We start from the raw sequence: 142,039 nt of genomic DNA, 5'->3' as shown, positions 1-142,039 counted from the left end.
GAAACCCCATCTCTACTAAAAAATACAAAAAACTAGCCGGGCGACGTGGCGGGCGCCTGTAGTCCCAGCTACATGGGAGGCTGAGGCAGGAGAATGGCGTAAACCCAGGAGGCAGAGCTTGCAGTGAGCTGAGATCCGGCCACTGCACTCCAGCCTGGGCGGCAGAGCGAGACTCCATCTCAAAAAAAAAAAAAAAAAAAGAAAGAAAAGCTAGTCTTTGTTTCTGGAAATGATGTCATGAGGCCCTCAAGATAAACATGCACCTGTCTTTCAGGTCTCAACACCTGTTGCTCTTGGGACAGAGACCCCAGGCCCAAAATAGGCACAGCTGCTATGGATGATCTTCTCACCCTTCTGGAGCTGAGGCTGGGTCATGTTTGGAAATACATCTCCCTCCATCCCCTCCTCCCATCCTCATTTGGAGCCTTAGAGCTGTAAGAGCTCTTTCCTCGTTCCCTCTCCCCAGTCTTCCTTGGGTATCTCTGCTTCTCCCATCCCCTGTTCCTGGGCATGTCATAGGCAGTTGGTAAATGACAGATGAATGAATACATGTATAAGGAAACACAGATTTGAAATTTCTAGCAGTCAAGTTTGGAGCAGGAAGCTCTGGCTGGCCCTGGGCTTTTTGCTAATGGTGTCCTGGCTTTGCCCGGCAGCATCCCTCCCCGCCAGGCCTTTGCCAGGATGCTCGATCCTCTCTTCAGGCTTCTGAGCAGTGTACATTGCAAACAGCCACCCCCACTCCCCAGGCCAAGAAAACCAAGTTCATGGCCAAGATTTCTCACAGATTTGTCAAGAATCACTTCTGCCTTATTATTCTCTCTTTATTACCAAAATGTGGAGGCAGAAAGTCAACAGAGAAAGAGTTTGTTTTCCCCAAGGCCGCACAGATTGCCCCAACACTTGGCTTTTCCTGCTAGGAACTCAATCCAAAAGATGGGCTTTCTTTGGTTCTCTGACTATAAAAGCGTGCCACTCTGTCACCGTCCTCTATCACGCAGGACCCCTATGGGCTTGGTTTGGTTTTGTTCTTGCATCACTATTATTTGGGAAGTTTTATTTCCTTTACCTTCCTTGAGGTGTGAGGCTTTACCTTACCTTGTCTCCATTATCCCTGAGTCACTGAGGAGTCCTATGTCAATGAGTCCTCTCCCTATGCTTTACCTAAGCTGGCCCTTCTCTCAGCAAGCTGTCTCCAGGCTTCCCCATGAAGACCATCTAAGGGTGTCTATCATCCCCCTCCTAAATCTCCCCAGGACGTTGAACAAGGACCATGTCCCGTTTAACGTCACCCGAAGAAGACTGATCAAAGCCCAGGAGTTGGGAGTTCTTGCTCCTCACTACCTTGGCAAGCATGAAACATCTTAGATAAAAACAATCTGTGCCATCCCCTGGCTCCGGATGGCCTGCAGTTGGGGTATGAGCACCTCCAGAATGTCTTGGCATGGCTGAGGGTAACCGGATCGCCGCTCAGATCCAGCAAGCAGCCTCAGAACCTCCCAGCCGCTGTTGTTTTTAGCACTGGGATTATTGATAGGGGTGTAAATAGACATCTGTGTTCTGAGTGGCTCGCTCACCCCACATTCCTAGGCACACTTGTTTTATTAAAGCCCTCAGCTGTCGGGTGATCCAGGCGTGGAGAAATGAAAGGCCGCCCTCCCCAGCTGGTGGTGGGCTGCAAACTGCTACTAGTTTTCCCCCATAAGGACATGTTACTGCTATTAGAAACTGTGTCCCTCACATGTCCTTAAGAAGGGGACCATCTGCCAACCATAAATCAAGACCTCAGCTGTTCCAAATAAAGAAAGAGTCTACCCTCCTTGCTGGCGGTCCTTTTATAGTTGACAGATTTTTTTTTTTTAATCTTGTGCTTGGCCGTGTATTTCTTGTGTAATTAAAAAATTATAAAAGTAATAAAAAATACAAATCCACTGCTAAGAGATTTAAGACTCAATAAAAAATTCAGAAAGCCAGAGGTTTGCAGATAGTATGAGGATTACAGGGAGAAGGTTAATACATTCCATACCCCAACACCAGAAAGAAAGAATAAAAGACAAAAAGCAAGCTGTTTATGAAAGGGAAAAGTAATTAGAAATGGCCCTTAATGGCTGCATGCGGTGGCTCATACCTGTAATCCCAGCACCTGGGGAGGCCGAGGCGGGTGGATCACCTGAGGTCAGAAGTTCGAGACCATTCTGGCCAACATGGCAAAACCCCGTCTCTACTAAAAATACAAAAAAATTAGCCGGACCTGGTGACGTGTGCCTGTGGTCCCTGCTACCCTGGAGGCTGAGGCATGAGAATTGCTTGAAACCGGGCAGCGGAAGTTGCAGCAAGCCGAGATCGGGCCACAGAACTCAAGCCTGGGTGACAGAGCGAGACTCCTTCTCAATGAAAATAAAAAATATCATAAGAAATGGCCCTTAATTTGGAGAGGCTCATCCAAAAAAGTGAGACTCAAGGCGCCCTTCATTCCTTTGCCACCCTGCCCTGGAGCCCATGTACAAAAGAGCCGGTGGATATTGCAAATGAGCTAAAGTCACCTAAGTTCCTACTGAATGGCCGAAGGTCTTGTCTTAAGAGAGGCTCCCTGAGGATAGGGTGGACTGAGGTGGTGAACAAGAGGAGGGTTATAGAGAAACACCTGGCGGACGCTAACAGAAACAGTCCATCATCAAAAAGAAAACACGAAGTAGGCTTTGGGTTCTATCAGCCCAGTTTCAACACAGCTGTGCCCCGTGCTCCAGCTCTTTGAGGGATTTCACCTGTCTATGTGGCCAGCTGCTCTGATAGAAGGTTTTAGTACCTTGTAGGGTAAAGGAGTCTTAGGATCCAGAGAGAATCCCAGCTCTGCCATTTTGACCTCAAATCACTCGGTGGTTCGTGTCTTCATCTGTAACGCAGAGTTGATAAGGTCCATCTCCTCATGGCTGAGTCTGTGTGCTGAGGGCATGGGGGAGTGCATGCCAAGTGCACACGGATAGAGCTCAGTCAGTAAACAGTGGTTGATCTCATCCTCCTCCTCTCCGTGGTGGGAGGAGACCCCGCCCCGGCTCGTGCGGCACAGCGGTACCTGATTTGGAATGGAATTGGCGCTTTTGTTTTTCTCTTCTTAGTAACACAGCTTACATTTTCTATAGTCGTGGGCATCCTTTTTTGATGGAATAAATGACCACTGGTGACTTTGGTCATAATATTCACTCTTAGAAAAGGAATCTTTTCATTTATATCCTTCACAAAATCAAAGCCTAGTAGAGAGCATCATACGTGGCTTCCAGCACCAAACTCCACACCTTCTCCTTTGTGGGAAATGTCACACTTTGCCAATAAGTGGACACAAGGGGTCCCACGGTCCCAGATATTTTCAAGTTCAGAGGCACCCCGGTTCTGCATAAAATGCATCAGGAGCCTCTTTTATTAATTCTTTGAGTCTTAAATTCTGTAAAATAAGTTTACTTCAAAGATCTGTTGCTTATTCTTCCTTTCTGGCGTGTACGTATTTTACCACTTTTTTTTTTTTTTTTTTTTTGACAGAGTCTCACTCTGTCACCAGGCTGGAGTGCAGTGGCATGATCTCAGTTCACTGCAACCTCCACCTCCCAGGTTCAAGCGATTCTCCTGCCTCAGCCTCCCAAGTAGCGGGGACTACAGGTGAGCACCACCACGCCTAATTTTTGTATTATTGGTAGAAACGGGGTTTCACCATGTTGGCCAGGTTGGTCTCGATCTCTTGACCTTGTGATCCGCCCACCTCAGCCTCCCAAAGTGCTGGGATTATAGGCGTGAGCCATCATGTCTGACCTTTACCATGTATTTTTAAAATATAAGGACTATCTTAGAAAGCATAATCACAATATCACATTATAGCTTAAAATGAACAATAATCTCATATCACCAACAATATCCAGTCGATATTCAAATTTACCAGTTGGACTGTGTGTGTATATGTGTCTGTGTGTGTGTGTGTGTATTTTTTTTTTTTTTTTTTGAGACGGAGTCTCGCTCTGTCACCCAAGCTGGAGTGCACTGGCCAATCTCAGCTCACTGCAAGCTCCGCCTCCCGGGTTCACGCCATTCTCCTGCCTCAGCCTCCCGAGTAGCTGGGACTATAGGCACCCGCCACCTCGCCCGGCTAGTTTTTTTGTATTTTTTAGTAGAGACGGGGTTTCACTGTGTTAGCCAGGATGGTCTCGATCTCCTGACCTTGTGATCCGCCCGCCTCGGCCTCCCAAAGTGCTGGGATTACAGGTTTGAGCCACCGCGCCCGGCCGTGTGTGTATTTTTTAACAGCGTGTTTGTACAAAGCAGTATCCTAACAAGGTCCACACAGTGCAATTGGTGGATAGGTCCACTAAGTGTCTTTTAATCTACAGGTCCCCCTTCTATTTGTTTTATATTTTTTTCTTTGCAATTTATTTATTGAAAAAGCTAAATGATTTGTTGAGTTCCCCCACATCTGGAGAGAACACCTCTTGGCCTTTCCTTCTCACTTGAGTCAAATTAGGTCCCCTAATCTTCTGGAATCGAAGAAGGGAACTTGGCAACTATTGCTAATAAATTTAATGATGACAATAAACAAAGGATCCCAGGCTAGAAGATGCTCTTTCTAGTAGCAAGTCAACCAGATGGTTATCTGACTTCCTACCTTCCTTCCCACTTAAGGTAAAGACAAGATTATCTTGGGTAAGGGGTGGGATTTTCTGTTGTGCAGCTTTGAAATAGTGCACATTGAGCTAAGATAACAGTAGTAGATTTAGACTGAGACCTTGAAGGGGCCAGCCTCTTTTTTATTCATTTGTGTATTCCTGATAGCACGGTGCTTGCATGAACAACAAATATTTACTAGATTTCAGATGTGTTTCCCCAACACATCTGAATGTGGGCCTTTGCTTTATAACCCTATTCAACTTGAGACAAGGGCTTTTCATGAGCCTACCTTTGTGTTCCCTTCATGTCATATTAAGAGATGATTCTTTTGAAAAGCTGTCCCTCCCACTCCCCCCCAAAGCAAAGGTTAGTCCAGAAGGTTTTTTTTTTTTTTCCTTTTTGATTTAAGCCAAAAGCCATCTCTCCCTCCACACATGCACACACCAGTTGAATTTACCGAACCATCTGCTTACAAGGATTTCACCTCTGACCATACAAACCATCAAACTAGGAACCATTTCTGCATGGGAAAGAGGAAAACAAATATGGTGAAACAGCCCCAGATTGAAATAAAGCAAAGTTTATTGCATGTGAAAAGGAGTCACATGGACATTAAGTATCAATGGTCAGGAACCAAGAAAATATACATTTTGCATATCTTCTGTCCTGCTCCGGAATGGCTGGCTCACTCTTCACTCTCGTGGACCACCATCTGGGAAGAAAGTAGGCACCTGGAGTTAAGTTGGGTGGCAGAGACACATTCCCACCCCACCACTTCGCCGGCTGGCGTCAGAGAATTGCTTGCCTAGTTCAATGGGACACAGGATATTTTTTGGACCTTGGGAAAATGCACGATTGCATACATGAAGTCACCCCATAGCCTGAGAAACTGGCCCTCCGAAAGAGCAAGCCCCGAACGCTGGACAGCCAGCGATCTACTTGTCTGATGCCGTGTGTTCAGCGAACTCTGGAGGAGCCTCCTGCAGCAGCCTTTTATTACCAGCAGGGGGCGCGTGAGAGAGCTCAGTGGGACCCGCTCACTCCTTTTCAGGATGGCAGTTTGTTTTGTTCGGATACATGTGCAGAACGTGCAGGTTTGTTACACAGGTATACATGTGCCATGGTGGTTTGCTGCACCTATTAACCTGTCATCTAGGTTTTAAGCCCCACATGCATTAGCTGTTTGTCCTAATGCTCTCCCTCCTCTTGCTGCCCCCACCCCCGACAGGCTCTGGTGTGTGATGTTCCCCTCCCTGTGTCCATGTGTTCTCATTGTTCAGCTGCCAGTTATAAGTGAGAACATGTGGTGTTTGTTTTTCTGTCCTTATGATCGTTTGCTGAGAATGATGGCTTCTAGCTTCATCCATTTCCCTGCAAAGGATGTTATCTCATTCTTTTTTATGGCTGCATAGTATTCCATGGTGTACATGTGCAGGATGGCGGTTTTTGCTGTGACTCACAGACCTGGATTCTAGCGAGGGTCCAGTCAGCTAAGTGACTTTAAGCACTTTCTCTTCCTGAGCTTGAGACTCCTCACCTCTAAAGTAAAGGGTTCTCTGAGGTTCCTTCCAGCTCAGAAGCTTCTACAGTCCCTGGGGGGCTCCTCCCAGGTTAGCGACTCACCCTGCTGGAGGTGAAGTCGCGAGTCTTAGCGCGGAGCTTGTTGACTTGAGATTCTGCGATATCCGCACGTTCCTCAGCCTCCTCCAGCTCATGCTGAGCCTTTCGGAATTTGGTGAGATGAGCATTGGCTTGTTCATCCTAAAACCAAAGAGCCAAGGCAGGTTAGATCATCACTCACCCCTCTCAGAACTCACCATGGGAAACAGCCCAGTCTGCGTGCCGCACTCAGCACCTATCTCACTTACAGCCTCCTCTGCCTGCCTCTTGTAGGACTTGACTTTCACTTGTAGTTTATCCACCAGATCCTGCAATCTCAGCACATTCTTCCTGTCCTCTTCACTCTAAGAATGAGAAAGTGGGAATGTCACTGGAGAGGAGGCAGCAGATTTGCACACAGCATGAGCAGCTTTCTGGGCTAAAGTGTTTCTTTCCGTAGTTTGGTGGAGAATCTGGAGTGGCATTTGCATGTCACAGAGGACACGATCATGGCGTTTGCTTTCCACTTACCTGGTACGTCAGCTCCTTGACCCTCCGCTCATACTTCCTCAGGCCCTTAACAGACTCTGTGTTCTTCTTCTGCTCCCCCTCAAGCTCAAACTCCAGCTCTCGGATCTGGGGGAGAGGGTGGGGATATTAGTCAGGGGCTGGAGCATGATCGGGAGGTTAAAAAGCTCGGTGCAGGCGGGGTTCCTCCTGCACACACCCTGGTCTCCAGTTTCTGGATCTGCTTCTTCCCGCCTTTCAGGGCCAGCTGCTCAGCCTCATCCAGACGGTGCTGCAGGTCTTTCACCGTCTGTTCCAGGTTCTTCTTCATTCGCTCAAGGTGGGCGCTGGTGTCCTGTTCCTTCTTTAGCTCCTCAGCCATCATGGCGGCCTAAAAAGCACATGGGACTCACCAGGATGCAGAGGAAGCTCCAGTGCCTGAGAACTGTCAAACCCTGGACCTCAGAGGACCAGAGACCATACTAAAGAAAAAGGACAGGCCAGGCGTGGTGGCTCATGCCTGTAATCCCAGCACTTTGGGAGGCTGAGGCAGGTGGATCACCTGAGGTCAGGAGTTCAAGACCGGCCTGCTCAACATGGTGAAACCCCATCTCTACTAAAAATACAAAAAATTAGCTGGGCGTGGTGGCGGGTGCCCGTAATCCCAGTTACTCAGGAGGCTAAGGCAGGAGAGTTGCTTGAACCCAGGAAGAGGAGGTTGCAGTGAGCTGAGATCTCGCCATTGCACTCCAGCCTGGTCAATAAGAGTGAAACTCCGTCTCGGTGGTGGGTGGCGGGTGGGGGAAGAAAGAAAGAAAAAGGATAATAGGTGAGACTGTGATGAAGCACACTCTGCCACCCTGGAAGAGGGCCAGAGCTACACCCAGTAGATAAAATAACCTAAGCAATGAGGCAATGAAAACTTCAGGGACCGGCTGGGAAACAGTTTCTTCCCTTTCTTAAGCTGGCCTCCTTTGAAACCCTCCCCTGTCCCAGGGAAAATTTTTTTTTTTCATTATCACCAATATATATTTTCAAAGGAGCTTGAGCCTTAGTCTGATTTGATACCCAGCCTCACAGTTTTGGGAATAGTGAGATTAAGGGAAGGCCTCTGGAGAATGAAAGCTATACAGGAACAGCAAAATCGTTTCAAGGTAAAGTTCTCCCGCCGGGCAGCAGGTGGCGCCATGAGCGCTGTGGGCCGCCAGGAGAAAGCCGCGGAGACCCAGGAAGGCAGAAATGTGTGGGATATTGACACCTCAGGTTCTTGTTTTCATATTTGGAATAAGTCAGATGTTGAAGGAAAGACGTGCACACCTCTCCACAGGCAGACCTACTAGGATATAATCCCTTCCTGCCTTTTTTACTTATGCCCTTCTTCTAAAGTGCAGGAGGGAACAGGAGAGTTTGAGCGGAGATGGGAGCGATTGGGGAGCAGAATGTGCACCAGGTGTGTCTGGAGGAGATCGCACCTGTCTAACTATGAGAGGGCTTTAATGCAATGCAATCCTGGCAGCCCGAGGGCAACGGGAAGGAGATGCCTTACGTCCGTGATGGCCTTCTTGGCCTTCTCCTCAGCGTTCCTTGCATCCCTGCTGGCATCTTCTACCTCACTCTGGAGCTGCATGAGGTCTGTCTCCAGCTTCTTCTTGGTGTGGATGAGGCTGGTGTTCTACGGCAAGAGGAGGGCTGTTACCCAGGTGCGTCTGAGGCTGGAACCTCGCCTCTCTTCCTCTCCCTCCCCTCACCTGGGTGTGCAGCAGTTGCACCCTCTCATTGGAGTCCAGGAGCTCCTGTTCCGCCAGTTTCCGGGCCCTCTCCGTCTGCTCCAGAGTGGCCCGCAGCTCCTCCACCTCGGCCTGCAGCAGGTTGGCTCTGCGCTCCACGATCGCCAGCTGCTCCTTCAGGTCTTCCTGGCCCCGGAGGGCATCATCCAGGTGGAGCTGCGTATCCTAGCCAGAGAAAAAGGAGCATTCTATTTGAAGTTGAGGTGTTAGGACCACGAGCCTCATCTACATCTCTAAGTTGTTGTTGTTTTCGTTTTTGTTTTGAGACAGGGTCTTGTTCTGTCACCCAAGCTGGTGTGCAGTGGTGTGATCTCAACTTACTGTAACCTCTGCCTCCTGGGCTCAAGCAATCCTTCCATCTCAGCCTCCCAAGTAGCTGAGACCATAGGCTGTGCCACCATGCCTAGCTAATTTTTAAATTTTTTGTAGAGATGAGGTTTCGCTATATTGCCCAGGTTGGTCTCGAACTCCTGAACCCAAGTGAGCCTCTTGCCTCAGTCTCCCAGAACACTGGGACTACAGGCGTGCACCACTGTGCCCAGCCTACATTTCTGAGTATGTGAGGACGGAGAGGCTTTTCCCCGAGGGATTCTCTCAAACCTTCAGCTGTCCCTGGACACTCCTGAGGTGTTTGAGGGTCTCTGCCGCCTGGCGGTTGGCGTGGCTCAGCTGGATCTCGATTTCATTCAGGTCCCCCTCCATCTTCTTCTTGAGCCGGATGGCTTCATTCCTGCTCCGCACCTCAGCGTCCAGGGCACTCTGCATGGTTTCCACTGTTCTCTGGTAGTTTCTCTTCAGCTGCTCAATCTCTTCATCCTTCTCGGCGATCTTTCTATCAATTTCTGATTTCACTTGTGTCAATTCAAGCTGGATTCGGAGGATCTTGGCTTCTTCATGCTCAAGAGCAGCCTTTAAGAAACAAAAACAAATCAAATAGTGTCCATGATGGTATGAAGCCAGCTCCACTACCCTGCAAGGTAACAAAGCTTCAGGGGAATAGCCCTAAATCTAATCCTACAATATTCACAACTCACTTTTTAAACATCCCAAATTTGGTCGGGCGTGGTGGCTCATGCCTGTAATCCCAGCACTTTGGCAGGCCGAGGCAGGCGGATCACCTGAGGTCAGGAGTTCGAGACCAGCCTGACCAACATAGTGAAACCCTGTCTCTATTAAAAATACAAAAATTAGCTGGGCGTGGTGGTGCTTGCCTGTAATCCCAGCTACTTGGGAGGCTGAGGCAGGAGAATCACTTGAACCTGGGAGGCGGAGGTTGCAGTAAGCCAAGATAGCACCATTGCACTCCAGCCTGGGCAACAAGAGCAAAACTGCATCTCAAAAAAAAAAAAAAGTCCCAAATTTATCTTCAGTGCAGAAATAAAACTATGTTTCATTGCTTCTTGGTTTTCATTATACTATCAACCAATAATAATGTTTAAATCATATTTCTTAGGAGCATAAAGCCCTTTGTAGATATTTTAATTCATCTAATATTTTGTAAAATCTTGTCTTTAGGCCTATTTTAATATGACAGTCTACTCTAATAAATTTAAGATAATTCTCATTCAGCCTCACAGTTTTGCTGTGTGACAGGAAAGGAGCAGGCATTAGGACTGTGATTTGACAAAGGCAAAAATGAAGACACAGTGTGGAGTGGCTAGACTCCCCGAATGGGGCTCACCATGACTGTGTCTGCACCTGCGCCTGCCTCCCAGTGCTCACCTCTGCTTCCTCGAGAGCCAGCTGGATATCAGCCTTTTCCAGCTCAATCTGCTTTCTTGATTTCTCCAGTTCATGGATGGTTTTACCATTTTCAGCAATTTGTTCTGTGAGATCCGCTATCTCCTCTGTAAAGAAGTAAGTTTCAATTGCATATGAGCGCCTCTGCATGTGTTTCCAGACATGCAGAACGTTGACTCGGTGCTTTTTACCTGGTTTATTATAATCCTAAGCCTTCCTGTTTCCCAGAGATAAGATATTGCGTAGAGAGAGGCTGAAAGTAACCCGTCAGATGGTGAACACTTTCTGTGTGTGCATTAACACACATGTGTGTAGGAAACTGAATGATGAAGATGCACACGCCAGCATGCGCTCAAGCAATACAGCATGAGAGGAGGAAGTTTCAGAGGATTTCCAGTGACTTACGCTCTAAGTTCTTATTTTCCCGTTTCACAGTTTCAAGTTGATCTAAGGCTTCCTCATAGGCATTTTTCAGTTTGAAGAGCTCAGTGCTCAAGGAGCGGGACTCCTTCAGGGATGCCTCCAGCTCTGCTTGGCTCTCCTCACACTTTGTCTTCCACTCTGCCAACACCTGGAACACCGGGACAGAAGGTCTCTCCGTTTCTGACCTCTCCTCTAGGTTTCTAACTAAATACTAAATAACTAAATTAAATGCAGAGTTAGAGCTACCCTTGGCATCACTTACCTGGCTCCTTGTTATTGATTATTGGGCTAATCAAGATTTTGTTCCATAAATGTACTCAAGGTAATGAGTCAGGAACAACTGCCATCTTGAAAAAGCAAATAGATCCTTCGAGAAGGAGTTAGCTGGGCATAATTGCCCTTTTCCTAACACAAAAATGGCCCCGTGCTTCTGAATATTTCATTAAAGCATTGGTTTCAGTCAACTTTATCTGCCATCTTGAAAGAAGGGCTTCCAGAAAGTCTCCCAGTGGGACCTCAGCTTAGACAGACCAGCAGTACGGAAAGGAAAAATGCTTAGGGCTGCACGGACATTGTAGAAACTGGTTTGTTTCCATGGACAACATTTGAAAGGGACCTCTACCCCCAGCCCATTCCCATTCAGTTTTGCAGATGAGGAAACTACAGCCGGGGGAAGTTCAGGGACTTGCCCAAGGCCACACTGCTGGTGAGGGCAGAGTCAGGTCTGGGATGCATTCTCCTCCTTCCACAGGTACTAGAAATCCCCTGCATCATGGCATTCACCCAGCACAGAGCGGACCCCACACCTTGTCAAAGTTCCTCTGCTTCTTGTCCAGAGCGGCGGCCAGGGAATTGGCTCTTTCAACATCAACCATCAGATCCTCCACCTCTCCTTGCAGCCTCTGCTTGGTCTTCTCCAGTGAAGCACATTTAGCATTCACTGCCTCAACCTGTTCCTCAGAATCTTGAAGGCGCTGAGCAAGTTTTTTCCTTAAAGAATATAAAGAGAAGCAACTGATATTTAAGATTCCATCCACTTGAACATCACTATTCATCACGTTGGAATCACTAATCTATGTGATTCAGACACACATGTGTTTCTATACGCCCAGGAGAATTTCCTGTCTACTCAAAATCCGGGATTAATAACTTGCCTTGTGTCTAACCAAGATCAAAGTTGTTTGTTTTAATAAAACGTGCTAACGCCAGGTCCCTCTAATGGCCCAGCACCGCATTTAAAGACACATGAGATGGGGAAACGTCTAGTAATAAAAATAAATTCATCGAATTCATTCCCAAGTAGTTCTTCTAAAAGCAAACAGAGCTGCGCACTTGGCCTCCTCCAGCTCCTCTGTGCGCTGAATGGCGTCCGTCTCGTATTTGGTCCTCCACTGAGCAACCTCACTGTTGGCCTTGGACAGCGCCCTCTGCAGTTCAGCTTTGCCTTCCTGCTCCTCCTCATACTGTTCCCGCAGCAGGTCGCAGTCGTGGCGGGAGGACTGCAGGGCGTGCGCCAGGGCGTTCTTGGCCTGCAGAAGTTAAAAAGAGTAGAGCACCTGATATATTCAGTGCCAAGTGCATGATGCAATCCAAGTGTGTCCCTTCTGTCACCACCTACTGAATGAAGTTGCCTATTATTTTTCCTCCCGCAGGTGATATTTAAAAATCTGAGCAAAGAAGCTTCCCTTCAATGATGTACCTTGTTCTCTTCCTCCAGCTGCCTCTTGAGCTCTTCTATTTGCTGGGTAAATGCTTGCTTGCTCCTGGAAAGCTGGGATACTATGCTTTCCTTTTCTTCCAGCTGACGACTCAGCTCACCTGTGTCCAGAAGGAAACACTTTCATTTCATTCATTCACTCATTCACTCATCAAGTTTCTATTACGTGTAAGGCACTGTGCTAAGATCTGGGGAGAGAGAAAAGGATAAGGTATAGTTTCTTCTTGAGGGAGAAGGTATATTGTTCATGAAAAGGAAACTGACAGCAGAACTGATTAAGATATTGTTGTAAACTACTGGAAGGCGGGACTGATGTCCGTCAAAAAAAAAAAAAATCCATTGAGAAGAACTGTAAATGTAAATATTACCAGGAGCACCTAATAACTCACATCAGACCTTCCCAGTGGCAGGTGTTTCCAGCTGTTTGTTGATTTGTTATCAACAAATACATAGAGAAATACTTAGAGCTTTATATCTATGGTTAGACTCTTGAGTGAATGGGGTAAGTTCAAGTTTATATGCTTACAAAGAGGTAAGAGAAAAACATGGAATGGGGCTTTATGATTTCAGAGGTGAATCCTCCAACATGACTGTAAAAGTGGCTACCATAGGCCGGGCGCAGTGGCTCACGCCTGTAATCCCAGCACTTTGGGAGGCCGAGGCAGGTGGATCACGAGGTCAGGAGGTCGAGACCAGCCTGGCCAACACAGTGAAACCCCGTCTCTACTAAAAATATAAAAATTAGCCGTGTGTGGTGGCATGTGTCTGTAGTCCCAGCTACTCAGGAGGCTGAGGCAGGAGAATCGCTTGAACCTGGGAGGCCAAGTTTGCAGTGAGCTGAGACATGCCACTGCACTCCAGCCTGGGTGACAGAGTGAGACTCCATCCCCCCCCCCAAAAAAAGTGGCTACCAAACTTCTTTTCTTCATTGTCTTGGCTGTGACTGCCAGCCAAGGATGGAGTCACCTGTGAGGATGCACCAGGGCTGGGTGGAGCCACATTTTCTAGGCAAAAACCCCAAATAAACTTCCCTTACTTTTTGTTTTTTGAGACAGAGTTTCACTCTTGTTGCCCAGGCAGGAGTGCAGTGGTACAGTCTCGGCTCACTGCAACCTCCGCCTCCTAGGTTCAAGCAATTCTCCTGCCTCGGCCTCCCAAGTAGCTGGGATTACAGGTGCCCATCACTATGCCTTGCTAATTTTTGTATTTTTCTTTTTCTTTTTTTTTTTTTTTGAGACGGAGTCTCGCTCTGTTGCCCAGCCTGGAGTGCAGTGGTGCGATCTCGGCTCACTGCAAGCTCTGCCTCCCGGGTTCACGCCATTCTCCTGCCTCAGCCTTCCAAGTAGCTGGGACTACAGGCGCACACCACCACGCCTGGCTAATTTTTTGTATCTTTAGTAGAGATGGGGTTTCACTGTGTTAGTCAGGATGGTCTCGATCTTCTGGTCTCTTGATCCGCCTGCCTCGGCCTCCCAAAGTGCTGGGATTACAGGTGTGAGCCACTGCATCTGGCAATTTTTGTATTTTTAGTAGAAACGGGGTTTAACCACGTCAGCCAGGCTGGTCTCGAACTCCTGACGTCAGGTGATCTGCCCGGCTTGGCCTCCCAAAGTGCTGGGTTGACAGGCATGAGCCACCACACCTGGCCTCCCTTATATTTTTATTATACACCAGGACCTTTAAACAGTGGCCATGTTTCTCTCTTTATTCTCAAAAACTTGGATGCAGACAATGAATATTGGAGTTAAGGTGCAGAAAGAAGTAGCAAGACCCTGGCTCTTAGTTTCTAGTCTCATTTCTGCCCATCAGAGTCTGTTTAATGCAAGTTTATATTAATTTTGAAAGAGTTTGAATGAGATGATATTTTGAGCCCCTTCTCTTTCTGGTCTACTCCTCTTTCTCTCTTGTTCTTACTCAACTCTTCATGTTCTCTCCCTTCAGGCTATTTCAAATGACTCTTTCTGAGTTATTTCAATTTCTTCTCTCCTGAAAAGATTCTTCCCTAGAGATTCTCTCCCCAACACACCCTGCCCTTGGTTTTGGCCAGCTGTGCCCATTGGGTGCCAGGAGGTTTTGGCCCCACCAGTTTTCTGCTCACCAGCCTCGGTCTGCAAACGAGACTTCTGTGTGGTCAGCTCACTCAGGCTCCTCTGAATTTCCTCATTCTTGCCCCTGGCCTCACTTAACTGATCCTCCAGCATTCGGCAGATTTTTTCCAGATTTGCCTGAAGGATTCAGAAAGGGGAGCAAAGTCAGTTGGCAAAGTCAGGTTTGAATGACCACGGAGTCTCTCTGATGGAAAGCCTTGAGCCGCCCCCACCCCTCGCAGCACCTTAGATTTGGACACACTCTCCATGCTGCTGGAGAGGTCATCAATCTCCAGCTTGAACTCGCTCTTCTCCTTCTCCAGCTTCTGCTTCACCCGCTGCAGGTTGTCAATCTGCTCCCCAAGCTCTGCCACACTATCCGCATGCTTCTTCCTCAGCGTGGCCACCATGGCTTCGTGCTGCAGGGTGGCCTCCTCCAGGTCCCTGCGCAGCTTCAGGAACTCTGCCTCCCGCTTCTTATTGAGCTCTATCTGCGTGGAGGTGACGCCTCCCGCCTCCTCCAGCCGCTCGCTCAGCTCCTCCAGCTCCCGTGCATAGTCGCTGCGCTGTTTCTCTGTCTTCGCGCGGGTCGCCCTCTCTGCCTCTATCTCCTCTTCCAGCTCCTCAATGCGAGCCTGTAGAGGGCAGCAGTTCACCCCGTGGGCAGTCGGTTCCCCACGGAGACTCTGATTGTCAAAAACAGGCTGGTTTCCCTTCCCATTAGACAAACTGAGTCTGATATTCCCCCCCACAATGAATATTGCAAATTTCCTTTCACATGAATTTTTTCTACCTGAACGTGGTAATTACTCCTGCAGTGACCAAACCTGAACATTTTCCACTCAACTAAATGTTAACTTTTAGTTGTTAACTTAAATACTTTAATTATGGATTTTGTCAGATGTTATGGGAAACGGTTCATCATGGCCAGGCCAGCCTAGCAGAAAGGGAGCCGTGAGGCAGGTGGCCCCACAGTCTTGCCCACTTGCTCTGAATGACTTACAGCAGACAGCACCCAGCTCACTGTAAGTGGCCTCCCATGGAAGAGAGAAATGCAGAGGGCTCCTACCTGCAGCTCTTTGATCTTCTTCTGAAACTGGAGGCCCAGTGTCTGCTCATCTTCCACTTTGCTTTGAAGTTGACAATATTCAAAATCTTTCCTGTGAAGAGAAATGGAGAATGCATGAAGATAAAATACACAGTAACTTGCAAAATGGAAGCCAGTGGTTGAGGGGCATACTTCTTGAGCCTTTCGTCCAGCTGTTGCTTGTCATTCTCCAGATCTAATATGGACTCTTGGGCAAGCTTCAAGTCTCCTTCCAATTTCCTTTTGTTCCTTTCCAGGTCTACGCGGAGCTTCTTTTCTTGTTCTAGGGAACTTTCCAGCTGAAAAAGGCACCATTTCCTTTTGGAACAAATGCTTTGCAAGAGGACCCTTGAGGGCTCTTCCAACCCTGGAGTTCTAGGTGTCCTGATGAGCATTATTTACTTACGTCTTCCACTTGCTGTTCCAGTTTGCTCTTGGTTTTGTTCAAAGAATTGACTTTGTCTTCTTCAGCTTGGAGGTCATCCAAAGCCTGCTGGTGGGCCTCTTGGAGGGCCTTCTTCTCCCTGGTTAACTTTGCAATTGTTTCATCTAATCCGGAGAGTTCCTCAGTAAGGTTTTTAACCTAAGAAGAATCCACAGGCAATTATAAGCTTAGAGTTTAGTTTGCAATGACTATATCAAGCTAGACACACCTACAAAAAGAATACCTTGTTCTCTGTGGCATGTTTCTCCTTCTCAACCTTGGCCAGGGTCAACTCAAGGTCATCAATGTCTTTCTTGAGTTCTGAACATTCATCCTCCAGTTTCCTCTTCTTGGCTGTCAGCTCAGCATTGATCTCTTCCTCATCCTCAGCTCTCTCTGTCACCTCTTTGATCTTGGCCTCGAGCTGGAATTTGGCTTTGATCAGCTGATCGCATCTTTCCTCGGCATCCAACAAATTTTCACTTTCCTTAAAAAAGAAAGAATAATAATTTCCTTTAATGATATAAGGTTTGCAACATTCCAGTATTTTGCTATATATGAAGTTCTTTATGAAACATTTCAACTAAAAAGCAAAAATCCCCACCAATAACCCGATTTTTCTAAATAAATAATCAAATCTAGAAGAGTTAAAAAAAAAAAAAAAGGTTGCTAAACACATACAGCTTGGACTTGGAGCTGCAGGTCATTCTTCTCTTGGACCAGAGTTACCAGTTTTTCCTCTAGCTCCTTCCTTTTTGCCTCCGACTTGGCGAGTTCATCCTTGGTTTTCTGGAATTCTTCCTTCATGGTGGCCATCTCTTTCTCAGTCTCTGCACTCTTGAGGAGGGGCTTAATCTTGAAGAATAGTTTCATCCAGGGCCAGTGCTTGACGTTCATGAATGAGCGAATGTTGTACTGGATGCAGAAGATGGACTCCCTAAAAACAAGACATTGCTTATTTCTGAGAGAGACTCCCTTTCCCCAAAGAGCTCATATTTGAACAAAGACCCTGCTGGACCTCCTCTGCACCATCTTCTGGAATTCCACACGCATAAGGAACCCTCTGCACACAGCCTGTGTCCGGGTGATCAGTTTGGCCAGGCGGTCATCCCTCATCTCTTCCAGGGTTCCCAGCAAGCCAGCCTTAAAGAACACCTTATGGGGCAGAAGGTGACACAAGTCAGTTTCCTGGAGAAGCTGTGTCAAGAGGACAAAAAGGCCAGCATCTATCAGGACTGATGCATTACCTTGGTATGTCCAAATTTGTACTGAGTGTGGTCAATATCAATGGATGCCAGAAGCTTTTCACAGGCTTTCTTGCTGTCAATGAATTGTCCCTCAGGGATTGCGCTGGCATTGAGCACTCGGTATCTGCATTGTAGACATGGAAATCATCACAGACTGTTGGCAAAGACACAAACCTTAGAGAACATGCAGTTCAGGCCTCTCTTCCTATAGGCAGAAGGCCAAGATCCCGGGAGATGAAGGAACTAGCTCGGAGTCGCATTGCTCAACAGCAGTCTAGAATCTAGATCTCTTGACTCTTCGGCCGGAGCTTTTCCTGCCATTTTGTATATCAGATAAATTCCAGAGAAAACCACGGAAGAAACAAATATATATGACTCGGTCAAATGGTAGGTTGTTCAGTTTGCATGGAGGTCCATAACTGCTCTTTTCATACCAATCTTTCTCCCTCTCAAATTCCAGTATTCATACATCTCATCCCCAAGCATGTAGAACATGTTTATTATAGACCTTTGTTTAAAATCCCCGTAGAGAATCCTGTTGGGAATCCTTTTCTGCAGATGCGGATACCCTCCAGGACACCATTACACCGCAGCTGGTGCAGGACAAGGCTGTGTTCCATAGCCCCTGGGAACAGAAGCGAGATATCAGCCTGACATAGAATTTCTTAAAAACTGAGCACCACCTAGCAAGCCAGCAGGTGTCTCACCTGGAGTTTTAGTTTCATTGGGAATTATACAACGCACAAAGTGAGGGTGAGTAGTTCTTAAATTTGACATCAGCTTGTTCAGGTTTTCCTAAAAGAAGAAGAAAATAAAAAGACATTTGCCAGCCTACTGTAGGTTTTTATGAAGACAGAGATCCATTGTAATGAAAATAATATCTATGTTTAAAATTTATCATAAGTTCTAAAGGATAGTGAAATGATTTAACTCTGTCTTTTTTTTTTTTTTTTTTGAGATGGAGTCTTGCCCTGTTGCCCAGGCTAGAGTGCAGGGGCTTGATCTTGGCACACTGCAACCTCTACCTCTCAGGTTCAAGCAATTTTCCTGCCTCAGCCTCCTCAGTAACTGGGACTACAGGCACATGCCACCACGCCCAGCTGATTTTTTGTATTTTTAATGAAGACGGGGGTTTCACCGTGTTAGCCAGGATGGTCTCGATCTCCTGACCTCGTGATCTGCCCGCCTCAGCCTCCGAAAGTGCTGGGATTACAGGCGTGAGCCACTACGCCCGGCCTAACTCAGTCTTTTAACGGTCCTATGGCTGGAGGTGGAGGCTAGTAACTGATACAATTGTCTTTTGTCTCCCAGTGAGCCAGAGGCTCGCCAAGTACAAAATGCTTTCTGAAATCAACTCAGGGGATGGATCCACTGGAAGCGTGAGATCTATTGCTGGTTTCCTTTAGGAAAATTGGAGAGTTTGTGCTGGAAACTCAGACCAGCCAACTCAGCTATCTTTGGTATAAGATAATAGTGATATTGTCATCCCACATTGGTTAGACCATATTTATTATATTTCATCATCTGTCACTTCACCACAGTAAGTGACAGTAATCAGATTAAGACAACACTACTACTCTCGAACAAACCAAGTTTAGAATCTTAACATTGCTCGTTTTGATATGACTTAAACCAATCATAAGCAAATAAACTTGTATTTTTCTTACCCTGAAAAGGGCAGAGACAGTTTGGAACGAAGAACCCTTCTTCTTGGCCACTTTCTTCTTTCCACTGTCAGCTGAAAGCAATAAAGGAGGGCACGTGTTACAGGTGCATCTAAAAGGTTTTTTGTTACTGCGGAACAAATGGAGGGAGATCACATGAACACATAGCACTCCTGTTACCATCCGCTGTGGCAAACGTGGCATAGAGGTGTGCCAGGAGCCTGTTGGAGGACTTCTGGTACAGCCCGACCACGGTCTCATTCAGAGGGTCCTTGTTCTTCTCCAGCCAGCCTGAGACACTGTAGTCCACAGTGCCCGCATAGTGGATCAATGAGAAGTGGGCCTCGGCCCTGCCTTTGACCACCTTGGGCTTCTGGAAGTTGTTGGACTTTCCAAGATGCTGGTCATACAGCTTGTTCTTGAAGGAGGTGTCTGTTGCCTTGGGGAACATGCACTCCTCTTCCAGGATGGAGAAGATGCCCATAGGCTGGATTGAAGGCAAAGTGCAGAGGGGTAAATGTGAGCTGCCGTAACAAGCAGAAGAGTCTGTGAGAAGAGCTGATGGTGGGGATGGTACTGGATACCTTCTCAATGAGCTCGATGCAGGCAGCCAGGTCCATCCCGAAGTCGATGAACGTCCACTCGATGCCTTCCTTCTTGTACTCCTCCTGCTCCAGCACGAACATGTGGTGGTTGAAAAACTGTTGCAGTTTCTCATTGGTGAAGTTGATGCACAGCTGCTCCAGGCTGTTATACTAACAACAAAATATAACGTTCATGTGAAAAGTTAGACTTCTTTCAAAATCAAAGACCGTCAACATTCCTCCTCATTGCCCCAGGTTCTTGTCAAACGCATTAATATTTTCAGATACAGTCACAGTCTTCAAGGCCTGCCTCATCTCCTCCTTGGAGTCTTCTGTAAACTTCCAGTTAGAAGGTATTTCTCCCTCTCCTGAGTTCCCAAGATCTGGGCATCTCTTATGTACTTTATTTTGTAGTTACTCTTCAATGCCATATAGACTTCTATTTCTTCTCTACTAGATTACAAGCTCATCTATTTTTTTCACCTGCATGTCCTGTACCTGGGAAACACTAAATATACACTTTGATGAGTGACTATGCACTTTTTTTTTTTTTGAGACAGAGTCTTGCTCTGTCACCAGGCTGGAGTGCAGTAGCACCATCTCGGCTCACTGCAACCTCTGCCTCCTGGGCTCAAACAATCCTCCCACCTCAGCCTCCAGAGTAGCTGGGACTACAGGCACAGGCCACCAAGCCCATCTAATTTTTGTATTTTTAGTAGAGACGGGGTTTCACCATGTTGGCCGGGATGGTCTTGATCTCTTGACCTCGTGACACACCCGCCTTGGCCTCCCAAAGTGCTGGGATTACAGGCATGAGCCACCACGCCTGGCCGTGGCTATGCACGTCTACCACAGAACCAGTGGTATATTTATAGAAAATAGTGCATGATTAACTTATCAAACTCTCTGTATCTCTTTTATGGCAGTCCCTAATCAGTGATTGCATTTAATTTTTTTTTCTTTTATCCATTTGAAAATGTCCTTTAAAATTCCACTTGATAGACATCTTCCCCTCTTTTAAAATAATACAAACCCAGCCGGGTGCTGTGGCTCACGCCTGTAATCCCAACACTTTGAGAGGCCGAGGCAGATAGATCACTTGAGGTCACGAGTTCGAGACCAGCCTAGCCAACATGGTGAAACCCCATCTCTACTAAAAATACAAAAATTAGCCAGGCATGGTGGCACACGCCTGTAATCCCAGCTACTCAGGAGGCTGAGGCAGGAGGATCCCTTGAACTCAGGAGGCGAAGGTTGCAGTGAGCCGAGATTGCACCACTGCACTCCAGCCTGAGTGACAGGGTAAAACTCAGTCTCAAAAAACAAACAAACAAACAAACAAACCTAATACAAACCTTTCCAGTAAGTACCACTCCTCTATTCCATCCACTCCCCATCTAGTTTTTTACAGGAAACCACAAGACAGCCACCTTGCTCTCTTCCCTTTAGGATCATGAAACCAATTTCCCTCACATGAAGCTATATTAAAATATGAATGTAACTAACACAAACCTCAAAGATTTCAAAGCCTGCAATGTCCAAAACGCCAATGAAGTGTTGTCTTGGAAGCTTCGTATCCAGTTGCTGGTTAATGCGAGTGACCATCCACAAGAACAACTTTTCATAAACTGATTTCGAAAGAGCATTGACAGCATGGTGAACCTGTCAGGGGAAAGACCAGCTAATGGGTATGAAGACAGTGGCCAGCAGTGTCCTGCCCCCTTTCCCAGCCTCGAAACAGTTACCTGATCCACAGTTTGACCTTTGGTAACGTACTCATTCCCAACTTTCACTCTAGGAAAGCACAAAGCTTTCAGGAGGTCCGAAGAGTTCAGGCCCATCAGATAGGCTGTTTTGTCAGCCACTGGCAAGAAAACAAGGACAATACTTAGAAAAACAGAAGAGCTGCTTTGAAAATCATCCAGAAGTTTCAAAAGTTGGCTGAGTTCATCTTGGTACATCTGTGCATTCCCTGTGGCTAAACTGCATATACGTGGCCAATGGAAGCTAAGTCACTCAGAGAACGTGATGGACTTTATGAAAAGGCAGGGCTGGGTTTCAGAAAGCCCTGGTCATCCCTCACTGCATCCGAAACAAGACTGTTCGAGTGATTCAGCAAAAGCGAATGGTAACAACAGCTATGGGCATCTGAGGCCCAGAAAGGGTCATTCACTTCTCCGGGTGGAAGGATTAATCGCTTTCAGTTGTTTTTGTTTCTGTTTTTGAGACAGTCTCACTGTGTCGCCCAGGCTGGAGCGCAGTGGAGTGATCTCAGCACACTGCAACCTCTGCCTCCTGGGTTCAAGAAACTCTCGTGCCGGCTGGGCACGGTGGCTCACGCCTGTAATCCCAGCACTTTAGGAGGCCAAGGAGGGCGAATCATTTGAGGTGAGGAGTTTGAGACTAGCATGGCTGGCCGGGCGCGGTGGCTCAAGCCTGTAATCCCAGCACTTTGGGAGGCCGAGACGGGCGGATCACGAGGTCAGGAGATCGAGACCATCCTGGCGAACACAGTGAAACCCCGTCTCTACTAAAAATACAAAAAAAAACTAGCGGGCGAGATGGCGGGCGCCTGTAGTCCCAGCTACTCGGAGGCTGAGGCAGGAGAATGGCGTAAACCGGGAGGCGGAGCTTGCAGTGAGCTGAGATCCGGCCACTGCACTCCAGCCTGGGCGACAGAGCAAGACTCCGTCTCAACAAAAAAAAAAAAAAAAAAAAAGAGACTAGCATGGCCAACATGGTGAAACCCTGTATCTACTGAAAATACAAAGAAGTTAGCCAGGCACGTTGATGTGTGCCTATAATCCCAGCTACTCGGAAGGCTGAGGCAGGAGAATCACTTGAACTCGGGTGGAGAGGCTGCAGTGAGCCGAGATCGTGCCACTGCACTTTAGCCTGGGCGACAGAGCAAAACTCAGTTTGACTCTTGTGCCTCAGCCTCCTGAGTAGCTGGTACAGGTGTGCTCCACCATGCTCAGCTAATTTCTTTTCTTTTCTTTTCTTTTTCTTTTTTTTTTTTTTTTGAGATCGAGTCTCACTCTGTTGCCCAGGCTGGAGTGCAGTGGTGCGATCTCGGCTCACTACAAGTTCCACCTCCCAGGTTCACGCCATTCTCCTTCCTCAGCCTCCCAAGTAGCTGGGACTACAGGTGCCCGCCACCAGGCCCGGCTAATTTTTTGTGTTTTTAGTGAGACGGGGTTTCACCGTGTTAGCCAGGATGGTCTCGATCTACCGACCTCATGATCCACCGGCCTCGGCCTCTCAAAGTGCTGGGATTACAGGCACGAGCCACCATGCCCGGCCTAATTTTCTTTTAGCAGAGATGGGGTTTCACCATGTTGGCCATGCTGGTCTCCAACTCCCGACCTTCCAACCCAGGTGATCTGGCCCCCTCAGCCTCCCAAAGTGCTGGGATTGCAGGTGTGGGCCACCGTGCCTGACTGGATTAATTGCTTTCAAAAGCAGCACCAAATGACCTCAGCGGATCAGCCACTGCTCTGGTTTGCGGCCTGTCACACTGATTTTGTACCTTCTGTGCCGTCCGGTTCGGCCTGCTCCTCTCGCTGCTTCTGCTTGAACTTCATGTTCCCGTAGTGCATCACGGCTCCCGTCAGCTTGTAGAGCCCAGATTTCTCTTCCGGGGTGAAGCCCAGGATGTCAATGGCGCTCTGGCATGGAAAGGGCAGCACGTCAGCCCGTTGTCCCCGGTGATGGAGGGGGAACACCCACGCCTTCTGTTGGTTCCACTTACATCTGTAGCCAGCAGCTCCTCCGCATCGTCTATGCTGGCCACGAGGATCTCCCCCTGGCTGATGAACGGGTAGTCGTAAGGGTTGGTCGTAATAAGCAGCAGCTCTGAAATGACGAATCGTTCCAGGAGGTCACGCAGATGCAAAGAAAAAACCCCCCCAGTGGGTATTTCGAGCTACTGCACGCTGGGCTGGAACTTTTACCGCTGGATCCCAAATTGAACTTAACATTAAAAATCTTTTTTTTTTAATTTGAAACAGAGTCTCGCTCTGTTGCCCAGGCTGGAGTGCAGTGGCGCGATCTCGGCTCACTGCAAGCTCGGCCTCCCAGGTTCACGCCATTCTCCTGCCTCAGCCTCCCGAGTAGCTGGGACTACAGGCGCCTGCCACCACGCTCGGCTAATTTTTTTTTTGCATTTTTTTAGTAGAGACGGGGTTTCACCGTGTTAGCCAGGATGGTCTCGATCTCCTGACCTCGTGATCCGCCCGCCTCGGCCTCCGAAAGTGCTGAGATTATAGGCGTGAGCCACCGCGCCCGGTCAACATTAAAAATCTCTTAGGCAGCCCCACAATACGCAGGCTGTCATGGAAAATATAGTCCAGGGAAGACTTTTCAGTCTCCCACACAATGGAGAGGAAGGACCCTAGGGAGAACCTTTAAATTCCCTTGCCTTGCGCGCTAATGGTGCATATCAGTGTCGGCTGGGAGAAGTTAATAGGGAAAACTGGCTGAGTGGGGGTGAGGACAAGAGCCCACTCGGGTCATTTGGTATAATCATAGCCGTTTCTAAAATCTGTTGAAATGCTGCAGCCTGTTTCCAAGCTGGAGACCAGAAGGCTGAGCAAACACAGCCAAAGAGCAAAGAAAGCAGTGTGCATGGAGACCACTGTGAAGCGGGGACAAGGGAAGTGTGTAGTACCCCCATGGGCTTCCTTATTCTGTTTGCTTTGATGGCGCGTTTGGCCATAGATTGTTTCTGTGCCAGAACGCAAGGGGGCGCCAAAGGACAGTTAGCTGTTCAGCTGCTCAGAAGGTTTTTATAAACCAGAGCTGGTCAGAAGTGGTCTGTTCTTGTTACCCTCTGTTTCATTAGGTTTTTCAAATTGGCATGTGACTGCCCAGATAGTCACATCCCATTTCTAAAATAAACTTTTCCTGGCCAGGTGCAGTGCCTCACGCCTGTAATCCCAGCACGTTGGGAGACCAAGTCGGGCAGATTGCTTGAGCCCAGGAGTTCAAGAACAGCCTGGGCAACACGGTGAAACCTCATCTCTACAAAAATTACAAAAAGTAACCGGGTGTGGGGGCATGTGCCTGTAGTCCCAGTCACTCGGGAGGCTGGGGCTGGAGGACTGCTTGAACCTGGCAAGGTCAAGGTTGCAAGTGAGCTGTGATCGTGCCACTGCATTCCAGCCTGGGCAACAGAGTGAGACCCCATCTCAAAATAAATAAATAAAATAAAATAAACTTTCCCTGTTGACTGTAGAGTGACCATACGTAGATACAACTGTCCTCAGTCTAGCGATCACAGTCAAACTGTCTAAAAGACCATCCCCACTGGTGACTTCCTCACCTATGAGTTCAGGCTTCTTATTAGAAAGTATCTGATAGAAGATGTGGTAGCTTCTTTCAGCCTTCAGCTGGAAAGTGACTCTTGATTTTTCCAGCAGATCTGGAACACAAGCATAGGACTGTCTTTAAAACTCTGTTCCCAGTTACTCTGAGACGCCAGTGAATCCCCATGGATCTACTTACAAGTTTCAATATCTGCAGAGGCCAGCTTCCCGGTGGTTCCAAAATGGATTCGGATGAACTTGCCCTGTATGGGGTGAGATTCAGGAGGAGACCAGATTCCACCGTGGCCCAATCGTTCCTATTCATCTCATGAGTAATGTGAATAAGAGCCTATTTCCCCTAACATTTCTGTTTTGTTTTGTTTTGTTATGTCTTTGAGACGGAGTCTCGCTGTGTCGCCAGACTGGAGTGCAGTGGCACGATCTCGGCTAACTGCAACCTCTGCCTCTCGGGTTCAAGTGATTCTCCTGCCTCAGCCTCCTGAGTAGCTGGGACTACAGGCATGTGCCACCACACCTGACTCCTGACTAATTTTTGTATTTACAGTAGAGACAGGGTTTCACCGTGTTGGCCAGGATGGTCTCGATCTCTTGACCTCGTGATCCACCCACCTCGGCCTCCCAAAGTGCTAGGATTACAGGCCTGAGCCACCGTGCCTGGCACTACCTACAGTTTGAAATTAGATATGTCCTTCCTCTTCTCCCTTCTTCTCCGTCCAATTTGGGGTTTCTCCTTATTTCCTTTTACTTGTGCCTTTTATTCTATGCTCCTCCCCCACCTCAACATATCTAGTCAACAAAGTAACTAGAGTGATAGTTTCAAGGTATAAATCAAACCATATCACTCCCTGGCTTACATAATCCCTCAGTAGCTTCCTCTTGCACTTAGAAAGGAATCCAAGCTCCTTCTCATGGCCTATGGCTCCCAAATGACCAGTTCTCTCTCTGTCTTCCACCTCATCTCATGGAACTGGCCCCCCTGCCCTCCTTCCTACAACCCCACAGACCCTCTGTAGGTGCCCTGACTGCACCAGGCCCTTCCCCACGTCAGGGACTGCCCTTGCCCTTCCTTCGTCCCCACTCCTTCCTGTCATTTTAAGTTGGGTTCCTTCTCACACTGTAACTCTCAGCTCCTGTGCCAGCCCTACAGAGAGGCCTTCCCTGCCCACTCTGCCTAAAGCAAGCCTGGCCCCCAGTTCGTCTCTCACACACGCTGTTCATTGAACTTAGCCTGAATTTATCTTTATCTGAAACGGTCCCACTGGGTTGTTTTGTTTTTCATCATCTGTCACCTCTGGTCTCTCCACTCTTTGAGGACAGGGCTCTTGCCTATTTTGTGAGACACAAGCAAATTCCAACGTAACCAAACTCAGACTCACAAATCGGGAGGAGTTGTCATTCCTCACGGTCTTGGCGTTCCCGAAGGCCTCCAGCAGGGGGTTGGCACTGATGATTTGATCTTCCAGCGTCCCCTAATGCAAGAAATTGAGGGAAGAAGAGGAAACTTTTTTTTTTTTAAGACGGAGTTTTGCTCTTGTTGCCCAGGCTACAGTGCCATGGCACGATGTTGGCTCACCGCAACCTCCGCCTCCCGGGTTCAAGGAATTTTCCTGCCTCAGCCTTCCAAGTAGCTGGGACTCCAGGCATGCGCCACCATGCCCAGCTAATTTTGTACTTTTAGTAGAGACGGGGTTTCTCCATGTTGGTCAGGCTGGTCTCAAACTCCTGACCTCAGGTGATCCGCCTGCCTCGGCCTCCCAAAGTGCTGGGATTACAGGTGTAAGCCACCATGCCCGGCCTAAGGAAACAGTTTTTTATTTTTTTATGTATGTATTTATTTATTTATTTTCTGAGACAGCGTTTCGCTCTTGTTGCCCAGGCTGGAGTGCAATGGCACAATCTTGGCTCACTGCAACCTCCGCCTCCCAGGTTCAAGTGATTCTCCTGCCTCAGTCTCCCGAGTAGCTGGGATTACAGGCATGCGCCACCACACCCAGCTAATTTTGTACTTTTAGTAGAAACGGGGTTTCTCCATGTTGGTCAGGCTGGTCTCGAACTCTTGACCTCAGGTGATCCGCCTGCCTCGGCCCCTCAGAGTGCTGGGATGACAGGCGTGAGCCACCGAGCCCGACCTGAGGTAGCATGTTTTTAAGCCACAAAATGACAGTAAAAAATGCTCACCCGCTCTGCCACTCTGGCTTGCCCTGATAAATCCCCACCCTCCCTGACTTTTCCAATCCAAGGACCAACCAAATCAGCGGTACGTCTTACTCAAAACGCTTTTGCTATTTTGTTATATTTTGCGCTACAGCTGGGGGTCTCTTGACTGCACATTCCTTTAACACTTCAATCCCTTGATTCTCCAGTCAGTTGTCCGTGTTCACTTCATGCTGCTGTTATACATTTGTTTCAAAAGGCCACGATATGCTGTGGGCCACTCACATTGGTATGTGTGTTTCTGCCATAAAAGAACAAGCTCTCTGAGCTGTCTGTAGATTGACCTTTAAAGTTTAGCCCTAGAGCCTTGTCTTCCGAGAAATCCCGGGATCTAGTCCTACAAGATCAACTCCGCACTGTGTTGTCTAAGCTAACTGGCTGTCCTTCAAGATAGTAAATCCTAGCCTGCTCTCCATTCCCCCAAAGAGTGGGCAATGTGAGGGCATGTGGCCCCCCTCATTTAGAGATTAGGATCACGGTTAAAAGTGGAAGCAATGGCCGGGCGCGGTGGCTCAAGCCTGTAATCCCAGCACTTTGGGAGGCCGAGACAGGCGGATCACGAGGTCAGGAGATCGAGACCATCCTGGCTAACACGGTGAAACCCCATCTCTACTAAAAAATACAAAAAATTAGTCGGGCGAGGTGGCGGGCACCTGTAGTCCCAGCTACTGGGGAGGCTGAGGCAGGAGAATGGCGTAAACCCGGGAGGCAGAGCTTGCAGTGAGCTGAGATCCGGCCACTGCACTCCAGCCTGGGTGACAGAGTGAGACTCCGTCTCAAAAAAAAAAAAAAAAAAGTGGAAGCAAAGCAAGCCCTTCTCTCCCATCCATACCTTCATTTTGGAGTCCTTCTTCTTGGCCAGGTCCCCAGTAGCTGCAATTGTTGCAAAGTACTGGATGACCCGTTTGGTGTTCACAGTCTTTCCTGCCCCGGATTCTCCGCTGTGCAGAGTGATCAAAAGAGAGAGAAAGAAACAAGTTTGTTAGTATAAACAGGCTTTCCAGGATGTCATACTGAGGCCTGGGCATGGTCTGAGCCACCTCTGACACACACCCATCACACTCATGTGATAGACCATTTGAGAAGGCAGAGGTCCAGGCCACTTGCTCAGATGACCCAGGTATGGGTCATTCCATTTTTCTGAGGCCTTATGCAGACCTTCCTGCCCATCCCCAAATCGATCTTTACATTCATTCATTCATTCATTCATTTATTTATTATTTTTTATTATTATTTTGAGATGGAGTCTCGCTCTGTCACCCAGGCTGGAGTGCAGTGGCGCGATCTCAGCTCACTGCAAGCTTCGGCTCCCGGGTTCACGTCATTCTCCTGCCTCAGCCTCCCGAGCAGCTGGGACTACAGGCGCCCACCACCACGCCTGGCTCATTTGTTTTGTATTTTTTTAGTAGAGACAGGGTTTCACCGTGTTAGCCAGGATGGTCTCCATCTCCTGACCTTGAGATCCACCCGTCTCGGCCTCCCAAAGTGCTGAGATTACAGGCGTGAGCCACCACACCCAGCCTGATCTTTTAATTACAGACTCTGCTCCAAACACTTTCTAATGAACAGAATAGAGCCAGTGGCACGTTTGGTCACAGCTATGAAACCATGGATACTTACGTGATCAGAATGGACTGGTTTTCACGATCTGCCAGAGGAGAAAATAAAATAGAGTTGATGGCGATATAAAAAGAGCTTCCTGATTCGACCCAACTCTGAAGCAGCCAGAGTTAAATTGCACAATTCCTCTTCCTTTACATTTTTTGTTTAGCCTCAGGTGGGAATCTGAAGAGCCTCCATCTGCTTTTTATTTTATTTTATTTTATTTTTAATTGACAAATAATAATTGTATATATTTGTAGGGTTCAATGTGATGATTTAATATATGTTTATATGGCAGAATGATTAAATCAAACTAACTAACAAATCTATCACCTCACATACTTATTTTTTTGGTGCAGAAAACATTTAAAATACACGATTTTAGCCATTTTGAAATATACAATGCATTATTACCTATCAGAGTCACCATTCTGTGGGACAGATCACCAGCACCGATTTCTCCTGTCCAGCTGTATCCTTTGGTCAATATCAAAAGCCTCCTTCTTGAGACTGAGACTCAGAGAGGTCAAGTCTCTACTCAGAATCAGCCAGTGGCAGCCGGGTGCGGTGGCTCACGCCTGTAATCCCAGCACTTTGGGAGGCCAAGGCAGGTGGATCATGAGGTCAGGAGTTTGAGACCAGCCTGGTCAACATAGTGACCACCGTCTCTATTAAAAATATAAAAAAATAGCCGGATATGGTGATGCAGCTACTCGGGAGGCTGAGGCAGGAGAATCACTTGAACCTAGGAGGCGGAGGTTGTGGTGAGCCGAGATCGTACCACTGCACTCCAGCCTGGGCAACATAGCAAGACTCCATCTCAAAAAAAAAAAAAAAAAAAAAAAACAGCCAGTGGCTTCTCGTTGTTCTTGTCGTATTAGGGTAAACTATATAAAATGGTCAGTTTTTAGTTTTGACCCATGAAAATACCCATTTCCGTTTTGCATGTTCTACCTTGCATTAAATCCAAACTTGTCACCTTGGCATGCGGGGCCCTACATGATGTGGCGCCTTTCTGCCTCTTTTGGCTCCTTCTTCCTCCTTTCCCGATGCTAAACACCAGATGGGGTCCGGCCTGGGACCAAGGGGCAGCTGCCACACGTCTCATGCAATGCCTGCTCCAGGACCCCATGCTTCCTCCTGGGAGACTCACCAGTCAGCATGAACTGATAGGCGTTGTCAGAGATGGAGAAGATGTGGGGCGGGGCCTCCTGGCGCTTTTTGCCTCGGTAGCCTTCCACCACCTCAGGGTTGTACACTGGCAGCCACTTGTAGGGGTTGACAGTGACACAGAAGAGGCCCGAGTAGGTCTGTGGGAGGAAAACATATGTGTGTATATGTGTGTACGTGCATATGGAAAATCCCTTGCTAGTATTATTATTATTATATTATTATTATTATTATTTTGAGATGGAGTGTCGCTCTGTTGCCAGGCTGGAGTGCAGTGGCACAATCTCAGCTCACTGCAACCTCCACCTCCTGGGTTCAAGTGATTCTCCTGCCTCAGCCTCCAGAGTAGCTGGGACTACAAGTACGTGCCATCACGCCCGACTAATTTTTGTATTTTAGTAGAGATGGAGCTTTACCATGTTGGTCAGGATGGTCTCGATCTCTTGACCTCATGATCCGCCCGCCTCACCCTCCCAAACTGCTGGGATTACAGGCGTGAGCCACCACGCCCGGTCGCCTTAATTATTATCTTATGTTTCTTTGGGATAAACTTATAAAGGGGGGAGGCTACCATTCCTATTTATAGTGAGGAACTGAGACTCAAAAAGGGGAGTAGGGGACCCTCCCACAGTTGGTAAGTCACAGCGCCCCGTGACCAAGCCTGGCCCCCACTTCCCCGCTCTCCGGCTCCTGGTCCTCCTCCCCACCTTCCTTCTTCCTGCCCCATCCACCTCTTGCTTTCTTGCCTTCTTTCTCCTCCCTCTTTGTCTTTTGTTCATCAGCTAGGCAAGCAGTCATCTTCCAGAATCCCGCAGCCCACACACATACCTCTGCCTCCCTCCCCCGCCCACATATCTAATGCCCCAGGGAAACCACTGCGAAAGCCCTGGCTGACATAGATCATCCAGGATGTGTAACGGTCCTTCAGGTTGTACAGCACGGCTGGCTCGTTCAGGTGCGTCAGCATGGCCATGTCCTCAATCCTGTCGAACTTGGGGGGGTTCATGGCGTACACATCCTCTGGTTTGACCACCAGGGTCTAAAAGGGAAGAGGCACAGTGCTTCACTAAGATTGTCTGCACGTCTTGTCTGCCGCCCCCACCAAGAGACCAACAGACTCTGGAGCGGAGATGGAAGGGCCGAGCCCTCGAGCAAGTCCAGCTCACAGCGAGAGGAGGAAAGGCCATGGGGCGGCTTGTGGTGGTGCTGATGGAATGGGATTTGTTTCTGTTACTCGGGTCTGTCTTTTTCCTCCCCAGTGGGCCTGAGGTGAGAAACGGATGTCAGAAATGAGAAAAGAGGATCTCTGTGGGTGATGTGGGCTAGGGTGGCTAGGAATGGGGCCAGCGGGAACCTTTCAGCTCAGTCAGTAACACGGCCTGGACCAAAATCCAGCTCCAGCAGCTGACTCCAGCAGCTGGTTCTTTCCTGTCTACTGAGAGAAAATGACCTGTATGTCCCCTGCAGTCGTGAGGCAGGAACCAAAGAGAATGAGGGAGGGCCACTGGATTGCCAGGCTGGTGCCCAGAGATCACCAACATTCTGAGCTCTCTGAAAGCAGCTGTCCGGCCCCTGGCTCTGGTCCACATCTTCCCCCTTCACCACCCAGCCCCAGCATGCTTAGGAAATGGCCCCTCAGCTGCCCTCCCCACCCCTTTCCTGCCCTTTCTGGGGTCAGAGTGTTAGAAGTCAGGCAAACGGCACCATGAGGCAGAGCAGTGGTTCCAAGCACCTGCCCTTCTCTCAAAAGGAGAACCCCCCACACCCTGGGGCTTCCCAGGGCTGGAGGACCTCAGGCACAGCGGCGGGGGGGACTTGTCTTCCTCTCCCCTGCTCTGTCCTCACTCCTTTTTCTCTGTGACCCTCCTCTGAAATGGTCAGTTTTCCTGGTTTTATCTCTGGACAGTGTGGATGGGAAACCTGCCTTTTTCTCTGCCCTCAAGCAGGGATTCATTCCAACCATCCCAGCCAATGAGCCCTCATTGTCTATGATGGTCTCTTAGGTTTGTCTTAGATTATCATTCACTGTATCTAGCTTCCCTGATGTGTTAGGAGCCCATTCTTAGCTCCCTGTCTGAAATACACAGAGAACCACCTTCTGGGAGCTCCAATGCTGGTAGACCTGCAGGGCGGGTTTTAGTGCCTTTTTCCTGCATGCCCAACCCAATGATACTATTTCCTTTACTTGTCTCTTTTATTTTCTTTTTCCTCTTTTATGTTTTTTTCTTTCTTTCTTTCTCTCTCTCTCTCTTTCCCTCCCTCCCTCCCTCCTCCCTCCCTCCCTTCCTTCCTTCCTTCCTTCCTTCCTCCCTCCCTCCCTTCCTTCCTTCCTTCCTTCCTTGTTTCCTTCCTTCCTTCCGACATTTCCAGATTCTCCTGATCTGGATTTTAGAAACGAGTGAGGTCCAGAATTCCTCGCAGCACCCCCACAATGGCTTGGACCAGAATGTAGTGGACTGCAGTGCTCATCACCTTCATGATACAAAAGGAAGCTGCTATTTCATTGAGCTTGTGGTCCCCTAGGACCCCTAACACATTTTCCTTATTTCCTTAGTTAGACGGCCATTGCTAGAAGAATTTGGGACAAATCTAGGCTACCAAAGGAGGGTGTCCTAACACAGCTGTCATTCATGTTGAACTCCCAACTCCACACCCTTGGGGCGCGTGGAGCTGGGCCCCTCCGGCCTACAGTGAACATGGACAAAAATACCTGAAAACTAATTGTCTTCATCAGCCACAGCCAGACTCTATTCCCACCCTGGAACCTGAGGCCAGTATTCACTCTGCTTTCTCCGAGGACACCTGGGAAGCCCCGGGCTACGTGGTATGCGGCATGCCAGTGCTGGAGCCACATCTGGAGGCGGCTGGGGTTGGGCAGATGCATACCCCAGGCAAGCAGGTATGACCAGGTGGAGGGCCAGCAGCCTGTGGAGGTGCAGAGTCTTACCCTGTTGTCCTCAGTTTCCACGGTGACCTTCCCATCCTGAGAACTCTTGATTTTCCCCTTGGCGTATTCTTCCTTTGAGTCCACCACAAAGCAATACGTCTTGGCATCAAAGGGCTGGTTCTGAGCCTCGATCCGCTCCTTTTCTGACTTCCGGAGGAAAGGAGCGGCTATGCCGAACACTTCCATTTCAGTGTCACTACTCATGGTGTCAGCTGGAAGGCAAATCCACCTGGTGAGCTCAGCTGCCCCCTTGCTGGGCACCCGGCAGCTCCAGGCCTGTCTCAGCCTCCACCCTGTTCTCCTTCAGCCACAGGAGCCCTCAGAGTCAGGGCCCCAGGAACCCAGGCTGTCCTCATGCCTCGAGGAGCTCCACCCAAAGGGCTTCAGGGCTGGGAAATCACACGGGCGCATGTTTATTGAGGGGCTACTCTGTGCGACAGGCTTACAGCCTATTTAACACAAGCTCCTCAAGCATCTGAAGCTTGAATTGGCGATAAGGGGCCTTGGAAGTGAGCGCCACTCTTGGGACCACCTTTTCTGCTTCTGTGACACCCAGGTGTTGCTGAGGGAATGTTTCAGAATAAACATCATTAAAAAATAAACGCCTTCTTCAAAGAGAGTGTGCTAATGGCAAAGAGCAAAGATATTTTTGAACCATTTCAATCAAGGTGGCTATATGCTCGCATGAGGGGACCTGCCTTTTGCTTCCTTGGGTTGCTAAGGACAAAAGCAAGCATCTGACATCAGCATCTGTTTGACAGTCCCCCAAATGCCACCTCCTCTCCTGCCTGACCTGTCCTTGTCTTTTTTTTTTTTTTGAGACGGAGTCTTGCTCTGTCACGGGCTGGAGTGCAGTGGCATGATCTCGGCTCACTGCAACTTCCGCCTCCCGGGTGCAAACGATTCTCCTGCCTCAGCCTCCTGAGTAGCTGGGATTACAGGCACCTGCCACCACGTCCTGCTAATTTTTGTGTTTTTAGTAAAGATGGGGTTTCACCATGTTGGTCAGGCTGGTCTCGACCTCCTGACTTCGTGATCCGCCCGCCTCAGCCTCCCAAAGTGCTGGGATTACAGGCGTGAGCCACTGCACCCAGCCACGACATGTCCTTGTCTAAACATGCTAGTTCCTCGGTCCCTCTGTGTCCCTTATAGCCGGTGGGAGGAGGGAGGAACTGGCAAGCTTGGATTGCCTGGAGACCTCCAACAGCCGAGGGACAGGGCCCAACTTCTCACCTGAGAGTCCCACCTGCAGGATGAGAGCAGAAGACAGCAGCAGCCAGGAGATCCCGGACCTGGAATAATACGCACATACACAACTTAGCGGTACTTGGGGTGGCTGCGTCCACGTAGAATCGGCTTCTGATGATTTAACTAAAAAGGATAAAGGGGCCGGGCGCCATGGCTCACGCCTGTAGTCCCAGCACTTTGGGACGCCGAGGCGGGCAGATGGCCTGAGGTCAGGAGTTTGAGACCAGCCTGGCCAACATGGTGAAACCCCATCTCTACTAAAAATGAAAAATAAAATAAAATTTTAAAAAAGCTGGGCGTGGTGGCAGGTGCCTGTAATCCCAGCTACTCTGGAGGTTTAGGCAGGAGAATCGCTTGAACCTGGGAGGTGGAGGTTGCAGTGGGCTGAGATTGTGCCATTGCACTCCAGCCTGGGCGACAAGAGCAAAACTCCGTCTCAAAAAAAAAAAAAAAAAGACAAAGGACTAATACTTTAAAGAGGCAGGTTGGAAGAGCAGGTGGCACGTGACCCACAGGAAGCCAGGCAGGGAGGAAAAGCCCTCAGCTGCGTAGAAATCTGGTTTCTCCCAGCCTGCACCTGCGCCTTCTTCAGTCTTCCTGACTCCTGTTTAGAATCGGATGGCAGGGACTGCATCCCTGCTAAAAGCCTATGGTTCCAGGGTAGGGGGTGGTCTCCTTGTCTGTGAACTGGTGATATCTCTGAGATTAATTTACACACAATGGTCACAGCCAGTGTGGTCTTGAGAGGACAAGACACCTGGCAAATGTACAGCCCAGGTGGGGAAGGTGAGGGCAGGGTGAGGCCCCTGTCCCATTGACCCTTCATGGGTCACTGAGGCAATGGGAGAAGGTCAGGCCATGGCAGCTGGGCCCATGGGACATGCAAAAGGATCCTGCCCAAGAGGACACTTGGAGAGGAGGACGGGGGAGAGGGGGTAGAGGAAAGAGAAACTGCAGGGCCCCTGCTTGGGGGAGGTGCTGGAGCCAGAGGGTGCTGGGTGTTTGGGCCCAGGGAAACCTCGCTCTCTATACCTAGCTTATCCTAAGAAAACTCAGGCATGAGGTGCCACCTCACCAAAGCCAGGCGGGGACAGGGCGTCACGCACGGGGCTCCTCACCAAAGCCCGCAGGGCCAGGGCGCCACGCACAAGGTGTGGATGTGCCCACCGGGTGGGTGTGCTCCAAGCAGCTGAGACCTAGAAGAGGAGCCTGCGACTTACCTCCGCCCACAAGCAAGCCACAGAGGGTTGGCCGCTCCCCGGGGCTTTTATAGGCCATTGGTAACCCCCACGGCTCATTCCTTCTCTATATTTGGAAAGAGGATGAGCGGCCCCCCAAGCCGAGAACCAGCTTCTTCCACACGTATTTTGGTCGTTGCCAAGGGAAAGGTATAATTAGAAATGAGCAGGATCCATCACCATTTTCCGACAGCAGAATGTCAGGAGCTTGGAATGCCTTCTCTGAACTTGGGGCCATTGCTCCCTCACCTGATGGGATGGGATGGCTTCACTTCGAGGGGGGTGGGGGGCAGCCGCCTCCGTTCTCAGGCGCTCATCACACCCTGAACACAGCGCCAGCCCCTAGCTCATGGGGACTGAAGACTGAAGTCGGGGGCTTGCTTAGAAATGTCATCACATGGAAAAATGAATAAGACTGAGGATGAAAAGTTGAAATCCTTTTGGAATTTTGAGAAAGATTGTGTCACACCCTTGGGTTGTGATTGCAAAATCTGTGCCAGGAATAATTAATAATAATAATAATAGTAATAATTCCCCTCCCCGCCTTGCCCTCTTCTCCCTTCTCCTCCTTCTACTCCTCTCCTTCTTTCTATTCTCCTAAGTACATTCTGTCTCATTAGTGTCATTATTAACTTAATTCTTTCTGAAGCTCTAATAGGACCAGCAAGTGAATTAGTGACGTGGGGCCCTGCCGCCAGCTCATATTCCCAGCGACAGCTGCCTGGGGACCTGTGGCTATTAAGATAGATTACCAATTAGGAAAGACCAGCTGCTGGCCGGGATGGGGTAGGGGGAACGGCGGTGGCCTGCAGAGAAAGGGCAGACAAGGGGGGACTGTCTAACAAATGTGGTCATTTCTAAATCAGGAGTGGAAAAATAAAGCCTCAAGAGAAGAGTAAAGTATGTCGGACGCTTTTGCCCATTCTCGTCCTCCTTTTTTTTTTTTCTCGACAAATCTTTGGGAAGATGGCTGGGTGGGCATCCTGTGGTTGCTTATTCTAATAGAACTGTTTGTCCATATTTCCCGTAGAAACCGCTCCTTCCGTACACAGCGGTACCAAGCCCCGATGCGGAGGCCACTCCATGAGGTGTGCGTGGGACCGGGGAGGCAGGGCTGAGGTCTCAGGGCGAAGGCATGTGTTCAAAACACCCACTGCGCTCTGGCCCCTACACACAGTGCTTCAAGAAGATGCAGAGGAAACAGAAGATGCAGCCTTTATCCTTAATGGTTTGTATTCTAGATGATGAATCCTGTGGACACTACAGACTCATTTACAAAATTGAGGCGATTTCACATCGAAGCAGCACATGTTTGTGAAGCGCCTGTTCAGTGAGTGCCAGACAAGGCCAGTGGCCGCCAAGGGAGCCAGTTGGGCAGGGCTCACTCCCCTCTTGCCTGCCCACCAGCCACTGAGCGTTGCCCCCGCCCGCTGCCCCTCTCTCTCCAGGTGAGACTGACATGTCCATCCTTGGAGCCCCTCCTTATCCAAGGAGAGGGTAACTGTCACTCCTAAAGTGTCCATCCATGTCGTGAAGGGAGTGGTCCCCTGGGGCTCTGCCCTGTTGGCCCAGTGATGCACTGGCTGAGGCTGCTGGATGATTGGTGGGCTGTCTCCTTGGGAAACCTGGTCAGGACAGCCACGGACAGGTAAATATCACTGAGGGGAGCGGCGGTGTTAACAAGCTCCGGGGGCTCAGGGGACAGGGCGAGCGGTCCTGGCTACATCTCCAGCAGTGGTGTATGCAGGGCAGACTGTGGGTGGGGTGGGGATGGGCGTGGGTGCTTACAGTGTCTACGTCAACACCCAGACGTGTTGTCAGGAGGAACTGTGTGGAAATGAAACGGGGCAATTTTGCTTTTTCCCTTTTGCGGTGACCAGTGTACCCATCTATCTATATAACTACATTCATACTCACCTCCAGGAGACAGAAAAGAAATATTCCATTCAACATTTCTTTCAGTTCCCTTAAGAGAGAATCCATATTACGTCGGGACCTAACACAAGCTCTAAAATGCTGACGGCTTCTTGCCTGGCTTTCCACACCGTCCTTCCTTCCTTCTCTTCGTCAGAATTCTTCATCTTCAGCAAACAAATATAAGTGAATCTAGGAGAAAATGTCGTACACTCCCAGAGTGTTCAGCTGTGAGATCTTGGCAGTTTCTTTTAGTCTGGATCATTCCTCCTATCTTACGTATTTATGTTTCACTAATATAAACATCACTGGACACTTTTTATGTGTGTCAGGCACAGAACCCAGAACTTCCAGGGAGATCCACATGGAGACGGCCTGGTCGTTGCCTTCAAAGAGGTGTTCGTCTCTAGGGGTAAGAAGAGGAGGATGCATTCTCCCAGATGAACTGTGTGGTACAAGATCAAAGGTGTTGAGTGGGCCAAAAAGGCACCCATGCTGATGGCGTTCGAATGAGGGGGAAAGAACATCCCACTGAACCATCTCCTTGGCTGAACTGTCTCCTTTTCAGATGAGGAAACCGAAGGCAGGAGCCGCAGGAAGCTCACTGGAGGCCGTGAGAAGAGGGCTAGCATCAGGGATGGAGGTCAGCTCTCCAGGAGAAATCTCACGGTGACTGGAAGGGACGGCACCCACCGTAGTCTGGACAGCAATTGAAAAGCTGGATATCAGGAATCACAAAGTCTAGTCATTTGGAAACGTATCTTAAGGAGAGGTGAGAACTGCATGTACTTCCGCAGCAGCAGGTCGGAGCAGGAGGAGCGTGGAGCTGAGAGTCAGGCCTGGCTGTGGGTCCCGGCTTGCCTGCTCGCACGCCACGTGATGGGAGGCAGTGTGCTTCTTTGAGCCTTCGTCTTCTCCTCTGTAAAATGGGGGTAACATACCTGCCTCCCAGACTAGTTATGTGCATTCAGTGGCCTATCCCAACATTGCACACACCATGCCTCGCGCTGTTTGGTACGTTGCAGGTGTTTGCCCGGTGTAAGTTTTCTTCTCTACCTGAAGATTACAGCACAGTATGACTGGTTTTCTTAATGAGAACCCTGAGTAAATTACACTGAATGTATGTCTAATTGAGATGGGGAGGGGGAAAGAGACATACGTAATATTAAAAAAAATTTCTGGCCTAGCGCGGTGGCTCACGCCTGTAATCTCAGCACTTTGGGAGGCTGAGGTGGGCGGATCACGAGGTCAGGAGATCGAGACCATCCTGGCTAGCATGGTGAAACCATGTCTCTACTAAAAATACAAAAAAAAAAAACCATAGCCGGGCGTGGTGGCATGCACCTGTAGTCACAGCTACTCAGGAGGCTGAGGCAGGAGAATGGGGTGAACCCAGGAGGTGGAACCTGCAGTGAGCCAAGATGACGCCACTGCACTCCAGCCTGGGCAACACAGCGAGATTCTGTCTCAAAAAAAAAAAAAAAAAATTCTATCCAGCTGGGCATGGTGGCTCATGCCTGTAATCCCAGCACTTTGGGAGGCCGAGGCAGGTGGATCCCTTGAAGTCAGGAGTTTGAGACCAGCCTAGCTAACATGGTGAAACCCTATCTCTACTGAAAAAAAAAAATACAAAAATTAGCTGAATGTGATGGTGGGTGCCTGTAATCCCAGCTATTTGAGAGGCTGAGGCAGGAGAATTGCTTGAACCTGGGAGGCAGAGGTTGCAGTAAGCCGATATTGTGCTACTACACTCCAGCCTGGGCAACAGAGTGAGACTCTTTTTTTCTTTTTTTTCTTTTTTTGAGTTTCGTTCTTGTTGCCCAGGCTGGAGTGCAATGGTGCTATCTTGGCTCACCGCAGCATCCACCTCCCAGGTTCAAGCGATTCTCCTGCCTCAGCCTCCTGAGTAGCTGGGACTACAGGCATATGCCACCACACCTGGCTAATTTTTGTATTTTTAGTAAAGATGGGAGTTCACCATATTAGCCAGGCTGGTCTTGAACTCCTGACCTCAGGTGATCCACCTGCCTCAGCCTCCCAAAGTGCTGGGATTACAGGTGTGAGCCACCGCACCCAGCCTGAGACTCCATCTAAAAAAAAAAAAAAAAAAAAATCCATCTAAAGAGAAAAAACTTGAAGAAGAGAGCCTCTTGCTTCTTCAACGAGGCAGCTTCAGGGGTGACCTGGACCCTCTCTTGGAATTCCTCCTCTGATGAACAGGGGGCAGATTACTTAGTGGTATATTATTAGCTCGCTTTTGGGAACAGAAGGAGCCCTTATTCTTTCAGCCATCACACAGCCAGGGATAATACCTCGGCCTCCCAAAGTGCTGGGATTACAGGCATGAGCCAGGGCAGAGAGCTGCATTTATCCCTTGATGGGCTGGAAAATATACGTATTGGGTCTCAAGAATGCAGGCCGGCTCGGCAGGCAATGAATCGGGGGCTGCCTTCTCCTTCACGATGCTCAGTCACTTCCTGCCCAGCTATTTTCTCCATCACCGCCGTTTGATGTTCAGTCCTGAGAACGGACACTTGAGCTCCCAACCTCTCAGCGGCATTCCCAGGACTGCTCTCTGCCAGAGCATGAAGTCAGCCTTGGAGAGCACATGGCTCCCGGATCAAGTGCCTTCTCCATGCCCCACTGCGATGGGGATTAGGTGTCACTAGAAATGAGGAACTCGGTTATCCTGAGCCAAGACCATTCCCGGCACTGAGGGTGAAGGGTGGGGGTCCTAAGCCAAAATGTCCAGAGTCCTAAGAAGAAATTCAAGCAGAGAGAGGCCATAACTCTTTTAGTTCAATTCAACTGTATGCACCTTCCCCAATTTTCTTTTTTTCTTTCTTTCTTTCTTTTTTTTTTAGACAGGGTCTCACTCTGTCACCCAGGCTGGAGTGCAGTGGCGCGATCTTGGCTCACTACAACCTCAGCCTCCCAGGGTCATGTGATTCTTGTGCCTCAGCCTCCCACATAGCTGGGATTACAGGCAGATGCCTCCATGCCAGGCTAATTTTTGTATTTTTAGTAGAGACAGGGTTTTGCTGTGTTGGTCAGGCTGGTCTCAAACTCCTGTCCTCAGTGATCCACCCACCTTGGCCTCCCAAAGTGCTGGGATTACAGGCAGGAGCCACCGCGCCTGGCCCCCAACTTTCTATCATGAAAAATGTCAAGCATATAGGTAAGTACAAAGCATAATAAATGAACAACCATATCTAAATGGGACCACTGTTAACACTTTGCCGGTTTGCTTCATCCCTCTCTTACTTCTTCTTTCTCTGTAGCTAAGTCTTACTTTGCTGGGACTTTTGAAAGTAAGTAGGAGACATTATGCAAATTCATCCTTAAATATGCAGTATGTATCTCCTAGGACAATCTCCAAAATGCCATTGTTTACCTAATAAAATTAACAATAATTCTATATCATCTCTTATGCAGTTTGAATGTAAATTTTTCCAGTTCTTCCAACAATGGAATAACTGGGTTCTCCCTACCCGCCAAGTAAAGATGGAATCTTCTTTTAGGCGATATACTCAGTGGTTATGTCTCTTTAGTTTCTTTCAGTCTGGATCATTCCTCCTACGTTATTTATTTATTTATTTATTTATTTTTCAGTAATACAAACATTATTGGGCCCAGGCGCAGTGGCTCATGCCTGTAATTCCAGCACTTTGGGAGGCTGAGGCAGGTGGATCACCAGAGGTCAAGAGTTCAAGACCAGCCTGGATAACATGGTGAAATCCCATCTCTACTAAAAATACAAAAATTAGCCTGGTGTGGTGGTGGGTACTTGTAATCCCAGCTACTCAGGAGGTTGAGGCCGGAGAATTGCTTGAACCTGGGAGGCCAAGGTTCCAGTGAGCCGAGGTCATGCCACTGCACTCCAGCCTGGGTGACAGAGTAAGACTCTGTCTCAAATAAAATAAAAATAAAATAAAATAAAATAAAATATACATTACTGTACATTTTATGTGCCAAACGCAGAACCCAGCACTTCCAGGGAGGTACAGATGGAGATGGCCTGGTCTCTTGTCTTCAAGAAGGCGTTCGTCTCTAAGCGTGAGAAGAGGAGGACGCATTCCTCCAAATGAACTGTGTGGTACATGATCAAAGGTGTTGAGGGGATCAAACAGGCACATATGCTGATGGCGTTCAAATGAGGGAGAAAGAACATCTCGTGGGACAAGGTGGCCCCAGGAGGGAATGCAAGGGCACTCTGTGAAGAGGCATTCGTGTGGAGCCCTGCGGAGCAGGAGGAGTGTTTGAGAAGTCAGTGCTGCAGGAAGGCATCCTCAGCAAGGGCACAGGAGGGCCAAAGGCAGAAGTGGGAAAGCTCACAAGGGGCCCAGGAAACGAAGCCTCCTGGAAAGTCGTGGTACAGCAAAAACCAAGTCGACAGACATCAGACATTGATGGATTTCTCAGAAGGGGCCTTTCCTCTGGGAGGAGAAATGGGTGGCTGAGGGGACACAGGGCAGGAGGGGGACTTTCTTTTGGCTTTTTACTATTTACCTTTCTGTAATTTTTTTTTTTTTTTGAGACGGAGTCTCGCTCTGTCGCCCAGGCTGGAGTGCAGTGGCCGGATCTCAGCTCACTGCAAGCTCCGCCTCCTGGGTTTACGCCATTCTCCTGCCTCAGCCTCCCGAGTAGCTGGGACTACAGGCGCCCGCCACCTCACTCGGCTAGTTTTTTGTATTTTTTTTTTAGTAGAGACGGGGTTTCACCGTGTTAGCCAGGATGGTCTCCATCTCCTGACCTCGTGATCTGCCCGTCTCGGCCTCCCAAAGTGCTGGGATTACAGGCTTGAGCCACCGCGCCCGGCCTCTGTAATTTTTGAATTATGTGCTTAGTATATGTGTTACCTATTCCAAAAATGAACTAACACTTTAAAAAAGGTCTAGTATGGCCAGGCGCAGTGGCTCATGCCTGTAATCCCAGCACTTTGGGAGGCCAAGGCAGGTGGATCAACTGAGGTCAGGAGTTTGAGACCAGCCTGACCAACATGGTGAAACCTTGTCTTTACTAAAAATACAAAAATTAGCTGGGCGTAGTGGCATGCACCTTTAATCCCAGCTACTCAGGAGGCTGAGGCAGGAGAATAACTTGAACCTGGGAGGCAGAGGTTGCAGTGAGCCAAGATCGTGCCATTGCACTCCAGCCTGGGCGACAGAGTGAGACTCTGTCTAAATAAAAAAGGTCTAATATGAAAAATGCTTCCCACCTTGCAAATACAATAAAAATGAATACTATGCCTGCTTTCAGGAAAGTTATGTAACGTCTTATAAGTACTCACTGTTAATGCAGGAGTAAAATTGCTAGCACATTTTCATCCCTGCTCTGCTAAAGATATTGTGAGCATTGGGCCAGGTGCGGTGGCTCACGCCTGTAATCCCAGCACTTTGGGAGGCTGAGGTGGGCGGATCATGAGGTCAGAAGATCCAGACCATCCTGGCTAACATGGTGAAACCACGTCTCTACTAAAAATACAAAAAAAAAAAAAAAAAAAAATTAGCCGGGCGTGGTGGCGGGCGCCTGTAGTCCCAGCTACTCGGGAGGCTGAGGCAGGAGAATGGCGTGAACCCGGGAGGCGGAGCTTGCAGTGAGCCGAGATTGCACCACTGCACTCTAGCCTGGGCGACAGAGCGAGACTCCACCTCAAAAAAAAAAAAAAAAGATATTGTGAGCATTGCATTGGTTCGTCTAATGCTCATGTAATCTCTGCAAGGGAGGCACTATGATTAGCTACAAATCCCAGAAGAGGAAACCAAAGCACACGACAGGTAGAGAAACTTGCTTAGGGTATGTAGCTAGTGAGTGACCAGCCAGGATTATAATGGAGTCCAGTTTGATGTCAGAGCCCTGGAGTGAACCACCTCCCTAACTATTAATATATGAGAAGAGATTAGGGGATGGACGATTCAGGAATTATGACATAAGCTGGAAGGTTTGCAAAGTTAATCAGAGTAAATTTCCTGAAAATGTCAAACCTCAATCTGTAAGCGAAAGGGAGAGCTGGTGCTGAAAGATGAACAAATAAGGAGCTGACAGGGAAACCTAAGCCACGGGGAAACCTAAGGAGAGGACTCAAGACGAAAGTCAGGTCCAAGACACTTGGCTGGCAAAAAGGAGACGACCCCCTATCTCTGGTGGGGCAGGTGGCGGCTACCGTCGCAGGCTGCATTGAACTCAGATGATTGACGGGACCCTTGTGGTAGGGAGAACAGAGCAACATGATTTAAGTCTAGAAGAATGATTTGAGCAGAACAGGTGAAGACAGATTCCAAGGGAAAAAAATGGAGGCAGGCATGGGCCAGGACCTTGCCAGGGGATTTGGAGAAAGGAATTAAAAGTAATGGATGGGCCTGAACAACGACATAGACAAGGAAGCAGATAAATTAGTCTGCCAGCTATATATTAGGCATGGAAGGGAAAGATCAAAGGTCACTGTGAGGTTACCAAAGTGATAAAATCGGGAGCAAATGGCACCGTGATAATACAGAATCTGGAAGAAAGGTGGCCAATGTGGGGGCTAGGGTATCATTTATTTTTATTTTTATTTTTTAATTTTTAGACAGAGTCTCTCTGAGTCACCCAGGCTGGAATAGAGTGACACCATCTTGGTTCACTGGAACCTCCGCCTCCTGGGCTCAAGCGATTCTCCTGCCTCAGCCTCCCGAGTAGCTGGGATTACAGGCACCCGCCACCAGGCCCAGCTAGTTTTTGTATTTTTAGTAGAGATGAGGTTTCACCATTTTGGTCAGGCTGGTCTTGAACTCCTGACCTCCAGTAATCCGCCTGCCTCAGCCTCTCAAAGTGCTGGGATTACAGGTGTGAACCACCGCGCCCAGCCCATAACCTTTAACACTGAATTTTTGTTTAAAGCAGTGATTTCAAACCTGACTATCCCTTAGAATCACCCGAAGAGCTGTTTGTATAATCAATTGGATCTGGAAGAAAAGACTCTACAGCAACAGATAGGATAAAAGACTTAAGAATAAACTTAACAGGGGATGTGTAAAACTTTAAACTGCTGGAGGACACAAAAGTAGATGTTTCTTGCTTTGCACAGAGTAATTCACTGTCATAAAGATGTCAATTATCCCCAAGCTAATATATACATTTAATGCAGTCCCAATAAAAATACCAACACTTCCTTTTTCTGGAGCTAGAAATTTGATTTTAAATTTCGTGGATGTATGGTAAAGAAAACACTGAAAAAAGAAAAGCCACAGGAGGACATTCTGCCAGATACTAAAACGTACACTATGAAGTCTACATAATGAAGAGGGCTGTGCTGTGCATGGAGAGACAGACTGACCAGCGGAACAGCATAAAGAGTCCAGAAGGAGGCCTGGATACTTGTGGAAATGTGATCCCTGAAATAGCATCTCAAGTCAGTGGGGCAAAGATGGACTCTTTTTTTTTTCTTTTTTTTTAGACGGAGTCTCGCTCTGTCGCCCAGGCTGGAGTGCAGTGGCGCAATCTCGGCTCACTGCAACCTCCACCTCCCAGGTTCTCGCCATTCTCCCACCTCAGCCTCCTGAGTAGCTGGGACTGCAGGTGCCCACCACCGCGCCCGGCTAATTTTTTTTGTATTTTTAGTAGAGACGGGGTTTCACCGTGTTCACCAGGATGGTCTCGATCTCCTGACCTCGTGATCCGCCCGCCTCGGCCTCCCAAAGTGCTAAGATTACAGGCACGAGCCACCGCGCCCGGCCCAAGACGGACTCTTTAATAAGTGGTAGTGAGACACTCAGATGGCCATTTGGAAAAAAAATGAATCTAGATCCATACCTCACACATACACCAGATTAAATAACAAATAGATCAGATCAAAATGCAAAGCAAGGAAACAGGCACTAAAATAGATCATGGTAGATTCTTTTATAATCTGGAAACAGGGAAGGCCGACTATGACTCAAAAGCAGTAAAATAAAAAACAACAGATAAATCCAACATCGTAACAATTAAACATCTTTATAGGAAAATTAAAACAAAGCCAAAAGACAGGAGAGGCTAGGCACAGTGGCTCACGCCTGTAATCCCAACACTTTCGCCAGCTGAGGTGGGAAAATTGCTTGAGCCCAGGAGTTCTGGACTAGCGTGGGCAACAGAGTGAGACCTTGTCTCTACAAAAAAACTTTAAAAACCAGCAGGCATGGTGGTGCATGCCTGCAGTTCCAGCTACTTGGGAGTGGCTCATGCCTGTAATCCCAACACTTTGGCCAGCTGAGCTGGGAGAATTGCTTAAGCCCAGGAGTTCTGGACCAGCGTGGGCAACAGAGTGAGACCTTGTCTCTACAAAAAAAAAAAAAAAAACTTAAAAAATTAGCCAGGCCTGGTAGTGCACGCCTGTAGTCTCAGTTACTTGGGAGGCTGAGATGGGAGGATTGCTTGAGGCCATGAGGCTGAGGCTACAGTGAGCTACAATCATGCCACTGCAGTCTAGCCCTGGCAACAGAGCAAGACAAAAACAAAACAAAACAAAACAAAAAGATATGATAAAATGGAAGAAAATATTTGTAATTAACATCACAAAGGGCCAACTTCCTTAGCGCATCAATAATTCTTGGAAGTTATGAAGAAAAAGACAAACCAAACAACAAAACCCTGCAGATAGCAACAAATGGTAAATAAACAAGCAGACAGTTTATAGAAAATGATACACAGAAGGGCTTTAAACATATGAAAAATGCTTACCTTTCCTTATTTAAAAAAATGCATATTGAAAACATACTTTCTAACCAATCACATTGGAGAAAATCCAAATGCTGGCAACACATTCTGTTGGCAAAGCTGTAATAACACACACACTCACACTTTTCTGGTGAGTGGAAAATTTTACAACTGCTATGGAGGAGAATTTAGAAAAATAAACTAGCAAAATGATATGTGCAATTTCCCTTCTGCCAGGAAAACTATTTCTAGGAACCTACCGTAAGAGGTATTTTCACAAATACTAAAATACTGTGAGCATAACGTTATTTATTACTGTTTGTAATAGTAAAAGACTGGAAGCAGCCTATGTTTATTGACAGGAGGCTAATTGAATAAATTATGTTATATCCACATGATACAATGTTATGCACCCTTAAAAAAGAATTAGAGGCCAGGTGCAATGGCTCATACCTGTAATCCCAGCACTTTGGGAGTCCAAGGCGGATGGATCACTTGAGGACAGGAGTTTGAGACCAGCCTGGCCAACGTGGTAAAACCTCATCTATACTAAAATACAAAAATTAGCCAGATGTGGTGACAGGCGCCTGTAGCCCCAGCTACTCGGGAGGCTGAGGCAGGGGAATCGCTTGAACCCAGGGGGCAGAGGTTGCTGTGAGCCAAGATTGTGCCACCGCACTCTAGCCTGGGTGATGACAGAGCAAGACTCCATCTAAAAAAAAAAAAGAATTAGAAAGGTCTTTATGAGCTGAAATGGATCAATTTCCACGATATAGTGTTAAAAAAAATAAACAGCATTCTGGAGTGTAATCTTTTGTGTAAGCAAGAAGACAAGAACATCTAACACAGGAAGGATAAACCAGACACTACTGAAAATGGTTACTTATAGAGAGTGAATGGGACCCAGGAGAGGAGTGCCTTCTTACATGGTTTTGACTTTTGAACCATGTAAAATGGTTTATAGATTCGAAAATAAATGTAAATATGAAGGAAGGAAAAAGGAAATCCTGAAATTGAATATAAACAGAACATTAATAAATCTAACTTATATTAGACTAATAACATAACTACACTTAGAAAAGACTTAATTCCTATAAAATTTGAAAAGTACTCTGTACATTCTTTGTGAGATATATTCAAAGCATAAAAAGAACTGCAGTGGCTGGGTGTGGTGGCTCACACCTATAATCCCAGAACTTTGGGAGGCCAAGGCGGGTGGATCACTTGAGGTCAGGAGTTTGAGACCAACCTGGCCAACATGGTGAAACCCCGTCTCTACTAAAAATACAAAAATTAGCTAGGTGTGGTGGCGCGTGCCTATAGTCGCAGCTACTCAGGAAGCTGAGGCTTGAACATGGGAGGCGGAGGTTGCAGTGGGCCGAGATCACACTACTGTACTCCAGCCTGGGTGACGGAGGGAGACTCTTCTATCGGTCCACCTACCTATCTTTCGTCTGTTCAAACCTAGAGGCTATTTTAGGCTGAAAGACATCAAAGAGAGAACAAAATGTAATACTATATGAACCTTGGTGAGGTCCTAGATTGAAAAGAAAGAAGTAAAAAAGGAACAGAAAAAAAGAACAATCTGATGAGGCATTTGGGGGACAAATTGAGGAAATTTGAACATAAACTGGATATGAAATGATACTCATGGAATTTGTGAATTTTCTTAGGTGCGTAAATAGCAGTACAGTTACGTAGGAAACTGTGCTTACGTAGAGGAGTTTTAGACTGAAATATTTGGAGAAAGATAACTAATACAACACACTTCAAACAAAATGAAAATAAAGGAGTTTACATCAGTAATTTTCTGATGCTTTAGTTTGCTTTTCTTTTATCGCAAGTGAGGCTGAACCTCAGCTCACACGCTGGCTGGTCATTTGTAGTTCTGTGAATAGTCTTCATATCTTTTGCCCTTTTTCTCTTAAGATGTTAATATTTTTCTATTTTAAGAACTTTCACATAGCAAAGGTTTTAGTAATCACTGTGTATAGTGCAAACATTTTCCCCATTTGTTTCTTATCTCCTCTGAACCTCTCAACAATCCCAAGGGTTAGGCAGAGCAGGTGGAATTATCCCCACTTGATTAATGGGGAAACTATGACTCAGTGGGGAATGTTTGCCCAGGGAAACAGGGCTGTGGGAAGACCTCATGCCCCAGGATGTCCTACCGCCCTGCAGGGATGTGAGCCCTAATGGCATCTTTTAGGATTACAGGACAAATCATTTTCCCTATACAAATTACAATTTCTTAAATATTTGAGCCTCAATTTCCTCCTCTCTTACCAAAAAAGAAGAGTTGAGGCCGGGAGCGATGGCTCACACCTGTAGTCCCAGAACTTTGGGAGGACGAGGTGGGAGGATCACTGGAGGTCAGGAGTTCGAGACCAGCCTGGCCAACATGGTGAAACTCCATCTCTACTAAAAGTACTAAAATTAGCCGGGCATGGTGGCTGGCGTCTGTAATCCCAGGTACTCAGGAGGCTGAGGCACGAAGGCTGAGGCAGGAGAATCGCTTGAACCTGGGAGGTGGAGGTTGTAGTGAGCCAAGACCATGCCGTTTCACTCCAGTCTGGGTGACAGAGGGAGACTCTGTCTCAAAAAAAAAAAAAAAAAAGAGGAGTTGAACTAAATGACCTCTTAAGTCATCTTCAGATTGGGCATGGTGGCTCACACCTGTAATCCCAACACTTTGGGAGGCTGAGATGGGAGGATCTCTTGAGCCCAAGAATTTGAGACCAGCCCTGGCAATATAGCCAGACTCCATCTCTACAAAAAATAAAAAACAAAAAAAATCAGCTGGGTGTGGTACTGTGTGCCTGTAGTCCCAGCTACTCCAGACGCTGAGGTGAGAGGATTGGTTGAGCCTGGGAATTTGAGGCTGCAGTGAGCCGTGGTTGCACCACTGCACTCCAGCCTGGGTGACAGAGTGAGACCCTGTCTCAAAAGGAATAAAGAAAAGAAAATAAAAAGTCATCTTCAGCTCTGCTATCTTCTGATTCTGTGATTTAAGGCACAAGAGAGATTTACTTGGAGCAACGCACTGTCTTTATCTCAAACAGTATATGTATGTTGAAGGTGGGGAGGGGGAGGCAGCTGGGTTATCAGTCCCGTGTATGACATTCTCCAGGGGGAATGTCCATGACAGTACGTTACCAAGAGCATTTCCTTCATCGGCTTGAGTCCCAAAATGCCTCTTTCCAAACAAAAGCAATCAAGCACACACTGCAACAATAAACTCCAGCATTTCTGTTCATGGTCAAAGAGTAGTAGATCAAGGGAGATACTACTTTTTCCCACAACCCCTGCAGGCATCATCAGTGGATCACAGCACACAACATTTGAGCCTGGCCACGGCTTCATAATCCTACTTAGTGCTGTATTGTAGGAAGCAAATGACTTGATTGAAATTGACCCAGGAATAAACTCTCTTACAGGCACTAGACTATTTTTCTTAGTGATCTTTTTTTTCACTTTCAATTTCTCCAAGTGAAATTTATGGGTTTTTTGTTTGTTGGTTGGTTTGAGATGGGGGTCTCACTGTGTTGCCCAGGCTTGTTTTGAACTCCTGGGCTCAAGCAGTCCTCCTAGTTCAGCTTCCCGAGTAGTTGGGATTACAAGCACATATGCCACAGTGCCCAATTAATAATGACTCTTTCTTACTGCAAAGTTAGTATATGTTCATTTAGGAAGGTTTGGAGAATACAAATCATCCACAAACACACCACCATTATTAACACCTGTTAAGGTTTGGGTATTTTTTTGTGCTTATGCAAGAAACGGGATCAAACTTTTACAGCTTACTTGCTCACTCAAAGAACATATTGGATATCTTTTCAGATCATTAAATATTAATCAATAGCTCTATTTTAATGGTTCTATGGTACTCCACTTATGAATGTACCACTGTTTTTTTCTGCTGTAGATGTTTTTGTTTGCTTGTTTTTCAAGACGGAGTCTCCCTCTGTCACCCAGGCTGGAGTGCAGTGGCGCAATCTTGGCTCACTGCAACCTCCACCTCCTGGATTCAAGTGATTTTTCTGTCTCAGCCTCCCTGAGTAGCTGGGACTACAGGCACGCACCACCACCCCCAATTTTTTTTTTGTATATTTAGTAGAGACGGAGTTTCGCCATATTGGCCAAACTGGTCTCAAACTCCTGACCTCAGGTGATCCGCCCGCCTTGGCTCCCAAAGTGCTGGGATTATAGGCATGAGCCACTGCGCCAGGCCTCTGCTGTATCTTAGGATGCCCTAGACTTGGGCATCTAGGTTGTTTTCCATTATTTACTATTTCCACGATTATTACAAAAATACTGCAGTGAACAAATTCTTGTGCATATCTATGGTTCTGTTAATAAATGCATAAAGATGGAATAGCTGGCTTGCTGTCTATCAACAAATTGCCATCCAGAAAGATTGCCACACTTCATATTCCACCGCTTTCCATGTGAGAGTCCATTTCACCCCCATCCTCAATGGGTAACATCATTCTTTTAGTGTTTTGTCAAACTGAGACAAAAATTCCACTGTTTGAATTAAATTATTAACTATTTGTATTCCTCTTTTCTGAAGCTGTTCGTGTCCTTTGCCCTGCTTTTTCTCAGGGTGTTCATCTTTTATTTCCTTATATATTTGTAAACATTGCTTATATATTGGTAATAGTAACTCTTTGTTATATATTTTGGATCAAGCCTAGTAATGTTTACTTTATGCTTTCTGTCTTTGCTGTAATGCTTACAAAAACCATCCCTACTATTTTAGTCTGACTTTGGTGGTTACAAAAACAGGCTCATTCTGAACCTCCAGAGAAAGAAGGGAAGGAGGGAGTGGATATTGTAAAACTCATGTTCATTTCAGAGGAGGACACAGGCTAATCTAACCTGTTTCATTTCATTAATCATTGTTCCTATATTTTTAATAATCTTGATCAGTATACTATCTTTGTTAGGTAGTAACGTTTTACATAACATGGATCTATTCCCATACTTTTCTTTCCAACTGGATCTTTCTGTTAAATGCTAAGTAAGTACTACACTTTAATAAAAGTATTATGACTCAGCAATACAGATTACTATTGATAAGGCAGGACCTTCCTCGTTGCTCTTATTTTTCATGTTTATTTTCCAGATTTCAGAGTCTTTTTGTTGAGCTACAAGAAAAAAAAAAAAGACACTGCAATGTTTAAGTAAGGTTTATTGAGGTATATATATTACAATTCATCCTTTTAAAGTGCACAATTGAGTGAGTTTTCACAAATGCACAGTTGTGCAACCACCACTACCAAGACACAGATCATTTCCACTACTTCCCCAAATCCCCTCCTGCCCCTGGCAATCATTTGCCACTGCAGTATTATTAAGCCTGTGTTGAAGACTTAAGTCAGGAGAAAACTGACATATTTACATTGAGTCTTCTCACCAAGGAACAAACTATTTTCTTAATTAATATCTCAACATTTTTTCCAAAATTTTTATAATTTTCTTCCCCTGGATCTGAGTCATTATTACACTGATTCTATTTATTATAGATTCTATGTGGCTATTGTGACTTTAATACTGTTTAAATACAGTAGGCATTGATTTTTGCATATTTACAACTGGATGCTGAGTAGATACATATAACACTCAAAAGAGAGTTGAAGTTTAGGTGCACTCGTTGACACTTTGGTTGGGGCATTGTGTCTAAAAGCTGCCCTACTCTTTTTTTTTTTTTTTTTTTTTGAGACAGAGTCTCACTCTGTCACCAGGCTGGAGTGCAGTGGCACGATTTCAGCTCACTGCAATCTCCGCCTCCCGGGTTCAAGTGACTCTCCTGCCTCAGCCTCCTGAGTAGCTGGGACTACAGGCACGTGCCACCACGCCCAGCTAATTTTTGTATTTTTAGTAGAGACGGGGTTTCACCATGTTGGCCAGGATGATCTCGATCTCTTGACCTCGTGATCCGCCTTTTCTTTATCTTGTCTGGTTATCTGCATCCCAGAGGCACTCTCCAGGGCCTAATTTTTGTATCCCTCGTACTCAGCCTAACATAGGTACTCAGCAATGCTGACGTCATCAGTCAATCAGTGAATGACTGTTTTGTGCTGTGATCCCGCACGTTCCTGACAGGGTGTTCTGAATGTATGGGGCTGAGGCTGGTAGAGGGAAAAGTGAGCCATCCAAAGGCCTGCCCTGCTTTGGGCACTGAAGGCTTGCCTGTCTCCATTAGGAGTGGAATTTAATCCTTGCAGGGCTCTCTGGCCCCACCTTCGTCTGTAACTAAGATCACCTTAGCAGAACCTGGGCTGACAGGGAGACAGGCAGTTAGTCTCTCTCAGTCTGTTACATGGGCGGTTCTCAGCAGCCTGCTGCACTAAGGCCGACAGAGATCAAATGATCCTCAATCAGGTTTCAGTTGAGTATTTGAGAATGCCTACGTGGAAAGACTGCATTGAGCCCCGAGAAGGTCCCACTGGGTAATCAAGCAGCATCTCTGCTTTTTGATCACATTACATCAACTCAGTGGAGAAACACGTGGTGTGCTGTGCTGAACAGAAGTTCTGACAGGGAGTGACAGTCGTCTTGGATGAAAATTTAAAAAGTGGGGCAATTAAATAATTATCAGAAAATGGAATTTGTTGACTTGAGAGACTCTTCATATTGTGTTTCCATGGGAGTAAAATTAAATAAAGAGCTTCCTGGAGGGGGAAAGATTACTTAATTCATTATTCTTTCTTGATTTTTTCCCCTTCCCTATTGGGTAAAAATTAATAGACTCTGTGGTATTGGGGGTGGGGGAGAACCCATGTGCATAAGACCGAGGTGGGGATCTTGTTAAAATACAGACTGTGGGCCAGGCGTGGTGGCTCATGCCTGTAATCCCCAGCACTTTGGGAGGCCGAGACGGGTGGATCACCTGAGGTCAGGAGTTCAAGACCAGCCTGGCCAACATGGCGAGATCCTCTATCTACTAAAAATACAAAAATTAGCTGGGCGTGGTGGCAGGCGCCTATAATCCCAGCTACTTGGGAGGCTGAGGCAGGAGAATCACTTGAACCAGGGAGGCAGAGGTTGCAGTGAGCCAAGATTGCGCCACTGTACTCCAGCCTAGGCAACAAGAGCGAAACTCCATCACAAAAAAAAAAAAAAAGAAAAGAAAAGAAAAAACAGACTGTGATTGAGGAGAGCTGGAGTGGAGCCTGAGACGCTGCATTTCTGGTAAGTTCCTCGGTGGTGTGACACTGCCGGACCATGGACTACACTGAGTATAGCAAGGCTGTAGAGGGAGTCCAAGTATTAGCTTTGCTACAAACTTGTAGGTAAGTCACCACTTGGGCCCTTCTTCCTCTGTACAGTGAGGACATCCCAGATGGTGTGTGACACGTCTGACATTGTGATGGCCAAACCACCTCAAGGTCCTCACGAAACCGTGGTGGCCAAGGCTCTCGGTATGACCTCTTGAGACCAGGAGGCTCTTACAGGCATCTACAGAGCTCAGTCTTGGCCCCTTACCTTTGCGTCATCCTTGAATGGAAAAAGGATCATGGGCTGCCAACTGCAGACCCACCCAGGAATATTTCAGATGGCTCAAGCACAGTGGTAATGTCCCTGGCTTACTCCATCAAAATGCAGTGAACATCACTGGAGCGGTCCGGAGCTTGACTGACAAGGACCAGCTGCTGCTCACCACGGCAGCCAACAAGGAATGTGCCCACTCTCTCCTTCAGTTTGCTCCTCCTCAGTGTCGGGGTCCCAGGGCCCTAGAAGCCTCTAAAAGCCTCTGAGCAAACTTCTTTGCCTCTCAAAGCAGTGACAACTTTAGGTCCCGTCCTCCAGCCTGGGGGTCACTAGAGCTATTGATTTCCTGTCCCTTCAAGTGAGGATGAGAAGACACTGTCTCTGGGGCTTAAGTGTGGCTACCCTGCTCCGTCCACACCACACCCCAGGCCCACTCTCCTACTATCTGCCCCCTGGTTTTGCTGAAGCTTGCTGACACTTCCTCCACGCTGTCTTCTTCTTCTTTTTTTTTTTTTGAGGCGGAGTCTCGCTCTGTCGCCCGGGCTGGAGCGCAGTGGCCAGATCTCAGCCCACTGCAAGCTCCGCCTCCCGGGTTTACGCCATTCTCCTGCCTCAGCCTCCCGAGTAGCTGGGACTACAGGCGCCCGCCACCTCGCCCGGCTAGTTTTTGTATTTTTAGTAGAGACGAGGTTTCACCGTGTTAGCCAGGATCGTCTCGATCTCCTGACCTCGTGATCCGCCCGTCTCGGCCTCCCAAAGTGCTGGGATTACAGGCTTGAGCCACCGCGCCCGGCCCACGCTGTCTTCTTTCAGGCCTTCTCTCTCCTGGGCAACCTGATGTTGGCATTAGCTTTTATCACTGCCCAAGCTACAGCAAGTTGCTGAGAGGTGTCCAATGCATTCTCCACATCACAGACTTGCTTTCTTTCAAGCCTGCCTTTTGCAGGGATTCTTTTTCCCCTCCACTTTTCTTTTGGAGTTATAGGGTGCCAACAGTAAAAGGCATACATCTTGAGTTCAAAGTTTAATACGTTTTTATGTATGTAAGTCATCATCCAGCTCAAGCTACTGAACATTTCAATCGCTCTGGTAGCTTTCCTGGCACCGCCCTCTGAATTACTAACCATCCCAGCGCCTGCTGGGGGTAAGCACTATTCTGACTTCTATCACCATGGGTTAGTTTTCCCTGTTCTCATAGCATCATACTTCATCCTAACACAATTATACCTGTTTTACAAATTTAAAGGAAACAAACACCCAACAACGAGGACAAGTGGGTTAGTCTTTCCAATCTGGTCCAACGCGAATACCGCCACCCTGTGTTTGAGAATGGGAAGAGAGGCTTGGCGGGGAGCATTGTCTTTCCCTAGGGTTGTGTCTTCCTTGAACTGGGTGCAAACGTGGACAAAGTCACATGTATCACATGGAGACAACACATCTCCACAACGAACCGCCTCGTAGCTCCTTGAAATCAAAGAACCAAATTATAAATGAGTTTACACTGACTGGATATTTGATGATATTAAGCAAAAACCAAACAACAACATCCAAGAGCAAAAACAAAAACCTTTTTGCTGCGCTGGTGAAACTGTAGTTCTTTCCCTTCCTCTTCCTCTTTCTTTCTCTCTTTCTTCTTTCTCTTTCTTTCCTTTCTTTTCTTTTTCTTTCCTTCCTTTCTCTCTCCCTCCCTCCTTTTTTTTTTGAGATAAGAGTTTTGCTCCTTTTTCTCTTTCTTTTTTCTTTCTTTCCTTTTTCTTTTTCCTTCCTTTTTCTTTTTCTTTCCTTTCTCTTTTTTTTCCTTTTTCTTTCTTTCTCTTTCTTTTGTTTTTTCTTTCCTTTCTCTCTCTCTCTCTCCCTCCCTCTCCTTTTTTTTGAGACAAGAGTTTTGCTCTTGTTGCCCAGGCTGGAGTGCAGTTGCGTGATCTCGCCTCACTGCAACCTTTGCCTCCCAGATTCAAGTGATTCTCTTGCCTCAGCCTCCCGAGCAGCTGGGATTACAGGTGCCTGCCACCACGCCCAGCTAATTCTTGTATTTTTAGTAGAGACGGGGTTTCTCCATGTTGGTCAGGCTGGTTTCGAACTCCCAACCTCAGGTGATCTGCCCGCCTTGGCCTCCCAAAGTACTGGGATTACAGGCATGAGCCACCGTGCCCAGCCAACTGTGGTTGTTTTAAAAAGACAAAGTTGGTCTCTTTCAGAGGCACATGCTGGAAATAGGCTGGGGTGGCAGTGGGTGGGGGTGCAGACAAAATTAAATGTCGGTAATCACTGAAACTTGCTGGTGGGTACATAATTAATTAGTTAACTATTCTTCTTTTTGAATAAGTTTCAAATTTTCCACAATAAAAAGGAAAAAAAAGAAAACTCAAGTTTTCTTTCAGTTAAACACCCACACAAATGTTCTCATGAAATAATACACAGAGTGAGTGACTTTAAGACCCCTTAAGAAGCGGGACATTAGCACCTTCATGTTGAAGATTGAAAAGAAATACCTCCAAGTATTATTTCTTGGTAGTGGAACAAAAGTGATTTAAAAATTTCTTCCTTCAACTTTTCTGTATACCAAACTTTCTTTACTGAGGATATAGAATAATTATGGAAGAAGAGCTAACAAACTTTCAAATACATTGGAAAAGTGTATAGAAAAGAATTACCCCCATAAGGTCTAAAGGTTTATTAAGGAATATGGGGCTAAAGAGGCTATTACTTGCATCTTATTAATGAATAGAAATCACCATCCATTTTGTTACAGAGTAATATAACCCCTAACTGGTAAGGAAAAAGCACAAACTAGGCTGGTCGCGGTGGCTCCCGCCTGTAATCCCAGCACTTTGGGAGGCCGAGGCAGACGGATCACGAGGTCAGGTGATCAAGACCATCCTGGCTAACATGGCGAAACCCCGTCTCTACTAAAATTACAAAAATTTGCTGGGCGTGGTGGCCTGTAGTCCCAGCTACTCGGGAGACTGAGGTTGCAGAATTGCTTGAACCTAGGAGGCAGAGGTTGCAGTGAGCCGAGATTATGCCATTATTGCATTCCAGCCTGGGTGAGAAGAGCGAGACTCCATCTCAAAAAAAAGAAAAAAAAGAGGTACAAACTAAATGTGTAAAAAATGCTTGTATGGGTGACTGCTCTTTTAAAGTTAGCTCATATACACATACACAAAGATTTAAATTGTGCTAAATATAAAACCAAGAAAGGTCTGGGAGATTATGGATGATTTGAAAATATTAATGTTCATTTCTTTTAAGCATACATTTAAGAACAATAAAAGCTATTTTAAAGGATCTTATGCAGATGCATGTACAACTTAAAATCATTTTACTGGGTACACATTAGCCTCCCAACTTGCATGTTTTACTGGTACTCAGTAAATGTCACCTCTTACACTTAAGATTTATCAGCTGCTTCATGAACAGCTGGACACATGAGGTACATTCATGCCTACTGCATTGATAGGATTCTTGTAATTTTCAAATCAACAAGTGGTATTTCTTAAAACATGAATTTGATTGAAGAGTCTAGTGAAAACACTGTAATCCACCCAGGTAAAGATTTGCAAGTGATACTTCATTGAAAGACAGCCTTGCAGCCAGGTGTAGGGGCTCACACCTGTAATCCCAGCACTTTAGGAGGACGAGGTGGCGGATCACCTGAGGTCGGGAGTTCAAGACTGACCAGCCTGACCAACATAAAGAAACCCAGTCTCTATTAAAAATACAAAATTAGCTGGGCGTGGTTGTATGTGCCTGTAATTCCAGCTACTTGGGAGGCTGAGGCAGGAGAATGGCTTGAACCTGGGAGGTGGAGGTTGCAGTGAGCTGAGATTCCGCCATTGCACTCCAGCCTCGGCAACAAGAGTGAAACTCCATCTCAAAAAACAAAAGAAAAGAAAAGAAGAAAAGACAGCCTTCCTTTTGATTTCCCAAGATTCGCAGTTGAAAAAGGTTGCCCCACTGGCATGGCACCTTTGTTTTGGTTGGATTCACATAGTCACCATAAGTGCACGATAGCAGCAGAACAAACAGAAACCTATCTAGAAATTGGGACCTGAATTTTGCACCCTAATTCTCTGAGATTGTCCCCTTCTGCATAAACAGGAACATCTGGAAGACATCACCTCTAAGGTCCCCTTCCCCACTTCTAACATTCTGACTTCAAGCCTTTAAACTTGACATTCGAATGAAGAACAAAGTTTTCTCCAAAAGTTGCTGTTCCCTTTTTGGATCATTGCACAAGCCTTCACATGCAACAGCTGAGAATGAAGACTGAATTTTATCTAAGAGCAAACGGATCCACACAAATGTTTTCTGGCTTAAAACAGTTAATCTTTTTAAAGATTTGGCCTTTGAGATACTTAATATCTCTCTTGTTAAAAGAGAATCGTCTTTTAGTAAGTTCCTTTCTTGACCAAATTCCTAGGAAAGTCATTCCAATCTTGCAGTTGTTTATTAAGGAACAGGCTATTGTATTAGCTTGCTAGGGCTGCCTTACCAGGTTTGGTGGCTAAAACAAAGACATTTATTTCCTCACAGTTCTGGAGCTTGGAAGGCAAAAATCAAGGAGTCAGCAGGGTTTTTTTTCTTTTTTTCTCACAACCTCTCTCTTGGCTTGTAAGACGGCTGTTTTCTCTCTGGCTTCTCATGGTCATCTCACTGTGTCTCCTACTCTTTTTGAGATGGAGTCTTGCTCTGTCACCCAGGCTGGAGTACAATGGTGCAATCTTGGCTCACTGCAACCTCTGCCTCCTGGGTTCAAGCGATTCTCCTGCCTCAGCCTCCCGAGTAACTGGGATTACAGGTATCCACTACCATGCCCGGCTAATTTTTGTATGTTTAGGAGAGACGAGGTTTCACCATGTTGGTCAGGCTGGTCTCAAACTCCTCACCTCAGGTGATCCACCTGCCTCAGCCTCCCAAAGTGCTGGGATTACAGGCGTGAGCCACCGCACCTGGCCCTTTTTTTAATGTTTTTTTGAGATGGAGACTCACTCTTGTTGCCCAGGCTGGAGTGCAAGGACACAATCTCGGCTCACAGCAACCTCTGCCTCCTGGGTTCAAGCGATTCTCCTGCCTCAGCCTCCCAAGTAACTGAGATTACAGGCACCTGCTATCATGCCCAGCTAATTTTTGTATTTTTAGGAGATGAGGTTTCACCATGTTGGCCAGGGTGGTCTCAAACTCCTGGCCTTAGGTGATCTGCCCGCCTCGGCCTCCCAAAGTGCTGGGATTACAGGCGTGAGCCACTGTGCCCGACTAATCTATTATTTTAAGAACACCAGTCATGTAGAACTAGGGCCAACCTAGCAGCCTCATTTTAACTATCTCCTTAAAGACTCTATCTCCAATTACAGTCACATTCTGAAGTACTGAGATTAGGGCTTCAATGTATAAAATTTGGGGGACATTATTAAACCTATAACTAGCATAGTTTTTTTTTTCTTCACATACTTTTACTTTGATATAAATACTTAGATATTGAGAACTTAAAAACCAAAAGGTCTCTACCATGTGCATGTAGAAACGTATCGTGTAAAAAGAATCTGTTGTCCGTATTTGTTGCATCTTAGGATTTACTGAAAAACTTTCGGAGAACTTTGCCCCTAGGGCAGCAGCTTCTGGCGGAAAAAGACCAAACCTGGGCATCCAGGGGAGTTAAATTTAGAAGCAAAAGCCAAGATTCATTCTATCATTCAATCATCATTTTCTTCAATGGCTGACACACCAAAAGAAGGGTCAAATTTGTTTATTTGTAAATTCATTTTAATTAATGTATGTATCTCTACATAGATATAGAGAGAGAGGGCCTCACTCTGTTGCCCAGGCTGGAATGCAGTGGCGTGATTATAGCTCACTGAAGCCTTGAATTCCTGGACTCAAGTGATCCTCCATTTCAGTCTCCCGAGTAGCCGGACTACAGGCATGTGCCACCATGCCAAAAATATTTTTTTGTAGAGATGGGGGGGGTCTCACTATGTTGCACAGGCTTGTCTTGAACACCTAATCTCAAGCAATCCTCAGGCCGTGGCCTCCCACAGTGTTGGGATTATAGGCATTAGCCATTGTGCCAGGCAAGTTATTTCCCCAAAAAACACTTTCTTAAGGGATGGTCCCGGTCCACCAGCATCTGAGTCACCTGGAATATCTGTTACGGAAGCCGGTCTCTGCATCATACTGCGGATTCAGTGACTTCAGCTCTGGGTCTGGGAACCTGCACTTCAGCAAGCGTCCCACCCACCTGCCCACTGGAGCCTGTGGGTCTCTTCCCTGAGAACTGTGTGCGGCCATCTATGCACCCACTCATCACCCATGAAAAAGATCATGCTTGTCTGGACAGCAAAATTGAATATGTTTATTTTACACAAAGTACAATTCAGTATATGCAGAGAGGTACTCAGCATCACACCCATGATCAATATCCTCTTATTTTCATTTGGTATGTCACTGAAAACCTGGCACACCACTTAGCTAAAAATCACACAAAATACCCTGTAGAGAAATCAAACTGATGTTTTTTTTTCCCCCAAACGATAGATTTCCTCTTCATTAGTCAAATCTGATAGTGATATTCATTAATAAGGAAAACCAAAGTTTTCAAGTATCAACTCTGAATGGCTGAGACCCTAATCTGACTGTTATTAGCCACCAAGAACTCTCAGAAGAGCAAAGAACTCAAGAAAAGGCAAGCAAGAACACTATGGAAATTATATTCTTTTCTGTGAAATTCAGTCCCACAGCTATTTGAGCAAGGTCCAAGACAATGGAGAGGCGGCAAAGCTGCTGGGAGGGCCTGTTTGCAGGCAGAAACGCACTGGCTGTGCCTCGCCCCGCCGTGTCCTTTCCGAGGGTGGGTTCTTTACTGGCTTCACTTTAACTTGGTCCTCTGACTTTGGGTTGTAAACTTTACACTTCCAAGAATCAATTTTGGTTGAACGCAAGAGTAACATCCCCATCCAAAACAGAAATGTTCTCATGATATGAAGGCCATTCTGTAGACTGCATGTATATACGTTTATATTTATATAAGCTCCTATGCGAGACAAAGTTTCCTTCCCCTTAGCAAGACAATGCTGCATCCAGCAACACTGCTTTGGCTAGCTCTTTTTCCTGTATGGCCTCATGTGTGCGACAATTGAAGCAGCTATTTCTCCCTTCCTCTTGTTCTGGCCAAAATAATCTAGGAATTCACCATCTGGTCCAACCAAGTACATTATTATCGTGTGATCCACCTGCAGAGAGAAGGGGGGAGAGTGTGACAAAGATTACCAAAATAAGCTGCTTATTTTACTGAATGTATCCTGCAAGATAAGAGAACTTTACATCATGCTTAAATAACCTCTGTAACATCTATTATTCATGGAATAGGCTTAAGCCTATTATAGCAAATTCCTAACAAAAATTGTCTAAAATCTTCTGTGTCCTAAACATCTGCACTGGTTATTGCTTGTCACAGCTAGAACCTGAAATTCTTTTGGTTTAATCCTTAACACATTTACCCACACACCCTCTAAGAATTCACCTTCTAAGAAACAGCTGCTGCAGGCTTTCACAAAGCAGTCAATCTTTGTGGAATAGCAATGCTGTTGAAAAATACCTTCATTTTCGAGTAAGGTATCTCCTCAGACCCTAAACATGTTACAGAGACATCACATGGAATTAAGTGTTGGTGAAAAACTGCTTTCTTTCGTAAGTTCTTGGGTTTATTCCTTTGTTTTAGAAAGAACTGGTTGTCATTCATTACCGCCAAAATTCTGCTTACCATGCTTTATGAGAAGAAATCAGAAAACTAATCACTAGTTTAAATAATCTATAAAGTTGAACAATATTTAGTTTTAATATTAGTAATTCAAACAGAAACAGGAAAAGAAACATTTTTCTCCCCAAGGAAATTTTTGTCTCCTCCACTGAATAATCCTGTCTGAAATCAATCCATCACCTGGAAAGCAAATCTTCAGAAGCCATAAATGCTGCCCTTCCCCAACCCCCAAGCCCCCGCCGCCAACTCACGGAGTCATCTTAAAAATCACCTGGAAAGCAAATCCTTGGGAGTGTAAATACTGCTCCCCCCAACCACAGAGTCATCTGAAACTCAGCATCCATTTTCCCAGCAAAGTCCTAAAACGGTCCCAGCTCTAACTTTAACTTAGATTAGTCACCAGTTTTTTTAGTTAGACACTTTCATAAAATCCAATTTCAAGTGAGATTTGGCACTTAAGAGTCCTTGGAATTTATTGCAGGCTTGATTGCTATTTGGCAAGACAAAGAAAGACAGGAATGTGATTACAAATACCAAACTGGAGACACTGCCCAAATATACCCCAGCATGCATTATATGTCTGTGAGGATATTATTTTTTGTACACACATTCTTAAGACAGCAAATGGAAAGAGCACCTGCCTCCCCACATAAGGAAAGAATGTGCACCAAAAGAGCGCCAACCACTGGATCTCAAGTGCTGTGGGACAATCCATTGTCGGAGCAACACGGGGAGCTCTATTTCTCCACACAACTGATACAGAAATCAGAAGTCAGTGTCCAGTTCTCTTGCCAAGCCTTACTCTGTAGCTTACATCGCTCTTTCTCCCTATTTCTTCCTTTTCTCTATTCTCTGTTAAAAAAAACAAATTACAATATGTGGGACTTATTTTCTGAGTGTTCTTAATATAAATTACCTTGTAGTACACAACAAAAACATTGTTTTATCTGTATCTGTTGAACTTGTCAGGTCACTCCTCAATATTCCTTTGGGTTGTGACACAGCAAATTGACATTTATTCTAATGTAGAGGTCTTCCAAGTTCTAGTACTTCCTTGTATAGAAAAAGGACACTAGCATTAACTGACAAATTCTTTCACATGTCATCTTAAGCCATGAAACAGGTATTCTCCTCCTCTACAAATGGCATCACAGGCTGGAGACAGTAAATTATATAATTGCTAAGTGCCAGGCCTAACTTTAAAACCTAGAATCTGTCTAGTTTTAAAGTCCACAAACTTTTATCACCATGTTGCCTCTAGCTCCAATTCTAGTGGAGGGCAGTAACTCAGTTTTTTTAGTGTGCAAGTTACGTTTTAGTGTGAGTTACGTTTTGAAAAGGTAATATATGCACATAGAAAAGGAATATCCAGTAAATTTATTCAATGAAAATGTCCCTCCCCGTCCTCACACCCAGAGTGCCTCAGTTCCCTTTAATGTCACCAGTTCCTTCCAGAGAAATTCTCTGCATCTACTATGTGCATATATCCACTACCACTTATTTTTTTTATACACAAGCAACAATATATTATAGAGTACTGCTTTCTCATTTAACAATATATTGGACACTGTTCTATATCAGATTATACACAGTAGTTAAAAAATGGTTCCTGGATTTTCAGTCTTTTCTCTTTACAATGCCATAGACTATATTTGTAGGATAAAGTCCAAAAAGTAGAATCTCTGGCCTAAAAAGTGTATCACTTTAAATGTGAGAGACACTGTTAAATTGCCCTCTGAAGAGGGTATGAGTTTAATCCCTATCAACAATGCATGAGAGAGCCTGCTGTTCCAAATTCACTCCTCCAGTATATTGCCTGTTTTTCCAATTTTGACAATATGTTTTCAAATTTCCTGACCACTGCTGAGCTAATAGAAAAATGTTACCTCATTATACAATTCACATTTCTTTTATTAGGAAACTGAACATTTAGGTTTGAAAGCCATTTGTATTCTTTTTTCAACAGTACTTTCTAATACCTATATAATTATTATTATTATATATAAAATACATTAATGTGCAGATCCAGCTTTCTATGGAATCCCAAATATTTCGTATACCCAGTTCCATCAGTCTGAAGAGTGCACTCAAAAGCCAGAAGCTTACCTTTTGTTGCTGTTGTTTTAGATTAAGAAAATTTCATTCCATTACATCTCAACGGTAACCTTAAAGGTACCCCCTTACTTCCTGCAGGTCCTTAAATGTTAACAGAAGTTTCTCAAACCATCTTACGGATGAAAGTCTGTGACCTCAAGGGACTGAAGTCACACTAATGAAAAGCCTAAGAAGCTGGAGAGTGTCTCCCCCTATTGGATGATTTAGCACATATACAGCAATGAATTCCCCATCGAATTTCATCAAAAGTCAAATTCTTATAGCAGTAGGCCAGTATTTCTAAAAATGGGGCCAAAGATACATTCTACAAGGTCCAAGAAGTCTCCATAAGACTTACATATTTTCATTTTCATTTGTAATTAAAAAAATGAATATCTATATTCTGGATTATCTGTTTTGTGAGTATAAATTTCAGTGCCCAGGCTTGTGTTTGCTTTATGATCTCACCGGCACCTAGCTGTCCACTGCTGTTACAGGCAGACATGAATATGATACATTCTTGCCACATCAATAATAACCAGGCAAGGCAGGCTACACAATTAAAGGTTTCAAAGTATTTTAAATAGAAAATGCAGAGGGGCAGTTGAGTAGAGTTGGGTATGTGACAGCAGTCTGACCACAACCCCCTTCCTGCCATGAGCAGCACTTTGGTTTCAGCAAAATCGTTTGTCACTGTAACTCAATGTTTTCAATTTAAGTTCTGCAGGCTGTTTGGGTTTATTTGTACAACTTCTTTCTGATTTATGACTTTCTGACTCTAAATGAGTTATGAGCTCTAAGCGTAAGACTATGGAGTGTTACCTAGTTTAGGACTGTATACATTTAAACAATTTAATATAACTATTTAATACTGGAAATCAGACTGATAAGCTCATCTATTCCTGCTGTCATCATCAGATAAACTCCAAACCACAACTCTCTGTAAAAAAGAAGTCTGGAAAGTCCTTTTCCTATGGCTTCCTCTCTTGGCCACTGTGGCTCTCTGCGCTTCTCTCCTTCTGCTAGAGCAGCAAGAGGAAAACAGAGGAGGGTCCCTCTACTTTCCTTACAATTAAGGCTTAAGGAAAAATGCTCATTTTTCTCATCTTTTACTACAAGGAATCCAAATTTCCCTAATTCTACAAGGCAGCACAACTGGAAGACAAGATTACTGTGTAGGCTTAATTAAGGCAAACGGGCCAGAAGCTTGCTTTTAATTTTGGCTGTAGGCTCCAGGAGCACATGTTCCAGGTTCAAAGGGACAGAGAAACCACAGTTGGCTGTCGAGACAAAGCACTGCACTGAGACATCCCATCCCCTCTGCATCTCACTCTTCGGACGGGCCACGGGGAGCTGCTGGATCAGTGATTCACAGTCTTGGCCATCTTTCTTTCTACAAAGACAGCTTCACAGCTAGAAAGATCTTATGATTACCCTGTCCAAATAATATTACAGAAAACACAGAGTATGACAACTAGGAAAAAAACTGAAATAATGCTAAATACAATGCTGACTCTTAATGTGATAGGAGAAAAATGTCCAAATTGAGAAGAAAATTGGTGGATCGTGGTGGTGTTAATGCCCGTTTTTGGTGCTTCACTGCGAAACCACTGACAAGAAAAGAAACACAGTAACTTGGGCATGACCCTAAGGCTTCTGGGGCAGTGCTGATGAATATGAGGATAGTTCATGTAAGAGCTACACCAACCAGTACAACAGAATTTCTGTTCCTTATCATTAAAAAGCACACATTTAACACCTAACTGTCCAAGGCATACAGTCAATAGGCAAATAAACCTTTTATCTTTTGCTTTTCAGAATTCTCATTCAACCTAAAAATGCAGTTCTCCATGGCCTAAAACTGGTTCTCCGAAAGAACAATTTCTGATACCTCTATACTGGGGACACAGTGAGAACCAATACAATCTCTTCAAAATCAGTGTTGTTCCAAATGATGGCTTCTCTTTATTTACAACATGGCACCCAAGTATTTGGTTTTAAATTGCCCTAAAATCCTATATGTCACTATAAGAGAAAAACAGGCAACTGAATTATGAGAATAGTGAATACAAATCAAACAATCATCTTTTAAAAAGCATGCTTCTGGCTGGGCACAGCGGCTCAGGCCTGTCATCCCAGCACTTTGGGAAGCTGAGGTGAGCAGCGCAGATCACCTGAGGTCAGGAATTCCAGAACTCTTGGCCCTCGCCTGGTCAACATGACAAAACTCCTTCCCTACTAAAAATACAAAAATTAGCCGGGCACGGGTGGGTGCACGCCGGTAATCCCAGCTATGCGAGAGACTGAGGGAGGAGAACTGCTTGAATCCGGGAGGCGGACGTCGAAGTGAGCCGAGGTCATACCACTGTACTCCAGCCTGGGTGATGGAGTGAGACTCCATCTCAAAAATAAATAAAAAGTAAAAAACACGCTTATATTATCCTTTCAAATATTCAAAATTCCTAAGGAGGCTGGGTGCGGTGTCTCCCGCCTGTAATCCCAGCACTTTGGGAGGCTGAGGTGGGTAAGGCCAGGAGTTCGAGATCAGCCTGGCCAACATGGTGAAACCCCGTCTCTCCCAAAAAATATAAAAAAGTAGCCAGGTGTGGTGGCACGCACCTGTAATCCCAGCTACTCGGGAGGCTGAAGTAGAAGAATTGCTTGAATTTGGGAGGCGGAGTTTGCAGTGAGCCAAGATCGTGCCACTGCACTCCAGCCTGGACAACAGAGTGAGACTCCGTCTCAAAAAAAAAAAAAAAACAAAAAATTCCCAAGGACTTTGCAATAATCTTAGGTTTTCTCTCTTCTCAGAAGCCAATCAGTCATTGAAAAGTCTTATGACTATTTGGGATCTGGGAGCTGGTCCATGGGTTAAAACTGGAGCATTTACTTACTATGTAGTCTTCATCTTCGTCCTTGGGGCCAGGGCTGTAATACACTCTGTATGCTCTGGCCACTTGATCGACTTCTTCTCTCGTGCCAGTCAAGCCAACCAGTTTGGGAGAAAATTCTAAATAAAAAATGAGAGAGACAGTGAAAAATGAGAAGCTAGTAAAACAACCATCCCTACTTCAAAAAATATACCAGTTGTAAAGCAGCTCTACTGCCACTTTCTTCCTGTGAGTCCCCAAACATTTCTTCACGATTCAAAGGAAAAGGAGAAGAAATTCACAAAGAACAAATGAAAATTCTCCTTTGTAATATATAAGTCAAATCCTTTTATGACTACCTAGTAAAGACCTGGAGGGAATATTTTCTAATTACTTACATCACATTTTAAATTCATTTTAAAAAATTAGTTACATGTAGCTCTGAGATACACTAAAGCTCAAAAATATTATCATAGATTAACTACTATAACTTTTCATGGCATCATATGAGGAAAAAAATTTGCTTCACAACTAAGTTCATATCAGGTCAAAATACCTGCATCTTATTTTCTTGCAAATAATTTCAACACTAGTATCAAGTTCTACTCTTTACTTCTGATAAAACAAAAACAACAACAAAAACTGGTCAATTAATTAATACTAGTCATTCCCAAATCACAATCATAACAAAGTTCTGAAAAAGGGCAAATCATTCATAGCATGTATCTGCTATTAAGTTTTTGGAATTTATGTAAGTGAACTGGTAGTGGTCACTTAAAACAACTGGATTCATCAAACTACTGAAATGACAGCCCAACATTTAACAGCAGTTCCTTCTTCTAAAGGTACAGAAGCCAATTTTTGTTCCTTGGATGAACTCATCAATCTAAATGAGAAATTGTTCAGATTCTGAAAAGACAGGCTTTTTTCCCCCACTCTGAGTAAATAAAGAGAAAGGTAAATGAAGCCTGAGTTAGCTGCACATTCAAACTTTTTTAAAAATTAAATTGCTGAAACTGCATTTTTTTCTAAATACCAAGTTAAAGTCTTAAAAATCTCCCCAAATGCAACTAGTAATGACTACATCATCAATCAGTATGTGCTGCTGAAAATTACCATAAAGTTTGGAGTTTTGGTTAGGTACAGCAACTCAAATGTCTACTCATTTGAGGATATTATGGTTTGGTTAGTAATATGTGATTTTTGCCGATACAACACGTTTAAATTGAAGACTGTGCATAACTCAATGAGTTCATAAATATCTGGTTTTTATTGCTTCATGAAATGACTATAGTATTGCCCAAATTTCTGACAAACCTATAAACTGTAGAAATAAATTATGCTTAAGTATATGTAGTAAAAACTCCAAACTTCAAGAAGAAAACATAAATCTTTGTAACCTTGGGTTAGACAAATATTTCTTACATACCAAACCAAAAGCACGATATTAACCGGACACACTGATAAATTTAGACTTCATTAGAACAAGGCACTGTTAAGAGACTGAAATGGCAAGCCACAGACTGGTAGAAAATATTTGCAAATCACATACCTAACTTGTATCTAGAATATAAATAATACATATACACATACATGCGAAAACGAAGAACTCCATAAAAAGTGGTCAAAAGATAGGAACAGACACTTCACTAAAGGTAACACAGATGGCAAATAAGAGCATAAAAAGAAGCTTAACATTAACAGTCATTAAGAAAATGTATGCTAAAATCACAATGAGATATCACTAAGCACCTACTAGAGTGGCTAAAGTTAAAAAGACTGGCCACACCAAGAGCGGTGATGCTGTGGCAGAGCTGGGACTCTCATATACTGCTGGCAGGAATGCAGAAATATACCATTTTAGAAAACAGGCTCTCAGCGTCTTAGAAAGTTAAAATACACCTACCATATGATCTAACCATTCCTATCGTATTTACTCGAAATAAATGAAAGTATGTGTCCACACAAAAACATGTACATAAATGTTCTTAGCAGCTTTATTTGTAACGGCCAATAAATGCAAAAAACACAAATGTCCATCGGTGAACTATTAGTCAGCAACAAAAAGGAATGAACTATGATACACAGAGAGTGCAGACTAATCTTTATCAACAGAAAGCAGTTCTGCAGACAGGAGATTGGGGAGGGAAAAAAAGGGGTTAAAAAGGGCAAAGGAAAACTTTTGAGGGTAACAGCTATGTTCATTTTCTTGACCGTGGGATGGTTTCAGTTACAAAAGGCAACAAATTATATACTTCAAATACCTATACTTTATTGCATGTCAATTATACTTTAATAAATGTGTTAGAATTAATTATACATACAGCAGATCCTTCATAAAACATATTTTTAAATAACCTCAAAGTTTTAGAAGATATGTATTTGAATGTGTCATATAATAAATATAAAACTATTCTTTAGTGCTTTTAACCAGTTATTAAATCAATGTTAACATAATTAAAATTCAGATTCCTGATTTTTAAGCACATATGCTGAACTTGAGTCTAGAGAAATTAAACTTGCTCACTCTCACAGCTGAATTAGAACCTAATAAGCATCCACTCTCAATTCTACTATAAGTTGTAGTCTTTAAAAGTGCCTAACAGCTTTTAAACAGCATACAGAGATGTTTGATTGAAATTCCTCCACTGAAAGTAATGCCTTCCTTAGAAGCAGAAAAAACAATCCTAAAATTCTTATAAAACCACAACAGACCCCTAAGAGCCAAGGCAATCTTAATTAAAAAGAACAAAGCTGGCAGGATCACACTACCTGACTTCAAAACACAGTACAAAGTCACAGTAAACAAAACAGCATGGTACTGGCATAAAAACAGACACACAGACCAATGGGAAGAGAATAGAGAACCGAGAAATTAAGCCAACTGATATCTGACACAGACACCAAAAACATACGCTGGGAAAGGACAGTCTCTTCAAGAAACAGTGATGAAACTAGATCCCTATTTTTATCATATACAAAAATCAAATATAAATGTAGGAAAGATAAATGTAAGACCTGAAACTATAAAATTAGTAGAAGAAAACATAGGGGAAACACTTCAGGACATTAATCTGGGAAAAATTTTTATAGAAAAGGCCTCAAGAGCACAGGAAACAAAAGCAAAAACAGGCAAATGGGATATCAAAACAAAAAGCTTCTGCACAGCAAAGGAAACAATAAACAGAAGGAAGAGACAATCTAAGAATGGGAGAAAATATGTGCACACTATTCATCTGACTAGGGAGTAATATCCAGAATGTACAAGGAACTCAATCAACTCAACAGCAAAAACAAAAATAACATTTTTTAAAAGGGCAAATGATCTAAATAGGCATTTCTCAAAAGAAGGCATACAAATGGCCAACAAAATACGAAAAAATGCTTAACATCACCAATCACCAGGGAAACGCAAATCAAAACCACAATTAGGTATCTCATCCCAATTTGAATGACTATCATCAAAAATGCAAAAAAATAACCAATGCTGACAATGATTCAGAACAAAGATACCTCATACACACTGTTGACGGAAATGTAAATTAGTATAACCATTGTGGATAGCAGTATGGAGGTTCCTCAAAAAACTAAAAACAGAACTGCAATACAATCCAGGAATCTCACTACCGGGTATATATCCAAAGGAGATGAAAACAGTGTATTGAAGAGAAGTCTGCATTCCCATGTTCACTACAGCACTAATCACAATAGCCAAGATATGAAATCCAACAGTACTCATCAACAGGTGAATGGATAAAGAAAATGCGGTATACATACATCATGGAATACTACCCAGCCATATGAAAGAATGAAATTGTGTCATTTGTGGCAATGGAGATGAGCCTGGAGGATACTATTAATATGTTAAATGAAAAAAGTCAGGCACAGAAAGATAAATACTGCATGTTCATATTAATATGCAGAAGCTAAAAAAGTTGATCTCATAGAAGTAGAGAGAAGAACTGTGGATACTAGAGGCTGGAAAGGGTAAGGGAGGATAGGGACTCTGTACCTCATAAATATGTACAACTGTTATGTGTCAATTAAACAACAGTTATGTGTTTGTCATAATAAATGTTTTATTTATTTTTAAGAGGGAGTCTAGTTCTGTTGCCCAGGCTGGAGTTCAGTGGCGTTATGTCAGCTCACTGTGACCTCCGCCTCCCGGGTTCACGCGATTCTCCTGCCTCAGCCTCCCGAGTAGCTGGGATTACCGGCGCGCAGCACCACACCTGGCTAATTTTTGTATTTTCTAGAGACGGGGTTTCACCATGTTGGCCAGGCTGGTCTCAAACTCCTGACTTAAGGTGATTTGCCCACCCTGGTCTCCCAAAGTGCTGGGATTACAGCAGGCACAAGCCACCATGCCTGGCCTGTCACAGCAAATGTTTTAAATTTATAAAACATGTGCTGAGTTCAAAATATGTTTATATTTAATTATTCATCTTTAATCTCCCAATGAACATACTTCCAGAATATATGTTTGTCCTAATTTTACCAAGGAGAGAATGAGTTACAGCCTGGAATTAGAAGCAATGTGTCCTTACTCTCAACTCAAGGCTCGATTAACTTAGTTGATACATGAAGGCCAAGTTCAAATCCTTTCTCTGTGACAAAACATAAAGAGCACTGCATCAGGAATTGAGAAACCCGTTTCTTACTTATACCCTGACTATCCACAGTAATAATTCCTAGCTTCATCTTTTTATTCGCCTATAAAATTGGTGGTAATACCATTTGTCCTATTCCACAAGGCACTGAAAGGTTCAAATGAACCGATATTCCAAAAACTTTAAAGCTAAATAAATGTAAATTATTATTTAAAAAACATACCTTTCACATACTTTGCGATGGCTTCTTTTGTGTCCCTCTCTGGGTCAATGCTGATGAAAAGTGGAGTTAGATCTGGCAGAGTTGTAATGCTATCTGAAAGAGAGTTCCAATTAGTCCGTATTCACACCCTAAGGGGAAAGACAAAGAAAACCAGCTATAACAGTAGAGTAGAGGACATGCTGGACAGCTAGGTGTTTTGAAAAGAGATGGACATCTTAACATTCAGGTGAAGAGGAAGACGACGGGGAAGGGTATGGGGATGGGATGGCCTTTAGGAGGAGCAGACTCATACACAGTAGTATTGTCTGTGGTGGATAATACAAGGTTACATATCCTGTCAACTGCCTGCACTGGCGCATAAGTGTTCTTCCCCTGGATAATGTCATGTGGCTATCTTATCTCTTAATCCGCTCCAGTATCTGTAGTTTTTTTCACTCCCACCATATCTCAAGGGCAAGAAGGTAAACTGTTAATAAGAATGGAATATCCTGAAATAATACACTTTATGGAGGCACCCTTCCTTCTTACTGGTATTAGTAAAATGCCACTGACTGCAAACCATTGCAAAGATTTCCTAATTTAATTGTCACAATCAGTGGGGAAGAGGCAATGGTGGCCTCAGTGATGCAATAAAAGAAGGGACACAAAAGCCGAGTTAAGGGAGACACACTGACATTTTTAAGTGATCTAATATTTCACATCAAAACAAGCTTCCTTCAGTGGAGAATAAGGTCACAAGACTCAAAGCAACAAACAAGCCAAATGCTGAGATTTTATGTTCTTACAAATCACATAATTGCAAAACCCACCTAACAATAATAGAAGAATGTGAGAAACCTAGTAACATTAAGTAAACATATACTTTGTATAATTAGTGACGGCTTTCTTACCTATTTCATCCACGACTTGAATCATCTTCTCTAGTTCTTCTGGACAGACATCAGGGCAATGAGTGAAGCCAAAATAAATCAACAACCACTGACCCAAGTAGTCCTTGTCAGTTTTATGCTCCCCAGTATGAGTTGTGAGGGAAAATGGTCCCCCAAGTAAAGGCTTGCCGATCTGTCGCTGCCGTTCCTTCTCTAACTCTTAAGGAGACACAAACATACACACCAAAAAAAAGTCAGTTTAACCAGAGGTACTCAAATACCTGACATATGGCCAGTACTATGTTACTCACGGTGGGGGCACAAAATGTGGAAAAAATAGTTTGCTTTCCAGAAGCTAAAGAAATCTTTTGAGAAAAATAAGCACAAAACATTAAAACAAAATCAAATGAAATACTATGGTATGTTGTAAAAAAGGAAACAATATTTCTTCTTTTTCAGGAACGATTCAGTCCTAAGCCATTAGGTGTGTCCATGCTGGGGGCAGGGAGGGGCCACAGTGGCCTACAGCTGCATGTCTGAACCCAAGTGGGGTGCGGGGGGTAGCCTGGCATATGGAGTCTGATCCTGCGCGGGGAGGTGACAGTGGAGATGGGACCTTAGTTACACACAGGAAATTGATGAAATAAATGAATATATTAAAGACAAGAGAGTTACAATAGGAAACGGAGTCAACTATGGAGAGGAAGAAAGCTAGGCTGAACCCTGTAGTACTGGAAATACACTGGAGGTACTAGTGTGAGCTTCTATCTATATAGATATAAAATAAATATAGACGTACATAAATACATCTATTTTCTCACCATGTCCACTGAGAGGACCACGGAGCAGACACACTCCAAGAACGATGAGCTCAGAACCTGACTTCTAAATATCATTCTTCACTAAAAGGAAACAGCTTTTTGGAGAAATGGCTGATACCAGGGTTGCGGCAAAGAAAGTGGAAAACGAGGCTGGAACCTCTTGTTGTGGCAGAAGGAAAGCAGAACTCAGAGAACACGTCAAAGCCACAGAAGCCTGCTGCAAGGGGGCTCCCGCTGATCAATCTGGGACAACTTGGGCATCAAAATAAAGAGATTATGGATTGAAACTGAATGAACATACAGCAAACAAGTCCACAGATACAAATAAATGAATGCATTGATAGTGTGATGGGGAACAGAAAATTTAAGTATACATATGCCAATACAAATCACGAAAGACCATTAATTACATGAGTAACTTTTCAGTAGAAAACTTGTTAGACACACATTACTCAAGTGATCAAACTGGACATTATCAGTAATGGGACAACTGGTACTACGTGGTATCTGACCAGATGCAAGGAGAATACAGCATCACTTTTGTGATATTCCTGCCAAAGGTGAACAACCCGAATGACCTGAATGAGGAAACATCAGACAAATCCAAGCTAAGAGGCATTCTGCAAAATAACTCTCCTGTAACTGTCAAAGCTGTCAAGATCGTGGGAGTCAGTTAAAGCCTGGGAAACTGTTACAGATGAAGGAGGCTAAGGTGAACAACTAAGTACAAGGTGGTGTGGTTCTGAAACGGATGAAACGGATGTCTTTTGCTATGAAAGACGTCAAGCAGCAAAACCTGGAAGACTGAACTGTAATCCAGCCTGGGCAACAGGAGCGAAACTCTGTCTCAAAAACCAACCAAACAAACAAAACCCTATCTGAAGACTGAACAGGAGCAAAATATCAGTGTTAATTTTCTAATTTTGATGGTTGTATTGTGGTTACGTTCGAGAAGGTCCTTGTTTGTAGGAAATACACCAAAAAGTGTTTGGAGCTGATGAGGCAACATGTCAGCATATAAATACTCTCAAATTATTTAGGAAGAGTTTTAAGATTATTTCATAACACATTTAAAAAATAAAACAAATGCTAGAACTGCACTTGAAATTCCAAACTAAAGTCAAAAAAAGCTTCCATATTCTAGAATTTTCCTGCCATAACTTTCCTAGCTTTTCTTTGTGAAACTAAAGGAACTTACTGCTTATTAGACTATGAAAATCTTACCAAGACTACTTATTATGCCAAAGAGTCTGATATCTATATATGCACGTATATCAGTACAAAACTTACACTGCTAAGTTCCCAAAGCCTATGAATTCCCAGATTTAATCACTGGCCTTTGTCTATAATGTTATCAAAAGAGACTCCAAAGAATGGAAAGGTTTAAGCAATACTTTAAAGATTTACCTAAAACCTCTAAACCAAATCTTAGAGAAGTCCTAGGATATTCACTAAAATACAAAGTTCTTATATATAATTTCTAAATATTTCAAGATGCTAATCCAGAGTAGTTCCTAGCATTTCCTGACCAGGCTCTCTTCACCACCCCCTCATCCACAGAGGGCATGCAATATCTACTCGCACCATGCTTCTTCCCTGATCCCTAGGAAGCCTGCTCAAATCCCAAGGCTGGGCCTTGCTTTTGCTCTCAGAACACGCTAAGCTTCCTTCTGGCCTGGCAGAACCGCATCTAGTAAAATCCTTTACTTCTGTGTCAGTTTCCCTGCCGTGTGCACCTCAAAAGCTGGAGTGCATCTTAGTCATCTTTGTACCCTCCAGATTTCATCTTGCCCAGTCAAATCTATCCACAGTATATCTTTTAACACTCTTATGCAGTGGTATCCTAGCTTGGGTCCTGGAACAGATAAAAGACACTGATAGAAAAACAAGTGAAATCCAAATAGAAGCTGTAATTTAATAGTTGTGTGCCATTTTAAATTTCTTAGTTATGAAAAATGTGCCATGGTTATACAAGATGTTAATATTAGGGGAAGCTGGGTGAAAGGTATAGAGAACCTATGCTATCTTTGCAATTTTTTTTGGTAAATCTAAAGTTGTTTCAAAACAAAAAGCTTAAAAACAACGAAAAAGGTGTTAGTCCATAGCCAGGAAGAACTTTATTTAGGGCTGAGCAGATGACAGCTACTTACTCTCTGCCTTTTGTTTCTTCATGTACTTCATTCCAGCCAGTAAAGCTCCTCCAATAGCAAATGTGATTGCTAAAGACTTCCAGGAAACAGGCTACTAGGGCAGGGATTTCAAACATAAAAATTCTAGTAAGATGCAAACATTTAACCATATAAACTTATGACAGTAGTTTTTAATACATATACACACAGGCCATGATGTTGTTAAATGCGCAAAATGTTTCAGGGATGAGAAAATGCTCCAAGTTTCTGTGGATGCAGTTAGGTCTGGGATCTGAATTACAAACACAGTCATCTCCAAGGGAAAGTTCCCTAAGTCAGTTTCTCTTCATGTTTAAAAAACAAACAAACAAAAAACACAACCTCAAGTACCATGATTGTTACCATGTGTGACCCTGGCTCCAATCCTGACTTAAAAACCAATTATGGCCCGGCGTGGTGGGTCACACCTGTAATCCCAGTACTTTGGGAGGCCGAGGCGGGTGGATCACCTGAGGTCTGGAGTTTGAGACCAGCATGGCCAACATGGTGAAATCCCATCTCCGCTAAAAATACAAAAATTAGCCGGGCGTGGTAGCGGGTCCCTCTAAACCCAGCTACATGGGAGGCTGAGGCAGGAGAATCGCTTGAACCGGGGAGGCGGAGGTTACAGTGGGCCGAGATCGGGCCACTGCACTCCAGCCTGGGCAAAAGAGCAAAACTCCGTCCCAAAACAAAATAAAAACCAAAAATCCAAACACACACACACACACACAAACCATTATCTGTTTATGCTGATACTGAGAATATAAACAAACCAAACGAAATTTGGGAGGTTAACCTAACTCTGGCTTCCAGAAGTAACAAAGCCAAAGTACAAGAGGCATCTAAAAGTGGAGCTTCCTGCAAATTACCGCCATTATTTCTTTGTACCCTTGAAATTCAACTCCCCAAATGAGGAAGAAGTTGGCCAACTAGGCCTAACTCATTAACCTTCTAGCAGCTCCGAAAACCCACTTCTCTTACCACAGGATAGTGGCTCTCAAGTTCTTTCTGGGTCAGAACTGGAACTCGAGAGAACCCCAAGGAAAAGGCACATCCACACATAACTAAGTTCCATTTTTTGTTTCAATTTCAACGTATACATGGAACTCTGGATGAGGCTCAAGTGACAAATGATCAAAGTCCTCTGACTCCTCAATCACAGTCAACTTTAGGTTCACACCCTTAAGAAAACCTGAAACTTAATTTTTTTTTTGGTGGAAACGCTAACATAAAACCCAAGTCCGGGCATCCAGCCACGTGAAGAGGGTGTTAAGTAAGGTCTCAAGTTCTCTCTGGAGAACTGGGACTACTGGCAAAGCACGGGAAATGCAGGATGAAATTCCACGAGGCAGGTAACGCGCCCAAGCTGAGGACAACTTTAGGGGAGGCGGAGTAGTGTCTGAGGTTAGTTACCACCAAGTGGGATGTGGCGGCTGGGCTGGCCGACAGCAGCGACGAGCACCAGAAGGGTTCCAGGTGTGCACTCACCCCGGGCTTCGAGGGGCGCGCGGAGTCTCTGGGGCCCTTCTCCGACCACGGGGGTGGGGGTGGCGGCCTCGCCGTGCTGAGGGGCCGGGTTCCTAAGCAGTAGCCAGGGAGCCCCGAGGCACGCCACACCTCTGCTTGCCGCACGCAGAACTGCCTCAGCAAGACTCTCGCAGTCCCCTCGACTGGGCCCCAAAGCTCGAGTCCGCGAGGCAAGAAGCGCCAAAGTTGGCCACCCAGAGGCCGCATAACTCGTCCGGGTACTAGGACCAGCATCGCCATGGGGTATCCTTTGACCCTCCCCGCGATTTCCGGTAACCTTTCGCTTCCTCCGGAAGGCGGAAGGAGCCGCTCTGTCCGTCCCGCTCGTTGGTGGCGCGGTTGCTTAGCCCGCAGTCAGGATCCTTTCACCTGAGGGGCCGGCGCACGGTAGGTAGTTCCTTGCGGCTGGAGGCGGTTCCGGCGCGGGCTGGGCGGTGCCACGGGACCGCGGAGCCACGGGAAGGGGGATGCCTTAGGGGTACAGGTGCGCGGCTGGGCCGAGGCAAGGCGGCCCCAAGCGCTGGGGGCGCGCCGCCTTGGTCGGGGGCTTCGGTGACCACAGCTAGCTCCTCGCCCCGGGGACACCCCAACCTCGGAAGAGAGAACACACTGCCTAGAAACCCACAGGACTGGGCAGCCCCCGTAACCCTACCTTGTCTGGCCGACTTTGTCAACGTCGTCCTGCCGGCCAAGAGGGAGTGCAAGATTGTTGACTCCTTTACATCTTTGAAATAGAAACCGACCCATTGCAATTGAAATAATCTGTAACTTAAAAAAAAAATTGCTAATTAGGAAAATTTGAGTGGTTTGGGTGGTCTGGAAGAACTTTAAATGCCCAGCGCTTCCAGTTATTTAACATGATATTGTAACCTAATTAATAAAGCATAGCAGTGTATAAAGAAGTGTAGACGGCATGATATCCCGTCCCTTAACTTAGTCTTTCTGGGCCCCAGTTTCTTAAAATACTCTCACGGACTCCCTTGCTCCCTAAAGTTTCGTGATTTGAAGTTTGTTATGGGTTTCTCGTCCGGAACTGCTTATGTTCCTTATTAATGAGGCCAAGAGCATCCGTATGTTTTTCGTTCCTTGTGCAAGTCTAACTTCATTCCATCTGCCTTTATTTATATCTTTAAGATCCGCAATATTAACCACTCCCACCCCGCCCCTACCTCGGTGGTTGCTTTGCAAAAACCTCGAATTACTTAACTACAGATCCCGCTCCTGTGTGGCTTTTTTTTTCCCCCAAGGGACCGACACCGAGTAGGAGAAACTCGTGTTCTGGTGAGTGTTGGACCAGAGCATGGTTGGTTTGCTTGTTTTCTATGAGTTGGCCATACTAGCCAACTGTGCTGCTCTCTAACTCAGTAACAGAGCATCCTGTTACCTGTGTTTCTTGATTCTCAGTTGGACTAGGATTTTCAGAAATTTCTGCCAGAGTTCTTAAATGTTTGTTCAGCACTTCAAGTTGTTAATCAAACTATTGTTTTCTATCTTAAAGTTGCCCGTGGGTAAGATTTTTACTCTTTTATCTTTGTGTATTTGTTTGCCCAGGGATAATTTTTTTCCTGTAATTGACAAAAAGACATAAAAGTACCTTGTGTAGTCAGGCAAATAGCATACAAAAAGTATTTTTCATCTCTTAATTGCCCAATTGTAGGCTACCTGGTCAGACATCCAAATTAAGATTGAAGTCAGTGTTTCTAGCTGATCTATTAAATTTTATTTGCTAAAGTGCTTCTTTTAGTAGCAACTTCTTCATATTAATTTTATAATATTAAATAAAATACTATCATTGAAAACAGTTCTTGGGGCCAGATGTGGTGGCTCACGCCTGTAATGCCATCATTTTGGGAGGCGGAGGTGAGTGGATCGCTGGAGCCTAGGAGTTTGAAACTGCACTGAGCTGTGATCAGGCCACTGCATTCCAGTCTAGGCAACAAAGCAAGACTATGCCTCTAAAAAATAAGTAAAATAAAAATAAAATAGTTCCTGGCTCAAAGTAGGTGTTTTGTAACTGCATTTTGGATGAGTTGCTAGTAACACCTGAGCCTGATGGCAAGGACCCATGAAACTTTAGTGCCAGAAGGTGCCTACAGTGTTATCGTGTATAAACCTTATCACTTTTATTACTGCTGTGAAACCACCAAAGTTAACAAATGAGGTTTATGTTTTGTTTTCCAAGTTAGATATTTTTCTTTTTTCTTTTCTTTCTTTTTGTTTTTTTGAGACGCAGTCTCCCTCTGTGGCCCAGGCTGGAGTGTGCAGTGGTGCGATCTCAGCTCACTGCAACCTCCACCTCCTGGGTTCAAGTGATTCTCCTGCCTCATCCTCCCAAGTAGCTGGGACTACAGGCACGTGCCACCATGCCTGGCTAATTTTTTTTTTTTAATGTATTTTTAGTAGAGACAGTGTTTCACTGTGTTAGCCAGAACGGTCTCAATTTCCTGACGTTGTCATCCGCCCGCCTCAGCCTCCCAAAGTGCTAGGATTACAGGCGTGAGCCACCGTACCCGGCCCCAGTTTAGATATTTTTCTTGAGAGAAGCAGGGCATGGATTAGTATCATCTGATATTGGTTCTGTCAATAGTGATCAGATTTTGTTCTTGACATAACTTTAGGCTGGTTTGACTGGGACAGCTAGGCCCTAACTTTTTGTGAACTTCCCAGCACCCTAATGTGTTTACTTCATTTTTGTTCCAGACCCCTGCCCCTTATGCGTAACTCCTAACCACAAACATTTCCTGCCCCAACTTAACTTTCCTTTTGGTATGCTATCTGTATAGAAAACGTTTGTTGCACCCTTAGGCTAGGAGCCTCTGTTAACAATAGTTTCTCTTAACAGAGTCTCTATTAATCTCTAGACTTCCCCTGCTGCCCCCTTCACCTTTGACAATAGAATGAAGGAAAAATACTTTTTTCCGGACAGAGCTACTTCTTTTACAAGTTCACTATTGATGCTTGAAGGCTTTCCACAAGGAACTTCAGCCTTCTGCCGATCTTAAGTATTGGAGAAGTTTTATTAGTATGATCTTATAGCAACTTTTCAGTAATTAAGCATCCTTGGATATGGGAGGCCTGAGGCAGGTGGATCACTTGAGCTCAGGAGCTTGAGACCAGCCTGGGCAACATGGCAAAACCCTCTCTACAAAAACAAAACAAAAAAAGCCAAAAAAAAAAAAAAAAAAAGCCAGGTGTGTTGGTACATCCCTGTAGTCCTAGCTACCAGGGAGGCTAAATTGGGAGGATCACTTGAGCCCAGGAAGTCGAGGCTACAGTGAGCCGTGATTGCACCACTGCACTCCAGCCTGGGCAACAGGCAACAGAGCCAGACCCTGTCTCAGAAAAAAAAAAAAATGCCTAAGGTGGTTTTCTCAAAATGCTGGCTACTTACCCTGTACCATGACTTGATGGGAATTTTGAGAGCAACTCTTACAAACTTTTCTACGTTATTCTCTTCTATTAAAATGTTGCACTAGTTTCAATTATCTGAGGCTCATTAGACGGATTTTCAGATATATAATTTTAAAATTATTTTCTTAACATGCATATAGTACTCTATGGTTTACAGAGATGTACAAAGTAATACTTTACTGTGATCATAACTCAGTTGAAGCTCACAATAACCTGTTGAGGGTTATTTTGCTCCAGGAAACACGACTATAATTCAGTTCTGGGTCTTTCATTTCAAAGCTTTCAGCACTTCATGTACTTCTTTAAAACTTAGATAATGTAGCATATAATAAATGGTGCAGGCAGACTTTGAAAACAAAGTTCACTAAAAACTTGCCATTCTCCTTTCTATTCAAAAGCAAAATACTTCCGTAGGTCTTCTAATTTTTCCAGGTTTGATTTTCTCTAAATTTTTGAATTTTTTTTTTAAACTTTATAATTTTTTTTTTTTTTTTTGAGATGGAGTCTCGCTCTGTTGCCCAGGCTGGAGTACAGTAGCACGATCTCTGTTCACTGCCAGCTCTGCCTCCCAGGTTCACGCCATTCTCCTACCTCAGCATCCTGAGTAGCTGGGACTACAGATGTCTGCCACCACACCCAGCTAATTTTTTGTATTTTTAGTAGAGATGGGGTTTCACCATGTTAGCCAGGATGGTCTCGATCTCCTGACCTCGTGATCCACCCGCTTTGGCCTCTCAAAGTGCTGGGATTACAGTCGTGAGCCACCGTGCCCGGCCTATATATACATTTTTAAACACACATAAAAGTAGTTAGAATAAACCTCTTGCACCCATTCCTAGCTTCAACAATTATCCTGTACTCACTGATTTTTTTTGTGTGTCTGTATTTGGTGGAGGGAGGGAGCTATTTTGAAAAACTTTCTGACATTAGAGTGCTTATTAATTCTAAATTTCCTCACTGGAGGTGGCTTTGAGTTTTTGATCTCTCTGTTCACCAGGACCAATCTTTCTGAGCTCCCCTAACATCCCCCTGAACCGAGAAAGGAAAGGCTAAACTTGCTAGGAGAGTCAGTTCCCTAACCATGTGGTTCTTTTTGCCCTGATGTACTCACTTCTGATCCTGACTGTCTTCCCTGAGTATGTTTCTGAAATCTGAAATGCCCCCAAATCAGAAACTTGAGCACCAACGTAAAGCTCAAAGGAAATGTTCATTGGAGCATTTTGGATTTTGGATTTTCAGATCAGGAATGCTCAACCGTTAAGTATATTCCAAAATCTGAAAAAGCTCGAAATCTAAAACACTTCTGGTCCCAAGCATTTTGGATAAAGGGATACTAACCTTATTTTTAAAAGCTGTGTATATTCAACACTTTGGATCTCTCTTTTTCCCCCAGAACACATTGCTGTTTTGAAGTGTGCCCCTTGGTGCTTCTCTCCACATTAACTTTCCTTAAAAATTGCCAGTTCTTAGGATAGCCTTGAGTTTTTCTAAACGGAACTGTGTTCCAGTAGAAGGTGTATTTGAGAGGATTTTGGTATCAAATGACAGAAAATAAATTTGATTTAGCTTTAAGCCCAGGAGAATTTATGTGCTGATATGTGTAACTGAATGACCAGAGATGGTTCTAGCAGGGACAGGTGAATTTAGGTATTTAACTAATGTTTTCAGAAATCTCTGTCTTTCCATCATTCAGCATTGTTTCCTTCTGTGTTGCATTTCTTGTCCATTCATTTTTCTCCAAAAATTGAAGCCTTAGTTTATCAGCTTAGGAGACAGTGACTACTTTTGCTAGTAGTGCCAGCGCCTGTCCCAGGGCTGATGCTTATTGTGACCTAGCTTGAGTTGCATGCCTACCCCTAACTGGCCAGAGGAAACTGGGCTTTTATTGGCCAGGTCTGGGCCATGTGTCTGCTATTTCACTTCCCTAGCCAGTGAATGGGGATGGTGGTCAGACCACAAGAACTGAGAGTGGGGAATTGGATAAATGCCTAGAGAAAAATTGGGGTGCTGTCACCTTAAGAACAGGAAATGAATGCTGGGTAGGCAAAAATAACAGCTCTCTTGTGGAGAGAAGATCCAATTCATTGGGACTAAATCCCCTCCAGGAGATCCACAACACATACCACCATAAAGGCTCTGAGTTTAAAGACAAAAACAAGCTCACTTGGCAGGGGATAAGATCACCCCCCAGAAATAGTTTTCTCTTAACCTTGGTGATAATATTCATGTTATATACTTGCTAAGTTATCTTCTGATTTGATTCTTCTATTAATCTGAACTTGGAATCGCAAATATTTGAAACCTAACATAAGGCTAGAGATTTTTAAACTGACTTAGATGGATTTTTGTATTTCCTGTGATTGTATTGAAGTTACCCGCTTTTCCAATCAGATTACCTCTAATGTATACATCCTCATACATACTTACTGACTTGATATCTAATGAGATTTTCAGATAGGGGCTGCAGGAAGAAACAGGCAAATTGAAAAAAGTATAGGATTTCCATCTCTTTATGGTGCTGTTACCTATTTTAGGGCCAGTTATACCCAACCAGATTAAGGAAGAAAGTAGCTGAAACTCATAATTAGGTGGATTAAAGAGTGTAGCATTAGTAACAACAGTTTTAGGAAGAAAAGAGGCCCCTGATTCTCAGATAAGTCAAATTGAAGTCTTATCCTTATTCCAATTGTGGAGTTGTTTTCATCTCTTATTAGTAGTCTTAGAGTTGTTATAGGAGTACTCTTAGAGTTGGGATTTTACATGTCCATAGAGGTTTAAGTAGGAACTCTGTAGATATATTTGTCAAATGACTAGAGATGAGGCGTCTGAAAGTAATTTTAGAAAGTCAAATGAATTTTTAGGTTTTAAGTAATTCAGACACCACAGCAACAGTTTATTACTATAGTCTTTATGACAAAAATCGTTGACAATTTAGGATCTTGGCCTTTGATTTTTGTTTGAATTATTAGTGTTCTGGGCTCGTTTAAGAGATTATAATTTACAGTTTAAACAATCGAATAATAGTTTTTTCAAGTTTAAATCTTGTACTGTTTGGCCACTGAGGCAGGGCAGAGATCATTTATCAGAAGAAAAGATTTCATCTTTTCTGTTTTGATGTGGGGTACGTTAATATTCAAGTTTAAAAGAAAAAAAAAACCCTGGTTCAAATTAGGATCCAGGGCTGGGTGTAGTGTCTCATACTTGTAATCCCAGCTACTTGGGAGGCTGAGGTGGAAGGATTGCTTGAGTCCAAGACCAGCCTGGGCAACATAGTGACCCTGTCAAAAAAAAAAAACCGCAAACAAAAAAAGCAAATTTTAATCCCAACTATTGAAGAACCAGGAACCACTGCTCACAGAAATAATAGTCACGTCAGTTAGTTTTTGTGCTGGATTTTTTTGTTGTTGTCATTTAAAATTATTCCTCCCCTTTCGTATCTGCATTGCCTCCCCCTCACCTATTACTTCAGATATAAAATTTGAGAAACTTATTTTGGGTGACCTACCCACCAAGGAAGAGAAAAGATTCAGCCTGACACAAAATAACCCATAATAGGAATCTTTTGCAAAGTATATACAGTGAATGAATGTAATATACAGCTTTCTAAAAAACATAATAATCTTGAAGTTTTGATAGAATTATTTGGTGTTTGTGGGACAGGGGTGTGTGTGTGTGTGTGTGTGTGTGTGTGTGTGTGCATGTGTGTGTGTGTGTTTAAAATGAGTATTTCTTAAAAGTCAGCAATTATTCCAGATTTAAATTGGACTTTATTAGCATTAGAATGTCTATTTATTGATAGGATAGTACCTTTTATAAATTGTTACTCTTCTGAAAGAGATTATCATCTGTTTTCCAGAAGAGAAAGCAAGTGTTTTAGAGGGTTAGCAGTTTAGACCTAAGACTGTTGGACTCTAAAGCCCATGTCCTTTTTCCTGTACCAAGCTGTCTAATGAATTAACTTTAACATTCCCTTTATCATTTTCTTCAGTGAAATTGGGAAATTAAAACGTTTATAATTTAGCTATCTTTTTTTACTTTAGTTTATTTAGAAACCTGTTTGGAGGTTATGGATGATAAACCCAGTCCTGAAGCCCTAAGTGAGAGTTCAGAGCGTCTTTTCTCCTTTGGCGTTATTGCAGATGTTCAATATGCTGACTTAGAAGATGGCTTTAATTTCCAAGGAACCAGGCGGCGATACTACAGACATAGTCTTCTTCACTTACAGGGTGCCATTGAAGACTGGAATAATGAAAGCAGCACTCCCTGTTGTGTCCTTCAGCTTGGAGATATCATCGATGGATATAATGCACAGTATAATGCATCCGAAAAGTCCCTAGAACTTGTTATGGACACATTCAAGAGGCTTAAAGTTCCAGTTCATCATACATGGGGAAACCATGAATTCTATAACTTCAGTAGAGAGTATTTAACACACTCTAAACTTAACACTAAGTTTCTAGAAGATCAGATTGTACATCATCCTGAGACCATGCCTTCAGAGGATTATTATGCTTATCATTTTGTACCATTCCCTAAATTCCGGTTCGTTTTACTTGATGCGTATGACTTGAGTGTCTTGGGCATGGATCAGTCTTCTCCAAAATACGAGCAGTGTATGAAGATATTGAGGGAGCACAATCCAAATACGGAACTGAATAGTCCTCAAGGTGAATTATTCCTTTGAGCTGAGAATCTAATAGATTGTCTTTAAATTCTTCAACTACCTTTTATTCAGCAGGAAGATGGACAATTAAGGTAAAAGAATATTGTCACTTGTTCAGGGTCAGGATTTCTCACAAGCCTGCTCTCACATGGATTGGTTACAGCTGATTCAAGATTGATTAATTTAACAGATATTTTAAATGCCTGTTCTAGGCCGGGCACTTTTTCCAGGGGTAGCTATTCCGAGCTGTAAACAATACTAATAATATTACTTTTTTGATGGATGGAATGGAGGGAACAAACACAGTAAGTGGGCAAGACAGATGATAAATGAAACAGAAACAAGATTATTTCCATGGTCATAAGTGCTGTCAAGGAAATAGCATATCATGTTATAGAGTGTTGTGGAAAAAGATTAGGGTTACTATTTTAGATGAGGTGATTAGGGAAAGCCTCTCCAAGGAGAAAGACATTTAAGCTGAGACCTAAATGACAAGGAGGAGTCTCCCTTGGAAAGAATGGGCATAGGGAGTTAGCAGACTGAGGGAAAAACATGCACAGGCACTAAATGGAATAAGACTTGAGCACTGTTGAAGAGCACAGGAAAGGGCCAGTGAGGTACAAGATGATTTTGGAGTGTAAACAGGGCCAAGACTATGTAGTGGCTCAGTGGACTTAATAAGAAGTTTGCATTTTTAATCTAATGGAAAGCCAGCGAAGTAAGCAGGGGACTGTCAAGAGTGAGATGCAGTGTGATTTATTTGTATATTTCTCTAAATGCTTGTGATTTCCTATGTTAAGTTGATTATTGCTAATCAGATGTTCCTAAAGAAAAAACAAGTGTCCCTACATTAAATTTGAATGTCCAAATGAGGGGAAGAAATGACTTTTGATGGGTCTAACTTACTGCATTCATTTCAGGACTTTCTGAGCCCCAGTTTGTCCAGTTTAATGGAGGATTCAGCCAAGAACAGCTAAACTGGTTGAATGAAGTGCTTACATTCTCTGACACAAACCAAGAAAAGGTGGTGATTGTGAGTAAGTATTTAAATTATCTGATTACACTAACATTTTAGAGATTGGGAAAAGTTAGGTGTTAAAGCATACTAACAATATTTGTGTTTTGATATCCTCTTTCTATAAAATGGACACTTAGTTTAAACATTTCTATTGAGAAACCACCTGAATATAAGATTAACATTTAAGGATGAACCAGGAAAACGTAAATAACAGAAACATCTTGCCATATATTGGAGCCTGTGAGTTGGCCTTTTAGGTTCAAAGTCGAATTTCCTCAAATGAGATCAGTTTATGAAGTAATTTCTCTTTTAAACATTAATATTATTATTATTGAAATCATTGTAGAGTCACATGCATTTATAAGAAATAATTCAGAGCAATCAATTCTATGCTTTGCCGTTTCCCCAACGTTAACATTTTGTAAAACTTTATTATAATGTCACTAGCAGAATATTGACATTAATACAAAAATAAAAACTCCAGGAGTTTGGTTTTTTTAAGTTTTTTTTTTTTTTTTAAACCTTCTCTCCATGAGAGAAGCAAGAACCCAAAGGTGAGATGACTTCACTGTGATAACTAAGACATAAAAATTACCAAGAAACGGCCGGGCGCGGTGGCTCAAGCCTGTAATCCCAGCACTTTGGGAGGCCGAGATGGGCGGATCACGAGGTCAGGAGATCGAGACCATCCTGGCTAATACGCTGAAACCCCGTCTCTACTAAAAATACAAAAACTAGCCGGGCGAGGTGGCTGGCGCCTGTAGTCCCAGCTGCTCGGGAGGCTGAGGCAGGAGAATGGCGTGAACCCGGGAGGCGGAGCTTGCAGTGAGCCGAGATCCGGCCACAGCACTCCAGCCTGGGCGACAGAGCGAGACTCCGTCTCAAAAAAAAAAAAAAAAATTACCAAGAAACTTGACTCAAAAGTAAAAACAAGCTGAATTCAGCCTGGCCAACATGATGAAACCCCATCTCTACTAAAAATACAAAAAAACGTTAGCAGGGCATGGTGGCACGCGCCTGTAGCTCCAGCTACTTGGGAGGCTGAGGCAGGAGAATTGCATGAACCAGGAGGTGGAGGTTGCAGTGAGCCGAGATCGTGCCACTGCACTCCAGCCTGGGTGACAAAGCAAGATCTTATCTCAAAAATAAATACATACATACATACATACATAAAGCCAAGCACAAACAAAAAACACTGAGCTGAATTCTAAAGTGTGGAATCCAGGTTGCAATCAGCTTATAAAGGAGCTTGTCTCCACACTAAAGAATTTGTTAGTGGAAGTCACTACCAGGGCGTAGATCCTTTCCTCAAGGTAGGAAGCCCTGAGTTTCTTAAACTCTAATGAAGTAATTCCTAAGTGAGAAATTCAGTTCGGGGACCATACCAAATCTCAGCCTTCGAGACCTGCCTGTCAGCAAAGTGGCCACCAAACAGAGGCCACTGCTGCCTAGATGCAGCAAAATGCATCCCCTGGTATCACAGGGGATGCGGGCGAAAGGCTCAGCTGGCAGTGAGCACTGTGCAGTTCTCTAGCTGTGCCTCCCACATAGTCACAAGGAAGTTAGATTTGTATAATTTTCATTTAGAATCATTTTTGATGGATACACTGCCATCAGAGATTGTAGGAACCCAGGGGTGCTTAAAACATACGTGTGTGTGTGCGGATGCGCACGTGAAGACACACATACACGGAACTGAATTTGGATTTGCAGCATGGTGGGGAGACTTGGTTTGGAGGTTGAGATTAGATCCCTTGGTTTAGAGTTAGAATTGATGTGGGGTAATAGGTGAGAAGGCTAGACTGAGAGCCGGAAGGACGGGATGCCATTCTGGCTCTGGTTTATATGAACTGTGTGGGCCTGGGCAAATAGCAAACCTACAAACTGCTGTGTTCTCAATAGTGTATCTAATGAAATTATAAATATGAAACCCCTGACCAAGCACGGTGGCTCATGCCTGTAATCCCAGCACTTTGGGAGGCTGAGGTGGGCAGATCATGAGGTCAGGAGTTCGAGACCAGCCTGGCCAACATGGTGAAACCCCATCTCTACTAAAAATACAAAAATTAGCCAGGCGTGGTGGCAGGCGCCTGTAATCCCAGCTACTTGGGAGGCTGAGGCAGGAGAATCGCCTGAAACCAGAAGGTTGAGGTTGCAGTGAGCTGAGATCACCCCACTGCACTCCAGCCTGGGCAATAAGAGTGAAACTCCGTCTCAAAAAAAAGAAAAAGAAACCTCTTTGAAAATGATAGGCTATTCAGATAGTTGATTATATAAAACTATATTTATATCTGTAAAGGTAGTTTTTACTTATTAATCTTCCACTGATGTGGTAAAAACACATAGAAGGAGCAGAAGTGTTTCTGCTACCACTCGAATACCAAATGTCATTCAAGGGTTGGAAGAGATGAGTGCCTTTGGGTTGCTGGAATGATGTGACACCTTTTGCTTCTATAATAACTGGTCTCAGAAACTAGGATACTTCTTGACTTGTGTCTGCTTTTAAGTTTTCCACTGTTAGCCTGTTCTGGAGCTGAAAGGAAGCTAGAGATCATATAGCAAGCCTTTGAATTGTAAAGATAAGGAAACTGAAGCCTAAAGAGACTGAATTGCATAGCAGAATCATGGAGCTGCTGACAACACTGAGACTAGAATCCACGCTTTATGTCTCCATCCCCTTTCCCATGTGATCCTGTGTTCTTCCCCTTTCTTTTTATTCATGGCGGTACACCTATCTAGCTTAGCAGTTTCTTAAATTTCTTCTACCATTTGACGTAAGCCTAGAAACTGGAAAAGCAAACTTTTAAAAATGGAATGATTGAAGTTTTCTTTAGTAAAGTTTAAAAGTTAAAATGTAATAGACATTTTCTTTTGCTTTTTAACTTTCATTGTGGCTACTCCAAGGTCACCCTACTTTTTGAATTTTGGTCATGCAGTGGGAAGGATAGAATTGCCATTAGCTGAGACAGGGGACACTGCAGGATAAGGAGTGTGAGTGGAGAGGGCAGGGGTTCAGGTTTGGAAATAGAAGTTTCAGATGCTTACCAGACATCAGTGGAGATGTTGAGTGGGCAGTTTAGACATTAGAAGTCTGAAATTCAGAATAGAGATTTGGGCTAGATAATAAATGTGGAAGTTGAAAGAGTATAGATGACATTTAAGGCATATAAATCACTAAGAGATCACCAATGCATTAGGTATAAATAGAGAAGTCTGAGGACCAAGCATTCAGGTACTCCTGGTAAGATTTGGGGAAATGAGGGGCAACCGGCAAAGGAGACTGGAAATTAGTGGCCATTGAAGTTGGGGAGAAACTAGAAAGACACCACTAGGAGAAACAGTGGGGTCCTGGAATCCAAGTGTTTCAGGGAGACAGGAACAACTAATTGTGTCAAATGCTGCAGGGACTTGATAGATGAGTCAGTGTGGCTTCGAGGTGCTGGAAAGCTGCACACGCCTTTGGACGCTTAGCCCTTAGGTGGTAATCAGCGCGTGTATGCACTTTTAAAAAAAAAAAAAAGCAACTTGTATTACAGATATTAAGTAGAAGCATGTTTAAATTTTAGAATAAAAATGAACAGTAGAAAAAAGTGATTTAATGGGAAGATGCAACGTGAGCTGTACTTCAGAGTGAGAACCATGGCTTGATCATAGATGTGTTGCTGTTAGAAATTCCCACTTCTCCTCACTCTGCTTTGACATAACTCCTGTGGACGCCAGTATAAATCTTCCCTGTTTTAACTCAGTTTTTCATCTGTAAAGTGGGTATGGTTACCTTGATCTCATGGGTGTTTAAAGTCTCACAAATCAGTTCTGAGACATTGTTTGTGTCAGTGACACATAATCCATGGCCCATCCGGAAACTGTTTATTTATTTATTTATATTTACATTTTTTGAGACGGAGTCTCCCTTTGTCACCCAGGCTGAAGTGTGGTGGTGTGATCTTGGTTCACTGCAACCTCCGCCTGCTGGGTTCAAGCAATTCTTCTGCCTCAGCCTCCTGAGTGGCTGGGACTACAGGCACCCACCACCATGCCCGGCTGATTTTTGTATTTTTAGTAGAAACAGGTTTCACCATGTTGTCCAGGCTGGTCTTGAACTCCTGACCTCAGATGATCCAGGTGCCTTGGCCTCCCAAAGTGTTGGGATTACAGGCATGAGCCACCACGCCCGGCCTGCTCTTTTATTTAGTGTTACATCATTCTATGTATGTAACATTCATATTTAAGAAATCAATGGGATTGGATTCCAGCACAGCACCTGCCCAATTTCGGGCTGCCTTTGCAGACTGCTCCCAATCTTCCTCAGTGATAGGAATTGAGGTGATTGACAATCTTCCTCAGTGATAGGATTGAGGTGATAGGACACCCTCAATCTTCCTCAGTGTTTGGGCAGCTTGAGACGACAGAGGCCTCAGAGATTCAGGGTTTTGCCTCTGCAGCAGCCTGTCACACCTCCTGTGAACTGTCTCACCCTTCTAAGCTCCAGAGACGTGGCTGTAGATGGCCTAGTTTTCTCATGTATGTGAATTCTCTCTGGTCTCAGTTCATTTGCATAATGAGATAGCAATTTTTTTTCTTTTTCTGAGTATTAGTTTTAGCCATTTATTTTTATAGAAGAGATATTTCTTGGCTCATAACTCTTCTTTTCTTTAACTAACAGGCCATCTTCCCATTTACCCAGACGCCTCTGACAGTGTGTGCCTGGCCTGGAACTACAGAGATGCCCTGGCAGTCATTTGGTCTCATGAGTGCGTGGTGTGTTTCTTTGCTGGTCACACCCATGATGGTGGCTACTCTGAGGATCCTTTTGGTGTATATCACGTCAGCCTAGAAGGAGTTATTGAAACAGCTCCAGACAGCCAAGCTTTTGGCACAGTTCATGTCTATCCTGACAAAATGATGTTGAAAGGGAGAGGCAGAGTTCCAGACAGAATTATGAATTATAAGAAAGAAAGAGCCGTCCATTGTTAGTCTAATTTATTTTGTTTAACTTGATAGAAAGTGAGCTTTGTGTTTGTCCCTCCTAAACAAAAAAATAAAAATCCTGTGTCTCATTGTTTAGTATTCAGCTTGCATAACAAAATATATTTATAGTTTCAGTGTGTGTTGGTTGATAAAATACTCAGAAATGTTATTTTGGATCATATATCCATTGTAAGTCCGGAACAAAATAAACCAGTGAGGAGACAGAGGCAGGGGTGTATAGTCCTTATAAGGGGCATATAGTCCTCATTAGGGATTTTATTTGGCCTTACCTGATTTTTTTTTTTTTAACTTTTTACAAGGAGAATATATTCACATGTATTAACTATGTAACTTCAAGTTCACCATATAAGCTCAGGTAAACTTTTTCTGTTCACCCTGCTGTGTAAACGAGCTTTGGACAATTTTTGTTCAGAACACCTATACTTGGATTTTTATAGGCTTGTATTCCCATTTTGTAAACAGAATTACCAACAGTTATTTCACGGGTAAGCATGTGGCGCTCCCATCCCTGTAAGAGGGGCCTCCAGAAAAGTCATGGAGTCCTCTTGGGATTCACAGGACCAAGTGGCAGTGCAGACATGTGCCAGCCAGCTTGGTCTGTTTGGGCCACCAACCAGTGCTGTGTGAAGCTACAGCAGGTAAATGAATTTACACTGACTCCCTTTATACACTAATGGGACATGTTTAACACCGTTTTCATATGTGCTAAGGCTTATGTGCAGAAACACTAGATGGCAAATAGGGACTATTCAGATGTAGAGAAAATTTGATTCAGGGCCTAAACAACTATAAGACAGAAGCATGCCTGTTGAAAACATGGGCACTATAAGGATGTAAAGGAGTATTAGCTTTCTGTGGCTGCTGTAACAAATTCCCACAGACCTGGTAGCTTAAATCAACACATACTTGTTCTCTTGCAGTTCTGGAGGTCAGAAGTCTGAAGTCATTTCCACTTGGCTGAAACCAAGGTGTTGGCAGGGCCGTGCTCCCTGAGGAGGGTCTAGGAGGAATCCTCTCCCAGCCTCCAGAGCTATACTTCTTGCATTCTGTGGCTCATGGCCCCTTCTTCTATCTTCAAAGCCAGCAGCATAGCATCTTCAGATCTTTCTTTACTGTCGTATCATATTCTCTGCTGTCCGTAGTCAGATCTACTTCAACCTTTGTCTTGCAAGGACACTTATAGTAACATTTAGGGCCCATCCAGGTAAACCCCATCTCAGGATGGCTTAATCACAGCTGCAAAATTTATTTTGTGCTATAAGGTAACATAGGTTCCAGGGATTAGGACATGGGTATCTTTGAGGGCCATTGTTCAGCTGACCAGAGGTGACTATAATGTACTCTTGCACTCATAGACCTTACCACGAATTGGACATCCATCATTCAAAGGTGTGAAATTTGCTGTTACACAAAGAAAGGACTGAGGGAACATGGAAGATGAATTTAATTTTGTTCAAACGGATTGGGGATAACATACAAAATGAAGAAAAATGGCTTGAATAAGTGGGGAAGAGTATATCAAGTAGAATAGCAAAAGCAGAGGCATCAAAGGATATGCTGAAGTTAGACATGGCCAGTCATGCTGTGATGATTCACCAAAAAGGTGCCGGGCTGGGGGCAGGGGGATATGGCAAGAAATACGGCTGAAAAGGGCAGGCTGGGGCTATGTTATGGAGAGCCTTGAATATGAGCCAAGAGTTAGAATTTAACTTGCCAGATAGTGTGGAGCCCTTAGCGCTTTCTGAGCTAGGGAATACATGATTAGATTTGTGTGAAATAGAAAACAATGGAAGAAAAATGTGAAGGTGTGAAAGATTTTAATAATAGAGGCTGGGCATGGTGGCTCACACCTATAATCCCAGCACTTTGGGAGGCTGAGGTGGGTGGATCACTTGAGTTCAGGAGTTCCAGACCAGCCTGGCCAACAAGATGAAACTCCATCTCTACTAAAAACACAAAAATTACCTGGGCATGGGGGCAGGTGCCTGTAGTCCCAGCTACTTGGGAGGCTGAGGCAGGAGAATCGCTTGAACCTGGGAGGTGGAGATTGCAGTGAGCTGAGATCACGCCACTGCACTCCAGCCTGGGGAACAGAGCAAGACTCCATCTCAAAAAAAAAAGATTTTAATAGAAATATTAAATTTAATAATAATACTTAAATTCAATTTCATTAATAAAGACTCTTCAAGAGACTCTTCCACCAAAAGGTAGTGCCTTTTATATGCTTAACTCGAGATGTAAAAGAGACTGAATATTCACATAATTTCATAGTCTGATATGGGAGAGGCAGACATGATGAAAGCACATCTTGAACATGACTGTCTTTAAGCACAGAAGTAAACATGACTTGGTCAATGGGTAGAGACCATAGGGAATTTGCAGATGAGTCTGTTTCTTTGCATGTGACTTCAGTAGTTAATTAATACTAAAGGAGGTATAAAAGCCACAAGTATGTAAGCAAAATGTACACTGGAAAACTCAAATTCTTGATGTGTATTTAACTGACCCTTGAGTCTCACTTTGACTGTTTTAATATCAACTAGATTTGTTTTCTCCCTTTTTACTCATTAAAGTCTTAATCTTAGACAATTTCTCACCATTCGGTGGCCACTGTGCCAATAGCAAAAACGAATACACATACCTCCTTTAACAAATATTTACAGAATATTTACTATAGTAATAAAGACAATAAAAATAGACAAACTACCAGACTCATTTACACTCTCCTAACCTGTGTAAGGTACTACTCGTTCTTTTTGAGTTAAGTATTTCGCAGATCTCTCTTCCCTAGATCAGACGAAACAGTATCTGACCACAGAGTTTGATGCTTGCGTATGTAAAAAGTTGCCATCGGCCGGGCGCGGTGGCTCAAGCCTGTAATCCTAGCACTTTGGGAGGCCGAGACGGGCGGATCACGAGGTCAGGAGATTGAGACCATCCTGGCTAACACGGTGAAACCCCGTCTCTACTAAAAAAATACAAAAAACTAGCCAGGTGTGGTGGCGGGTGCCTGTAGTCCCAGCTACTCAGGAGGCTGAGGCAGGAGAATGGTGTAAACCCAGGAGGCGGAGCTGGCAGTGAGCTGAGATCCGGCCACTGCACTCCAACCTAGGCGATAGAGTGAGACTCCATCTCAAAAAAAAAAAAAAAAAAGGTTGCCATCCAGATGCTTAAATATAGGACTGTCCAACAGAAATGCAATGTAAGCCATGTAAATAAAAGTAAACAGAAACAGATAAAATCAACTTAACAGTATATTTAACCCAATATAGCCAAAATATTGTTTCAACATGTAATCAATACAAAAAATATTTTACATTCTTTTTCTACCCGTGTCTTTAAAATCCAGTGTATTTTACATTTAAAGCCCCACTCATTTGGACAATAAAATTTCATTGAAAATACTTTATCTGTATTTAGGTATCACAAAATTTGCAATTGGAAAGTTAGATTCAAATACCCAAGTTGTTCCAAACACGGTAAGTTTTCTAATCATCAAATACCCATTTTAAAATGAAAATGGAAATGAAAAAAACAACCTCTCCTCCCTAGGGTTACTTTGGACATCCATTTATAAAGAATGTGTATAGATTTTGACCTTATTTCTCATTTAGAAGGTACTTGTATTCCCTATTTCCTTCCTGATTGGTCCCTAATTCCTTTATTCTATCTAGCTTCCCTTTCTTTCCAAGACATGCCTGCTCATTTGGTTCATCTAGAGTTCTCCTTGAGTTCACTGCACTGTGCCAGATCTGGATAAGATTAGTTTAGGGCTGGGCTAGGCATGGTGGCTCACACCTGTAATCCCAGCACTTTGAGAGGCCGAGATGGACAGATCACTTGAACTCAGGAGTTCAAGACCAGCCTTGGCAGCATGGCGAAACCCTGTCTCTATGATGAATTAAAAAAAAAAATAGCCAGGCGTGGTGGTGCACACCTGTAGTCCTAGCTCCTTGGGAGGCTGAGGTAGGAGATCACCTGAGCCCCGGGAGGTCCAGACTGCAGTAAGCCACGATCATGCCACAGCACTCCAGCCTGGGCAACAGAGTGAGACTGTCTTTAAAAAAAAAAAAGAAAGAAAGATCGGGGTATAGCCCTCTCTTGAACTTCTATTTTAGTATATTACCCAATCCCTGCTCCCCTCTATTTTAATCATGGACAGCCCTCCGTAATCTTTCCGAATACTTTATCTTCAGAGTATTCTTACATTATCTAGATTGATCTTTGCTACTGTATAAGTAAGTAGATCTGGCATTAATCCTATTTTATAGATAAAGAAATATCCACCAGGAGGTTTATATATTTGCCCAAATTACATAGTTACAAAGTTGAGTTAGAACTCATATTTTTAAACTTCTATTCTCTAGCCTTTTCCACTACATTATGACACAAGACCTTGCAGAAAGTCTTCCAGAAAATATCAGACCATCTCTTACTTGTCCCATCCAATCTTATATCAAATTATACGTGCCCTTAAAAAGTTATTTGGAGTTTTAAAAAACTCTGTTAGCCCAAATTACCTGAAATAAACTCCTGGCTTTTTCCTCTAATGTTCATAAAAAATTGATTGAAAATATTCATTTTAAAAACAAAGTTCTTGAATTTATTTAAATTACTGTCTTGCAATGAGTTGGCCAGGAGGACCGCATTTCCTTGTTAATATATATGTAGACCCATGAAATAAATGGGAAAAGTGTGATTACAATGGCAATAGCCAATTGAATTCTTCCACCGACTGGATTCCTATAAAGACACAAAAATTATTGTAAATAAAAGTCCAATAAAAATTATGGATTGCTTTGAAAACAAGTATAAAGACTGAATTGATAAAACACATAATTACATTTTAGTATGTTCTCATCTCAGGTGTTTTATTGAAATATAACTCATTGATTTATAGAAATTAATTATATATATGCTAAATATAAATCCTTTTTTATATGTGTTACAAATACCTTGTCCCACTTGATGTCTTTTGAGGAAGTCAGTGATTAATTTGACAGTCTTAAAGTTGGTCTTTTCCTAATGATTTTTGTATTCTGTTTAAGAATTTCCCTCACCAAAGTCTTGAAGGTATATTCTCTAGAAGTTTTATTGTTTTTTAATCACATATTTATTAAAGACATTTATAGTTTGTTAAAAACTACTGCCCTGATATACACAAAATTTTCTTGATAATGGTAATTAAAAATTACCCCCACCCCGCCATGTCCACACCAATATTCAATTTAGATTGGTTTAATCTTGAAGTGTAATCCAGTAAGACTGAAGACCAAACACTTCAGGTCCTGGGCAAGATAATAAAATACTCGTAAGCCCTCCAGATCCTTGGACTGATTGACATCAATAAGGGAACCAATTTATTTTTGATGTTGTAAAAGAAATGTGTTCATCTCCAATAATGATTTCAAGCTCCTGCCGGCCCACTTGGTTGGGAGGAGGCCATAACGCATCATCCTCTTTGATAATTTCCCTGTCATAAATTATACTCTTCAGTTCCTCCATCACGCTTTTATGTACATAAGCCTCTTTTCTGATCATGACATCATTCTTACAATTGCTGTTGTTGCCTTATCTTAATTTCCCGTCTGGTCAGAACTCCAACTCCAGAAACTCGTGGCTGAACTTGCTCTTGTGCCCCATGTAGTAATGTAGATAAAAGTCCTTGAAGTACCATCTTTGTCATAAGTCTAAACTCTACATATGTATAGATCCGTTTCTAAATTCTACTGTTCTATCATTTTATTTATTCATCCTTTTGTCATTATATGTTTAGCCCTCCAATTATTTAGGTCTTCTTCAATTTCTCCCATAATGTGTTATAGTTTTATGCGTCGAGATTTTGCATATCTCTGCTAGATGTATTCCTAGGGAGTTGATTTTCTGAATGTTTTTATAAATGTTAACTTTTTGTTTTATCGCTTTCTGTTACTTGCTGAAAGAAATGCAGTTAATTCTTGTATCCTGATCCAGTGATCATATAAAACTCACTTATTCTAATAATTTCTTAGATTCTTTTTTATTTTCTATACATGTATTCATATCACCTACAAATCATGAAAATTTTATTTCTTCTTGTCCAATCCTCGGGCATTTTATTTCTTTCTCTTGCCTTATTTTACCGGCTGGGACAATAGCTAGCATGGCATTGAGTACAAGTGGCCATATGGCCAACCTCATCTCATTCCTGATCTCAGAGGGAAAGTTTTCAACTGTTCACCATGAAGTCTCAGGCTTCAGTGTGGATCTCTTCTGTCAGGCTAAGTTCCCTCCTACGCCCATTTTCTGAGAGCTTTTAACATGAATGGATGCTGAATTTTATGAAATGCTACTTCTGTATGAATCTAGAAGGTAGTTTATTTTCTTCTTTCATTCCATTAATGTGGTGGAAAACATTGGTTGGTTTTTTTAAATGTGAAACTAACTTTGCATTCCTAGAATAAACCCAACTTGGTGGTTGGGTTATATATTGCAGGATTTGATTTGCTAATGTGTTGTTTAGTTTTCCATCTGTGCTCATGAGTGAGACTGCCATGTAATTTCATTTTTTTGTCATGTTCTTGTCGAGTTTAGGTTACCTGTCCTCATAAAATTAGTTGGAAAGTGTTTCTTCTTTTTCTGTTCTCTGGAAGTATTTATTGAAAGTTGGTATTATTTTTTTCCTTAAATATTAGGTAGACTTCTCCAGTTATGCCATCTAGGTCTAGAGTTTTCCTTTAGGAAAAATTTAAATTATGAACTCCATTTTTTTTTTTTTTTGAGACGGAGTTTCGTTCTTGTCACCCAGGCTGGAGTGCAATGGCGCAATGTTGGCTCACTGCAACCTCCACCTCCTGGGTTCAAGCAATTCTCCTGCTTCAGCCTCCCGAGTAGCTAGGATTACAGGCACCCGCCACCACGCCCAACTAATTTTTTGTATTTTTAGTAGAGATGGGGTTTCACCGTGTTAGCCAGGATGGTCTCGATCTCCTGACCTTGTGATCTGCCCACCTCAGCCTCCCAAAGTGCTGGGATTACAGGCGTGAGCCACCACACCCGGCCCTGTGAACTCAATTTCTTTAATAGTTATGGGACTGTTCTGAGTATTTCTTCTTGTGTAAAAGTTGGTAAACTGTATTTTTTCAAGAAATTTGTCTATATTTTCAAATTTATTGGTGTAAAGTTCTTCATAATATCCACGTATGATTTTTACAATACTTATTAGATACACAGTAGTATTCTCTTTTTTATTCCTGATATTTGTTATTTGTATTTCCTCACGCTCTTTTTTCCTTTATGTCTTGTCAAGGCTTATCAATGTTATAAATCATTTTAGAGAATCAATATTTGACTTTGTTAATTCTCTATTTTTATGTTGATTTTCTTATTTCACTGACTTCTGCTTTTATGTTTATTTTCTTCTTGTTTCTTTGGGGTTTAACTTGCTGTTCTTTTCCTAACTTCTTGAAATGAAAAATTCCTAACTTGCTGGAAGCTTAAAAAAAAATGTACTTATGGCTATATGTTTCCCTCTAAGCAAGATTTTTAGCTGCATCTCACACATTTTGATACGTAGTATTTACCTTATTCAGTTCAAAATATTTTCTAATTTCCGTTGTGATTTCTTCTTTGACCCAAGTGTTATTTGAAAGTGTATTTCCTAATTTACAAATATACAGGAATTGCCTAATTATCTTTTTGTTAATGATTTCTAGTTTAATTGCACTGTGGTCAAATAACATACTCTGTAGGATTTCAGTCCTTTGAAATTTGTTGGTACTTATTTCATGGCCAAACATATAGTCTTTTTCTAAAATACTGAATGTGCACTTGAAAAGAATGTGTATCCTTCCATTCTCGGTTTATTGTGTGGTTAAAATCTTTTATATCGTTATTTTTCTTTTTTGTGTTTGTTTGTTACTAACTGAGAGAAGTGTGTTAGTTTCCCAAGATGATTGTGGCTTTTTCCATTTTTCCTCTTAGTTCTGTCATTTTTTGTTGTATTTATTTGGTGGCTATGTTATTAGGTCCATAGAAATTTAGCACTGTTATATCTTCTTGATGAACTGAACCTTTTGTCATTGAAAAGTGTCTTCCTTCGGCATCTTAAATCTACTTTCTAACAAGTGGTGTTGAGATAACCAGGTAGCCACATAGAAAAATATAAAATTAGACCTGTTCTTCATACCATTACACCAGGATAAATTCTAAACAGATCAAATATTTAAATGTATAAATGAAACCATGCAGGTATTAGAAGAAAACTTAGGTAAGTTACTTTACAACCCGAGAGAGAGAAGGTTTTCCTAACTATGACTCCAAATCCAGAAGCAATAAGGAAAAGGACCGATAAATACAATTACGTGAAAAAAACAACAACAAAAGACTTTCATGGCAAAGTATACTCTGCATAAGCAAAGTTAAAGGAAAATAACAAACTGCAAAGAAATATTTTCAGCTTACATCACAGATAGAGCTTCTAAAAATAGAGAAGACCAGCAACCTTAGAATCAGGTTAAACCTACATTGCTCAGAGATATACCAAGATTTTTATAGAAAAAGAAATATAAATGGCTCTTAACCATATGAAAATGTGTTAAATGGCTCTTAACCATATGAAAATGTGTTCACTTTTGCTCTTAATAAGAGAAATGCAAGGTAAAACTACCCCTTTCTCAACTATCCAATTAGTAAAAATTCAAGATTTTGATAATGTACTCTGTTGGCAAGGCTATGGGGAAACAGACACTGTTAGCCATGGCTGGTGGGGATGCAAAATAGAAGAGCCATCTGGAGGGGAATTTGGGAGTATATAGAAATATTAACTATGCAATTACACTTTGACCCAGCACCTCTCACTTCCAGGAATTCATCTCAAAGACACGCTGGTAAAAATATGTTAGATATATGCATATGGCTATTAATTGCAGCACTATTTTTAATAGCAAAAGCCTGGGTACTATCTAAATAGTAGAGGACTGGTTGATTAAGCTATGGAGCCATCAGCAGAGTAAGAAAAGTTTTTCTATACTATAGAATGATCTCTAGGATGCAGGAACTGGAAAAGCAAGTGGGATACAACTGTGTACAATACACTGCCAGTTACCTAAGATAAGCAGGAATACAACTAAGTCACACATGTGCTCCACTGAGAAATCGTGGAAGGATAAACTATAAAACTGAAAAAAGTTTCCCCCATAGGGAAAGTGAAGACATAGGGTCTGGGGGATGGACAAGCTAGATTTCTTTTAATATAGCTTATTTTATAGATTCGACTTTTGAGCCATGTAGATATTTTACATAATTATAAAATAATATCAATATATTTTCAATACAATTAGCCCTAGAAATAAATGAACCTAACTGTGTATTCACTTGGTGGCATTAGCATACAGAACAACTACACCCAGTAATTTGAGTGTACCTTAGTAGGTTATACCTTAATAACAAAAACAAACAAAAGAACCTGTTTTTGGTAGTCATATTATTATTTTGAGTTTGCGTTTGTATTGCAGAATAAATCAAATGGGTGATTATATTGAGGTCACTGAGACTAGAGGTTTTGCCATGATTAAAAGGAGATACAGATATAAAATGTCCAATAAGGTTAATGAGAACTGGTATTTCTGAATTTTAGTAGTTAGGATCAACTCATATTTTAAGTGTATATGTGTACATGTATATATGTATCTATGCATATACATTTATGACATATATATATAAATTCATAAACATTGCAAACACTGTTGATTCCAGGTCTGTGGCCCAAAACATGATCCTGGGTATAACATGCTCCTGGAACATCTTGTCATACCAGAAAGCAAGGAAGCTATCAAAGGTTTACTAGGGTCACGTCAGAAAGAATTCAGGAGCAAACCTGAATAAGTGGCACTGGTCAAAAATGGGACAGTCTGAGCATCAATAAAGACAGTAACTGTCATGGACTGAAACACATCACATATGTTTAAATCAGCTGGGCGCGGTGGCTCATGCCTGTAATCCCAGAACTTTGGGAGACCAAGGTGGGCAGATCGCCTGAGGTCAGGAGTTCCAGATCAGGCTGGCCAACATGATGAAACCCCGTCTCTACTAAAAACACAAAAATTAGCTGGGCATGGTGGTGCATGCCTGTAATCCTAGCTACTCGGGAGGCTGAGGCAGGAGAATTGCTTGAACTCATGAAGCAGCGGTTGCAGTGAGTCGAGATCATGCCACTGCACTCCAGCCGGGTGACAGAAGGAGACTCTGTCTCAAAAAAGAAAAAGAAAAATATGTTTACATCCATAACTTTTTAATGGTACTAAACAAAGAAATAAAGTAACAAAATTCATTGGTCACCTTTGGAGGATGCCCAGATAAGAAACAATACATTTTAAAAACTGGTAACTAGGCCGGGCACAGTAGCTCATACCTGTAATCCCAGCACTTCAGGAGGCTGAGGTGGGTGGATCACCTGAGGTCAGGAGTTCGATACCAGCCTGGCCAACATTGCCAAACCCTGCCTCTACTAAAAATACAAAAATTAGCCAGGCATGGCGGCACACACCTGTAGTCTCAGCTACTCGGGAGGCTGAGGCAGGAGAATTGCTTGAACCTGGGAGGCGGAGGTTGCAGTTGCAGTGAGCCAAGATCTTGCCACTGGACTCCAGCCTGGGCGACAGAGTGAGTACTTTGTCTCAAATAAAAAGAAAACTGGTAACTAAGGGAGAGAATCAGCTGCTTTTCATTTCACTGTGTTCTGATGATCTGTACCCTGGCGTGGCCAAAGGATAAATAAGTGGACATTTTTCTTTATGGAAGTTTTCCAGCTAATAAGTAGTGATATATTATAATTAGAATATCACAGTTTTGCAACCAAAATCAACTAATGGATTTAGGCAATACTCATCAAAGGCTATTAACGTCACAGATAAGCAGCTAGGTGTTAGGTATATTATGATGGGAGTACATAACACCATTACTTAACATGAAGTAGTGAAGTACTTAACATGAAGTAGTCAATAATACCAGAATCTGGTCAAGCCTCTAGATCTAACCACCAATTTATAGGAAACATAAGGTGCAGAAGGACAGACATTTAAAACTCAAAATACTGAAGTTATTCCTTCATTTTTTGTATGATCATGGTAGCGTGGTTAGTTTTTAAGTGCTTATCTTTTAGAGATACATTCTGACATACAAAGGAAACAATGGATGTCTGCAATTTATTTCAAAATACTTTAGCAAGCTAGGCACAGTGGCTCATACCTGTAATCCCACACTTTGGGAGGCTGAGGCAGGCGGATCACTTGAGGTCAGGAGTTCAAGACCAGCCTGGCCAACATGGTGAAACCCCGTCTCTACTTAAAACACAAAAATGAGTTGGGTGTGGTGGCGCATACCTGTAATCCCAGCTACTCGGGAGGCTCAGGCAGGAGAATCACTTGAACCTGGGAGGCAGAGGTAGCAGTGAGCTGAGATTGCACCACTGTATCCCAATCTGGGCAACAGAGCGAGACCGTCTCAAAAAAAAAAAAAAAAAGTTTGCCAGTGTGGCGTGGATAAGGTTTAGATAAAACAAGATTGGATATACCACTAATCGTTGAAGCTGGGTGATAAGTACATCTGATTCACTATATTAGTCTCTCTGCTTTTATATATGTTTGAAAATTCACAGTAAAAAGTTAAAACGAAAAAAATTAAAAATAGTCACAAAAAGTTGTTTTTCACCAATAATTGCCTTAAATTCTACTTTGTTGTTAAAATTGCAATACTGTATTTCATTTGGCTGGTGTTTGTAATTTTTTTCATCTTTTGACTTTAAATCTTTTTATATCAGTATAGTTAAGGGTTGTCTTTTGTAAGCAGTGTAGAGCTGGGTCTTTTTTTTTTTTTTTTTGAGATGGAGTTGCACAGGCTGGAGTGCAATAGCACTATCTCAGCTCACTGCAACCTCTGACTCCCGGGTTCAAGCGATTCTCTTGCCTCAGCCTCCCGAGTAGCTGGGATTACAGGTGACTGCCACCACACCTGGCTAATTTTTTGTATTTTTAGTAGAGATGGGATTTCGCCATGTTGGCCAGGCTGGTCTGGAACTCCTGATCTCAGGTGATCTGCCCGCCTCAGCCTCCCAAAGTGCTGAGATTACAGGTGTGAGCCACCTCGCCTGGCCTAGAGTTGGGTTTTTAATCTTTTTATATACTTTGAAATTCTTTGACTCTTAACTGAAATCTTTACTTTTACATTTAATGTAATTTCTGATATCTTTGCGTTTAAATCTGTATCTTAACACACGCTTCCTATTTGTTCCATTGTTTCTGTTTCCCCTTCTCCTGCCTTCTGTACTCATTTTAATGCTCAGTGGTTACCCTAACAATTACAACATGAATCCTTGACTTATCAAAATCTAATATAAATGGATAGTTTTACCTCGTCTCACACAATTAAAGGACCTTAGAAGGCTTAAACTCCATTTACTCTTTTCCAGCTTTTATGCCACTGTTGTTGTGTATTTCTATTCTGTATATGTTTAATTAGTTAATATTCACTGATATGTACACATGCATTTATATTGTCTTTGCTCTTCATTCTTTCCTGAATCTCTAAGTTTCCTTCTGAGATCATTTGCCTTCACCCTGAAGAACACCCTTTAGACTGACAACTGCCCATGACTACAGTAGGCCTTGTAGAAAACTATGGTTTTTGTGGACAAGAGTGACCATGACACTTTAAATCAACTATTATTAACTTCCCTTAAGAAAAGGGAAGATTTCTTTCAAAAGATTCCTGTTTTTACTTGTATGGCAGTATTTTCACTTACTACCTGATTTTATCAGCCTTGAAGATGTGATTTCTTTTTTTTTTTCCTTTGAGACATAGTCTTGCTCTGTCACCCAGGCCGGAGTACAGTGGCGTGATTAAGGCTCACTGCAACCTCTGTCTCCTGGGTTCAAGTGATTCTCCTGCCTCAGCTTCCTGAGTAGCTGGGACTACAGGCGCCCGCCACCACGCCAGGCTAATTTTTTGTATTTTAGTAGAGATGGGGTTTCACCACATTGGCCAGGATGGTCTCGATCTCCTGACCTCATGATCTGCCTGCCTCGGCCTCCCAAAATGAAGATGTGATTTTAACTAATGAGTTGAATACTTACTTTGAGGAACTGCGGCACAGGATAATCCATGCTGTAATAATCACCAGACCACACAGCTCCCTATAAAAGGGCATACATTTCAGATTTTGGAAGTGGCTACAAGTGAGATGGATATCATCACATTCTCTCCAGGACCACTTGATAGCGCATTCTGATCAAGTGACTCTCCCTCAAGATCTATGGCATCGATGGAATATTTTCAAGTTTGACCATGATTCATACATTCCTTTTTTCAGATAATTTAAAGCCTTGTATGAAAATACATTTCATCTTAAAAGGCAGATATGAGATCCCTGACTGTGCCCTGATTTATAAGTGGATCTCCCCAAAATGAAATGAATATTTTTAAAAATCCACAGATAATATCACTTTTTTCAGGTCGCTGGAAGAAACAGTGCAACTAAGAAAATCCAGATTTGATCAGTTAATACTTTTACATTTTTTTTTCTGAGATGGAGTCTCGCTCTGTCGCCCAGGCTGGAGTGCAGTGGTGCGATCTCGGCTCACTGCAAGCTCCGCCTCACGGGTTCATGCCATTCTCCTGCCTCAGCCTCCTGAGTAGCTGGGACTCCAGGCCCCTGCCACCAGGCCCGGCTAATTTTTTGTATTTTTAGTAGAGATGGGGTTTCACCGTGTTAGCCAGGATGGTCTTGATCTCCTGACCTCGTGATCCACCTGCCTCGGCCTCCCAAAGTGCTGGGATTACAGGCGTGAGCCACCACACCCGGCCAATACTTTTACATTTTTAAAGAGGCTTCAGTGTGAGGCAGAATGAGCCCAAACCAATACGTAATCTGTGTATATACTACAAGAGATTGGGTCACTTCTTAGGGGAGAGGAATGATTTGTAGTACAAATCAGACTAATAATTTGGGGGTGGGTATATGCTTCTGTATATATGTATTAGATACACATATCTTTTATATAGAAGAAAAAACAATCACTTCAGCCATAGTACACTAGAAGCCCCACCCTGAGCTCACTATCACCCATGGGCTTCATGCTGGAAGTGATTTAACCCATTTGGTCTACATTCTCATCTACAGACCTGACCTATAGATTGGCCCTCCAGTGTTCTGAAGATTGGGGGTTATAACAAAGAAGCACCTTTTCAGTGATGTCTAACTTACAGGTCCATGAATTTTGTTGTTGGCAGATGTCAGCAGAAGTAGAAAAGAAAGGAAAGGCTCTATTAATAAGTCCTCAGAGACAAGGGTGAGAGGAAACAAAGGAAGAAGTGATAACATAGAGGCAAGTGGTCATGACAAGGAAATGGCACAAGACATACCAGGGCAAGTCTAACAGGTTGACTTAAAGTACTGATCTCTAGGCTGGGCACGGTGGCTCATGTCTGTAATCCCAGCACTTTGGGAGGCCAAGGAGGGTGGATCATGAGGTCAGAAGTTCAAGACCAGCCTGACCAACATGATGAAACCCTGTATCTACTAAAGATACAAAAATTAGCTGGCCGTGGTGGCGCACACCTGTAATCCCAGCTACTCAGGAGGCTGAGGCAGAAGAATAGCTTGAACCTGGGAGACAGAGGTTGCAGTGAGCAGAGATCATGCCACTGCACTCCAGCCTGGGCGGCAGAACAAGTGTCTGTTTCAAAAAAAAAAAAAGTACTGACCTCTGAGATGGCTGATCATACTTGTAGATAAGATTCTGCCTTAAACCAGAACTGAATCAGAGGCTGACAGAGTTATCACCATATTAGATCGGACTGAGTCTTACTGTATAATACCCTTGCTAGTTACAAGGGGGCCAAAGTCCAACGGCCTGACAGTAATATAATATAATACGTAATGACTGCCAGGAGCAGTGAATGAAGTCTGATAGATGGGGCTGGGTTTGAATCCCAGCTCCATTATTTCCTCAGTTTCATCAGCATATAAAGAAGATAATACCTTCCCTGCTCCGCAGGGTACACTGGGGGAATTGAGTTACCATTGTGCTCAGATGGGTTGTTGCAAACAAGATTCCTCAGTTCCAGCCCACAGTTCTATCCCTCCACAGGGCAAACGTCACCGCTCACCTGCCTTCTTCCTCATGTAAGATGTTCTGTTGTGTATGATGCAAGAGGTAGTATGCCAAGCCAACAGCCCACACCATACAAAAGAGTATGTGTATTGCAGAGATACTTTTCCAAATAACATTACCTAAAAATAGACGTCCTGATGTTGTTAATCATGGAATCACAGCCCACAGAAAATAAATGATCTTTTTGTATGTTTTGCCATAGTCTGCTTTCAGAAAAGACATTCAGACCCCCTCACCCCCATCGCCCCCTTTTTTTTTTAGGACAACACAGAGGTCATAGCACTAATTATAAACTTCAGTGGCCATTTCTTGTTTGGGTTGCTCAGCAGCTCCCCTTCCTAAGACGATTACCCTTATTTTCTTTGGGGATCCACCATGTCCACACTCCCAGTCCATGTTTCCCAGCAAACTGGACTTTGGCTAGGTCAATCAATGCATGTTATCTCCTCAGCCACAGTGATTTGGATCAGCACGAACAGATAAGCAATCAGAGCCAGCAACTGCATTCTGAGACTTTGGTAGAGTGAAGAAACACAGTCCATATTCCATCGGACGTGGTATCGCGAAGATGTGAACAGGGGCTGCAGGGCCACTGTGTGGAGCCCAAGAGTGAAGTTAGCATGACAGATGGTGGAACTGAGAGGTGGAGAGAAGTTAAAAGTTCTGAGTCCACCAGCCTAAAGCCAGCACCACCCCTCACCTTTTTCAGTAAACTGGACCAATGCCTTTTCTTCTTAGCTCATAGCACATTTGAGTTCTTTTTCTAGCTTGTATCTAAAGCGGCCCTAACTGATCTACCTTAAAGATGCAGACGGAATTCTAGCTCCGTACATCTCCATACAGGGAGCCCAGGCATCGAGGGAATTAGAATTTTCCCCACCAAGGTGAGACTCATTAGTCTTTATTCTAAGGCCCCTGAGAACATTTGAGCCCCAGTAGGAGAAACGGTTTTAAAGAAAGTGAAGAAGAATCTGTCCTGTCACTTCTGCAAAACAGAAGACGCTGTTTTAGAGCAGATCCTTCTGACGTTTTCCTGAAGGTGGGTAAGGATGATTAGAATTAGCCCCTCTTATTAACAGAAAAGAGAAGAAAGGTCTAGAGAGCCCCGTTTTACTCCCGGGAGTTGGGCAGATAGACCCTCGTTATCACGAGGAAATCCGATTTGCTGTCTCTCCATTTAGAATGCAAGGCTTATACCTGTGATTTGAGGGTTAAGTCCAACAAGCAGGGTCAGTACTGCAGGGATTGTGTACACCACCTGTTAGCAAAAAAGGGAGGCAATTACGTGAGTGAAGATGTATGCCCGATATATGAGATGTTCAGAGATATGTAGGAAGTAAAGAAAGATGAGATCAGTGGCTGTTGTTCTCCATGATTTGCCTCTAGGTTTCAATGGAGATTGACAAGGTGGTAGACTCTGCTTTTGTGGCACTTACCATGCCTGCTTGCAATTTTATCTACCTTCCTCCTAGACTATAGGCTATTCCAGAAGCTCATTTACCTTCGAGCTCTAGCACTGAGCACAGGGTTTGGGTCTTAAGACACACTGACTTTCCAGTCTCTCCCAAGCAACTTTCATGCCCAAATGGCCTTTCCCCACTTGCACAAAAGAAAATGTTCTTTGAAAAGTAGGGCAGAAGCAGCCACGATGCTAGATGGCCCTGCTGGTTTGGACCCAATGGACCATCCAGGCCAGTACTGCATCTCTTTGAGACCATAGAAAGTTTTCTAATAATGCATTCACAATCAACTATGCCCAGTAATAAGGTCAGGGTCTTCATTTTGGAAACTGCTGGTAAGTTGTTTGGAAATGAGAAGTCTGGCCCTAAGGAGGCCCTATTCCTAAGCCTCGTTCATAGCAAGCAGGCTCTAGCCAAACTTACTATTGGGTGTGCATGTGTTGCTGGCGGGGAGCAAGTAGGATGGGTGGGTTTCTAAGAAGGATGGGGACTTTCTGAGCAATGTAGCCGTTTAATCACATCAATTTCTGTGCTTATGTCAGAAGAAGACGTTAAGGCAGGTGCCAGGGGTCCATGCGGGAGGCAGTGGAGGGCTGAACTGTGAATGAGGGAGGATGTCTATGGGGAAGTGGGGTCTATTCTTCCTATTATATCATCTGAGCATGGGTGAAAGATAAAATGTGCAGGTACTATGTAGATAACCAATTAGACCTAGATTGTTTAATTATTTTATTTATTTTTTTTTTGAGACGGAGTTTCACTCTTGTTGCCCAGGCTGGAGTGCAATGGCGCAATCTCGGCTCATGGCAACCTCTGCCTCCTGGGTTCAAGCAATTCTCCTGCCTCAGCCTCCCAAGTAGCCTGGATTACAGGCATGCGCCACCACGTCCGGCTAATTTTGTATTTTTTTAAGTAGAGTTGGGGTTTCTCCATGTTGGTCAGGCTGGTCTCGAACTCCCGACCTCAGGTGATCCATCCACCTCAGCCTACCAAAGTGCTGGGATTACAGGCATGAGCCACCGTGCCCAGCCTAATTAATTTTTTAGAGATGAAGGTCTCGCTATGTTGCACAGGCTGGCCTCGAGCTCCTGGGCTTGAGCAATCCTCCTGCCTCAGCCTCCTGAGTAACTGGGACTACAGGTGCATGCCACCATGCCTGGCTCAAATTTATTTTGTGTTTTGAGGGGCTCTCCAAGGCAGTGGTAAGGAACAGAGGGATGTTAAAGATGACTGAGATTCTAAACAAGGACGACTCCGAGAATGATTCTGCTGATAACAGAAATGGGTGAGTCAGGAGAAGTAGATTTTGGAGGGAAAGATGCTAGGTAGGTCCTTGGGCATATCTGAGGAGCAGTGTGACATGCAGGTGAATATACGCAGCAGTCTTTTGGAAATTCACCATTCAGCTGGACGCCTGAGACTTGTCTTCAGGGAAATAATATTTGGAATTCAAGATATGGACCAGGGTGCCAAGGCAAAGGCAGTTTGATTTGATTCAGAGGCATAGTGATCTGGATAGTAAATATCAGAATGTGGTTTTACTGCACTAAAAAAACAAAACCTAGACAGAATTTTGTGTTATAATTCCAAATACCATCATCCTTGTTGCTCCTCTGTCAGTAGTATTCTAAAGTCTAAGAATCATCCCCTTGCTGATACTGCACAGTCTTGTGTATCTATATTGAGAGAAACTGGGCAAAATTCAGGTATTTTAGAAGATAAAAGATAGAACCGGGCACGGTGGCTCACGCCTGTAATCCCAGCACTTTGGGAAGCTGAGGCAGGTGGATCACCTGAGGTCAAGAGATCAAGACCAGCCTGACTACCATGGAGAAACCCTGTCTCTAGTAAAAATACAAAATTAGCCAGGCATGGTGGCACATGCCTGTAATCCCAGCTACTCAGGAGGCTGAGGCAGGAAAATCGCTTGAACAGGGAGGCGGAGGTTGCGGTGAGCGGAGATCGCGCCATTGCACTCCAACCTGGGCAACAAGAGCGAAACTCCATCTCAAAAAACAAACGAACAAACAAAAGATATTTAGAAGATGTATGGGACAATGTCCCCCTCCTCCAAATGGTTCAAATCAGAGCATTGCTTATATGAAGACTGTAGGTTTTACAGGATTTAATACTTTCTTTTTTTTTTTGAGATGGAGTCTCACTCTGTCACCCAGGCTGGAGTGCAGTGGCATGATCTCAGCACACGGCAACCTCTGCCTCCTGGGTTCAAGCGATTCTCCTGCTTCAGCCTCCCAAGTAGCTGGGGACTACAGGAGCATGCCACCACGCCCGGCTAAGTTTTGTATTTTTTGGTGGAGATGGGGTTTCACCATGTTGCCCAGGCTGGTCTGGAACTCCTGATCTCAAGTGATCCACCCACTTCAGCCTCCCAGAGTGCTGAGATTACAAGTGTGAGCCACCTTGCCCAGCCAGGAGTTAACACTTTCTAGAAATGTTAAGTCACTGAATTAGCAGAACCACAGAACTTAAGCCTGCTATTTCCCAGTCAAAGGTTTGCATTGAGCGTCTGGCTAGAAACCCAAAGGAATGGTTCAGCTGGTCTTGAGAGGCCTACTCTAGGTCCTCAAGAAAGTGTTCTCAGCTGGGCCATCTAACCAAAGGGAATACTGCAGAAAGACCTGTTTCCAGAAAGTTCGAAATTCACACACACATTACATTAGAACTCTGATCCTGCCTACTAATATTTTAGGAAAAAGAGCTTACCAAGGGTTTGATTTTTAAGTTTCTAAGAAAATTAAGCAGGGAGGAGGGGTAAAGACAAAACCGTGTGTTTTGTGCCATTCCCCAATTCTTCCAAACGGAGGAAATCCTGGAAGCGGCTCATACTCACCACCCACAGCTCTGCATCTGGATCATTTACCTGGAACGTCAGAACACAGAAGTGTTAGCAGACATCCTGTGCTGTTCCATTCCTTTTAAATTCATTTGTTAAGTACTTTTTAAAATTAATTTGTTAAGTGCCAGACACTGCAATAGGTGTCGAGGATACAAAATCTGAACAGGATATAATCCAGCAGATGAGAGTGGGTGAAGGTATTTGTGACTGACACAACAGATGTTTTTAACAGGCATCATACATTTTTGAAAAGCCTTCACAGTGGCTCTGGAGAAGACTCGCCAAACCCAGAATGGGTATTTTAAGGGCCCTCCACCCCCACCCCCAACCAGTCTCAAGAAATGAGGGAAATTACTATGAAGGGGGTCCCCAAGCCGACTAGAAAGTCTAATGATGCTATAAAGGGTTTTGTTCTGCTTCATCTCCTAGGCCCTGAGATGTGTCCAGTGTCGTCCGCGGGCTGGACGTTAGGGCAGGGGCCAGGGCCGCTTCTGCTGAAGTCCCCTGGGAAGTTCCACGCGCGGAACCAGCCCCTTCCAGGGTGTGAGCCCGGGTGTGGGACTCGCTTCCATGAACACATCCACGTCTCTTAGACGGGGGAGAAAGTGGGGGCTCCCTCAGCGGAAACCCCAAGTCCCATCCTCCCCATAAACCGTGAGCCCCTGCGACTCCGCGGGCTAGTCAGTTACACGACCCGCTACGCCAGGGGGCGGAGCTGGGAGCCGGGCGGGTCCCCCCCACACCGCGGCCGCCTGACCTGCACGTAGGCCGCCAGCGCGAAGAAGGCGGCCATGAGCCCGTTGCAGGCCCGCCATAGGGCCGGCGCCATGGCTCGGGGAGCGCGGCGCGGGGCGGCGACTCCTGCCTGGTACGGACCGGCTCCCTCCTTCCGCGGAGGGACCGACTCCCCGCCCCGGTTTCGGTCCCCTGGGGACTCTGCCTAGGCAGTCGCTCGGCGCCGGGGGCGGGGTGCGAAGGGCGTGGCTGGAGCCAGTACTCCGCGTCCCATTCCGCCCGCCCCGAACGTCGCGGGGTGTAGGCGGCGCCGTCCCCGTTTCGCAGATGGGAAAGCGAGTCCCACCCGGAGTGCAGGTCTCGGTGGTGGACAGAAGTCGAATTTGAACCCATATAGGTTCAACTCCAAAGCCTGTTTTCACTAAAGCTACCTTCCTCATATAAAAAAAAAAAAAGAAGGAAAAAAGGAAGGCAGGCAGGCGGGAGGGAGGGAAGAGAGGAAGAAAGAGAAAGAAAGAAAAAAGGAAAGAAAGAAAGGGCCGGGCGCAGTGACCCGCGCGAAAGAAAGAAAGGGTCGGGCGCAGTGGCTCACCCCTGTAATCCCAGCACTGTGGGAGGCCGAGGTGGGCGGATCACCTGAGGTCAGGAGTTGGAGACCAGCCTGGCCAACATGGTGAAACCCCCGTCTCTACTAAAAATACAAAAAAAATTAGTCGGGCGTGGTGGCGGGAGCCTGTAATCTCAGCTACTCAGGAGGCTGAGGCAGGAGAATTGCTTGAACCCGGGAGGCGGAGGTTGCAGTTAGCCCAGATTGTGTGCCACTGCACTCCAGCCTGGGCGACAGAGCGAGACTCCTCAAAATAAATAAATAAATAAAGATTTTTACAAAAATAAGAAAGAGAAAGAAAGGGGTGTGTGTGTGTGTGTGTGTGTGTGTGTGTGTTCTGTTTAGTATTTATGCATTTCCTTCCAAAGCTCAGGAACTTTCAAATCCCTGTAAGCATTATGGTAATTTCTAGAGTGACGACAGTTATATTAACATCTTATACGGCTCACAGCTTTTCCGCAGACAGGCTCATTTATCTTTATGGGCTTTTATTATAAAAGATATTTACATATTATACATATTTACAATTCTCTCCCGCCACCAAAACTAACAAAATTTCCAAAATTGTTCATGAATTTCTTATGAACCGAAGACACTAAAATATTCACTGTTCTCCCCTAGTCTGTCTTGTCTTTTTCTGTTTTGTAATTCGCCCTTCTGCTTAGTTCCTTCCCGGGCTCATTTACACATCCATAGGCCTCATTTCTGCTGTTCTAAAGAGTCTTTATCACTTCAAATCAGGAGCTTCTGTGCCTGTCCTCCTTTCCTTTGAGCTAAATCTCCTAAAACTGTCTAGTTTTTTTTTTTTTTTCTTTCCCTCTGAATTTCATTCTTTTCACGAAACACTTATTTCAGGAATGTTGTCTGCTCTGTGCCTGGTGCTGGGACCATGAAGGTCAGGTGCTGGGACCAGGCAGGGAGCCTGGTGGCTGGCGGGGAGTGGGCACCCGTGTTTGCAGAGGTGGGGTGGGGACAGCGGGGACCAGCACTGGGTAGAGTACCACCACTAAATCAGACCTGGGATTGGAAACAAGCCAAGACTACTCTCACTGTCCTTTTCCTTACATAAAAGAAAAAAATGAAAGCTGCATTCCCCCTGCACCCCCAATTCATATGCTGAAGCCCTAACCACCAGTGCCTCAAAATGGGACTGTATTTGGAGACAGGGACTTGACAGAGATGATTAAGTTAAAATGAGGTTATTAGGGTGGGCCCTAATCCAATATAGCTAGTGTCCTGATATGAAGAGGGGATGGTTACAGAGGGAAGACCACATGGACACACAGGGAGAAGATGGCCGTCTGCAAGCCAAGGGGAGAGGCCTCATGAGAAACCAACCCTACCAACATCCTGAATTTGGACTTCCAGCCTCCAGAACTGTAAGAAAATTAATTTCTGTTGTTTAAGCCACCTAGTCTATGGTACTTTTTTGGGGCACTCCTAGCAAATTAATACAGGGAATGATTATAATATCCACAAGGAAACAATGGCGTGGAAGTGCTTTTAAGCTCTTGAATGCCATACAACCACCATGAAGCTGTACACTTTTCACTGTTGTCTGGGACTTTCTTTTTCTTTTTCTTTTTTCTTTTTTTTTGAGACTAAGTCTTGCTGTGTTGCCCAGGCTGGAGTGCAGTGGCATGATCTCAGCTCACTGCAACCTCTGCCTCCCGGGTTCAAGTGATTCTTCTGCCTCAACCTCCAGAGTAGTTGGGACTACAGGTGCCCACCACCATGTAGGGCTAATTTTTGTGTATATATATATATATATATATATTTTTTTTTTTTTTAGTAGAGATGGGGTTTTACTTTATTGGCCAGGCTGGTCTTGAATTCCTGACCTCATGATCTGTGTGCCTCAGCCTCCCACAGTGCTGGGATTACAGGTGTGAGCCACTGTACCTGGCCAAGACTTTCAAAGTCACCTTAGTGAGCGTCTGTTGGTTTTGCCTTTGCAGGGTTCAGTCCCCTTTCTTCTAGGATCAGTGTCTTTAGTACTGTGGGTTACCACACGCACTATGGGTGGATGTGGACTACAGGGCTGACCATGCTCCCCTCCTTCTGGGGATAGGCAGGTGACTTTGGCCTGCCAGCTGACATATCCCATTCTGCTGACCACTGTGATTGGGTCTAGAATGGATATAGGATCCAAATTGCCCAGATTCAATACTAGGACCTGTATGGGACTTAGGGTTGTCAGTAAAGGATAACCTCAGTTGAACTGAATTTTGGATCATCAATGATGTGTTCCAAATATTTGCTAAATCTGGCAACCCTACTCAGACTATTAAAGAGAAGCTTTCTTTGTGATGAATGTGTAGAGCTGGTAGAATGTGAGCCTGGAGCTGTCGGGAGAAAGCCTCAAAGGGAGAAAGGCTTTCCACGGGTAAAGTCACTGTAGAGGAAGTGGACCTGAGATAAAGGCCTGGATCCAGCCATGCCTGAAGCTGTAACAATCTGAGAAAACCAACAGAGTCTCTTCTTTACATAAGCCCGTGTGAACTGGGTTTTTGTAATTTGCAACAAAGAATGATGACTTGTAAAGTCATGATTCAGTAGTTAAGGCAATGTGTGAAATCCTCTCAAACCTTCTGCTATAGGTTTATCCGGAATTTGCAGACACATGGAAGAGAAGGCTTAGTCTGAAAAGTAATGAAAAATACATTTAAATGAGTCCAGTACCTCAGACAGCTCTGCTTGAAGAGTAATTTCGTTTTCCTTTTTAACAAAAGGCTGTGATACAATACTGCAGAGAAGATGAAGTTTTAAAGGGAGTAGGGTCTTGTCAAAGCTAGCTTCCCTCTGCAGAAAGGGTAGTACAAAAGACCCTTCATCCTGCTGGACGCTTCCTGGCTGCCCAGTCAGTGACAGCATCATAAAAGCAATTGGAGCCACAGGAGTGAGGTGAGCTGGACTCACTTCCCTGCTGGAATCCGAGAATGGCTGGACATCTGTCCTCTGAGAACTTGGAAATAGAGATGCTTGCTTGTTCCCTGAGAGGAGGGTTATTAATCCAATGCTAAGAGATGGAGCAGAGAGAGGAAGCTCATATAAAGACACAAATGGCCTCCCAGGGTCACAGGATTGAGAGAGAGAAAATGAATGCATGAAAGTGTGTAAAAGAAGAATGTCAGCAAAGAAGGATTGATGGACTCAGAGGCTCCAAGTTAGGTCATCTGGAAGGCAAGCATAGACAAAGTCCATCCTCACACAGACTGGAGAGAGTGCTTTGCTCCACCAGATGTGGACGCTCACATTTCTTGGTCGGGCCAACCTCTTGGGGGCTGATGTGGGTTGAAAATTTCACAGGCTCAACCCTCCCCTTGCTGTGATTCCAGAAGGCCAATTTTGGAGACTTTGGCTTCCTGCCTAGCTGGCCTGTAGAGTGGAGAATATGTGGTTCTTCGAGCCAGGTGGATTTCAAAGTGTGTATCGATGGAATGCCCACGCCATTCTCTTTTATAGACTTGTTTTCCTTGTAGCTGTCTCCATTATCTATCCTGCCAGGTGTAGTCAGCTACTCTGGAATGTGGCGGGGATGGAGGCCGGACAAAGTCCGAAACAGGGTCATCACCAATGAGTGGCTCCTGCCTCTGCTGGATGTCCAGAGTGTGCGTGTGCTGGTGATGCTCCCAAGGTGACATATTGGGAACAAGGATTACAAGGATCAGAAGCCACTGCCTGTGCTATCTACCTTCCTCTGTCCAGCACACCAGACCACCAGATCAGCAAAGGCCAGGCCATGCTGTCTCCAGGCTCTGCTAATTCCATGTGAATGAAGTGTTGGGGCAGGAAAGGATTGGAACAGGACAGTGGAGGAATTCTACTAGGAGCTAGAAAGGTTTCTGCTAAAATATTTGAAATCAGAAAAGCACCTCGCCACGGCAAGGACTGATTTGCTTCTACAAAACCCATCTAGTCTCTGTGAAGGACTCGGGTTTCTACTGTTAGCAAAATATAGCCTGTGTTATGAAAGTCTTAAAGCTTACATGTATTGATGGACAATGAAAAACACTTGGCTTGAATAATGTTCCTGAAATATCCCCTTATGCCACTGGAAGCAGAATATGGTTCAATGAACCCTCTGCATGTATTTATATCCACCCTATTCTCTTCATTGGCATGAAACACTCAGTGAGCCATTTATTCTATTCATTTATTCTATCCATTTATTCAAGACTTCTACGTGTCAGGCACTATGCTAATAACTGAAACAGGGTCATCACCAGTGAGTGGCTCCTGCCTCTGCTGGATGTCCAGAGTGTGCGTGTGCTGGTGATGCTCCCAAGGTGACATATTGGGAGCAAGGATTACAAGGATCAGAAACCACTGCCTGTGCCATCTACCTTCCTCTGTCCAGCACTCCAGACACTAGATCAGCAAAGGCCAGGCCATGCTGTCTCCAGGCTCTGCTGATTCCATGTGAATGAAGTGAGGATGTGACTGTGACCTTGAGAGACACGGTGTTTGCCCTTATAGAGCTTACAGGCCAAACAGTAATTACATGAGTAGGTAGGGGTTCCAGCCAGCAATGGTGCTGATACTACGAAGGAGAAGTGAAGCTGCTATGGGAATGTGTGACCTCTTCCCAGGGGTTCCAGAAACCTCCTGAGGACGTGATTTTCAGGTGTGCCCTGAAAGATGAATGGGTGAGGACAGGTGAAGACTTTATGGACCGGTGCGTAAGGCCAAGAGAGACGTGCTTATGAGAAGAGCCCGAATCCTTAAGGTCTTCGAGGTTGGCAGGGAATGAGAGTACAAGTAGACATAGATGAGGCTGGCACGGTGCAGGTAAGGAGTTTGATTTTATCCCGGCCGGGTGTGGTGGCTCATGCTTGTAATCCCAGCACTTTGGAAGGCCGAGACGGGTGGATCATCTGAGGTTAGGAGTTCAAGACCAGCCTGACCAACATGGTGAAACCCCATCTCTACTAAAAACACAAAATTTGCCGGGCATGTTGGCACATGCCTGTAGTCCCAGCTACTCAGGAGGCCGAGGCAGGGGAATCGCCTGAGCCTGAGAGGCGGAGGTTACATTGAGCTGAGATCACACTATTGCACTCCAGCCTGGGCAACAGAGTGAAACTCCATCTCAAAAAAAAAAAAAAAGTTTGATTTTGTCCCAAGTGTGCTGAAGAGCCCCTGGAGCACTGAGCAGGGAGCGCATGATGGGAGGTGTGCTTGGGCTACCCTGTGGAGGAGGATGCACTGGGAGAGCCCAGAGAAGAAGCAGAGACTGGCCATGAGGTGCTTGCAGCAGGCTGGGAGAGAGAGAATGCCGGCCAGCACTAACAGGGTAGCAGTGGCCGTGGAGGGAAAGAAGCACAAATGAGTGATGTTGGTGAGATAAAGTCAATCGGGCTGTAGGCAGGGAATAAAAAAACACTTCCACTCCTCATCTGATGACAAAATTAAGTTTTCGAGGCTGGGCATGGTGGCTCACACCTGTAATCCCAGTGCTTTGGGAGGCCAAAATGAGAGGATCACTTAAGCCCAGGAGTTCAAGACCTCCTGGGCAACAGAGCAAGACTCTATCTCTACAAACAATTTTTAAAAAATTAGCTGCGTGTGGTGGCATGTGCCTGTGGTCCTAGTTTCTTGGGAGGCTGAGGCAGGAGGATTGCTTGAGCCCAAGAGCTCGAGGCTGCAGTGAGCTGTGATTTGCACCACTGCATTCCAGCCTGGGTGACAGAGCAAGACCCTGTTAAAAAAAAAAAAGGATTTTCAAAATAATACGTGGCAGATGACACAATAAATAAAAATAATTGATAGAAAATAACTTAAAAAAACAAATTTTTGATTCTGCATGGCTGAAAACAGACTGCAGAAAGTAGGTGAGCTCTTCAAGGGAATGGCAAAGCCTTTGCTCCGTCCAGAATCGGTGACTGTCAGCCTTTGCTAGCAGCTACCTGGCCTCGATTAGAGTCACCTGATCTCCTTACGTAGGAATGTGAATGCTCTTCTCCTTATACTTTCACTTTTTTTTCTTTGGTGGAAATTCTTAGGTTTTTTTGTTTGTTTGTTTCATTTTGTTTTGTTTTTTTGAGATGGAATTTCACTCTTGCTGTCCAGGCTGGAGTGCAATGGCGGGGTCTTGGCTCACTGTAACCTCCGCCTCTCGGATTCAAGCGATTCTCATGCCTCAGCCTCCCGAGAAGCTGGGATTACAGATGCCCGCCACCACGCCCGGCTAATTTTTTTGCATTTTTAGTAGAGATGGGGTTTCCCCATGTTGGTCAGGATGGTCTTGAATTCCCAACCTCAGGTGATCCACCTACCTCGGCCTCCCAAAGTGCTGGGATTACAGGCGTGAGCCACCACGCCCAGCTGGAAATTCTTAAGTTTTAATCTCGCAATAATTGTTCTGTGTGTATTGTTCTGTGTGTGTTGTTCATGCTCCTAGACTATGCCACAAATTTCAGAAGGTAAGGACTATAACCTATTAATTTTTTCTTCTCTGCAGTAGCACCTGACATACTTGGATATCAACAATATCCAAGGTGAGTGGGGACACATTGAAATGTTGTAGGAATGTTGGGTTTGGTAGTGGGGGATGTAATAGGTAGCGTCTTGAGTTTACTGAGTTAGGCAGTATTCTAATCAATTCATATATATTAACTCATCTTGTGCCCACAACAGATCAATTAGGTAGATAATACTATCATCCCCATTTTATGGATAGAGAAACAAGGGCACACACTAGCTTTTAAGTACTCTGGTTAAGAAATAAGTGAGTCAGAAATTAGACTTCTTTAAGCTCATGAGAGCATGAGGCCTCCTGCAGGTTTACGAAGGCAGTGAGTGAAGTGGGCTCTCTCTCCCATGAGAGTGGAGCATTTCACTCAACAGTGGCTCTGTTTCCATGAACTGGAAACGGTGGAAGGGGTCATCTGTAGACCAAGAGATTCAATTCTCTAAAGGCTGAAGGGGTGATCTTTGAGGGCCTCCTTTGATGCCATTTTTCGTACATCTTAGCTATTTTAAAGACCAGAAAGATTCTCCACTCATGCCCTTGACCTTTAGAGCCAATTAGATGAAGCTGTATTTGGAGGTAGGAAGAGAAGCTGAGTGACTTTGAAGTCATCTTCTCTCTGATCTTGACTTTCTGATTTTGGCCTGGGCTGTTGGAATTGTATGTGTCCACAAGATGGCGGACTTCTGCTGGGAATGGAGTCGAGCGGGCGAGGAACTAGGAGAGGAGGAGGGAAGAGTGGGCTGTGCCTCCCCTTGGCTCTCCCAGGAAGCTTGTGATGTAGAAGTCTGGGTGGGTACGAGGTTGGTATCAGTTGGAGGTGAAGAAGTGCAAACAGGACTTTACACTTGATCTTAGTCAACAGGCGGAGAAGCGATTCAAATAGAACTTTGTACCAGGAAATATTTATGCCTAAGCAAGGGTGTTGCAAGAAAAGAGCTAAGCGTTGCTGTGGTGCCGGCAGAGCTTGAAACTATTTGCCATCCAAGTACGCCAGGAAATTCAGATATGCTTGAGAGGAGCAATCACTTCTAATGTAGGCGTACTCTAAAAGTAAATGACGATAACAACTATGAATTAATGAGTATTTACTGTAAGCCCAGCTACTGCCCTTTCGTCTCCTGACATCTGAAAGTCACCACAGTTTCTGAATTTCTACATGTAAACTGATACTCACCCTCCCATCCCACAAGACCCAAGCCCCCCCCCCCCCCCCCGTTTCCCTCTCTCCGTGAATGGCACCATCACCCATTCAAGTGCTCCTTGTATCGGTTGCCTAGGGCTGCCTTAGCAAATTATCACCAACTTGCCTTAAAAGTAGGGGAATTTATTCTTTCACAGTTTTGGAGGCCAGTCACCCAAAGTCAAAGTGTCAGCAGGGCTGCACTCCCTCTGAGGGCTCTGGGGTAAAGTCCTTTCTTGCTTTGACAGCTTCCTGTGGCTCCTTGTGGCCACATGACTCCAATCTCTTCACATTACCTTCTCCGTTTCTGTCCTTCTGCTCTTTCTTTCTTTCTTTTTTTTTTTTTTTTTTGAGATGGAGTCTCCCAGGCTGGAGTGCAGTGGCCGGATCTCAGCTCACTGCAAGCTCTGCCTCCCGGGTTTACGCCATTCTCCTGCCTCAGCCTCCCGAGTAGCTGGGACTACAGGCGCCCGCCACCTCGCCCGGCTAGTTTTTTGTATTTTTTAGTAGAGACAGGGTTTCACCGTGTTAGCCAGGATGGCCTCGATCTCCTGACCTCGTGATCCGCCCATCTCGGCCTCCCAAAGTGCTGGGATTACAGGCTTGAGCCACCGCGCCCGGCCCTGCTCTTCTTTTATAAGGTGATGTATCATCAGATTCAGGACCCACCTGGACAATCCAGGATGTCTCATCTTGAGATCCTCAATGTAATGTCTGCAAAGACCCTTTTGCCAAATAAGGTCCCATTCACAGGTCCCAGGAGTTAGAATGTAGACATATCTTTGTGGGAGCCACCATGATCATTGTAGAAACCTGGAAGTTATTCCTGACATCTCGTCCTTCCTCCTCTCTCAGTCCACCACTGATTCAGGTGAACTTTTCTGCTCAGTAGTCCCCCATTTTTATTCCTGACACCTGGTCCCAGCGATCAGCATTTCCCCCCTTTGAACACATTAACCTCCTAACTGGCTTCCCACCCTATCATGGATGGCATCCATCCTATTATGGACTGAACTGTGCTCCCCCTGCACCCCCCAGATCGTATGTTGAGTATTTGGAGATAGGGCCTTTAAGGAGATAATGAAGGCTAACGAGGTTGTACGTATGGGGGTCTAATCCCACAGGGTTGGTGTCCTTACAAGAAGAGGAAGAGGCTCCACAGCGCGCTCTCTCCTGGCCCACACAGAGGAAGGGCCATGTGAGAACACAGTGAGAAGAGGGCATCTACAAGCCGGGAAAAGAGGCCTCACCAGACACCAACCCCAGTGGAACCTTGATCTTGGACTTAACAGCCAGCAGAACTGTGAGTAAATCAATGTTTAAGTATCATCCTAGTCTGTAGTGCTCTGGCAGCCTGAGCAGAAGAATACTTACTCTGTGCTCTCTCCCACCCAGTCTCCACACTGCAGCCAGTGACTGTATGAGACACAAATCTCCATCTTCTGCTTAAGACCCTCCTTCCCTCCCTCTCCTCCCTGCCTCTCCTCCCTCCCTCCCTTCCTCTCCTAACTCCCTCCTTCCCTCCCTTCCTCTTCTCTCTTCTACTCTCCCTCCCTCCCGTCCCTTCCTCTCTCCCTCCCTTCCTTCCTCCCTCCTTTCCTCTCACCCCTCCCTGCCTCTCTCCCTCCCTTCCTCTCTTCCTCCCTTCCTCTTTCCCTCCCTTCCTCTTTCCCTCCCTTCCTCTTCTCCCTCCCTTCCTCTCTTCTCTCCCTTCCTGCCTCTCCTTCCTCCCTCCCTTCCTCCCTCCCTTCCCATCCCTCCCTTTTTTTCCTCCCTCCCTCCCTTCCTCTCCTCTCCTCTCTTTCTCTGCCGTTTCCTCCCTTCCTCCCTTTCTCTCCCCTCCCTTCCCCTCTCCTCCTCTCCTTTCCTCTCCCCTTCCTCCCTCGCTCCTTCCTTCCTTCCTTCCTTCCTTCCTTCCTTCCTTCCTCCCTCACTTCCTCCCACAAATGGATCCAAGGCACTCATCTAAGCACTAGGGATCTAGCAGTGAACGAAACAGACAACTCCCACGTGCTGTTCTTGTGTGAAGCTTATAGTCCAGCACCCCTCGCTGCCTATGGCTCTGGGGTTAAAAAACCAACATTTGAACCTGTTCTGCAAAGCCCTGCATACTCAGAGCACTGCCCAGCCTGGTCAGCCTCCACTTGTTCCAGCTCACCTTCCTTCTCCACCACTTCACACACACACACACACACACTCACACCTCACCCTATGGTTACACAGCCTCTTCAGTCCTTCCAAAGGGCAGTGCTCCTTCCCTCCAGAGAGCTTTCAGACACTGCATTTCCTTCTGTCAGGAAGGGCCCCTCTTTGCCTACTTTGTCCTCTTTCCACCCTTAGCCTCCTTACGTAAGCCTGTCACAGGCTCTTAGCAGCTGTCACACCTCCCTTGCAGCACTGATCACAATGGCCATTAAATAATTAACTGTACAATTAGTTGTTTAGTATCTGTGTAGCCCACAGAATGACAGGCCGATGAGAACAATGTCTCTCTTTCTGCTTTTGGTTCCTGCTACCTTCCCAGGTTTAGCGGGGTTGAACGCAGTGCGTTCTTATTAACTATTGCCACAGGAAAGAGCCAATGAATAAATGAACTATTTAAATCCTAATAAGCCTCTCTTATCCTTTAGATACTTTTGTGCCCAGTTTATAGATGTAAAAGTAAGGTGCAGGTGCAGGGTGGTTGGATAACTGGCCCAAGGTCACCCAGTTAGTAACAGTGGAGACTGAAGTAGAAATCCAGAGCTTTCTGATTTCCAAGATCAGGCTCTAAACAGCCATAACTCAAGCCCAGTTTGCTTTAGATGATGATGAGAGAATTCTTTTTTTTTGTTTTGTTTTTTTGAGAGTCTCACTCTGTCGCCCAGGCTGGAGGGCAGTGACATGATCTCTTCTCACTGCAAGCTCCATGCCATTCTCCTTCCTCAGTCTCCCGAGTAGCTGGGATTACAGGCGCCCGCCACCACCACCACGCCCGGCTAATTTTTTTTTTGTATTTTTTAGTAGAGATGAGTTTTCACCATGTTAGCCAGGATGGTCTCGATCTCCTGACCTCGTGATCAGCCCGCCTTGGCCTCTGGGGTGAGACAGGGAGTGTCTGGGAAAGAGCATGAGGGAATTTTCTGGGGTGATGATAATATTCTGTATCTTGATGGAGGTTTCAGTAACTTATTTGTGTATGTATTTGTCCAAATTCAGCATTCATACTCATGAGATATGTTAATTTCTCTGTTTGCAAAGTGTATCTAGAAAACCAAACAAACCCTTACAACAATATTGAACTCTAGCTCGTGACGTGCTTGCTGAAGTGTTCAGGGGTGAAGCGTACTGACGTCTGCAGCTTGATTAGAAAATAAGATGGATGCTGGTGGACAGGGGGAGGTAATGCATGGACAGACGTGGGGTAAAGCAAAGAGAGTAAAATGTTACATGCAGAGTCCAGTTGGGGGGTGGTGTATGGGTGTTCACTGCTCAAAACTTTCCAACTTTGCTGTATGTTTGAAAATTTTCGTTAAAAAAGGTCAAAAAAAGTTCATGACCAGCCTGGCCAACATGGTGAAATCCCATCTCTACTAAACATACAAAAATAAGCTGGGCGTGGTGGCAGGTACCTTATAATCCCAGCTACTTGGGAGGCTGAGGCAGGAGAATCGCTTGAATCCGGGAGGCAGAGGTTGCAGTGAGCCACCATCAGGCCACTGTACTCCAGCCTGGGTGACAGAGTGAGACTTCATCTCAAAAGAAAAACAAAAACAAAAAACAATAAAATAAAAATATAGTAAGCTGAAAAAATGCATTTCAAATACAGCTAATGTTTGTGGTAATCAGTAAACAATCCAAAGATGCATGATAGAGAATTATTCACTGTTTTCTATTAGTTTAAAGGGGATGATCGACAGGGAGGATATGGAGAAGGGGCCCGGGAGTGGAGTTGGGAGATGCCTAATTCTCGGCAGGATCTGGAAGAAGACGCAGCTGGCGGGATCCTCTTCGGGGTAGAGAGGTTACAGAATACAAGACCGAGCCTTTGAGGGCAGCCACCTCCTCCCTGAGGCCTCTGGGGTGGCAGTTAGCTCAAAGCTTGTTTCATTTGTGGGCCAGCACCGTAAGTGCTGTTGCTGACATTATCGGCTTGGCAGTGAAATCAAGCCTGCGCTCTCGGACGCAGTGGGAGGGTCCTGCCCGGATAGTCAGTGTGATGGCGTCAGTGGTAGAAGGAAGTTGGAGACATGGGCACTCTAATCTGATCCCCAACATTCACTGGTTATGTGGCCCTGGGTGCGTCACTGAACCTCCTCTGGCCTCCGTTGCCTTATCTGTAGAATGAAGACAATGATATTTAGCTTGCAGGGCTGGTATCAGAATGACATATGATGACATTATCAAGGTCAGCTGTGTGTTGCCAAATCTGAGGTCAAGCCTCAGTCCCCTGTTGCTCCCTTCGTCAGTGGCTTGTGACACAGTGGATCAGGCCCTCTGCCTTGAAACGCCTGGTGCTCTCTGCCAGGGGACATCACTCTCTCTTAGGTCTCTCTTAACCTCCCAGGCTACTCTTCCTCAGCCTCCTTTGCTGAATCCTTCTCTGGGGAATCCTCCTCTTCGCCCAAATCAACCCCAAGGCCCAGTCCTCAGCCCTCTTTTGGGCTCTCCTTATACCGTGCCCCAGCTCCTATGTGATTTCTGTTCAAACAGGTCCAAAGCCAAATCCTGGATACCCTCCCCACAACCAGCGGCTTTCTTTGTAAGTCTTCTTCTCTGTCTAAATGGCACCATCGATTCTCCCGGTTGCTCCAGCCGCAATCTTGGAATCATCTTTGACCTGTTTTTTCCCTTCCATGCTTAATTCAGCAACAAATCTCGTTGCTTCCACTTTGGAAACATAACTGCAATCGGGCGACTCCTGTCCACCCTCACGGTTAGGAGCCCAACCCAAACCCAAACACCTCACACCTGGACTGTGGCATCTGCTGCCTAACCAGTCTTTCAGCTTCCACTCTTGCCTGTCTAAACCCTGTTTTCCTCACAGTAACTAGAATTGTCCTTAACGCATAGATATCAAGACTCTCCTTCATCTCAAAGCTCTCTAACAGCTTCAGAATAAAATCCATGTCCCCAGGATGCTCCCAGGGCCTGTGACCCCTCTGGACTCATGCCCTCCTTCTGCTCATTCTGTCCCTCACCGCTCACTTCTCAGCTGCCCCTGCAACACACCAATGCGCCCCCACCTCACGGCCTCTCCCTGCGCCGTGCCCTCCCCTGGACTGCCCTTCCCTTGGTATTTAGAAGGCTGAATCTCCCACCGCTTTTCGATTCCTGCTCAAATTGCACCTCATCTTAGAGTCTCTCTCGACTCCCCTATCTGAAATCGGATGCTGTTTCAATCTCCTCATTCTGTTTTTGTTTGTTTGTTTTTTAGCTTTCCTTGTTGCTTGGCAAGGTGTATTTATTGCTCATTAAAAAGATTATGTGTTTTGCTACTTGAATGTGAGCCACATGACAAAAGGAACTTCAAATACTTTCCTTATCGCCGTATCCCCAACACGCAGGACAGAGCCTGGCACCCGGTGGTTTGCCAATAAAGGTTTGTAGGATGGATGAGTGAGTGGAAAAAAATGGCTCGCTTAGTGCCTAGCCTAGAAAATGCACCCACAAAATGATTATTGTATCATATTAATGGTCCTTTATGGAGAAAATGGGCCAAATTAGAGGGGAAAGACTTGATCCTGATCTTAAAGTTAGATCCTGAATGGAAAAATACTTAATCCCTTGGGCAGTTTCACCATTAGTGTGAATCAGAGGTTCCTTTTCTGGCATGGAAGACAGATTGTCATATGATCCAGAAATTACTGCCCAGAAGTATCCTGGCCATTTAGTTCTGTTCTCCTGCTTAAATTCCTTCTTCATCTGAGTACAGATTCCCTGTTTCTGCCTAGGGTGCATTCATTTCTCCTTCCCTCCCTCCCTTCTTTCCTTCCTCCCTCCCTTCTTTCCTTCCTTCTTTCCCTTCATCTTTCTTTCTTTCTTTTCTTTCTGTCTTTCTTTCTTTCTTTCTTTCTTCCTTCCTTCCTTCCTTCCTTCTTTCTTTCTCTCTCTCTCTTTCTTTCTTTCTTTCTTTTTCTTCCTTCCTTCCTCTTTCTTTCTCTCCTTCCTTCCTTCCCTCCCTCCCTCCTTCTTTCTTTTTCTTTCTTTCTCTCTCTTTCTTTCTTTCTCTCTCTTTCTCTCTCTGTTTCTTTCTCTCTCTCTCTTTCTTTCTTTTTCTTCCTTCCTTCCTCTTTCTTTCTCTCCTTCCTTCCTTCCCTCCCTCCCTCTTTCTTTCTTTTCTTTCTTTCTTTCTCTTTCTTTCTTTCTTTCTTTCTTTCTCTCTCTTTCTCTCTCTCTTTCTTTCTCTCTCTTTCTCTCTTTCTTTCTCTCTCTCTCTTTCTTTCTTTCTCTCTCTCCCTTTCTTTCTTTCTCTCTCTCTCTCTCTTTCTTTCTTTCTCTCTCTCTCTCTTTCTTTCTTTCTCTCTCTCTTTCTTTCTTTCTTGGAATTGGGGTACCACAGTGTCAGTCAGGTTTGAGTGCAGTGCTTCTATTATAACTCACTGCAGCCTCTACCTCCTGGGCTCAAATGATCCTCCTGCCTCAGCCTCGCAAGCAGCTGGGACTACAGGCACACACCGCCATGCCCAGCTAATTTTTAAAGTTTTTGTAGAGATGAGTTCTTGCTATGGGGCCAGCATGCATTTCTTTGAAATGGCCCTAAGCCTGCTACCACCCCGTGATTCCACCCCCAGAGCATAAAGCTTTCCAGTGACTGCAAGACCCTGTCTGAAAAAAAAAAGAAAAGAAAAGAAAAGACAGCTCCGTTACACATTTCAACAGAACTGGTTAAAAGACATTTCTCAGAAGTCTGCTGAGCAGGCTTTGAAATCAGTTCTGCTCAGATATTGGACCTTCTCATCTCTGCAGACAAATAGATACAGCCCCGTGTACCGTGGGCAGGAAGTGGGCTTTTGATCTCTGTGGGGAGACCTGCTTTATAGCTCTTTAAAAAATCGAATTATGTTCTGTGTATGTTTATTTTGAGGACGTCATACTCTATGGAAACAAGTAGGATTCCTTTATCAGAAAGGAGATTGTAGGTTCTACAGTCACAGAACAAATATACGGTGCCTGCTCCGCTGATCGTACGGTGACTGATGAAGTTCAAATACTTGATGGAAAGGAGCAAAAGAGAGGATATTCATACACACGCACACAGACACGCACACGTGCACACACAGGCATAGACTGTGGGGAGAGGGGAAGAGAGAAAGGGAGAGAGACGGGGAGGAGGGGAGAGAGGGAAAGAGGGGGAGAAGGCGAGGCAAAGGGTGGGAGGGAGAGGGAGAGAGACAAAACAACTCTTCAAATTTGAGAGAGATGGAAAGGGTTCCAGCTGATGACAGCTACGGGTGTTACTGTATTTTACTTCTGCACCTAGTTGGTGAGCTAGGAGCTAGGGGCAGAGTAAGAGTTGCTATTCCCTTCATTTCGTTTTTCTCTTTTTAGCTTGTAGCCTATCTGGGCAGAAAATAATCTGTTACCAGCCTGGCCCAACCAGCAAGCAGAACCCTGGGGTGGGCAGGGAGCCTTTGGTCCCTTGTGAGTTGTGGGAGGTTACCCTGAAATTCGAGAGGTGACATGACTTGCCAGGATCCCAGAGCAAGTGCAGTGGGAACACCCCCTGGAATCTTACAGGTCAGACTCTCAGCCCCCCTGCTTCTGTCCACACATGCACAGGAGATTTTCACACCACACTCCCTGCGAGGGAGGAGGGAGGCGCCAAGACAGCTGTGACTCTCGCGCCCATCTTTAATCGGAGCAGCTCCGCTCAGACTTTTTAAAAAAAAGTTAGTTCATGTCTTTTATTAACTCATACACCATTACTTGTCTTCTGGTTTGTTGAAGCAATCATCAGACAACAATTTGCCACAGTAGTTTCGCTCCAAGTGGCTGGCCATAAACACTCCAGTGCCACAATCATCTGAAGGGCATTTCCAAAGATGGTAACTAATTTGACCATTCTCATCCATTTTCTAGTATTTCAAGTCAGCCAGTTAACCTTCTTTCTCTCATGCTTATTCTTCCTGGGAGTGGTGTAAGATTTCTACCTTTTCTCAGCACCACCACGAAGTCTTACCACAAGATGAAGAGTAGACTCTTTTTGAAAGTTGTAATCAGCCGGGCGCGGTGGCTCACGCCTGTAATCCCAGCACTTTGGGAGGCTGAGGCGGGTGGCTCACGAGGTCAGGAGTTCGAGACCAGCCTGGCCAAGATGGTGAAACCCAGTGTCTACTAAAAATAAAAAAAAAAAAATTAGTCAGGTGCGCTAACGCCCGTAATCTCAGCACTTTGGGAGGCCAAGATAGGGGATTGCTTGAGCTCAGGAATTCAAGACGAGCCTGGGTAACATGGTAAACCCTTGTCTCTACTAAAAATACAAAAATCAGCCAGGCATGGTGGTGTGTGCCTGTAGTCCCAGTTACTCGGGAAGCTGAGATGGGAGGATCACTTGAGCCTAGAAGGTGGAGGTTTCAGTGAACCAAGATTGTGCCACTGCATTCCAGCCTGGATGACACAGCAATACTGTCTCTGAAGGAAGGAAGGAAGGAAGGAAGGAAGGAAGGAAGGAAGGAAGGAAGAAGGAAGGAAGGAATTAAGGAGTCAAAGTATATCCATCTTCTTCTTCCAGTTGCTTTCCAGCAAAGATCTGCCTTTGCTGATTAAGAGGAATTCCTTTCTTATTCTGGGTCTTGGCTTTTACATTTTCTGTCATATCCAAGGATTCAGCCTTGAGGATGATGGTCTTCCCCATAAAGATTTTTATTTAAAAAATCTGTATTTCGGTGGCAGTTCCACTGCAGATGGCAGATTGAGAAGCCAGAATTTTTTTCTGCATTCAGGATCTTGTAGTAGGTTGACAGAAAAAAAGAGATTTGAAAATACAACAAAAGTAGGGTACATTAGAAAGGGTAGTCCACACTGAAAGACTGGGAAAACCTAGTAACTAAGAACACAGATTCTAGAACTGGACTCCATGGGTTCAAATCCCAGCTATGCCTCATACGATTTGCATTTCTTTATCTGTAAAATGGATACATGGAAGCAGTTGTACCTCCTAGAATTGAGAGTGTTACATGAGTGGATATACGTGACGCACTTAGAAAATGCACTCAGTAACTGCCTTGTTAGCTTTTAACTCGGGGATGGGAAACCCAGGTTCGATTAAGCAACTGTTGCTAATTACTAATCAAGGGAGAAGTCAAATTCCTTTCAATAACTAGTTCTATCACTCCATTCACTTCATTCTTTAATATTGATGCTTGGTCAAATTAGTAAAGACATTTTATTTGTTTCGCCCCTTTGGTTGGAACGAAGAAAAAATCACTCTGGATAGCGCAAGAAACAAGTTAAGTGGGATAGGGAACTGCTTATATAATAGTAATATTATAATATAATATAATTATATACGCATATAATATATGCTTATATAATAGTAATTATTATAATATAATATAAAATATAAGCATATAATATATGCTTAGATAATAGTGATTATTATAAGCATACTAAAGGGCAAAAAGAGGAGACAGAAATCTCAGAACGGGATGAGAATGGGTTCTTGAATGCAGGATCCGGGGCGGTGTGGCTCCTGCAGGTGGAGCAGCCACGTCCCCTTCCGTCTTCAGAAGCAGGAGCTGGTGGCTTCGTGCTGGAACAGCCCATTGTCCACTCATTCTCATGCCCCTGTTTTGGGACAATGGGGTGACCACTTTGTTTTAATTGCTTACATAATTGTTTGCCTTTCCCTATGAAATGCAGTCTCAGCGTGGGCAGCACCCAGCCAGGCTCACTACTGCTTGTTGGCAGAGCACCTAGCACATGGCAGTCACCCCACAAATGGTAGCTGGCTAGATGGTGTATAAGGTAGGACGGGGGAGGCTTCCTCGCTCCCCCTACTGCTGCTTCTCTTCTGTACCCTTCTGCCCATCTCCTGCCCGCAGCCTCTCTGCCTCTTCCGCCACACTTCCGCACTACTAGTCATGGTCAGATTCCCAAGAGAGAGAACATTGCACTCAACTAGCTCCTCTTGCTGCTCTCCTTAGTCGCTGATTCATTCTTCCATCCGCCTGCCTACGTGTCCACTCATCCATTCATCTTTCGTTGCTACTGAGTATCTGTTTTCCTTTGACTTCTCTAGTTCCTCCCATGGGACTTCGGTGGGATGGACCCCACCCCAGATCTAGCCATTGCATTGGCCACTGGGATGGCTTCAGAGAAAATCGTGTGCCCCAATTTAGGCTAATGAGAGAACAGCTGGTTCTTATCTGGACCATGTGGTGTAAGAACAAGGTCTTGTCTGCCTAGGTGTTCTGGGCCAACCCAAGGAGCCACACAAGATAGGATGGAGTGGGAGACAGGTACAGAGAGAGAGGGAAAGGTTGATTAGGTAGTGGATGACATGGTTTGAGTTACTGGATCAAGTCTCATTTGAAGCTAGAACTATTTCTGAACATCCAAGATTTTTTAGCTATTACATTCCTTTAGTCAGTTTTAATTGGGTGCTTTAATTGGGTTGCTTGCAACGTAAAGGATCCTACCTGACACGCCATCTAGTCAGCTATCATTTGTGGGGTGACTGCCATGTGCTAGGTACTCTGCCAACAAGCAGTAGTAAGCCTGGCTGGGTGCTGCCCAAGCTGAGGCTACATCTCATAGGGAAAGGCAGACAATTACATAAGCAATTAAAACAAAGTGGTCACCCCATTGTCCCATAGCTGAGTGGATGGTTGGATTGGCTCCATTTTTTTTTTTCCTTTTTTCTTTTTTTTGAAGCGGAGTCTCGCTCTGTCGCCCAGGCTGGAGTGCAGTGGCACAATCTTGGCTCACTGCAAGCTCTGCCTCCTGGGTTCACACCATTCTCCTGCCTCAGCCTCCCGAGTAACTGGGACTACAGGCGCCCGCCACCACGCCTGGCTAATTTTTTTGTAATTTTAGTAGAGACGGGGTTTCACCGTGTTAGCCAGGATGGTTTCGATCTCCTGATCTCGTGATCCGCCTGCCTCGGCCTCCCAAAGTGCTGGGATTACAGGCGTGAGCCACCGCGCCCCACCGGTTCCATTTTTTAAAGCCAGTCTTTACATATCTTTATGTGTGCCCGTGCATAGGAAAATGTTAGAGATGTGATCTGTTGGCTTATTTTACACTTTGCTTTGTTTTTGCAGTGAACCTTAATTACTCTAAAATCAAGAGGGGAAATGCTATTAGAATCAAAATGATAAGTATGGTAAGCATTGTGCTGGAAGAGGTACCAGATGCTGTTAGGAGCACTTAGCAGGGACTGGCTTTAGGCAGCTGCATAACTGCAGGGAGCAGTAGAGAAGATTCAGTGAGGCTCCCTTGTGCATGGAGACATTCCTGTGTAGGCCCACTCTTAACAAGGTCCTGGAGGTATCAGCTGGTCAGAGAAGCCAGGCACAGAAGCCTGGAGTCCCTGGCTCCTTCTCCAGACTGACTGGGGCGTTGGCTCCCTGATCTGGCCAGGAGCATTTCCCCAGCTCATTCCTCTGCCTTAAAGTGGAGAGCGGGTTACTGGAAACACAAAGCCCTTTCCTTTCAGGGCTCCAGAAGCTGAACGTTAAGAAACCATTGCAAATACAGTAATTGCTCAGAATGAGCATTAATGTCCTATTAAAAAGAGGCAGCTGCTGTGGCTGGAATGTCTAATTCAGCAACCATTTCCTGAGAACCATGTTAATGTGATTTGAGCTAATTACCTCCTCCCCTCTGCCAAGGCTCAGTCCAGACATGTCTGAGGCCTCTGCCCTTCAGTCTTTGGAGAAGCACAAGAATCCCTCACTCCCTTTCCTGATGGGGGTGTTCCGGAGGTTCAGGCAGCAAGCAATCATCAATCAATCAGCGACTGGCCACTCTGTGCTTGACATTGGACTAGGTGCTGAGGAGGTGGGGACACTCATGAAATCTCATTCTGTGCGTTTGAGGCATTTGACATTTGTCTAAGAAGTCAGGACAACTGTGGCTAAGAATTGGAGAACATATAAGACAGCATGGACTCTTCATTAGTTCAGTCATTCTTGGTGGTAGAGGGCACACTGGTGGATAACACAGCTCTGGTCCCACAGTCATAGGAGCTTATATTCTAATGAGACAGACGTTGACTAAACAATTGCACAGTGGTTGATTAACCACGAACATATTAACCAATTGCACAGTGGTTGATTAACCACATAACAGTAATATGCATGATGGATCATTACAGGATGTCATGGGAGAATAAAACGAGGAGTGGGGTGGAAACTGACCTAGCCTGGGTGGTGGTGGTGGCGGGGGGGGGGAGAGGGGCGGGGGTGGGGAGGGGGCGGTCTGAAAAAACCTCCTAGGGAACAGGAGACCTGAGAATGAGCAGGAATGAGCAGAGCACAGGGGCGAAGAGGAGCTCTTCACCTCCGTACTGTTTGAGGAGTACGGGAGGCTGGACACAGAAAGGAAAGGGCAGGGTGGTGCCTGATAGAGCAGCACTATCTGTCTGTCTTGCTGCCTGCAGCAGTGTGTCGTGGTGCCTGGTGTCAGGACCTTGGAGTTGGGAGACCTGGGTTCCAGTGGCACCTCTGGCTTTGTGTTCCCAGAGGAGTTACTCCCGTGTTGTTGGGAACACACGGTGCACACCTGGGTTTCAACTCCTCAGGGGAAAACACTGGAGATTACTAACTTCCAGTGCAAAAATCCCATGATTATGTAAATTCTAGGTTCTGAGTCCTGCAGCAATGAGATGGAACCATCCTGTAAGGGTCTGTAGGGGTTGGAAGGGGAGAGAGTGCAGGGGGCCAAGTCAGACTATGGGGTCTGAGGGTGTAAAAGGTGGTCCATCCTATGACCAGGAGCAAGTTCTCTTCCTTTCTGGGCCTTGCAGCTGCACTGTCCCAAGCCCTACAATTGGGCTTCTCTTGTCCAGCCCTCACTCCTGCAGCTGAGTTCTAGTCCAGCTAGAACTCCAGTCATGGAGATTACTTGAGTTCTTTTCCTGGGGCCTCTTGGTCCCCTTGTAAATCAGAGGCTGAGGACAGAGACTTGATGGCAAAGGGAAGGGGTGAGCAGAGATCTGGATACAATTCCACCTCTGGCCTTATTAGTGAGGTGACTGGTAGATGCTGTGAAATGCACCCAGACTCCTCTTCAGGAACGAAGGACTTATTTGCCCAGCTCCTGGGAATTCCGCCGGAGGTGGCTTTCAGCCGTCAGCCTTGGATTGCCTCACCTGAAAAAAATGGCCTGTCCCAAAGTCATGCCTCTTTCCGGGGGCAGCCTGTGATCGGGGACTGATCCAAGCCAGGGTGTAAAGGCCTGGTTCCCTCTACCCAACTTGAGACAACTCCAAATGGTCAGCTCCAAAACTCCTCAGGGTTGACTGAGACCTTCTTTAAGACGGCATCGCAGCTCAACGTTTCCCGTCTCTTCCTGGCAGTCGTGCACACAGAGCTTTGTCTCAGGTTCTGCTTCTCTGGGAACCTAACCTGCAACCGTGCTCTTCAACAAGCCGCTTCAGCGTTTTGTGCCTCAGTTTCCTCATTTGTAACATGGGGATAATAATGACCACACTTTAGGCTGTTGTAAGGATTTAAAAAATAAATTCCTGGTGGTGGGATCATTTATAAGGATATCTGTGTTTCGTCATGACTTGGAGAATCTTACCAGCATTGAGTGACAATCAGAAATGTTACCAGATGTGGCCAAATGACCCTGGGGAGGACGGGGAGTCAGAATCACCCCTGGTGGAGAATTAGTGGTTTTTAAAAAGGGGGGGGGGGTAGGCATGGTGGCTGACTTCTATAGTCCTAACGCTTTGTGAGGCAGAGGCAGGAGGATCACTTGAGGCCAGGAGTTCAAGACCACCAGCCTGGGCAACACAGTGAGACACCATGTCTACAAAAAATTAAAAAATTAGCTGGACGTGGTGGCTCGTGCCTATAGTCCCAGCTACTAGGGAGGCTGAGGTGGGAGGATTGCTTGAACCCAGGAGGTTAAGGCTGCAGCGAATCATGATCATCACGCCACTGCACTCCAGCCTGGGTGACAGAGCAAGACACTGTCTCTTAAAAAAATATTTAAAGAAGAAAAGGGAATGGGAAAACTCATTTATCCATTTCCCTTGGGGATTACACATCAGGGCACAAACACCACTCCACACTTCCCAGCCTCCCTGAGGCTGCGGCCTGGCCATCACTTTCTTCATTAGACAGGACTGAGCAGTCACTGCTCTCTCTCCCTGGAGGGGAGGGACTGGAAGCCATTGTTTCTTTCCGGGAGAACCTGGGCTTCTAATTTCATCCCGTGGGTAAACTGTATTGGGCACAGGACAAAGCTCTCAGTTAGTACAAGGGATGGTCCAGGTGAGGGTTCATTTGGTGTCATCACAAATCCCCGCAGGGTCCTCTCAGCAGCAGGGATCAGAACTGGGCCTCTGACCCCTGGTGGCTGTAGGTCCTCCTTTCCTGAATGATCAGTGAGGTGGTTCCCTAGCAACGGCACAGGCTCCTAGCAGCCCCAGGGCACATGAACCACGGACAAAGGGCAGATGAGACAAAAGAGTCTCCCAGTGCTGTTGTGGGCATTGTGTCAGCGTTTACCCTGGGGAGCTTCTGGACGTGCTGTTGATCCTTCTCTCTGGAGGACAGCAGCCTGGCCCCTGCCCACCCCACTGGAGCCATTACTCAGAGCTCTGGGCTACAAAGGCCCAGAGAAAGGACCCTGGGGAGGAGGCTACATGGAGGCTACATTCATTCGTTCATTCACTCACTGATTCATTCAATAGGTATACTTTGGTATCTCTACTCTATCTATCTGTTGAGCCACTAATATGTGTATATCTCTGGGAATATTAAGTTGGTTGAGATATGAGTTGAATATGCCACGCAACAGTGGGGAATTTAAAACAGTCCTTGACCTCCAGTATTTTTTTTGTTTTGTTTTGTTTTGAGACAGAGTCTTGCTCTGTTGCCCAGGCTGGAGTGCAGTGGCACAATGTCGGCTCATTGCAACCTCTGCCTCTGGGTTCAAGCAATTCTCCTGCCTCAGCCTCTGGAGTAGCTGGGATTACGGGCGCCTGCCAGCAAACCCGGCTAATTTTTATATTTTTATAGAGACGGGTTTTCACCATGTTGGCTAGGCTGGTCTTGAACTCCTGACCTCAGGTGATCCGCCCTCCTCGGCCTCCCAAAGTGCTGGGATTACAGGTGTGAGCCACCGCGCCCGGCCTTCAGTAGTTTTTTATTGGGTTGGGAGAACCATCCATTCCCAGGAAAGCTAAGGACTAATAGGAATTTTCTGTAAAGCAGAAGCACGCGGGAGGAATTACCAGGCGCCTGTGATGGAGGAGGATGGAGCAAGGGAGGAGCAGCCTTTATTGTCTGCTCAGGTGTGGGAACCCCTTAGCACCTGTATGGCTTGGGAGGAACTGTAACTGACCGATTCCACAGATGAGGCATGTGGAGCTCCGAGAAGTGAAGAACATGCCCCAATACATTGCCTGTGCTGAAGACAAACAGGGCTTGATGATGTGAGGATTTGCCCCCCCTTTTCTGTTAGGACCCGCCTGGCTGCCTCCACTCTCTGACTTGCCTCCTAGTTGCTGGCCTCACGTTTCCTCCTCCTCCGCTTTTCTAGAAAATATGCTCTTTTAAGAACCAAGTCTGAAGTGAAGGCCGTACTTGAACTTGGGGTTGGCTGGGCCACTCAGGCCGCTCAGGGTGCTCTATCTCCCTACCACCTGCACTCTGAGAAACACATAAAGGACTCGCTGGTTTGGGAGTCCTGGGTGGGGTTGGGTGGGGTTGGGTGAGGGTGTGTGAGTCAGCTTGGATAAAGAAAATCATCCAGGAAGGATGTGCTTTGGGACATGGACTGCTGACCTCTTTTCTGACCCTCTTTGTTCCAGGCAGCTGTGCAGATCCCACATTTTGGCTGTTTCGAGGAGTCTGTGCTTTTTTCCCCAAGGGGCTGGCCAGGAAGGGCTGCCTGGGAGACAGTGGCTGCTCACTCTTTCCATTTTTCTCTCCTGTGATCTCAAAGCCACTCATTAAGGGAACCATCCTCTCCTTGGGCAATTTCCTTCTGTGTAGAGAGTGAATGACATTTGTACTATTTGCTCATCTAATGCACCCGGCATGTCCTCCTTTCTGTTTAATTTGGGTCCCAACTAGGGAGTCCTGTACTGGCATCATTCAGGCAGTTGGGGGCCCTGGTCGCTGCATTTCTGGCAGCACAGGTCCCCCTCTACCTTGGATAACTGCCCCGCCCAGTTATCCATCGAGGGAATGCTTCAAACGGCTGGGAAAATGCACAGAAAAAGGTGTGAGCAGTGGTGAAGCTTGTCTTTATTAACCAGCGAGCAAACACATTTTAATTAAATTGCAAAGATACATATCTTTGGTTCCCTCTTGAAATCTAGCAGAAAGTATGCCAGGGAAGAAAATTTACACGGGGAGAATATTCAAATCAGAAGTATTTTCCAGTTTAGAATATCAGCAGGAGCAGGCAGGGGCTGGGGAGAAGAACAGGAGTGGTTATCTTGGAGTCCTCTGTGAAGTCCCTCACGAAGAAAAGACTTATTCAAGAATATTCAAGAATTCTTGGCCGGGCACAGTGGCTCATTCCTGTAATCACAGCACTTTGGGAGGCCAAGGCGGGCAGATCACGCGATCAGGAGATCGAGACCATCCTGGCTAACACGGTGAAACCCCGTCTCTACTAAACGAAATATAAAAAAATTAGCTGGGCGTGGTGGCGGGCGCCTGTAGTCCCTGCTACTTGGGAGGCTGAGGCAGGAGAAAGGCAGAGCTTGCAGTGAGCCTGAGATCGCGCCATTGCATTCCAGCCTGGGCGAGAGAGCGAGACTCTGTCTCAAAACAAACAAACAACAACAAAAAAAGAATTCTCACCTCCCAGGGTTATGTCTATTTGAAACTTGGAATAATTGCCTCAGTTGGCTGATCTTTCCCTGAAGGAGAAATTATAAAAATTAAGATGGGGAAGGGAGGTGTGGAGAGGGATGCTGGAAATATTCTGGCTACTGCAGTAACTGGATGGCTATCTGCTTTTCTGCAGGCCCTTAATGTAAAAGCCGTGCTCCAAGTCCCCTCCTGACTTCTAGTCACTTCCATGCTGCCAGCAGAGGGCATGGGATTCTTCGTGAGGAGCCTGAGTCTCAGCTTTGCCCGGTCCTTGCTGTGTGACCTTGGGTAAGTTACATAACCTCTCTGAGCCTCAGTTTTCTCAGCCATAAAACAGAGACAATAGCCCTACCTTTCAGGATTGTGGTGAGAAGTAAATAAGACTATGCAAATAGGCCTTTCTTCCCCTTCCTCCTCTTCCACCTGGGGGCCCTGCTGTTCCTTTCTCAAGCTGTCCCTCCTCCCAGCAGCTTTCTGAGTCTGCGTGCACTCCTGAGGGCTCGTCCTCCTCATTTACCTGTACCCTTTGGAACACCTAGGGCTACCCTTGGTCGCATTATTATCTCAATTACATTCCCATCTCTTACACTGGAAAGCTGACCACCTGTATAATCCACATCTGAACACAGAGCCAGCACATGGGAGGCCTCCTAACGTTGAATGAAATCGCTTTGCAAACCGCAAAGAGCTTCCAACAGCCTCTTAGCTGTCATCGCCCAGGGAAGCATTTGTCATTGCAAAACTGAACCAACCTCACCAAAAAGTGAAGCATGCCTGGATCCAACCTGTAGAGGGAGGCTTGGGGGAAGGAGCGGATGCAGGGCCCATTTTGTGCCACTTGGGAGAGGAGTCGCGAAAGGCCACTGACTGGGGAGCCCAGGCCTCTGCAAGCCCAGGCTGTTCACTCCGTGGTTGGATATAAGTCAAGATCCTCTCAGCCTTCCTCCATCATCTTTCTGCAGTCCACCACTGCAGCGTCACTAAGCCCCCCTCCCCCAGAGCTGGATAAAGGAGCTCTGCTGGACTCTTCCTGCCTGCCCCGGGATCTTTGTGTCTCGCATCTCTGAGATCTTGGTCCCATCACCAACTTGCTCTGTGACTTTGCAAAAGTCACTTCGTTTTTCTGAGCCTTGATTTTCTTATTTATAAAATGGAGTGCCTCGAGAATCAAAGGAAATAGAGGGAATGTCTTCCCTGTTCCCTCAGCTACAGCTCAGGTGCTCTCCACCCTGGGGGCCCAGAAGAATCACCTGGGAGCTTTAAGAACATTTGAATGTCGCCCTGCGGGTCTCCCAGTCGCCTTTCTGACTCAGTGGATCTTGATTGAGACTAGGGCATTGGCTACTTTTTTTTTAAAGCTCCCAAGGTGATTCGTGGGTTGAGTAGGGGCTGAGAACCACTGTGAGCTGCTTGGCCAACAACAGGGCCCCTCTGTCCTAGCTGTTGTCACTCTGTCTGGCTTCACTCCAACTCCCACCCCACAACCCTGCCTCTTAGAGGCTGCTAAACATCTTGCAGTTTCCCAGAGGGATCTCTCTCTGTCCCCCACTCTCCCTCCCTCTCTCTCTCCTTTTTCTCTCTCCCTCTCTAGGCCCTCTCCTCTCTCTCCCTCTCTAGACCCTCTCCTCTCTCTCCCTCTCTAGGCCCTCTCCTCTCTCTCCCTCCCCCTCTGTCTCTTTCCCTTCCTTGCTCTCCCTTTCCCCCTCTTCCTTTCCCTCTCTCTGTCCCTTTCTCTCTTCCTCTCTATCCCTCCCCTCTCCCTCTCTTTCTCCCTCCCTCTTTCTCCTTCTCTCCCTCTCTCTTTTTTCCTTTCTCCCTTCGTCTCTCTTTCCCTTTCTCCCTTCCTCTCTCTTACCCTTCCTCCTTCTCTCTCTCTCCCTCTCCCCTTTCTCCCTCTCTCTCTCTCTCCCTTTCTCTTTTCCTCTCTACCCCTCTTCTGTCTCTCTCTCCCTTTTTCTGTCCTCCTCCCCACTCTTTTTCCTTTCCTCCCCCTCTTTCCCTTTCTTCCTCTCTCTCTCTCTCTGGTTTCTTTGCCTTTCTGTGTCACCCTGTTCTCCCCACCCAGACTGCTGTCCTCACCCGCCTTGGTCTGGGATCTCCTCCATCTCCTCTAGACTTAGCTGAGCCCCTCTCATGCTGGGAGCCTCACCTGGGCCCTGTGTTTGGGGTTGGCCCCCTCCCTGCTCCTCCATTCCACCTGCTGCCACCTTGAGGTTTCTCTCTGTGTCTCCTAATTGTCAATGTCTCACTGCCCTGGAGGCCCCTACCTGGCTCAGAGCCTGGCATATGGTGGGGGTTCTGAGTTTGCCCGTCCTGCCTGCCTTCCCTCCCTCTCCTTCGGCCGCCTTGGTCTCTTTCAGCAGCGTTCTCAAGTTTTAGCAAGCATCAGACTCACCTGGAAGGCCTGTCAAAACACACATTGCTGGGCCCCACCCCCAGGGTTTCCTATTCAGTGCAGGGGACGGGTAGATGATTTGCCATTCTAACAATTTCCCAGTGATAATGACCCCATTCTGAGAGCCACCGCTTTAGAGCAGGATGTTTCAACCCAGCTACTATGGACATGCTGGGCTGGGTAATTCCTCGTTGTGTGCCCTGTGCACTGTAAGATGCTGGGCAGCTTCCCTGGCCTGTACCCACCAGATGCCAGTAGTAACCCTCCTCCAGATGCAGCAACCAGAAATGTCACCAAATGTCACCTGGCCAGATGTCCCCTATGGGGGCAAAATCACCCTGACATTGAGAACTGCTGCTCTAGAACTCTTTGTCCCGGGTGTGGAGTGGACCCTGTGGGGACTTGGCGGGCCCAAGTTCTAAATTATTGTCCTCAAGCCAAATCAGGCCAGCCACCTGTTTTTATAAATAAGGGCGCACTGCGACACACAGCCCTACCCATTCATTGTCATCTTTCTACTGCTTTCTTGCTACAAGGGTGGAACTGAGTAGTTGCGACAGAGGCCGTCTGGTCTGCAAAGTCTGAGATATTCACTATCTGGCTCTTTTCAGAAAAAGTCTGCTGACCCCTTTGCAGACCCTGAAGGGGTTTGGTAGAATGGGATGTGGTAGAAGGACCCGGGCAGGCATGCCCACCCACTGTCTTCCATCCAAAGGAAGGGTAGTCCTTCAGGCTGAAGCTCAATAAAGCGGGTATTCTATCCCCAGGAGTTTCCTATGTGTGCTGGGAAGAGGGTTGGGGGTGGCATTGGGCCCGGCAGCCTGGCGCCAGGCTGGGATTTTCCACCACTGCCCAGTTAACGGCCATGTGGTCACCTCCCTTTGACCAGACCTGGGCTCTGCCTATCTACAGGGTAAACAAGAGCGCTGCACACAGCCCCAAGGAGAAGGAACCAAGGGGGTAGATTCTGAGGCAGAGTGGAAGTGTATATGGCATTTGGGTCTGATATGTCAAGGGGAAGACTGGGGAAGAGGGACGTTGGGCCAGTCCATTCATTCATTCGACATTTATGGAGCATCTGCTGAATCCAAGGCACCATATAACAGGCACAGTGAACAAGATACTGTTCTTGTCCTCCTGGATTTTTCAGAGTTTGGGGGAAACAAGCAAGGAAGGGATGATTACCCTTGGGGAAGCAGAGGGGTGACACAGAGGAGGCTCCAACCAGTTTTGCTGGTGCAGTTGGAGAGGGTTTTGAAGACAAGATAATACCTATTTTTGAGCCACGAGTCTACTCTGTTCCCCTCCCTTTAATGGGACAACTTTTAAGCCCCCCAGATTCCTTCCTAAGTGCTCCAGCTATGTATCAGCTCAAGTCTGTGCCCTGATTTTCATACCTCCTTGAGCTAAGCCCTCTGCCCCCATCAAGGAGGCCTCAGCTGGTCCCTCCCCACCCCGTTTCTCTTGTCCAGAGCACGAGGAATGCATGGCAGGCTGTTTGCAGCAACTGAGTAGTCGAGCAGGGGTGCTCCTTCTGGGGCATTGCTCATGCCTGTCCCCTCTGCCTGGTCACTGTCCTCCTCCTGTCTCCTGGCCCATCTTAGTCCAAATCCCACCTTGGCTTTTCACATCCACACAAATGCTGCCTCCTCTGTGAAGGGGTATCATAGATTGCGGTTGACTATGGATCACAGTTGTGCATGTGCATGGCTTCAGAACCATGCAGTATTCATCTCTGTACTCTTTATAGCCAACTTTAGCACCACGGTGCCTCCCTGGCAGTTCACTTAGTGAGTGAATGAATAAATGGCATCCTAAGGACTTAAGGGAGATGGCAGTGTTGTCTGGTTCTAATTCTTTACATCTGTCCAGCACTAAATAGTTGCAGGGCACTTTGAAACTTGAGCTCATTAATCACCACCCAGAGGCACAAGGTCAACAGAGTGGGCATTGCTTATCAATCAGGGTTTTTCACTAGTCCGGGCAGTAAGCAAATGGCTTTCTTTCTTTTTTTTTTCTCTTGGTGGTAAGAAAATGGCTTTGGCTAAATTAATCAAAAGGGACAGGTATGGGAAGGGCACAGAGAAACTCACAGATTTGTGACCTTGACCGCTGAAAGAAATTTATTTTAAATTTTGCAACTGATATTACCATACACTTATTTATATAACAGAAGTAAAATTTAGAAGAATCAATACTGACCTGAGGCCAAGTATGGTGGCTCATGCCTGTAATCTAAGCACTTTGAGAGGCTGAGGCAGGAGGATTGCTTGAGTTTAGGAGTTCAAGACCAGCTTGGGCAATATGGTGAAACCCCATCTCTACAAAAAATACAAAAATTAGCTGGGTGTGATGGTGTCTACCTGTAATACCAGCTACTGGGGAGGCTGAGGAGGGAGGATTGCTTGGGCTTGGGAGGTCGAGGCTACAGTGAGCTGTGATGGTGACACCCCTCTGCCTGGGTGACAGAGTGAGACTGTCTCAAAACAAACAAATACACAAAAAAATGACCTGAGTTTGAGTTTATATTCTGTATCACTTTTAAAAACTGATGGCCAAGGACCCAGTACACTGATTTCATGATCCACAGAGGGTCACAATCTGTGTATAAAATATTGGTTTAAAGGATAAAGCCAAACTCCTTTGGAATGATATCAAAGGTTCCTTGGTAACCCAGCCCCTACCCGCCTCCCAGACCTATTCTTGCCGTTTTCGTTTCTTGTAAGTTTCTGTTTCTTTGAATTCCTTTATGTACCCTATGCTGGATCTCATGCTGGTGCCTTTGCTCACCCCATTTCATCTGCCCAAATTGTCATCTTCCTCTTCACCTCCCCTCCCCACTTTCTTCTTCAAGCCTCGGCTTATCTCCTTGGAACAGGTCAGAGCCTCTTCTGTACTCTCAGAGGACTCTGAGTCGGGAACCACCTGTCTCAAAGTCATTGATATTCCCAGACCCTACTATAGGCCTATTGAGGTGGGTGGTGAATCTGGACATCTACTGAACTAGCCCAGGCGATCTCTTTTGGTTTTTTTGAGATGGAGTCTTGCTCTGTCACCCAGGCTGGAGTACAATGGCGCAGTCTAGGCTCACTGCAGCCTCCTCCTCCCAGGTTCAAGCAGTTCTCCTGCCTCAGCCTCCCGAGTTGCTGGGATTATAGGTGCCTGCCACCACACCCGGCTAATTTTTGTATTTTTTGTAGAGACAGGGTTTCACCATGTTGGTCAGGCTGGTCTCAAACTCCTGATCTTATGATCTGCCTGCCTCGGCCTCCCAAAGTGCTGGGATTACAAGCGTGAGCCACCTCTCTCAGCAGCTCAGGTGATCTTATCCACATGCACATTAACACTGGAGACTTACCGGTCCAGAGTGTCAGTTCCTTCATGCTACTGGCTGTGCTCTTTATCCACGTATATGCTGTTGTAATGGCTCTTCAGCACCTCACCCCTGTCCTATTTTAGAGGAATTCCCTGCCATATCATCTTTTTTTTTCACTTTTTAATTTTAAAATTATTACTTATTTGTGATTTTTTTGTTGTTGTTATTTTGTTTGTTTGTTTGTTTTTGACGTAGTCTTGCTCTGTCGCCCAGGCTGCAGTGCAGTGGTGAGATCTCAGCTCACTGCAATCTCTGCCTCCTGGGTTCAAGCAATTCTCCTGCCTCAGCCTCCTGAGTAGCTGGGATTACAGGTGCCCACCACCATGCCTGGCTAGTTTTTGGATTTTTAGTAGAAATGGGATTTCACCATGTTGGCTAGGCTGGTCTCAAACTCCTGACCTCAGGTGATCCACCTGCCTCAGCCTCCCAAAGTGCTGGGATTATAGGCATGA

General features: G+C 45.0%; 5 protein-coding genes and 1 pseudogene across 12 annotated transcripts; 1 reads left to right on the top strand and 5 right to left on the bottom strand.

Annotated features, from left to right (window-relative positions):
- Positions 1-5,206: 5,206 nt before the first annotated feature.
- On the bottom strand, positions 5,207-35,273 carry MYH3 (myosin heavy chain 3). The gene is given in 42 exon segments (XM_033184541.1): positions 5,207-5,359; positions 6,271-6,408; positions 6,516-6,611; positions 6,778-6,882; positions 6,974-7,144; positions 8,300-8,425; positions 8,502-8,705; positions 9,141-9,449; positions 10,263-10,387; positions 10,686-10,851; positions 11,510-11,693; positions 12,036-12,232; positions 12,403-12,521; positions 14,519-14,645; positions 14,753-15,142; positions 15,577-15,667; positions 15,748-15,893; positions 16,001-16,177; positions 16,263-16,505; positions 16,700-16,955; positions 17,037-17,173; positions 17,266-17,389; positions 17,774-17,810; positions 17,813-17,890; positions 17,973-18,060; positions 18,933-19,003; positions 19,110-19,416; positions 19,514-19,684; positions 21,026-21,175; positions 21,259-21,377; positions 23,043-23,181; positions 23,265-23,368; positions 24,837-24,935; positions 25,019-25,082; positions 26,217-26,309; positions 27,887-27,995; positions 28,675-28,702; positions 29,810-29,966; positions 30,722-30,865; positions 32,774-32,985; positions 34,007-34,065; positions 35,242-35,273. Coding segments are annotated over 40 exon segments (5,820 nt in total). The 5' UTR covers positions 32,978-32,985; positions 34,007-34,065; positions 35,242-35,273; the 3' UTR covers positions 5,207-5,332.
- An 18,885-nt stretch (positions 35,274-54,158) lies between these two features.
- Positions 54,159-76,574, bottom strand: LOC117067689 (protein SCO1 homolog, mitochondrial). Of its 2 annotated transcripts, none has more exons than XM_033184540.1 (6): positions 76,246-76,574; positions 74,737-74,827; positions 71,787-71,984; positions 70,897-70,989; positions 66,088-66,203; positions 54,159-54,807 (listed from the first exon to the last, which is right to left on the bottom strand). In XM_033184540.1, the coding sequence occupies exons 1-6, from the start codon at positions 76,522-76,524 to the stop codon at positions 54,763-54,765; spliced, it is 822 nt and encodes a 273-aa protein (XP_033040431.1). In that variant the 5' UTR covers positions 76,525-76,574; the 3' UTR covers positions 54,159-54,762. The 2 variants fall into 2 exon arrangements, with proteins under 2 accessions (XP_033040431.1, XP_033040430.1); XM_033184539.1 differs by lacking the exon at positions 54,159-54,807 and adding an exon at positions 59,672-60,572 and having other exon boundaries at positions 76,246-76,573.
- On the top strand, positions 76,571-90,436 carry ADPRM (ADP-ribose/CDP-alcohol diphosphatase, manganese dependent). 3 transcript variants are annotated; one of them, XM_033184538.1, is made up of 4 exons: positions 76,571-76,671; positions 83,736-84,362; positions 85,279-85,391; positions 90,040-90,436. In XM_033184538.1, the coding sequence occupies exons 2-4, from the start codon at positions 83,762-83,764 to the stop codon at positions 90,208-90,210; spliced, it is 885 nt and encodes a 294-aa protein (XP_033040429.1). In that variant the 5' UTR covers positions 76,571-76,671; positions 83,736-83,761; the 3' UTR covers positions 90,211-90,436. The 3 variants fall into 3 exon arrangements, with proteins under 3 accessions (XP_033040429.1, XP_033040427.1, XP_033040428.1); XM_033184536.1 differs by having other exon boundaries at positions 85,279-85,395; XM_033184537.1 differs by lacking the exon at positions 76,571-76,671 and adding an exon at positions 76,688-77,048 and having other exon boundaries at positions 85,279-85,395.
- Positions 90,437-93,602: 3,166 nt separating this feature from the next.
- TMEM220 (transmembrane protein 220) lies at positions 93,603-111,103 on the bottom strand. Of its 5 annotated transcripts, none has more exons than XM_033184529.1 (6): positions 110,589-111,082; positions 109,826-109,855; positions 106,712-106,772; positions 105,510-105,633; positions 103,475-103,534; positions 93,603-95,108 (listed from the first exon to the last, which is right to left on the bottom strand). In XM_033184529.1, exons 1-6 carry the CDS (start codon positions 110,658-110,660, stop codon positions 94,973-94,975), a joined length of 483 nt encoding a protein of 160 aa, XP_033040420.1. In that variant the 5' UTR covers positions 110,661-111,082; the 3' UTR covers positions 93,603-94,972. The 5 variants fall into 5 exon arrangements, with proteins under 5 accessions (XP_033040420.1, XP_033040421.1, XP_033040422.1 ...); XM_033184533.1 differs by lacking the exon at positions 93,603-95,108 and adding an exon at positions 100,540-100,593; XM_033184530.1 differs by lacking the exon at positions 109,826-109,855 and having other exon boundaries at positions 110,589-111,103.
- Positions 95,160-97,177, bottom strand: LOC117067686 (protein mago nashi homolog). The gene is given in 2 exon segments (XM_033184534.1): positions 95,160-95,728; positions 95,730-97,177. Coding segments are annotated over 2 exon segments (312 nt in total). The 5' UTR covers positions 95,907-97,177; the 3' UTR covers positions 95,160-95,593.
- A 15,629-nt stretch (positions 111,104-126,732) lies between the features above and the next one.
- LOC117068027 lies at positions 126,733-127,748 on the bottom strand (annotated as a pseudogene).
- Between the last annotated feature and the right edge of the window lie 14,291 nt (positions 127,749-142,039).

This window comes from Trachypithecus francoisi, unplaced genomic scaffold, assembly GCF_009764315.1.
Source record: "Trachypithecus francoisi isolate TF-2019V2 unplaced genomic scaffold, Tfra_2.0 Lachesis_group20, whole genome shotgun sequence".
NCBI lineage: Eukaryota > Metazoa > Chordata > Mammalia > Primates > Cercopithecidae > Trachypithecus > Trachypithecus francoisi.
Note: the sequence above shows the minus strand (reverse complement) of the source record. Positions and strands in the feature narration are given on the sequence as shown.

Coding starts and splice junctions, on each gene's coding strand:
- LOC117067689 (XM_033184539.1), bottom strand. CDS start 76,524: ATGGCGATGCTGGTCCTAGTACCCGGACGAGTTATGCGGCCTCTGGGT. Junction 74,828..76,245: donor CGCGCCCCTCGAAGCCCGGG/GTGAGTGCACAC, acceptor CTGCCCTAGTAG/CCTGTTTCCTGGAAGTCTTT. Junction 70,990..71,786: donor TCAAGTCGTGGATGAAATAG/GTAAGAAAGCCG, acceptor ACTCTCTTTCAG/ATAGCATTACAACTCTGCCA.
- ADPRM (XM_033184536.1), top strand. CDS start 83,762: ATGGATGATAAACCCAGTCCTGAAGCCCTAAGTGAGAGTTCAGAGCGT. Junction 84,363..85,278: donor GGAACTGAATAGTCCTCAAG/GTGAATTATTCC, acceptor CATTCATTTCAG/GACTTTCTGAGCCCCAGTTT. Junction 85,396..90,039: donor AGAAAAGGTGGTGATTGTGA/GTAAGTATTTAA, acceptor TTTAACTAACAG/GCCATCTTCCCATTTACCCA.
- TMEM220 (XM_033184529.1), bottom strand. CDS start 110,660: ATGGCGCCGGCCCTATGGCGGGCCTGCAACGGGCTCATGGCCGCCTTC. Junction 109,856..110,588: donor CGCTGGCGGCCTACGTGCAG/GTCAGGCGGCCG, acceptor CTGACGTTCCAG/GTAAATGATCCAGATGCAGA. Junction 95,109..103,474: donor CTGTGCCGCAGTTCCTCAAA/GTAAGTATTCAA, acceptor GTGTCTTTATAG/GAATCCAGTCGGTGGAAGAA.